Consider the following 109,118-nt stretch of genomic DNA (forward strand, 5'->3'; position numbering starts at 1 on the left):
CATGAGCTGATCACGTACCCTACAACCCCCCCTCCCTCACCCTGTCTGGAAAAACCTTTCTCAGAAACGCACACAGGAGTGCAGGTCTTTTAAGAACTAGATGCCTGGACTCCTTGCTTGTTACCCTGCAATAAACTCTGCCCCCTCTTTCACCACAACTTGGTGTCAATCAACTGGCTTTACATTGCGTAGACAAGCAGACCCAATTTTGGTTCTGTTAACAGGAACACAAAGTATGCCTGGCATTGTCTGAGCTCAAGGGATGGCCACCTTCCCTGTGGCTCTACCCCTGCGCGCGCGTACACTGCTCAGCACACAGCTGACGGCCTGGAGCGAATGCTCTGCGGATCTCCAGAACTCTGTCTCCATGCAGCTCTCTTCTCTGCAGTGTCCTGGCCTGTGGACTGCTCACCGCGGCCTCCCCACATTCCCAGCTCCCTCTCCTCAACTCTGGGAGACCACCAGGCTCAGCCTGGCCGCCCCCCGCCCCCGCCACACACACACATCCCCGCCTGGAAATTCTCTTCAGGCAGCAATCTGGGGAAATCTTAGAGTTCATCCTGTTTGTTTCCTGTCTCTCAGGGATCACCATCCTGTTCTGCCGTTGTCCATTGTCTGAATATCATTGTTTCATATGGTTTGTCCATGTTTTAGTTGTTTAATGCAGGAAAGTAGAGGATAGTCCCTATCATCCCTCTGTGGATGGAAACAGAAGTTGGCCTATGACTTTGGGGGGCTTCCCTGGTGGCTCAGTGGTAAATTCCTGCCAATGCAGAACTGGGGAGATGTGAGTTTGATCTCTGGGTTGGGAAGATCCCCTGAGAAGGAAATGGCAACCCACTCCAGTATTCTTAACCTGGAAAATCCCATGGACAGAGGAGCCTGTTGGGCTACAGTCCACGGGGTCAAAAAAAGTCAGACACAATTTGGCGACTGAGCACGTGTGCTCTGCCTTTGGAGGAGCCAGAAAGTCGGTCAGTCCCGTCACTGGGTCCTGCCTGACTCTGTGCGACCCCATGGACTGCGGCACACCAGGCTTCCCTGTCCATCACCACCTCCCAGAGCTTGCTCAAACTCATGTCCACTGAGTCGGTGATGCCATCCAACCATCTCATCCTCTGTCGTCCCCTTCTCCTCCTGCCTTCAATCTTTCCCAGCATCAGGGTCTTTTCCAAGGAGTCAGTTCTTCACATCAGGCAGCCAAAGTATTGGAGCTGCAGCTTCAGCATCAGTTGAGACTTTGTTGTAAACACGACTTGGATTGCTTCTTGGGCCTTCTTCAGTCCCCTTTAACACTTCTGGCTGCAATGCTGCTGCTGCTAAGTCGCTTCAGTTGTGTCCGACTCTGTGCGACCCCATAGACGGCAGCCCACCAGGCTCCTCTGTCCCAGGGGTTCTCCAGGCAAGAGTATTGGAGTGGGTTGCCATTGCCTTCTCTGGCTGCAATAACCGGCACGAACACTCCTGTGTATCACATTCCATTGTATCTTCCTACTGAAAAGGGGGAGGCTTTATATTGTAATGTACACACCACCTATTTTAATTGTGTATAATTAACTTTGTCTTATCACAGGAATGCATTACGTAGTTTAGAAAGTCAAATAGGACTAAAAAACTTTGTTGAAAAACAATAGCCCCTGTCACACTCCTCCCTAATTCCCAGTCCCTACGCCCAGGGGCAACCGCCCTCAAAATTTCTAGTTGCTTTCTCTGATATTCACCTCCATATTTCTAAACAATCTGATTTAGCGAGTACTGCTCTTTGCTCTTTCTGTTTTTTAATCTTTCTCTATGACTTTCTCGTCTGGAAGGTGAGGATTTAGTTCTCCGTGTCTTACCCCTCAGCGCACAAACACATGCATGCTGCTGCTACTTTCCCAGTATCATTAAATCCAAACTTAAAGTTAATTCAATATTTAGCATTTAGATAGATGCTAAGTATTTAGACAGTTATGAAACTGTAGTAATTATTCACAGTTGAGCCAAGTAATATACTATGGTCCATTCTATTTCTTAAAAAACTGTTTATTTTCTTTGTAGTTAATAATTATCTGGAAAGGCCAACAACCCAGTAGAGAAATGGCCAAAGAACATAAATATTTCACAGAAAAGAAATGCAAATGGCTCTTAAATTATTAAAAAGATGCTCAATCTCACACATAAGATAAATGAAAATTAAAACTACATTGAGATAGCATTTCTCATTTATCAGCTTGGCAAAAATCCAAGAGTTTACAACACAGTCTGTGAATGAGGCTTCAGGGAACAGGCGTTTTCATATATTGCCAGTGGGATGGCAAAACAGCACAACTCACATGGAGCGGGATTTGGAGATATCAAGCAAAATTACAAACGCATTTACCCTTTCACCCAGCAATCCCACTTCAGGGAATTTGTCCGGCAGCTATAGCAGCGCACACTTGAAACGATGTGTGTATATAGTTATTCATTGTGGCATTCATTTACAACAGTAAAGTACTGGAAAAAAAACCAAGCGTCTTTGTAAAGAGAGCTGGTCAAATAAACTACTGTACACCCACACAATGGAACACTAAGCCACTTGACAGAAGAATGAGGACGCTTTCCATGGAAAGGTCTCCAAGATATAATGGAAAATGAAAATAGCAAAGTGTAGAACAATGCATATAGAGTATTTAAAAAATAAGTATCAGGACTTCCCCAGGGCCTAGTGGTCCACCTTCCAACACAGGCAGTGCAGGTTGATGGAATTAAGACCCAGCAGGCTGCTTGGCACCCAAAAAATTAAATAAGAGTCTATTCATATTGACACAGACCTTATTTAAAAAATACTGGAACTTAATATGAATATAATTAGCATACTGAACTGTACACTTCAAAATGATTGTGATAATAATTTTGTTTGGTTTTTCGTGCATGCTCAGTCACTCAGTTGTGTCTGACTCTGCCACCCCCATGGGCTATAGCCTGCCAGGCTCCTCTGCCCATGGAATTTTCCAGGCAAGAATACTGGAGTGGGTTACCACTTCATCCTTCAGGGAATCTTCCTGACCCAAGGACTGAACCCACATCTTCTGTGTCTTTTGCACTGCAGGCAGATTCTTCGTGTGTTTTTTTAACACAATTAAAAAAAAAAAAAAGGAAGCGTCTATGAGAAGTTCACATAACATGGTTGCTTATTTGGGAGGAAACCGTGTGCATAAAGTCATTTATTTTGCTCTTTTTTTTGGCTGTGCTGGGACTTCATTGCTGGGAGGGCTTTTCAAATATTGTCTGGACTTATTTTCATTTTCTTTTTCTGATCACTCACTTTTCCCCAAACCCTCTTCCTCTCAGCGTGGTCATACTCAGCCAGTAGCTTGGCAGCACCCTTTTTCTTGGAGACAGCCTTCTGGAGCCCTTCACTCTCCTACTCTAATCTGGGTTGGCTGGCCCTTGGTTCTGCTGCACAGCTACACCTTTGAGTTTACCTTCACCGACAGTCTGAGAATTCCCTTCCCCTTCTTCCTGTGTTAGAGCCCTGTTTCCTGGATCCCATGTCCCGTTCTGTTTACTTCTTCTTTGTGGACATATTCTCAAGAACTTCCTGGGAACCATTTGTTTTGCTTTCTGTGTGTAAGCGTCTTGAAGTGCTCGTGATCCTAATCCCATCCTTAATTGCTAGTTTGCCTGGAGTAGAATCTTAGGTTGGGAAACATTTTCCCTTAGGATATCAAGGTCTCCTAGTTTCTAGCATTGCTACTGAGAAATCTAAGACTAATTCCTGAGCCTTTGTGTGAATGCAAATCTTTTATCACTCTCCCTTTAAAAGTTTGGGGCTTCCCTGGTGGCTCAGATAGTAAAGAATCCGCCTGCAATGCAGTTCGATCCCTGGGTCAGGAAGATCCCCTGGAGGAGGGCATGGCAACCCATTCCAGTATTCTTGCCTGGAGAATCCCATGGACAGAGGAGCCTGACGGGCTACAGTCCATGTGGTCGCAAAGAGTTGTATGCGACTGAGGGATTAAGGCTTTCAGTTTTCCAAAATTTTGGTTCTTAGAAAGTTTCTAGTATTATTTATTTGATAGAATGTGCTCAGTCGCATCTGATTGTCTGTGGCTCCATGGACTCTAGCCCATCAGGCTCCTCTGTCCATCGAATTTTCCAGGCAAGAATGCTGAAGCAAGTTGCCATTTTCTACTCTAGAGGATCTTCCTGACCCAGGGATAGAACCTGCCTCTCTTGGGTCTCTTGCATTGGCAGGCGGATTCTTTATCACTAGCTCTACCTAGGAAGCCCCCATTATTTCTTTGATAGCTTCCTCCCATCTCCTTTCCCTTATTAGTTGGATATATTAGTCTCCTGGGTTGTTCCTCTAATTCTTATATTTCCTCCCCTACTGCCCAATGCCTTGTTTTCTTCTGCTTTCTTAGAGATTTCCTCAGCTAGACTTTCCATTCCTTTGGTTAATTGTTTTCACTCATTTATATCTAACTTCTGATTAAAGTTCCAATTGGTTTTTAATATGATTTTGTTATTTCATGAATCTTCTGGAAACATATTAGTTACCATTTTTGAAAGATTTCTTATTTTCTTTGTGATTTCTTTTTCTCTATGTGCTTTATCTCTTTCTTTTTCCCATTGGATCCCTCTTCAAATGCCTGCTGATCCTTAGCTATCCATTCATACTATCCATCCAGTCAAAGACATGATTTTTCCAGTAGTCATGTATGGATGTGAGAGTTGAACTATAAAGAAGGCTGAGCACCAAAGAATTGATGCTTTTGAACTGTGGTGTTGGAGAAGACTCTTGAGAGTCCCTTGGACAGCAAGATCAAACCAGTCAATCGTAAAGGAAATCAGTCCTGAATATTCATTGGAAGGACTGATGCTGAAGCCGAAGCTCCAATACTTTGACCACCTGATGCGAAGAGCCGACTCGTTGGAAAAGACCCTGATGTTGGGAAAGATTGAAGGCAGGAGAAGAAGAGGACCACAGAGGATGAGATGATTGGATGGTATCACCGACTCAATGGACATGAGTTTAAACAAGCTCTGGGAGATGGTGAAGGACAGGGAAGCCTGGCATGCTGTAGTCCATGGGGTTACAAAGAGTCGGACATAACTGAGCAACTGAACAACATGTGCTTTATTTCCCATTGGGTCTCTCCTCAAATGCCTCAAATGCTTGGATATCCATTCATACTTCAGCATGAGGCACAAAAAAATCTGTTGGGTAACTGTATGTACTAGCTGGGTCCTGACTATACTCCAACAGAATACTAGCTCTTCAAGGCAAAGATCTTGTTGACCTAAAAAAAAAAAAAAGCACAATGTGAATGTTGTGAGATAACTTTTACTTGGGAAAAAATGAGGACTTCAGCCTGGAGACAGCACCTCAGATTTAGCCCTGAGAAACTACTCCAAAGAGGCAGCGGAGGGGAAAGGTCAGTATATATGTGATTTTGGTGAAGGGGGAGTACATGGAACCAAGCACATATTTTTCCAGAAAGTTTCTACTAGTCTTGTGAAGCTTTTTCTAGTCACGAGGAACAGTCATCACCATGAAGGACTTTAGTGTTTTTCTAGATATAGGGAGATACCAGAATTGGGCTCATAAAACTGGCTCCTGAAAATATCTAACTATCTGAAGACCTGTCTTGCCAGTCCCCCCTCCCCCACCACCACCCACACCAGCACAGAGTGCCTCATCTCTGCTCTCCACCCTGAACTCCTTCCAGTGGGTATTGAAGGTCAGCAGCTGCAGCAGTACATGATTTAGTCCTTGTAGAGGGAGATGGCAAGTGCCCGTGGCAAGTGCCAATTTGTAGTTGACAATCTACATCAGCTTTGTTTACAAATAGAGCACCTAGTAGATTGTCTGACACCTAGTAGATGCGCAACAAATATTTGTAGAAGGAAGAAAGGGAGGGGAAAATGGAAGGAGTGAGGACAGAAGCAAAGAGGGAAGGAAACAAGGACATCGAGAGCTTCCCTGGTGGCTCAGATGGTAAAGAGAGAAAAAGCGTGTCCGACGCTTTGCGACCCCGTGGACCGTAGCCTACCAGGCTCCTCCGTCCATGGGATTCCCCAGGCAAGGATTCTGGAGTGGGTTGCCATTTCCTTCTCCAGGGGATCTTCCCGAGTTTCCCACATTGGAGACAGACGCTTTAACCTCTGAGGCACCAGGGAAGCCCTAAGGAATCTGCCTGCAATGCAGGGGCCCTGGGTTTGATCTCTGGGTCAGGAAAATCCTCTGAAGAAGAGAATGGAAAGCCACTCCAGTATTCTTGCCTGGGAAATCCTATGAACAGAGGAGCCTGGCGGGCTACCGTTCATGGGGTCACAAAGAATCAGACACAACTGAGTGACTAACAGCCCTAAGTAGAGGCTTTCTGATCTTTTCTGAAAGGTTAGCCTTTTCTTTGGGACCATTCTCTGGGACATTTTCCAGAAAAGAATGCTCTAATTTTGTTCCTGGGTGTGCAACCTTAGCTTTCAGGAAGCAGGTAGGGAAAGACACAAGGGGTTTCATCATTCAGTACACAGATTATTTTTATCCATATGCTCCTTTTACCTATTTTTGCCTGGTGTTCCTAAGGCTAGATTATTTTTCCAAATCCTATCTTCCCAGCAATGTTCCCTACAGTAGGGGAAAGAGTCCTTGACTCATGAAACTTAAAATCAACTGAGAAGAAACATAAGCAAAAAAGAATATATATATATATATATTAATATATACATGCTTGCTCAGTCTCCACGTCATGTCTGACTCTTTGTGACACCATGGACTGTAGTCCGCCAGGCTCCTCTGTCCATGGGATTTCCCAGGCATGAATACTGGAGTTGAGTTGCTATTTCCTTCTCCAGCGGATCTTCCCAATCCAGGGAAGAGCCATATATATATGTATATGTGTGTGTGTGTGCAATAAATATATTAAGCCTGTTTTAAATATGAATACATATATGTGTGTATATAAATGTCAAATAATGACAGGTGCTATGAGGGAAAATAGAGCAAAATGAGAGGATGAAGATGAGTAGGAGCGCATGTATGTGACCTTCCCAGCTCATGCAGGCTTGTTATAAAAGACATCTCAATGGAGACAACATAATGACTAAGTGTATATCTTGGGGAAAAGTTTTCCAGCCTGACATTCAAAGTACAAATTCTCTGAGGCAACAGTATAGTTAAGGAGGTCAAAGAGCATCAAGAAAGCCAGTGTGGCTGGACAATGGTGAGTAAGGAGGAAAACAGTTTGAGATAAGACGGAGGAGGGAGCCAGGGGTCAGATAATGAAGAGGTTGATGGGCCACAGTGAGAACCTGAATTGTACTGTGTGACTGGGAGCCAAGGCCACAGTGAGAACCTGAATTGTACTGTGTGACTGGGAGCCACAGGAGGGTTTGGCCAGGGGAGCCCAGGATAAAATTTACATCGAAAAGGATCTCTTGGTGGTCGTGTACAGAACAGGATTATAGGAGTGAGAGAGGAAGCTGGGAGCCCAGAAGGGAGGCTATGACCTAGACCCAGGTGAGAGGTGCCGGTGCCCTGCCCAAGTGGTTGAGGTCAGATTCTGGAAGGCAGACCTGACCAGATTCAATGAGGACTGGATGAGAGAGAGGACAGTCGAAGACAACTCCTATTTCACTTTGTTTCGGTTTTGGCAACTAGGTGGTGCCATTTGCTGAGGAAGGAGTTGCTAGGTGAGGAACGGGTTTGGGGGTAGAAATCAAGAGTGTGTTTTGACCATCCCAAGAGTATGGGATGCCAGTCAGATCCTGATGGAGATGTCACATAAGCAGTAGATCTGCAAGCGTGATGATTAAGAGGAGCTTTGGGTTAGATATAAATGTGTGAGTAGGGATTCCCTGGCGGTCTATGGGTAGGGCTTGCAGAGGCATAGTTGTTTCACTTCTGAGGATGCAGGAAAGAGTTGGGTGCCTAACTGCCCTAGGGCCCCCTTCCTTAAACCCGTCTCCATTACCAGCCATGAGCCAGACTGTGCCTTGAGAGATGCCATACTCTTCCAAAACCCTTTGACAAGAGTTCATTCTGCAGGCATCCGCCTTAGAGCTTTTTCATTTCTCAAAAAATCAGTTCCCACTCCTTCACCTTTTGCTCATCTTCCAAAATGTGCTAAACCTCTCATACTTGAAGGAGCTATGTTATTATTATTATATAATGATTCACAGTCATTCTAGTATGGTTTTAAGAAATAGACATGTGTGATTAACCCCTCATGTTTCCACAAGTCTTTTTGAAGGACAGGATTTGTGTGTCACTACAGAAAAATCTGAGGATTCAAGGTCAGACAGACTGAGTTCCAGTCCCAGCTCCACCATCTACAGATCTGCCAGACTGGAAAGGCTTTTAACCCCCTCCATCCCCACTCTGGTGGCTCAGATGGTAAAGAATCTGACTGCAATATAGGAGACCCGGATTTGATCCCTGGTCAGGAAGATCCCTTGGAAAAGGGAATGGCAACCCACTCTAGTATTCTTGCCTGGAGAATTCCATGGACAGAGGAGCCTGGTGGGGTATAGTTCATGGGGTGGCAAAGACTCAACTGAGCGACACTTTCACTTTCTTCCCACTCTAGTATGGAGATGATACCTACTGTTTGGTAATCATGAGGAAAGATTGGTACCTTTGCTCTCCCATCCCCTCACAGAACAGTTCCCCAACATGGAACTGTGTTCAATGTCATGTGCCAGCCTGGATGGGAGGGGAGTTTGGGGGAGAATGGATACATGTATGTGTGTGGCTGAGTCCCTTCACTATCCACCTGAAACTGTCACAACATTTTTAATCAGCTATACCCCAATACAAAATATTTTTGGTGTTAAAAAATTATATTAAAAAAAAGCAGCTCCCCAGAATACATATGTTAGAATGGGAATAAAAATAGACAAAAGGGGAATAAGAAGAAAGAACCAGCCAGACTATGAAGGTGAAGGTCCACCCCCTTGCTCAGATGTATTCACAGCTATAACCATTCACGCTCATCAGTCACTTCTTTCTTCCCTGGGAACAAAATGTGCTTGACCATGATGCATTTGTCTAACTTCGGAGCACAAGCGAGGAAGTAACATTAATATGATAATTGAGGTCCAAACCACAAAGGAGCTGCATTTCCATTTGGTGATCATAAATCTATCTGCCCTCACCCCCACCCCCAGATCCTCTGTGTCTGGGTGAAGAACACCCATGGAGATTGGATATCGGAAATGGCTGCTCAGTTATGCCTAACATCTTTGCAAAAAGGACCATGCTGCTGCTGCTGCTAAGCCGCTTCAGTCGTGTCTGACTCTCTGCAACCCCATAGATGGCAGCACACCAGGCCCCCCTGTCCCTGGGATTCTCCAGGCAAGAACACTGGAGTGGGTTGCCATTTCCTTCTCCAATGTGTGAAAGTGAAAAGTGAAAGTGAAGTTGCTCAGTCGTGTCCAACTCTTAGCAACCCCATGGACTGCAGCCTACCAGGCTCCCCTGTCCATGGGATTTTCCAGGCAAGAGTACTGGAGTGGGGTGCCATTGGTAGCTTCCTATAGTTGCTTCCTGAGCTTAAACCAAAACCAAAAACCCCAGAGGAGTATGGGTATCCTCAGTCCTGGCCAGCTGCAGGTCTCTGCCACATGCTAGGTAGACACTAAGCATCCTACACCACGCTCTATGGCAGGTGGTGTCAGAGAGGATTTTGCTTGCTGATGAGTTTCACAGTATTGGAATAAACAAAGCTAAGTTATCCACACACTAAAGCAAACGGCACTTGAGACATTTCTAGAAGTCTAGAAACTTCCTTGATCTTGTCTGAAAACCCATGTCTCTATCTTGATGTTGTTGAGGACTCTTTTTTTTTTTGGCGTGGCTCATGGAAATCTTAGTTCCCCAAGCAGGGATCGAACCCACACCCCCTCCAGTGGAAGGAAATGTGGAGTCTTAACCACTGCACTTGCAAAAGTCCAGCCCCAAATCAATTCTGATACTGGTTGGTGCTCCTTTGGAGAACCACCGTCCATAACAATAAATGTGGGCAGCTGCCGTCGCGGGCCAGGAACTGGCAGAAACCCAGGGAGCAGCAGCATGGGCATGGCTTCATTCCTGCCCACATGGACTGAAAGGGTGGTACCACTGTGTACCAGCTGGGTGGTCTTCATGCTCCTTAGGCCTCTCTGATGATGCTAATTCCAGCCATGTAAGGTTAGTGTGAGGGCTAATCTGGCAGGTTGTGTAACCCTACATGCCTGACATATTATAGATGCTCAGCAAAAGGTCACTGTTATTAAGGATAATAAGTAATAGTGGTACTGTTTCCTAGATGACAAACAAATGTCAAAGTCATGAAAGTTTACAGAAGTTCAAAGGGTGGGGCTTACTAACTTGACCTGGGAGACTTTGTGAAGGAAATTGCAACTTGACATAGAGTTGTCAGATAAACTACAGAACCCCCAGTTGAACTGGAATTTCAGATAAGCAATGAATACTTTCTTAGTGTACGTATGTCCCAAATATTACACAAGACATACTTATAATAAAATATTCTTCATTGTTTATCTGAAATTCCAGTTTAATTGGGCATGCTCCGTTTTTATTTGCTAAATCTGGTAAACCTAATCTGGAAGAAAAGGTGGCATAGATGGGATGGAAGAAGAGGATGGGGAACCCCCACAAGTTAAGCGGGAGAACTACCGCACATGTATTTACACCTGTCGGGTGCTGTGCTGAGCCATTTACAGGAGTATCCCAAACTCTTGTAAAGAAAGTGAAAGTGTTAGTCACTCGGTCCTGACTCTGTGACCCCATGGACTGTAGCCCACCTCTGTCCATGGAATTCTCCAGGAAAGAATACCTGAGTGGGTAGCCGTTCCCTCCTCCAGGGGATCTTCCTGACTCAGGGATCAAACCCAGGTCTCCTGTATTGCAGGCAGATTCTATTACGGCTGCAGATGAGGGAACTGAGACTCAAGACTCAAGGACTGAGACCTGAGACCCCTTAAATCCCCACCCCACCCCCACCCCGTCTGCCTGGCTCCTAAGCACCTGTCTCTTTGCAAGCACCACATCCTCCCAGGGGGCAGCCAGGAAGCAAAGGAAAAAGAGTGTGAATACCCACCTTCATGAGAGAGCCCACCCCACGCATCTGTTCCAGCTCTGTTCCAACACAGCCTCATTTCTGAACAGTCAGGAGCCTTCAATTTTTGTTTTTTGTATTTTTTTTTTTTTTTTGAGAGCTGAATACAGCAGCTAGGCTTATAGATTGCCCCTCCCTTTAACATTTCTATTTAACCAGGATACATTTGGGGTGCCTTTCAATTATTCATACGAATCAAGTGTTTTTTCCACTCTCAGTTTTGAGTTCCATGTTATCCATCCCAGAAACCACAGCAGGGAATGGTGCCCAGTTGCCAGAGTGTCACCATCCTTCATCAATCAGATGCCAGGAAATTTCATTAAAAAGACAAATTTACCACAGGTCATCTTGCCCTCCCACAAAAGCTATCCCAAAACAAAGGACTGATTCTCTAAGAAGATAAACGTTATATACCAGAACTACAATAACCTAATACCAAATTTTCTTCAAATCAGATTTTGAATTTCACTGGTTCTATATGCAGCGTAATTACAGCAACACTCTAAATGGGGCAAAGTTCAAAGAGTATGAAATAAAGATATCCTAAAGTGTGATGGCTTTTACCAAATTAGTTCTGTGCCAATGCAGGGTCTTTATTTGCTGCAAAGTAATCTTCTTAAAAAAAAAAAAAAAAAAAAACATGCAGCTTAATTTCACAAACACTATCCGAGAGCCCACTCTGGGCACAGACTGCAAGGAAGACTCTGGGAGCCAAGTCAGTTCTGGCCCTCCAAGGATGTGTGACAGGGAACGGACACATATTCAGCTAAATTTCAGAAAGGAAGAAACGAAGTAAACATTGTAAAAGACAAAATGTCATGGGGGCCTAGAAGAGGGAGTGATTAATTCACACTGCGGGGAGGTGGTACCAAGCCAGCTGGGAAGGATGACTAGGACTCTGACAGCTGGGGAAGGCATCCAGGCAGAGGGAACAGCTTAAGCAAACGTAGAAGGCCATGGTGAGCAGGAGGACTGATCGTCATCTAATTGATCAGAATGTGTAGGGCGACATTCTAATTATTCTATGTTGTCAAATATCATCACACCTACTCGCTTCAGAAGTAAAAAAATCACATACCTGCATGATTACCCCTATAGGCCTTTAACTAATGATGTACAAGCAGGGGGGTTTTTTAAAAAGATGCTAATTTCCCAGACTAAACCACCCTCCCGGGTCCCTGGGCCCTTTACACACATTCCATCGAGAGAAACACATACCCTGGCCAACAACAGACTCCTTTCTTGCCCCTGATTCTCGTCGCTTCTCGGCATCACTACCTCTAAACTCCCTCGTTAACACATACTCCAGGCCACACAGGCACACATATTACCGAGTCCCCATACGCAGTGCCAGACAGGAAACACATTTGGAGGATTTTAAACAATTTTAAAATGTGCCTTCAAATTTTACAACTTGCTTTACTCGCCCGAGGGAGGAACCAAGACCCTTGTATAAATATCACCCCAAACAGGCCTGCTCTACATCCCACCCAGCTTGGGGATCTTGCTTGTTCTATGTGAGGCTCAGGGTGGCTGTAGGGGGTTTTGTTTATTTTGATTTTTCTTTTTTTCATTTCATCTGTGTCTTCTGTGAACACTGGCTTTTTCAGTCGTGTTTATTTTATAGGCACTCCCAGTAGCCGATGGGACAGAAGCAGCGTTCCTTTTTCAGGACATGAGCCACACAAGCATCCCAGGACAAAACTATTAATCAGGCTCCTGGTAGACTTATGAGGAAACTTCTCAAGGATATAGCTTCCTACCTTGAGTTGGACAGTTCCTAGAATAAGGGTGGCTGCGGCCAGAGAGGACCTCAGAGCAGAGTCTGGGGCACCTGGAGGGTGCTGGCTGAGACGAACCCCTCTCAGCCCCCCGGCGTCTGGCCCACTGTCTTTATCTGCAGAAGACCCTCAGGAAGCCCCCCTGGCTGCTTCATTCACTTTCCCTCTCACTGGTTCACAAACCAGAGTCTCCAGCTAACTTGGCTGTTAATTGTTGTATTTTTTAATCACCCTTGTTGTTGTCTTTATTCAGTCACTCAATCATGTCTGACTCTCTGCGACCCCATGGACTATAGCCTGCCAGGTTCCTCTGTCCATGGGATTACCCCAGCAAGAATATGGGAGTGGGTTGCCATTTCCTTCTCCAGGGGATCGTCCCAACCCAGGGATCAAACCAACATCCCCTGCATTGGCAAGTGGATTCTTTACCACTGAGCCAGCAGAGAAGCCCTTTTAATCACCTTTCAGTTCATTTCAGTTGCTCAGTCGTGTCTGACTCTTTGCGACCCCAGGAATCACAGCACGCCAGGCCTCCCTGTCTATCAGCAACTCCCGGAGTTCACTCAGACTCACGTCCATTGAGTCGGTGATGCCATCCAGCCATCTCATCCTCTGTTGTCCCCTTCTCCTCCTGCCCCCAATCCCTCCCAGCATCAGAGTCTTTTCCAAAAAGTCAACTCTTTGCATGAGGTGGCCAAAGTACTGGAGTTTCAGCTTTAGCATCAGTCCTTCCAAAGACATCCCAGGGCTGATCTCCTTCAAAATGGACTGGTTGGATCTCCTTGCAGTCCAAGGGACTCTCAAGAGTCTTCTCCAACACTGCGGTTCAAAAGCATCAATTCTTCGGTGCTCAGCCTACTTCACAGTGCAACTCTCACATCCATACATGACCACAGGAAAAACCATAGCCTTGACTAGACGGACCTTAGTCAGCAAAGTAATGTCTCTGCTTTTGAATATGCTATCTAGGTTGGTCGTAACTTTTCTTCCAAGGAGTAAGTGTCTTTTAATTTCGTGGCTGCAATCACCATCTGCAGTGATTTTGGAGCCCCCCAAAATAAAGTCTGACACTGTTTCCCCATCTATTTCCCATGAAGTGATGGGACCAGATGCCATGATATTCGTTTTCTGAATGTTGAGCTTTAGGCCAACTTTTTCACTCTCCTCTTTCACTTTCATCAAGAGGCTTTTTAGTTCCTCTTCACTTTCTGCCATAAGGGTGGTGTCATCTGCATATCTGAGGTTATTGATATTTCTCCCAGCAATCTTGATTCCAGCTTGTGTTTCTTCCAGTCCAGCGTTTCTCATGATGTACTCTGCAGATAAGTTAAATAAGCAGGGTGACAATATACAGCCTTGACATACTCCTTTTCCTATGTGGAACCAGTCTGTTGTTCCATGTCCAGTTCTAACTGCTGCTTCCTGACCTGCATACCGATTTCTCAAGAGGCAGGTCAGGTGGTCTGGTATTCACATCTCTTTCAGAATTTTCCAGTTTATTATTATCCACACAATATAATTTGCACACAATAACAGTCATATGATTGACTTTCTCAACAAATGTATTCACCCCTGTAATCACCACCCAGTCAAGATAAAGAACATTTCTATCTCCCAAGAGACTTCCTTCATGCCTCTCTTCCAGTCAGTATCCCCAGCCCCACCCTCAGCCCCTATCCCAGGAAACCACTGAGCTGCTTTCTGTCCCTGTAGATTACCTACCAGTTCTAAAGTCAATTAGAAAAGACCTTGATTCATTGGAAAAGACCCTGATGCTGGGAAAGATTGAAGGCAGGAGGAGAAGGGAACGACAGAGCATGAGATGGTTGGGCGGCATCACCGACTCAATGGACATGAGTTTGAACAAGCTCCAGGAGTTGGTGATGGACAGGGAGGCCTGGGGTGCAGTCCATGGGGTCACAAAGAGTGGGACATGACTGAGGGACTAAACTGAGCTGAAAGTTAATTAACCTTTTCTGGAGGGGCACTGTCACTGGCTGGGCGGTGTCAGGCATTGCCTCCCTGCCAGCACCCTCCCCTTCTCCAATTCTACAGAGGACCCAGGTGCATCTAATGACACATGGGTTGTTATTTTTCTTTTTTGGAAGGACAAGGAGGAAAGAGTTCTGTTTAAAACAGGAGTGTGGGAAGAGATAGAGACTAGTTGGAGGGAGGAGGAGGTCTCGGGTCCATCCTTGCCTAGTAGAAGGGCAGGGGCAGAAGACAGATAACTGGGTTTGATAAGGGCTTTGATAAGGAAGATAGTGATGGACAGGGAAGCCTGGTGTGCTTCTGACATAGACACTTAGTGAGTGAACAACAACAACAAAGGGCCTTTGGTGCCTTGGGGTTGATTCCAGGCCTTTGGTGACTAAGCTGAGCATAGAATTGGAGAGAGGGCCCACCCCTCACCCGCCTTGCCAGGGACCCAGCTCTGCCTGGAGCTGAGGATTGACAGCTGTGTCCTCGGCCCCCTCACTGTTATCCTTGGCTGCCCTGGCCTGGGGCAGATCTCTTTGCCTGAGCTTTCTGCTGAGGGGCTGGGCTGGGCTGCTGTGGCAGGAGGGGCTGCAGCAGGTCACTCACCAAGAGCCTTGTGTGTACCCTGGGGCTGGCAATCACCAAAGCAGCTGGGAAAGAACACCTCACAGGAGAGCCCTTGCTGGAGGGGCTGAACAAGCGCCCCAAAGGCTCCGTGGCAAAGCTGCTGTCCTCAGAGAGGCGTATGGCAAGGTGGCAAATATGCCAACCATCCTCAGCCTAGCCCCAGGGAAGCCTGTCGGGCCTCATACACTGAAGTAGTTGCGGAATGAAAAGTGAAGAACTGACTCACCAAACAACATCATGTGGAAACGCCAGCGGCCTTTCTCAGGGACCTTCCCCATCCCCTGATGGAGGTGACACTGGAGAGGAGAGGGAGATGCCCGCCGCCCCACACCCTACCAGCAGCAAAGCCCTGCACCCAGCAGGACATCTGCAGCGCGGCGTGCACAGACACGGTGATGAGCCCACGTGCAGCGCCCCGTGGGCACCATCAGCAATATTTGAGGGGGACTTAGCAGGGGGCTGGAGGTCCAATGTCAGCAGGTAGGAGCCAGAGCCAGTTGTGTTGGAATTCATTACTGTCACTGTGAGCCCTCTGTAATAAAAATCATAATTACCATCATAATAGCTAATCCTGAGGTTTTTCCATATGCCAGACATACCAGCTTTTCTAAGTACTTTGCATACATTATCTCATTTAATCCTCTCCGTGATTCTTTGGGTGGGCCCTGTTATTATCATCCTCATTGAATTAAAAGAGGAAACTGAGGCACCAGGGTCACATCCTACTAAGTGACAGTTAGAATTTGAATCTCCAAAGCCCAAGCTCTTAGCTTGGGTGAGGCCTGGGAACAGGATCTCACAACTTCTTCCAATACCTCTCAGCCTCTTCCCACTGTCATCTCCCTACCTGCCTCCACTCACAAATAGCTGTTCCTCCCTTGGCCAAGACGAACTCCTACCCTCCCTCCTGAACCCCATCCCCACACATGCTTCCTGGGGCCTGCTTATTCAGTTTCCACGATGTATTTCCAGGCCCTCTCCAACAGTTTTCTTCTCTTTATCTATAACTGGGCCCAGATTTCTCCATTCAAAAAAGATCCTTCCCTCCATTCTGAAAACCTCTCAAGCTACCAAGCTCCTCTTGAGGAAATCTGCTTGTGTGCTTGCCCAGTGTCCATTTTCCCTTCTGGGAACAGAAGCCCAGTTTTCCTGTGGGACCCCCAGTTTCATCCTCAGTCCACCTCCCAGGTCTGTTAGCCAGCCAGTGTCTCGAGCCTGTCCCAGCCTGTCCCAGCCTGCCACAGTACAGTAGCCCCCAGCCACAGGGATTGGTCTGGGGATGGGAATGTGATCCAATGAAGACAATGCGAGTTCTCTTTGGGCTCTTACTGAAACATTAAAGATGTTCTCCTTTGGGGATGACTACGGTGATGGGATGCTCGCCTGAAGCCTGCATTTGGCCTTCCTGACAAATACACCTGGGCTCCCTCACTCTTTCATGATTCCTGCCTGGCTCCCTGCTGGCACTGTTCAAGTTAGCTCTCCACCGTCTCACATCAATTCCAGGGCATCAAACCCTAATCCTCTGCTTCATCACCACACTTCTAGCTCAAAGCACTGTCCTCAGGCTCAGTCCCTAGTAAGAAACTTCTCAATCCATTCTCCAGGCTTTTCCAAGCACTTTAAACTTAACCTCCTGAAACAGAGCGTCTCCCAAAGTACACATCTGCAAATGACCCCTCTAGTCTCCCAGGCTTTAGACCTTGTTATCATCAGCAACTCGCTCTGTACCCATCCAGGTTCTGGCTTGCCAGTGACAGAAACTGACTACTTAAAGCAGAAAAAATGATTTATTGGGAGGAATTCCAGTAGTTCACACAGTGGACGGAAAGGCTGGGAACCTACCTTGGGAGATGGGCAGGGATCAAAGCACATGGGGCAGCCCAACGTAGAGAACTACAGCCAGGATCAAAGGAAGGGTCTAAGAAGAAATGAATTCTGACTCCTCACATCTCTGGGCCCTTCCTTTATACATAGCAAGAACCCTGGGTTGAAGCATCCGACTGACTGAGCTCTAACAGAAAAGACTGGGAGAGCAAGGATTTTATCTGGAGGCTTTCACGGCCCTGCCTCCCACCTGGGCTCCACATGCTGAACTAACAACTCTTGTCCTTCTGCTGCCTCCAAACAGCTGCTATGTCATGCAGAGATAATTTCCAGAGTGGTCTGTGCCCCCAGTGGGCTGCACTAGTGGCCTCTCTCTAGAAACAGTGGGATAGTATGGTGCAGTGGTTAAATCAGGATCCACCAGCCCAATTGCCTTGTTTCAGATTCTCGCTTCACCACTTACCAGCTGTGTGACCTGGGGAAGTTAGGAACTTCTCTGTGCTTTCACTTCGCTCATTTGTAAAATGAAGGGATGATAATACTCCTGATCTCTTATGATGATTGCGAGGTGTAAGGGTTTAATGTACGCAGAGTGCTTCCAATGAGCCTGGGATGGAAAACATGTTCATAAACGCGAGCTGATATTATTTCCAGGGCAACCTGCCCACTATCCACTCCCAGGTCTCCAAACCTCCCCTCTCTCTCTGCCTTCCCTCAGGCTAGGGTGGATTCCCCAAGGAAACACAACCCCCTCCCTCCGCTTGTCTCTGAGGCCATACTGGTTTGCCTGCTCCAGCCCAGTCTGGACTGTCCTCAGTCCAGTTAAAAGCAGTTTCCCTATGAGCCACACCGCCACAGGGCCTCCTCCAGGATGTCTGTCCAGACGCCTCCTGACACGGGGACTCACACCCACGTGAGCAGCTCTTTCTTCAGTCACACAGCACTGGGTCAGAGGGCAGCGGAAGCACACCCTGAGGTGTTTAGCACTTTCCGCCTGTATTCCCGGGATTTGCCCACCCCTGCCCCTCCTCTCCGTGCGGCTCCAGCCCCCTTCCCTGTGCCCAGCCCCGAGCTGTGTCACCCTTCCATGCTGGTGCCTTTCTCCCATCATTCATCAATCCCTACACCTCTTTAAGACCCAGCTCAGGATCCCTAGGACCCAGCAGTGACTGACCCACAGTCAGCGGATGAAGAGGGTGAAGGAGGGGACAAGATGGAGACGGGGGAGCAGTAAACAGGGAAGGGGACAGATTCACTCCCCGTCTCCTTCCCCTTGCCCCTGCAGGTTGGGGAGAGAGGCCTGTACTGTCTCCCTGGGCATGGAATGCCCTTGCCCACCATCTCTACCCGGGGAACCCTCAAAAGGATTTTTTCCCCCATTCACCTCTGCCCCCCTGCACCTCAGAGCCCTTGGCTGCTGTGTCCCTCCGGCATTTATCAAGTACTGCCTGGCAGAACAAATATTTGTGTTCCTAAGACTCCTCCCCCCTTGCCTTTCCTGGCTCCCCCTCTTCACCCCCATTTCTTCACAGCACATTTCTCACCAGTCAGCCCAGGTAAAGAAAAGCACACACCAGTCCTTACTGACAGTCTGGTCCCCCAGGCTTAGCACCAGGCCCCTCACAGCTGTCATTTCCTTTGATCCAAATAATTTTTTTTTTAAAAGGAAAAAAAGCAGTCTTGCCCCCATTTTACAGATGAAAACAATGGAGGCTCCATGTCATCAAACATCTTTTCCAAGTTCTCACAGCTAGGACTCAGACCCAGCTCTCGAGGGCACTGCTCTCTCTCCTGCTCACAGGTTGCCTTACCCAGCTTTCCCTGCAGTGCCTCGGTGCTTAGTCACTCAGTCGTGTCCGACTCTTTGCAGCCCCATGGACTGTAGCCCGCCAGGCTTCTCTGTCCATGGGATTCTCCAGGCAAGAATACTGGAGGGGCTAGTCATTCCCTTCTCCAGGGGCTCTTCCCGACTGAGATCAAACCCACATCTTCAGGGTCTCCTGCATTGGCAGTTGAGTTCTTTACTACTGAGCTACCTTGGAAGCCCGTGCAGTGCCTAACAGAGTACCTAATAAACAAACACCTGACCTCAAAAAATGTTTGGTGAAGTAGAAAGTGAGCCATTTTCTGGACATCTACTGCCTGCAGGGACCGGCCAGGGCGGGCTGCAGCCCTGGAAGACGGATCCCATCAGCCTGACCCAGGCCCCTCCCCTCTCACCTCCCTCTTCCCCATCTCTCCCAAGGGCTCCGGGGAGGGAAGGAGCTGTCCCTCTACACCCTCTTCCTTTCCCTTCTCCATACATACTCCCCTCCTTTTGCCCACAGCAAATTCAGCACTTTGGGCCCAGGGCCTTTCCTTTATACCCAGGACAGTTGGGCAGTGAGGTGTGGGGAAGGAATAAGGTGGTGTGAACCCAGCCTTACTGAGGCTACCCCTGCCCTCTGGATGCTGAATACCATCATCTTTCCGAGCCTCAGTTTCCTCAACTAGTCAGTGATGGCCTTTGCCTGCCTCAAAATGTGTAGGAGTCTATAAAGGTGAAATAGTACGTGATAAAATACACAGCTGAAAACACTGGAAGATCGTAAAATGTTACACAAACGTAAGGGGTTCCAAGCTGGCTGTCACATGGGCATTAAACTATAACCTCTCCAAGATATTTACCATAAAAATTTCCAGAGCCATGGGGAAAAGAACTGTGAAGTGTGCTTGCTCCTAAGGCTTAACTTCTATGAGTGATTTTGTTTTTCATTTGTGCTTCTCCAAGTTTTCTGCATTGATCATGTATTTCTTCCATAATTAGAAAAAAAAAGTTACATAAAAATAATACCTCTGGGGAAAGAAAAAAGTAATACCTCTGAAATAAAAGTGTCTAAACTCCCGCTTTTACACTATGTTATAGTGAAAGACTGGGGAGAAGGGAGGTATAGGCGGACAGAGGAGTAGAAATGAGGTTTATCATCAGCCGATAAACCTGGGGTAAATGTCTTCCTGCCCACCCTCACCTGGCTTTTCTACCCCAGAGAACCCAGGCTGAGTAGCTGGGAAGGAAGAATTTCTTTCCGGTTAGAATCACAGGGCAAGGATTCCTGGCTCCCATCCCCCACTGCTGCCCTTAGACACCTCCACCTGGAAATTCCACTGACCCTTCAAATGCAACACGTCTGCACAGGCACTGTTCAGTGCTCATCCCTGCTCCCAGGCTAACAAGACCCCTGTTTCTTTGGGGAAGAGAGCAGATTCCATTCAGGGGAGGGGGCCCCAGGCTCATCCCCAGCCCTTCAGAACAGTCGCTTCTCCTTCACAGATGCTGGTGTAGCCATGGACACAGCTCTGTCCCCTGAGAGTAAGCTGTCTAGAAAGCTGCTAGGACAGATTTTCTTATCAGATAAAAAGAGCTCCTTAGGAAGAGAAACTCTCTTGCTCCCCGCCGCCCCCCACCACCCCCGCCTTCATCCTGTGGCTCCTGTAGCTCAAATGTAGCTCGTAACCAGAGTCATGAGGACAGCAGGGCAGAGAGGCAGACAGCATTGGGTCTTTGACGACACTGTTGAGCTGCTGACCCACATCAAAAGACTTTGGTGTGGGGGAAACATAAACCATCTTTTTATTATTATTTTTGGCCACGCCATGCAGCTTGTGAAATCTCAGTTTCCGGATGAGAGATTGAATCTGGGCCATGGCAGCGAAAGCGCAAAATTCTAATCACTGGACCTGCAGAGAAGTCCCCAAACCTCTTGTTTAAACCGCTAGAAGTTGGGCGTTCTGTTATGCAGCCGAAATCACTCCTAAAGATACAATGTCCAAAACTTTCCTCTTCATTTGTCCCTCCTGGGTCTGCCCCTGGCCTCCACGTCCTGTATGTCAGTGGCACTCCCACCCACCGGGCATCCCAGACTCCTCCCTATCTCCCGCCTGTGGCTCCTCCAACTCTGTTTCGTCTGCCCTCTGCTCTCCCCTCTCTGCCCCTCCTCACTCCACCAAACACCTGCAGCTCAGGCCTAACCAGCACCCCTGCCTCTGAGCTTCCTCTTCTACTCACATTCTGTTAACTGCGGTGATTTCCCTAAAACACAAATCTGATGTTTCCTACTTAAGCATCTATGGACTACAGAATAATGCTCATGATCCTGGGCATGGCATTTAAGGCCCTTGGCAACATGGCCCCAAACCACTTTCTGCTTTCATCTCCTGCCACACTGCCCCAGACCCGTTCTGTAATTTCAGCTATACCAGAGTATTCACTGCACAACTCTCACCTCTCTACTTGTGCTTCTTGTTCCCTTATCCCTGAATGTGAATTTCTACTTATCTTTCAAAACCCATTTCAAATATCTCCTCCAGAATCAGCCAGGCTGGCAAAGACTCAAAGGCAGGCAGAGGAAAAAACATATATATCCCCTTCCTTGTGAAGCACTCCTGACCCCAAAGAAACATCCTTCCTCTGTGATCCCATGGCCTGTTGTTCCATTTATACCTCTACTATAATCCTTATTTTATATTCTCAGTATATATCTGCAAGCAGATTAGATTCCTTTAGGACAAAGATATGTTTCAGAGCCCCCAGGACTTCCCAGTACAGAAGTTGATGTAAGAGACTAATTAATTTTTGGTGGACGAGGCAGCATTAAAAACAAAAACAAAAACAAAAACCTTCCTGTTGCTTTCTAGGCAGAAATTACGGCCCTTAACACTACTCCTCCCATCTCCCTCCCACTCCCCATCCTGCCCAACCTCCTTTTCCCTGCAGGGGACTCCCAAGGGAAGAATTCCATCTTCTCCCAGAGTTTGGCCCTCTTTTGAGTTGGATGTGGAGGAGAGATAGATCCATTAGGTTCTAGCCAAAAGAATCTGGTTTTGGTTTGGCAATATCAAAAGTATTTCCCAAGGGTTCGATCCCTTGGTTGGGAAGGTCCCCTGGAGGAGGGCACAGCAACCCACTCCAATGCTCTTGCCTGGAGAATCCCATGGAGAGAAGAGCCTGGAAAGCTGCAGTCCATCCAGGGTTGTATAGAGTTGGACACAACCGAAGCGACGTAGCACACACACATATCCATGAAATTCTCCAAAATCCAGATAATCTTATGCTCCGGTATCATCTGAAACTGCAAGCTCCAGTAGAAGAGGGCCCTCACCGACTGTCTTCCACTGAGGATCCAGCCCCAGTTCAGAGCCTGGTCCAGAGCAGCTGTGCCACAAGAACTTGTTGAGTGAAAGTCAACCTCAGAGTTATTTGCAAGTTCTAGGAAACAGTCAACTCGATTGCTCAGTGGCTGAGGACTACTTGAATGTGGGGATGTGTTTATTTATCTCTACTCTGCCCCATTACAACAGCAATCTCTGAACCATTCAAAGAACACTATGCTGTGGTTAAAAATACTGTTTACAAAGAGGTTATACATGAAAATATTTTCTGTCATAAAGTTAAAGGGCAGAAAAAGAATTACACAATAGAAGTGAATCATATTTAACACAATTCCTAAAGACAAAGAAGCAAAACCTCATAGACTAAAGGCTGGCAGGGAAGGGTTGAAGATATTCACAGTAGCTGGTAGCTCCCCTTATTCTCCTGTCCTCTTTTTCAACTTTTGAAAAACACACGCACATATCACTAATAAAATGGGAAACATACACTTTTTTTTTTTTTTTAAGATGTGGGGAGTGGGGCAGAGGCTGCTCCAAGCTCAGGATCACCTTCCCTGCACCCTCCCCATCACCTCACTGCCCAGGTTAGCTGTGCCCCAAGGCCTTGTGGTTTGGTCCTTCCCCACCCCAAACCACAGGGGGCTCAGCAAGGGAGTAGCAATCAAGTAGCTCCGCCTGTTCCACAGTGGAGACGGTACCTCCAGGCCAACAGTGCCCCCATAGGTGGACAGCACCTCCCTCCAGAGGCCAAGCCTCCCCCAGAGCACTCAGAGAGTTAATCTGTCTCTGAGGAATTCCCAGAAAGGACTCATAAGGGGAATTTCCCAGACAGGCAGGCAGACAGACAGACACCTCAGACAGCTCCCCTCCACTGAGCCCAGATGTTCGCCTGAGGGTGGTGGTGCTGAGAGCCAACACAGGCGCACGACTTTGTGGTGAGAGGTAACCCAAAGCAAGAACCAAGACTAGACCCGCCTGGGCAGGCTGGGGGCTGCGACGAGGGAGGGCACTGGGCTAACTTGGTCTTGGTCTGCAGGTCCGTCTCCGAGCCAAAGTCCCTTCTGTCTCGGTCTGGATCGCTCAGTGCCTGCAACTCTCCTCCCAGTCCACCAGGTGTCGCAGCGGCTCTCGAAGTGTCCAGGCAGCGCGAGTGCGCATTGTGGCTCTGAAATCTCGGCTTTTCCACTTAGCAAGTTTGTTGATAAATGGTGGCTTGTCTGTTTCCCCTATTGGCCTAAGGATTAACCAAGGGCCAGGGTTTTATCCTAAACGCAGTCTTATCCTCGGTGTTCATCACAACAGCCAGGATCTAGAGGCGCCCCATTAGTTTGCATGAAAGATCCCCGTACGCACAAACCCAGGAATAGAAGAGTGATGAGCTCCAAGCCTTAAGAGAGACTATTGGGGACAGTGCCAAGCTGGGGAAAGAGGGCTCCGCGTTCCGTTCGTGTGCCCAGAATTTCCCCCCACCTCTTCTCCACCCGAGTTGCTCCAGTCCTAGACGCAGGCAGGGCGGGAACGGACGTGGCCCCGCCGGGCTGGGCCGAGCGAGCCCGAACCTGCCCAGTCTGAGCGGCGCAGCCCAGGGACCCCACACGTTCCTGCCCAGAAATCCCGGCGGTCAAAAAAACTGGGGAGGGGGGATGTACCCCAAACCGTCTCCTCCAGGGGGCAGTTGTGGACCACCCTCTCTGAAGAACCACCATCACCCCTTCCGGTTTCTTTTCAGAGCAGTACGTCTTGCAGAAGTAACACTGAATAGTGATTTCACTTACTCAACAAATATTTCTTGACCGCCTACTACGTGTGCTAGGTGCTATGCCAGGCGCTGGCAATACAGCAGTGAACAAGCAAAAACCCCTGCCCTCGTGGGACTTCGAGCCTTCGGGACAAGAGCAGGGGGATGGGGTTATCTAGCCGGGGACACGTGAGCGGACGACACCCAGGTGTACTCCCAAGTGAGCAAAACGCGCGTGAGGTGCACTGCCCTGGGGCTGGTCGGCGGGTAGACTTCGGCCCCGGCGGGAGGGGTGGCTGCACTTGGGATAAACGCGTGGCCGGGCACGTCGCCTGGGGCAGGTGCGTGCGAGGGGGTGGGGGCCTTGCGCAAAGCCTGGCCCAGACCTGGCCGTAGGGTTACCCGGCCAAATACCTAATCCGCGCGGGGGTAAATATTTATCCTACGCGCGACGAATCGAAACGAGTCGGGCCTCCAGCAGCCTGAGCCCCACGCGGGGTGGGACCCGCCCGGGCCCTCCCTCAACCCCAGGCTCCCCCTCAACGCCAGGCTCCTCCCCGGCAGGGGTCAGCGCCCGACTAGCTGCGGCGTCCCGGCACCGCCCCCCTCCCCCCCCAGCTAATTACAGGCGTTGTGGCCAGGCCTGTAAAAGAAGAGGATGAAACAGCTTGGGCACTGGGGAAGCTGGGCCCGAGGTTCTAGGGGCAGAATGGGGGAAAGGCGGCGGGGGGGCGGGTCTGCAGGTTCCCGCTTTGCGCAGCCGCGTGGAAGGGCTGGCCAGGGGTGCACACAGACTCGCAAAATCAACTCTGGGCTGGCATACAGTCACACAATCGCACACAGGAACCACCAAAGGCACGCAGGCACACAGCACTGGGACCTCCAGCTCCAGATTCTCTGTCTCTCTCTCACACACACACACACACACCCCTAATCAAACACCTGCCCGCCCTCTCCGCCCCGAGAGCTGGGAGGCAGACACCCCACCCCCCAATCCCCCACTCCAGACGGCAGCAGACCCCAGCGGAGAGAGGAGCCCCGAGAGGCGAATTCCAGCGGGTTTGTTTACACGGCTCGGGGGGAGGGGGCCGAGTTGGATACTGGGGCCCGATGGACTGGAAGACCCAGCCCAAACTGGGCCAGACACAGCCGCCACCCAGCCTGGGACGCCGCGCACAAACACCCCTTCCGGGCCTTCAGCCCGCAGCCCCGGCTCGCCAGTGCACGTTTCCCCCTCCTCTTCACACACTGTTCACAGACATTAGCATACGTTCGTCAAAGTTTCACACGCTTCCCCACAGGCGGCTGTGATACTACTCACAAATGTTTTCACGCTTGCGCGCCATCACACGTATTTACACATGCCAGATGCACGTGTGGTTTCAGTTTGTCACCCTTCAGGCCGAGATTCTCAGTCCATATTCAAAGTCTGTTCGCATGGTACACACGTGTCGGCGCGCACACACACACACAGGTCACTAGTGCCCTTTGGAGCCCTAGAAACAAGAGCGAACCCCCTCGGGGGCCCACGAACCCTTGTTCCTCCCTCTCACAGGCACTGACGGTCAGAGGCGCCCTTAGCCCTAGCCGCACACGTTACACACTTGATCACACACAGGGTCGCACTTTATTCCCGGCATCTAGGCGATGACACAATCTCCCGAACAAAGACAACATTGACAGACCCAACAAAAACAAACAGCCTCGTGTGTGGGGAGGGGCAGCCGAGCAGAGTCCGGGAAGGGGGTGGGTAGGAGGAAAGTGTGGGAACGCGGGCGCCCAAGCCCGGGCGTACAAGGCTCGGGAAAGGCGCGGGACCTGTCCACAACCTCGCACCCGCCAAGATCGGCGCGCGGCGCCGCCAGCCAGGCCAAGCACCCGCAAGTTCGCAGACCCGCATGTGGAATGCGTTCCCTTCTCCCGCGCGCAGACCCACAAAGCTTCACGCGGACCCACGAGTGAGCAAACACAGCGCCGAGCAGATTTACCGGGCCGAGGTGCGCGCTCCGCTCCCCTCCCCCTGCTCTCCCCTCCCCTCCCCTCCTCCACCTCCCCAGCCCCCAGGCCCCCGGCAGCCGCGCGCCGGGCGGGGCGGGGGCGGGGCGGGGTGTCGGGCGGCGCCGGCCCAAAAGGCGGAGTCGCGAAGCGGGGAGGCCAGAGCTGCGAGCGCCGTGCTGACTGCGCTGCCGAGAAACCCTGCGGGAATCCAGACTCGGAGGAGCCCCTCGTCCCCGCCCGGCCTGGCCAGGCCCCGCGCTATGGAGTTCCTCTGGGCCTCTCTCTTGGGTCTGTGCTGCAGTCTGGCCGCTGCTAACCGCCACACCGTCTTCTGGAACAGTTCAAACCCCAAGTAAGCCCGAGTCACCGGCCGACAGCCTGGACGCCCGGTTGGCACCGCTCCCCCCTTCCAGGTTAACTGTCCCGCCCGGCCCCTAACCTGAGTCTTGGGGAGGTGACCAGCGGCGGGAGGGCTCCCATAGATTTCTCGACCATAACCAGGAGTTCCACCCCAGGGCAGGGCCCTGCCCGCATCTGCTTGCACCGTAGGGTCTCTGCCCCTCTTTTCCTTCCCTCTGCTACAGCTGTTACTTCTGTTAGGTGGGAAGTTAGACATGAGCCACAACGGGAGGCCTCGCTGAAAGGGATGCAAGCTGATCTCTAAAATCCATCCCAGACACACCCAGGAGAGCTCACTGATGTGCTACAAAAAAACCACAGAGACCTTTCAACGCCTGCACATGCGCCCTAGGCACACAGTGGATACAAAATAACCGCAGGGGCTTCTCCGAGTAACCTTAGGCAGTTAGGAGCCCAGTAAGAGCTCATGAATATTCTACATCTAAGTGTAACAGACCAAATTATGGGAAGACAAAAACAACACAGCCTGCTGTTACATGACTTACAATTGTCCATCGGCCTTGAGTGTATGCCCGTTTGCGTTCCCTTTCATTCACTGGTGGTGGGTACAAGCTCTGCTTTGGACCCGCCATAACCAAAAGGAGAAGACTGGACGTATGAAAGGGGGAAGCCTTACCGGAAGGGTAAGGAAGGCTCTTTTGAGGATCAGTCTGCTCCAATGTCTTAGGAGTGTCTGTGTAGTAAAAGATCTGTCCGCTTGAGCTGAACTGAGCTGTAACTTGTCTGTTGCTCTACACCCTTTAGACTGTCAGTCCTTTTGAGGCTGAACACCTCCTGCCTCTGGCAGGGGCACTCTCTCTGACCTTCAGGGCTCTTATTCGAAGCCCTTCCACCACAAAGGCCCCTATGTATTTGGGCATTTACCTACAGTGACAGGTCTTGACATCCGGAGTAAGAAGAATTCTTAGAGTAATCCTGGAAAGACCCTTCAGGAAGGACCTGGGCTTGCCTGAATGCAGTGTTTATTCTGATTTTAAGGTGTCCCTGGAATGCCCACCCCGCCCACCAAGGGTCTTCTGAGGTGGCAGGAGTGAGGCATATGCTGTGTGTGGGTAGGCTTGAAGGAGTCACCTGTATCTGTGGTTCAGGTAGTAAAACTGAAAAGAAGGGGAGAGACAGAGGTCATGGGGATGGTTCCGGAGGACAGGAAGGGGTTAAAAGAGTTACAAAGGGCTCTGGGCGGGAAGGAGTTAATTTCTCCTGGGCAGCTTTAGGGCTGTGAGGCAAATGGTACCGGGAGGAAGAAGCTCCCATCGGATTCTTTGTTCTTGAGTTTTCTGAAGTTAGGGGAACAATATTTGTGGGAAAACAGGAGAGGTGGGTAGGGTAGAGTAAGGAGAGGAGAGCTAGGCAACTTGGGGTCAGGGGAAAACACTCGACTTGGCTGGGCCACCCCCAGCCCTAGCAGGCCTACCCCCCACTCCCCTCAAGAAATAGATTGTGCCAGTTTCCTCTGACCTTGGGGCAGCATTGCCTGGTGGGGGGTCTGTTGGGAAGGGAAGGAACAGACAGCTACCTGCCACGCCAAAGGGGCAATGCCCTCTTGCCCATGGGTCTGATAGGACTGTAGTCAGTGCTCCCCCATCTCACCTCTTGCGGTCTGTTCTTTGCTTCTTTGACCCAATCTTGTCCTAGAGGGAGGGAGCAAAGTCCCTGTTTATGCCCATGCCAGGTGTTGGCTGCAGGAGGAGGAGGGGACAGGAAGCCGTGAGTAGGGGGAGGACCCTGGCCTTTTCCGTTCCCAAGCTCCCAGGTTTCCTCTCTTTCAGGAAGGAGCCTCTTCCTTGCCCCCCCTCCCCGCCTTCCCTGACGCCGCTGCCCCCCTTTCCCAGATAGTGAGCAAGAGTCAAAGGAGTGCTAAGTGGAGCCGATTGTACGCCCAGGAGGAGGGTGATGGGTGCTCCCACCCAATATAACTTCTGCCCTGTCCATCTGGACACACACTGCTATGCCCAGGACTAAAGGGAAGGCAGCCCAGAGCAGTCCACAAGCAGCCAAGCCAAGCCCAGCCTGAGGGCAAGCATGAGGTGGCAGTGAGCTGGGCGGGCGCAAGGCTGGCAGGGGTGACTCAGGGCAGTGGGCATCAGCCCTGGGATCTCCAGGCCCCAGGCAGGGGGCAGCGTGGGAAGAAGGGCAGTGCCGCCTGAACTGTGCACTGGCCTCCTTAGTACTCCAGGGACAGGAACACCCCCTCTGATTCAGACCTGTCAGCTCCCTTTGCCTAAAGTGGGCACTGGGCCATCCTGAGGGTCCTGGAGGCTGACCACATTTGATGAGGGAAATTTTCACAGGTTCTCATGAATACTGGGGCGGGTGGCAGAGGTAGATGAGGAATGAGTCAGTGCCCGTCACGGGAATGGAGGAAAGACGCCAGGCCCAGAGCTGAAATACCTGTTCTGAAATGGCTTCTATGTTTATCTCTCCAGAGAGGAATTTTAAAAGCCTCTCTCTGCTCCTCTCTCTCTTTACCCCAGGGTGGGGGAAGGGCCTTGGTAAGCCTAGCCGATGCGCTAGCATGCTCCTGTAGGGCCATGACCCTCTTAAGGGTCATGCTGACTGGGCAGTGGGTGCCCACCTCAGAGGCCTTTTGGCCTAACCCCTGCCCCGACCCCCCCACCCATGCCCCTGGCTTTGGTTTGAAGCAAGTTGGCAGCCAGCTCTGCTGAGTCTCTAGCTGGCAGTGCTTGGGGGGATTCGGAGAAGCTGACGGGCTTGGGAAAGGGAGGTGGGGAGGCCCTTTTCCCCCCTACTAGGACCCCACCCAGACTGGAGCCAGGTGTCTAGAGCTGGGTGGGGGAGGGGCCGGTGGGCAGTCAGGCTGGAGCCTGTGGAGCCTGGGGGGAATGGGCTGGGGGAGGGGAGCTGGCCCCACCTTGGGAAGAAGGAGGGCCTTCTCTAGAGCTCATTTCACAGGAGGTGAATGTATGGCTTTTGGAGACAAAAGAACAAGAGAGGTTTTGGGGTGCTTTGAGAGAAGTGGACCAGGAGAGCTGAGCACTGATTTGAGAAGGGGGGGATTTGAGGGGACTGGAAGAACTGATGAAAGCAATTTAACTTGAAAGGACTGGGCATTATCTGTGGGCGTGGATGTCCTGGGTATTCGAGAAAAGTTAAGTTGAACAATATGAGATATAGTCAGTGGGTCAAGGGGAAAATGAGAGGAGTAAGAAAAGTGAAAACAGATTGTTGGGTGCCAAGCACTAGCATGGGAAAGAGAAAAGGTTACGTGGATTTTGATTACTGAATGGGCCAGGAGGGTCTCAGGCTGAGGTCTAACAGCATTTAAAGGAACAAGTGCTAGAACAGAGTTGGAGAAATATTGATAGGTAGAAGGGGGAGCTGAGCAAGTATTTAGAAGCCCATCCTTGGGTCAATATCAGGGAGGTTATGGGAAGAGCTTTGGTACCTGCAAGATACCACGTGGATGCTATAGAGGATTAGTGGCAGACAATGATGGTGAGGGGAATGTTTGGAGATAGTGGAAAGATATTTCAGAGATCAAGATCAGTAAATACTAGGAGTTAAGACTTTTTAAGAAATCTTTGGGGTAGGGTCCAGTATGAAATGTGAGGGGTCATGTAAATATTCGGAAGCTCAAAGGCTCTGGCCTGGCTTCTGAGTGACCACCCACTCTCTCCACCTTTGTGCATGCCCAGGTTTTGGAATGAGGACTACACAGTACATGTGCGGATAGATGACTACCTGGACATCATCTGTCCTCATTACGAGGATAACTCTGTGCCAGATGCGGCCATGGAGCAGTACACACTGTACCTGGTGGAGCACGAGCAGTACCAGCTGTGCCAACCCCAACCCAAGGACCCTGCCCGCTGGTTCTGTAAGAATCCCAAAGCCAAGCACGGCCCAGAGAAGCTGTCTGAGAAGTTCCACCGCTTCACAGGTTTTACCCTGAGCAAGGATTTCAAAGAGGGACACAACTACTACTACATCTGTGAGTACCCGCGAGGCATGCACACAGGTCCACAGACTCGGGGACACACCTGACATGATGCACACACTTCAGCACATGCTTAGTGGGGAGGCAAGCAGCAGACAGCCCCTTCCAATCCTGAATTCTATTTTTATTCATTCCCATTATAAATGCAGAGTGAGCTTCTACTGTGTCTTGGGCACTCTGCTTGGCACTATCGTCACAGAGATAAATAAAACACTGCAGGGTCTCTGTCCTCCAGAATCTAGAAAGGGACATATATCTATTAATACCATTAGAACAGGGGGATATGGTAGCTATGAGCTCAGGGGCCCTGAGAAAATGACTTGAACACCTGCCAGTCTGGGGGAAAGGGGTGCACCTCATGGAAGGCTTTCTGGGGAAGATGACCCAAGAGTTTAGGGCAAGCAGAGGAGCTGCAGACAAGAGGTCATGTACAAAGACAGCATGACATCCTCAGGGAACTCCAAATGGTTCAGACTGACTGGAGCAGGAGGGACACTTGGAAGTGGGGAGACAGGAGCCTGGAGAAGTACACAGGTTAGGGCATGGGGACCCAAGAAGTGCTAAGGACTTTATCCTGAGGGCAGATTTTAGGAACTGTAAGATCAACTTTGTGTAGAATGGATCCAGGCCTCACCCTATCAGGGGGCTTAGGGAGAGCAAGGACATGGTGGCTGGGGAAGTGGAGCATATTGTGCAGGTCACCCCAACTTCAGGCTGGGAGGAGTGGAGAACGGACTGTGGGGAAGGGACAGTGTCTGTGTTCTTTTTATCATCACTTCGAAAGTCAAGGGTTATTCCCAAGAATGGGAATTTGGACTGAACTTGGGGTAGAATATGGGCAGAAACTTTCTGGGCAAGTGGGAAGGTGAGAATCAAAGATCAGAGGGAAGAGAGGGATTAAAATGAGTAGGGACCAAGAAAGCAGGGCCAGAGGCATTTGTACTTATATTTTCTTCCAACAAAGTTTCCCTTCCTTAAAACTCTCTGGATTTATTTTGTAGCCAAGCCCATCCACAACCAGGAAGACCGTTGCTTGAGGCTGAAGGTGATGATCGCTGGCAAAATCAGTGAGTGTCAGGGTCCTGTGGGCCTTCTTTCTCCATCCTATCCTGGGCCAGGTCGAAAGATCTGGGATGGTTGGGAAATCCCGTTGCCCAGTCCAGCCAACACTCCCACTCCTTTGCTTCCTGCGTGTACCAAGTCACCTGACCTACGACCACCCTTATCTTTCAGCTCACAGCCCTCAGGCCCATGCCAATGCACAAGAGAAGAGACTTCCAGCAGGTAGGTGGCTGGAGCATATTGGGCCTGGGGCACAAAACGGGGTCTGCTTGAAGAGGCTGGGTATAAAAAGTGACTCCTTTGCCAGGCAGGGGCAGGGGAAACCTCGCTGGACTGAGGGCCAGTGCCAGCAGTAGGGCCACTCACCTTGGAGGCCTTTGCCTCTCATCTTGCAGATGACCCGGAGGTGCAGGTTCTGCATAGCATCGGTCACAGCGCCGCCCCTCGCCTCTTCCCACTAGCCTGGGCTGTGCTGCTCCTGCCATTGCTGCTGCTGCAAATCCCATGAGGGTGTGCACCACATCTATTGTAAGGATTGGAACCAGGCTGAGGAGGCAGGCGGGCCTCCCTCACCTACCTGGGGCCCCTCCCAAGGCCCCAGTCCTGGGAACCACTCCCACCACATGCTCAAGCTGCCACCCAGCAGCCTCAAAACGGGTCGATATTTAGGGTTTCAACCCTAAGGAGGTCAGAGAGCCTGACAGTGCCATTCCCCACTCCGCATCAGAGGGATGGACAAAGAAGTGGAGACAGTCCTTTCCCCTCCGTTCCTGCCCTTAAGCCAAAGAAACAAGCTAGACGGACATGGCCTCCTAAGGGCACCGTGGGAGCCGAACTGGAAAGGGCTTGGGGGTCACAAGATGGACACTGAGCTTGGCAAAGATGCCCCTTCTATGGAGAGCCAGGATGGCTCTGAAGGAAGAGCAAGAGACAGTTTCCTGCTTGGGAGCCAGGGACAGGAGAAGCAGCATGCTTGCTTGGGTTGACCCAGCATCTCCCCCAGGACTTGCCTCTGTGGAGCTGCCACAGGGAGGTCTGTAGTCAGACCCTGCATCCTCTCTCATCCTGGGACATCACTCCGCAGAGCTGCACCAGCAGGGGGGCTGTGCCAACCTGTTCTTAAGAGTGTAACTGTAAGGGCAGTGCCCATGTGCAGAGTCTATGCCTAGTCTGTAGCCTGAAGGGCAGGGCCCACAAGTACGGAATGTATATGAACTTGATGTGTGTCTATGCTGATTTCTACAACTGGAGTTTTTTTTTATACAGTGTTCTTTGTCTCAAAATAAAGGAATGTGTTTGTTTTTTTGGACATGATTTTCTGCCCCTCCTTCCTAATTTATGACCATTGAGTCCTGCTGCTTGCCAGGCTCTGCACTATATCAGTAGCAAGGGGGTTTGAAGTCTTTTTCCTCTCTCTAGAAATAATGCCTTTCACCAGCCCATAAGGGTGAGTGTTTCCTCCTCTGAGGTTTGTCTAGGACAGGAGTGCTCCCTACAGCAGTTCCAGGCTGCACCCCACTCTGGAAGTTCCTTCTGTCCAGCCGCTGCCCTACTCCCACCCTCTCAGCGCTGGGCTTCGGCATACTTACTCTTCAGGTACTCACGCTGTTGGGTGAGTCAAGGCAGCCGCTTGGAACGCCAGCTGAGGCATGCGGCCCGCCTCACAGCCCCACCAGCAAAGACGTGTGGGAGGCTGGGAGGGAAAGTTCCCAGCAGCAAGCTGGTTGGACTGGGGCGGGGGGGTGGGGGGGTGTCATTTGGCCGGTGGATTCGCCAAGTCACAGAAAGTTGGCAGTGTTGGCTGCAGGGGGAGGGCATTTCACAAAGACTCGGTGATTCCTGGCAGTTCCAGTTATTTAGGGAAGAAACCGGAAACAGGCTTCAGCAAACGGGGAAAAGTCTCCCAAACTCGGGCCAACCTGAAGCTGTGAGCTAGGGCCCTGCATCGGAAGCATGTTGAAGTCTGCCTAGCAAGCATTCGCGTTCTACCACGTGGGCTCGCTGGCCAGGGGGAAAGAGTTGAGGCTAGGGGTCTAGGTGATCCAAGGAGTAAGCAGAGAGTGCGGAGCCGCGGATGCCAGGACAAACCCGCGGAGCCTTAGGAAAGGGGCCTTCCGGAAAATAGCAACGTGAAGACCCTAAACGCGGCGCAGGGTCGGGACAGGCCCTCGGAGAGGCGGGGCCTGAGCTCGAGCTTGACGTTCTAGGGGTGGGCCAGGTTCCGGTTCAGTTTCCGGGGGGACCGCCGAGCGCACCGCCGAGCGCGCAGGGGCGGAGCCAGGGGCGCGAAGGGGCGGGGCTCCGGCGTCTGGGGCTCCGGATCCTGCTCCCTGGCTCCGGACGCGGAGAGCGGGATCTGCGACTCGGGGAGGGATGGAGGCGGGCGGACTGGCCGACTCGCTTCTTTCTGGAGCTTGCGTGCTCTTCACCCTCGGCATGTTCTCCACCGGCCTGTGAGAGAGCGGAGGGGCTGGGCTGGGGCAGGACCAGGAAGTCAGGAAAGGAGAGAAAGGGGACAGAGACGTGGCCGCTCTGTCAGGTTACATCTGGAACCTAGGATCAAAGTGGAATCGGGTCGAGGGGAACGGGGTACAAGGGCAAGGCTGGTCATTTGACCTGAGAGAGAAGGCCAGGGAGTTGAGGGTAGGGCTGGGGATCTGCGGTTGTCCGGAAAGGATGACAGGCATCGGGGATTTCGACTCCCCAGCAGCCTGGCTCTCCCTTTCCACCTCTCCCCCCTGCCTTCGGGGCCCCGTTACAGCTCGGACCTCAAGCACATGCGGATGACCCGGAGCGTGGACAGTGTCCAGTTCCTGCCCTTTCTCACCACGGATGTCAAGTGAGAGGGGGCGATGCCTGCTGGGGGGAAGGCTGTCTGAGGGAGGCTGGGGAGGGGTGAGGAGGAATGTGGACGAGGCCCCTTGGGTCCCCCCCGTTCACACTCAACCCCGCGGGACAATGTCCCTCCCCTGCACCCTGCAGCAACCTGAGTTGGCTGAGTTATGGGGCCTTGAAGGGAAACTGGACGCTAATCGTCGTCAACGCCGTGGGTGCTGTGCTTCAGACTCTGTATATCTTGGTGTATCTGCACTACTGCCATCGGAAGGTAGAGGCCCTTCCTCTGCTGCACGCCCTGCCCTGCCTTGCTGGCAAGGCAAACACTGTTTTTCCTAGAAGACTATAACAGGCTGGCACTGCCACCTTTTCCTGGAAGACCCCTTCAGCCTTGCAGTCCTCCTTCCGCCATAAAGTCAGCCTTCTGAGATTCACATATTGTCCCCATTCTGGCAAAGCTGATAGCTCTGCCAAGCCTCAAAGTGCCTTGCTGCCCAACAGAGTGAAAAGAGATTTTTGTCTCCACAGTTCATTCAAAGCCAGTGCCAGTGGCTGCAAGTGAGATGATTAGCTCTGCTTCCCCATTCACACAAGCATTAAGCTCCTACTCTGTAGCAAGCTCACCCCAAAAAAGACAACTTTCCCACTCTTAGAAACCTCCAGGGTTTGGGTAGATCAGACCTGTGCTGAAGTCACTGGTGGGAAAGAGGCTATGGCAAGTGCCATACTGGAGGCTTAGGCAAAGGCTGGCTCCCCCACTGGAGCATGGGTGAGGGCGGGATGAATTAATTCCAGCAGCAGAGTCAGAGGACTCCTGGCACATCCAGAAGTATGGCTACTCTCTCTTCTGTAGCGTGCCGTGCTCCTTCAGACTACAACCCTGCTGGGAGTCCTTGTCCTGGGTTTTGCCTACTTTTGGCTCCTGGTGCCTGACCCTGAGATGCGGCTTCAGCACCTGGGCCTCTTCTGCAGTGTCTTCACCATCAGTATGTACCTCTCACCACTAGCTGACTTGGTGAGTGGGGGTGTCTGGGGAGGTAAGGGAGATAAATCTCCCACAGACAGAGACTGTAGATTTCAGTCCAGGGGAAGGGCAGACCCAAATCCTGGAAGGAGACAGGGCAGTGGGGCTGGGTGAGTGGGAGGCAGGAGGGAAAGGCTGGGTAACAGAAGATCATGGGGGCTGTTTGACCTTTTTTTTTTTTTTTTGACGAAATTCTGGGCAAAGTGGCAGATTTACCATGTGCCTGGTCAGGAGTGTCTTTCATCCTTTCCCATAGGCCAAGGTCATTCGTACTAAATCAACCCAGCGTCTCTCCTTTTCACTCACCATTGCCACCCTCCTCACCTCTGCCTCCTGGACACTCTATGGGTTTCGACTAAAAGATCCCTACATTGTGGTAAGCAGAACAAGGGCAGGGTGACAGGTGTGTGTGAGGTGGAAAAGCAGCTCCTCTCCTCACAGCAGTCCTTGTGATTTCAGGTGCCCAACCTTCCAGGAATTCTCACCAGCTTCATTCGCTTCTGGCTTTTTTGGAAGTACTCCCCAGGAGTGAGACAGGAACTATCGGCTTCTACAAACCTGAGGGAGTTCACTTGACCACTGGGCACCTATAATGCCAACCTATTACCAAAGAAACTTTCTTGTTTCAGCCGCTCCTGCTGGTTAGCTCCACAGGGGCAGTGGTTTGTGGTAAAGAAAAAAAGAATGCTTTGAGAATCCGGGGACTAAAGAAAGAGCTTTAGTTAGAAGATTGGATGGAACCTGGAGATGAATTCACTTTTTTTTTCAAGATTGTATTTTTTAATTTTGGAGGTTGGGGGGGGAAATCTTTAGAATGTGCCTTAAAATAAACTGTTCCCTACCCCTGCCCATCAAGACTCCTTTTATATTTAGGGATATAATTCAGGGATAATCCACCTGGTTTGGTAAAGGATAGAGGGGCACTGTCTGATTCACAGTTGCTCTTGAACTGGTAGGGTTAGGCTTGGGTGTTATGAAGAACTGACTTCAAGAAATCTCTCCTAACAGGGCTAAAAGGACCAGGAAAGTGAAAAGACTTTTCCATTCTGAGAGATCTTGAGAAAGGGGGTCTGTGTCTCCTTCAGAGCAAAAAGGAAGAAGCACCAGCAAAATGCAAAAGATAAAGGCTGAGAGAGCCTCAAGGAGCCTCTCAACAGTTAGTACACATCTGTTCCCAGCATCCATACTCAAACCAAACAAGCTTAGAAAATAAACTGGTCCTTTAATGGGGAATGGGAGAACAGGCTGTCCGGGAGGGAATCGGAGTTAGTGGGTCAGAAGCGAAGTCCCCTGCGGGTCAAGTCGGCTCTGGCCTCTTGGATCTGGCTCTGCAGCTCGCGGGCGGCGTCCTCGCAGTCGTGAAAAGTAGCGACACGGTAGCCCACGGTGCCCAGGGCATAGCAGCCGGCAGATACCAGCAAGTAGGCGGGCAGTGGCCACAGGACCTCCCGGCAAGACGAAGGCAGCTCCAGGCCCAGGGCTCCCATTGTCAGGGCCGCCCAGGCGGAGCCCAGGAGCGCCAGCCCCCACAGCCACTGCGCTAATTTCGTCATGGACACTGCGGGAAGAGGAAGCAGAGCTCGAGGTCCCTGACACCCCGCGACCTGCTCTTCATCTGAGACCACTCCCTGTCCTCCCTCACCCACCTTCCATACCACCTTACCTCAGGGACTGCCCCAACGCTCCCGCCCTCCCCAGTCGGCCCTCCACCTACACTTACCTACCCGCCCGCCGTCTTCCCGGCTCCACACAGCGCCGACGTCAGCTTCCGGAATCCTCCGCGGCTCGCGCTCCGCCGCCGCGCTGTCTTCTGGGAGTTGTAGTCCTCGAGGGGTGCCCGGCCACGGTCTTGACCTAAGCTGCACTCAGCAGGCTCTGCTGCTGCAGCTTCAGCCTGGGCCGGAAGCGCTTTCAGTGCTCCTTCTCTCCCTTGAGACCCCGCTCAAAGCTGGCGTGGGGCTTGTAGACAACCTAAAGACACCCTTAAGTCCTGCAACAAGGTGGGAATTGTAATATCGTTCCCCTTAAACTCACTTCTCTTGCACAAAAATTCCACTCATTCATTCATTCACTTAGTTACGCTTTTTATTCATTCATTCAGTGGAACGTTTTTTGAGCGTCACGCTAGACTTTGGAGAAATAGAGATGTCAAGACACAGCCCCTTCTCTGGTGGAGGGAAGAAAGCAGGAATCAAGAAAACAGATGCATTGACAACTAAACGTGGTGCTCTGAATTCAAAGACGCAACCGGTAGGATTTGGAGCCAGGGGACGAAGTGCTCCAGGAAGGTGTCTTTAAGGGAAAACACTTGTAGGGACAGAGCAATCACCTGGTGTGTTTAGGGTATTAAGAGAAGGTGTGTATACAGCTTTCAGAATTTGGGGGATGAATTCATGGCAGGTATATAGAAAACCAAGTAAAAAAACATCACTCATTATCAGAGAAATGCAAATCAAAACCACAGTGAGGTACTATCTCACGCAGGTCAGAATGGCTGCTATCCAAAAGTCTACAAGCAATAAATGCTGAAGAGGGTGTGGAGAAAAGGGAACCCTCTTACACTGTTGGTGGGAATGCAAACTAGTTCAGCCACTATGGAGAACAGTGTGGAGATTCCTTAAAAACTGGAAATAGAACTGCTGTATGACCCAGCAATCCCACTGCTGGGCAGACACACCGAGGAAACCAGAATTGAGACATGTGTACCCCAATGTTCATCGCAGCATTGTTTATAATAGCCAGGACATGGAAGCAACCTAGATGTCCATCAACAGACCAATGGATAAGAAAGTTGTGGTACATATACTCAATGGAGTATTACTCAGCCATTAAAAAGAATACATTTGAATCAGTTCTAATGAGGTGGATGAAACTGGAGCCTATTATACAGAGTGAAGTAAGTCAGAAAGAAAAACACAAATACAGTATGCTGCTGCTGCTGAGTCGCTTCAGTTGTGTCCAGTTCTCCAGGTAAGAACACTAGAGTGGGTTGCCATTTCCTTCTCCAATGCATGAAAGTGAAAAGTGAAAGTGGAGTTGCTCAGTCGTGTCTGACTCTTCGAGACCCCAGAGACGGCAGCCCACCAGGCTCCCCTGTCCCTTGGATTTGCCAGGCAAGAGTACTAGAGTGGGGTGCCATTGCCTTCTCCACAAATACAGTATACTAACACCTATATATGGAACTTAGAAAGATGGTAACCCTATATGCGAGACAGAAAAAGAGACACGATGTATAGAACAGTGTTTTGGACTCTGGGAGAAGGCGAGGATGGGATGATCTGAGAGAATAGCACTGAAACATGTGTATTATCATCATATGTGAAACAGATCACCAGTCCAGGTTCGATGCATGAGACAGGGTGCTCAGGGCTGGTGCACTGGGATGACCCACAGGGATGGGATGGGGAGGGAGGTGGGAGGTGGGTTCAGGATGGGGAACACATGTACACCCATGGCTGATTCATATCAATGAATGGCAAAAACCACTCCAATACTGTAAAGTAATTAGCCTCCAACTGAAATAAATAAATTTTTTTAAAAAGTGATCCAGTTATACATTAAAAAAAAGAAAGTTCAGGCATGGAGTTCCCTGGTAGTCCAGTGGCTAAGACTCTGTCTCCGCACAGCAGGGGGCCTCAGGTTAGATCCCTGGTCAGGAGACTAGAGCGCGTTTGCTGCAACTAAGACCCAGTCCAGCCCAATAAATGAATAAACATTAAGAAAAAGAAAATAAAAGGTCAGGCAATTATCAACTTCGGGAAAACAAAGAGTTATCAAAGGAAAGAAAGAGAATGCCTGTCTGATAAAGACCACTAAGAACATAACTGTAAGTGGACAGTTGGGTTTATTTACTTGCTACTACAAGAGAGAGCACAAACCAAAGGCACTGTGGAGACGCTCATCAAACAAAGGAAAAAGCCAAATCATTACAGAGTATGGGAAACAGTTGAGTTCAGATGATATTTAAATGAAGTAGTATTTTGATAGGTTCAAGGTAAGCACAGATTAAGTGAAGGAGTTAACAACAGCCTGGACTGAGAAGTAAACTGTGGGTCCACTTGGAAACTACAAAGTTTAGTTAAATAAGTTTAGATAATTATGTAATAGATAACTACATAATTAAGATAAATGTGGAATGATATGTCCAAAACCCCAATATCTGAAGCTTTGCACCTAGGTTGGAAATTGAGGCTGCTTCTCTTTATCAAAGTAATCAGCATGGGTTAAACCTCCAGCAAGAGCAGGGTATGTCCCATTCTCACTTTTTGATTTCAAAGAGAAAAGTTGTGACTGTATGATTTTAGAGAATGAAGTTTCTCAGCCCCATGTCCCCAAGGTTAATTAATAAAATCAGTTTTGACGGATTCACAGAGTCTTAGTACAAACACTACATAACTCAGTGTGTAGAATATTTTCACAGCCATAATAATGTAAACACAAGCGTTGATTTAACTCAAATTTGGAATATATTTAAATTGAGAGGGTGGGGGGAGGGGAGTATATGAGGAATCAGGATTAGAGAGAACTATATCCTCATTTTCCATGGCAGGCAATTGATTGATTATATCTAAAATAGAAAAAAAGAAATAATAGCATGAGCATGTTATTTAGAAATAGAGAGGGAAGTACAAAAGGAAAGCATCTTAGAAACTTGAGAGTAGTTGACGGAGGAGTATATGTATAGAGGTAGGAAGTGGAGCAAGGGACTGTTATTTTTCTTTCCTTTATTTTTATTATTATTTTTTTTTAATTTTTATTTTTACTTTATTTTGCTTTACAATACTGCATTGGTTTTGCCATACACTGACGTGAATCAGCCACGGGTGTACATGAGTTCCCAATCCTGAACCCCCCTCCCACCTTCCACCCCATATCATCTCTCTGGATCATCCCTTAATTTTTTTTCTGTCCTTTATTTTTAAAAGATATTTATTGATTTATTTGGCTGTGCTGAGTCTTAGTTGTGGCATGTGGGATCTACTTCCCTGATCAGGAACTGAAACCTGGCCCCCTGCATTATGAGATTGTAGCCTTAGCCTCTGGCCCACCAGAGAAATCCCTGTTATTTTCACTATCTTATAGAACTAGATGGCCTTTTAAACTATGCAAATTCCTTTGTTAAAGTAAAAATTAAGGCAAAATTAAAATATTTTCAGAAACCTGCCATATGAGCTTCAAAGGCCCACCCCAACTCCCTTCTCCATTCTTCCCCAAATCCTACTGGTTACCCATTCATGACCTCACTCGTCACACTGACTTTCAACACAGTTCAAGAGGCAGGCATCAGCCTTGCAGATCCAGAAATTCTATCTTGTTCACCCATAGTAGACCTGGCCTTGAAAGATTGCCACTCCCCAGAAAATTTGGAGGGGGAAGATAATGAGAAGGAGCTTGCCTTACAACACATGAAAACAGATAATAAATTATAATGTCATAATAATAATCAGCAGAAGATTAAACATTCATTGAGGGGCCATTATGTATCATGTCCTATGTGACATTGCATGTTTGATTTTCACAACAGGCTGCAAAAGGTACTTTTATTAATATATCCCCAGGTATGAATGAGGAAACCAAAGCAGAGAAGGTAAAACGTAAGTAACTTGCCTGAGGTCATGCAGGTAGTAAGTAGCAGACTGTTCCAACTGACTCAAAACTTTGTGCTTAGTAATTCCATCTTCCTCAGTTACTGGTATAGGAATGGGCAGATAGTATCGTCATAGCAGCTGACATTCATTGATTGATTACTCTGTGCCAGGCACTCTAATAGGTACTTTATATGCATAATCTCACTCAGTCTTCACAGCTACCCTATGAAGTAGGTATTATTATTATTATCTCCATTTCACAAATGAGGAAACTGAGGCCCGCCCCAGATAATCAGACGGTAGAGCCTGCTAACTATGCCACTATGGTAGCACATCTTCTTACCTAGATCAAGGGGCTTCTCCGGCGGCTCAGTGGCAAAGATCCACCTGCCAATGCAGGAGACACGAGTCCCGTCCCTGGGCCAGAAGATCCTCTGGAGAAGGAAATGGCAACCCATTCCAGTATTCTTGCCTGGGAAATCCCATGGACAGAGGACCCTGGAGGGCTGCAGTCCATGGGGATCACAAGAGAGTCAGACACAACTAAATAACAGCTACGGAGATCAATGGAACAAAATAAAAAGTGAAGAAATGGGCTTCCCTTGTGGTCCAGCGGTTAAGAATCCACCTTGCAATGCAAGGGACACCCAATTTGATCCCTGATCTGGGAAGATCCCACATGCCCAGGTCATCTAAGCCTTGTGCCACAACTACTGAGCCTGCGCTCCACAGCAAGAGAAGCCACCACAGCGAGAAGCCCAGGCCCCTCAGTAAAGAGTGTCCCCCACTCACCGCAACTGGAGAAAGCCCACGTGCAACAGTGAAGATCCAGAACAGCCAAAAATAAACTAAATATCTTTTTTAAAGTGAGAAAAAAAAGATCAAACATATACCATTTCAGCATATGATAGAAATGGCATCTCAAGTGAGGAAAGATGAATTATTTGGAAAACACTTGCCACAAGCTTAGCATTTGAAGGGCCTCCCTGGTGACTCAGATGGTAAAGAAATCTGACGGTAGTGTGGGAGCCTCGGGTTCTATCCCTGAGGAAAATCCCCTGGAGAAGGACATAGGAACTCATTCCAGTATTCTTGCCTGGGAAATCCAATAGACAGAGGAGCCTGGTGGGCTACAGTCCATGGGGTTGCAAAGAGTCAGACATGACTGAGCGACTAACACTTTAGCATTTGGAAAAGTAAGTTAGATTTCAACCTAACATCTTACACTAAAATAAATTCCCAGTGCGTTAAACAAAACAATGTGAAAGTGAAACACTCAATATGCCACGGTTGGCATACTGATTGTGTGGCTACATGTTTCTCAGATGTCCAGCTCAGGCATCATGTCCTCCTGTTGTAGCCACGGTTTCTGGGAAACAAACTCACTCAAGGACGATGCGGATAGTGGAGGGCAGTTTATTACACCCGTGGGCCCAAGGCAGAGTCTACTCCTAGCCAAGGACCCCGACCAGTATTTTGCGAAAACCTTATATACCCTAAGTATAGGTGCCCAAACCCACCTCCCCAAATTCCTTGAAACTAGTCTGAACAAAAGAAAAGAAAGATACAATCCAAGTTAACCTGTGATTCATATGCCTTAAGCCTAGGTAGTTAACAGTGGACAATTATCAATAGGCCTGTGGTCATACCCCAATAAGCATAATAGAATTTATGATTCTATTTGGTTACACAGATAATAAGGGTATTCTTTTAGGGGACAGAGCCCTGGGGCTCTTCCATCGAGGGGTGGAGGGGGGTCTGATTTTCCAGTTGGTATGTCGTTTCCATAGACACTGGGCATATAGCTCAAAATCCACAGTCCGGCCCAAGATGGTGTCCTGATTTCAAGATGGAGCCTGTTCTGTCTGTTTCCTCCTTCACTCCAAGCAGCCTTCCTGCACCTTGACCCTGTTTTGCTGGTTAGACACCATCTTCCTCTTCTGAGCTTCCACAGACTCTCTTTCATAGATGGCACTTTCCATGTTGAGCTGTAGGTGTTTTGTGTCTTTGCTTGGCCCACCTAGGAACATTGTAACTCCAGGACCAAACACAGTGTGGGAAACCCAAAGGGCTTCTATAAATGTAGGATGGGGAACAGAAGGAAGGACAGGTTAGCATTTGATAGTCTCCAGGAAAACTGACGCAGCTCTTCTGATCCCAGGAAATATAACTACTGCGGAGACTCCCGTCTGCTAGACACGGGGTCTTCGGCTTTGTATAGCACTGGACAAAAGCCAGCAGATTCTTATGGTCCAGTGCCTCTCTCTTCAATCTTTCTGCAGAACATCACTCTTCTGCCATCACAGCAGGCCACAAATACAAGTGATTATGGCAGGGTATTGAGAAATGGAATATTTCCTGCCATATCAGTAAACAAGGATGTCACAGTCGTCAGCAATGCAAGCCCTCCAAATGTTAATTTCTGAGCCCCTAGGGCACCGGAGAAGGAGAATACCTGTGATTCAGCAGACGTCAGGCTGCAGCCACTCTGTGCAGCAAGCACTGAGGAACTCAGGATGTGAAAAACACAGGATGCTGGCCCCAGATAGCTGAGATGAACATGAAAGGAATGATTTCAGTGAGCCCGGACTGTTGCACCCTCCCATACATAGAAAAGCACTAAATTCCTTCACTTGAGGTATCTGGTTCTTTAATTCACAATAAATAATTTTGATGTTCAGAATACCTGCTCCTTGTTGAACATATCAATGTAACCTGACTCCTCCCCTGCCTCCTTGGAGCAGTTCTCTCAGGGTTCCTTGAGATTCTGTTTTCTGAGCTTGAAGTCCTAAAAATTCTCACCGAATAAAACATAACTCTCAACTTTTAGGTTGTGACTGTTTTTTAAGTTGACAATAGGAAAGGCAGTGCAGCTTAGGGGCTAAAAGTTTGACCTTTTAGAGTCCAGAAGTCCTGAGGTTGTGTCCTGGCTCTTTCCACTCCTTAGCTGTGTGGCCTTGGGCAAGTAGCTTAACCTCTCTGAGCTTCAGTTTTCTCGTGCTTTTTGGAGTTCTCTCCTTTGGCAAGCTTTAGTTTCTGAGAGACATAAATTCCAGAGATGTAAATCTGGAATCTTTAGGCTAAACTAACGATGGGAGAATAAGCAAAATTACATGCAACATGGAGGAAGGGATTGACTGTTGCAGGGAAGACGTGCGCCTCTATGAAAGAGGCCCTGAAGCCCGAGGTGATATGGGAAAGATGAGTGAGAGACTTGAAGCAGGGGCTGGGGGTGGAGTGTACAAAGCAAAGGGAAAGCCTGAACAAAGGCTGGGGGGCTTGAGTTCATAGTGAGTAACCCTTTGTGTCCATCTCTGGCGCAAGACTGCCTCGTGGAAGAGTGGCAGGAGCTGAGGCTGGAAAGGCTGGCCAGGGTCAGGCTATCTAAGAAAGACCCCTCGAAAGTGTTTGTGTTGGGGCTGGTCCCTCAGGTCAGCAGCTTCCCCCATTAGAGGAGAGGGAGGTCGTGGTGTGTGTCCTGTCAGGCAGCCGAGCTTTCTGGATGCCCACAGGTGCCATGGTGATTACTGGGTCCTTGAAGAAGTTTCCAGGTGATTAGGTTGTGTTGATTCCATCAGCGTCCCCCGGGCAACTGCAGCTCCATCAGAGTGACAGGACAGACAGACATGCAATCAACAAAAAAACACACAGACGGAAATTACAGCCAGGCTTTCAGGGGAAATGATGGGTCAGAGATTGTGCCCCTGATTGGAGAACGGAGAGTCAGATGAATCAGAGGAGACCAAGATGGGAAAAGATGATAGCCTGAGGGAGGAGGGACACAGGACCAAGCCTGGCAGCTGAGGGAGACACTGAGGATCCAGCAGCTTGGAGGTAATGTAATCTGGAGGCTGAATTTCAGCAAAGAGCTCACAGTGTGACAATGGTGTGTGGCTAGCAAGGTTCTTGATTCTGGTTTTTTTTTTTTTTTTTTTTTTTTTCGTTTTACTTATTTGGTTCCACCAGGTCTTCTTTGCAGCACATGGAATCTAGTTCCCTGATCAGAAATCAAATCCAGGTCCCCTGCACTGGGACCTTGGTGTCTTACCACTGGACCACCAGGGAAGTCCCAGGTTCTTGATTCTTTTAACAAACATGTATTGAGCACCCCCTATACTATACATCAAGCAGTATTCTAGTGACTAGAAAGGGACAAAATCTCTGCTTTCAATGAAGCCTGCAGTGAAAACAAACTGCTTCAACAAAATGATGGGAGACGGACAGGAAACACCTATTGAATATATCAAATAGTGAGAAATTCTGTGAAGAAAAATATAGCTAAGTGAGGGGCTAAAGGATGACAGTGTACCATATCATATAGTAGGGTCAGAAGGGCGTCTCTGAAAGGGAAGCATTTGCATGGAGACCTGAATGAGACCACGGACGGAGACAGAAGTGTAGATAACTGCCAGACGGCTGTTCTGGGCAGTGGGAACAGCATGTGTAAAGGCTGTGAAGTGTCACAGGAGACACGCAAGGGCTTGGGGTGGAATGGATGAGTGTGGAGAAGAGTTTGAGGCGATGAGGTCAGAGGCAGTGGGGGCCATGTGCTGTGTTGGAACTACACTGATTAAGCATCACGGCAAATATCACTGGACCTGAACTTCAACTCCAGCTCTGCCTTCCCTTATAATTCTGAGCAGGTTATTTTAGCCTCTCTTTCACTTTACCCCATTTCATTTCACTAAAACAGGTGTATTAGAATTCTCCAGAGAACCAGAACCAGTAGGAGATACATGTGTGAAAAAGGTCTTGGTTCATGGGGTTGTTCAGTTCAGTTCAGTCGCTCAGTCGTGTCCGACTGTTTGCGATCCCATGAATCGCAGCACGCCAGGCCTCCCTGTCCATCACCAACTCCTGGAGTTCACTCAGACTCATGTCCATCGAGTTGGTGATCCCATCCAGCCATCTCATCCTTTGTTGTCCCCTTCTCCTCCTGCCCCCAATCCCCCCCAGCATCAGGGTCTTTTCCAATAAGTCAACTCTTCGCATGAGGTGGCCAAAGTACTGGAGTTTCAGCTTTAGCATCATTCCTTCCAAAGAACACCCAGGACTGATCTCCTTTAGGATGGACTGGTTGGATCTCCTTGCACTCCAAGGGACTCTCAAGATTCTTCTCCAACACCATGGTTCAAAAGCATCAATTCTTCAGCCCTCAGCTTTCTTCACAGTCCAACTCTCACATCCACACATGACCACTGGAAAAAACATAGCCTTGACTAGATGGATCTTTGTTGGCAAAGTAATGTTTCTGCTTTTGAATATGCTATCTAGGTTGGTCATAACTTTCCTTCCAAGGAGTAAGCGTCTTTTAATTTCATGGCTGCAGTCACCATCTGCAGTGATTTTGGACCCCCCCAAAATAAAGTCTGACCCTGTTTCTATTGTTTCCCCATCTATTTCCCATCAGCTTGTGCTTCTTCCAGTCCAGCATTTCTCATGATGTACTCTGCATAGAAGTTAAATAAGCAGGGTGACAATATACAGCCTTGACATACTCCTTTTCCTATTTGGAACCAGTCTGTTGTTCCGTGTCCAGTTCTAACTGTTGCTTCCTGGCCTGCATACAGATTTCTCAAGAGGCAGGTCAGGTGGTCTGGTATTCCCATCTCTTGAAGAATTTTCCACAGTTTATTGTGATCCACACAGTCAAAGGCTTTGGCATAGTCAATAAAGCAGAAATAGATGTTTTTCCGGAACTCTTTTGCTTTTTCCAAGATCCAGCAGATGTTGGCAATTTGATCTCTGGTTCCTCTGCCTTTTCTAAAACCAGCTTGAACATCTGGAAGTTCACGGTTCACATATTGCTGAAGCCTGGCTTGGAGAATTTTGAGCATTACTTTACTAGCATGTGAGATGAGTGCAATTGTGTGGCAGTTTGAGCATTCTTTGGCATTGCCTTTCTTTGGGATTGGAATGAAAACTGACCTTTTCCAGTCCCATGGCCACTGCTGAGTTTTCCAAATTTGCTGGCATATTGAGTGCAGCACTTTCACAGCTGGCTCAGATCATGAACTCCTTATTGCCAAATTCAGACTTAAATTGAAGAAAGTAGGGAAAACCACTAGACCGTTCAGGTATGACCTAAATCAAATCCTTTATGATTATACAGTGGAAGTGAGAAATAGATTTAAGGGACTAGATCTGATCGAGTGCTTGATGAACTATGGACGGGGGTTCGTGACGTTGTACAGGAGACAGGGAGCAAGACCATCCTCGTGGGGTGTACAGGCTGGCAAACCCAAAGTCTACAAGGTCTTCCTCCGTCTTGACTTCATCCTGACCAGAGCTGGAAACAGTGGGGAAAGGGCCAGGTCCCAGGCCACGTGAGCACAGACCAGTAAGAGCTCCAGCAGACCAGAGCAGCTCAGGTCCCAGGGTTATCTGCCACTGAATTCCCTCCATCTCTGCAGAGGTCAGTCTTTTGTTCGATGTGGTCCTTCAGTGCATTGGATGAGGGCCAACCACGTTATGGAGGGCAATCTGCTTTACTCAGATTTTAAGTGTAAATCTCATTCAAAAACACCCTCAAGAAACATCGAGTGGGAATTTCCTGGTAGTGCAGTGGTTAGAACGTATCCTTTTCATGGCAGGGGGCACAAGTTCAATCCCTGGTCAGGGAACTAAGATCTCACATGCCACGTGGCATCCCCAAAAAAGGAACATCCAGACTAATGTTTGACCCAATATCCAGGCAATGTGGCCCAACCGGGTTGACATATAAAGTACACAGTAAGAATATCAATCTTATAAGGTTGAGGTAAGTGATAAAATTGAGAATATCTGCAAAGCACTAAGTTGGCTGAAAAGGTCGTGGTTGCTGTCATGTAAGGGACAAAAATGACATTTGTTAAATGCCTAGTGGATTGAGTGCTATGCTAGGCTCTTCCACGTTGTTATTGAATTCCAGTCCTCTTTACCACAATCTGAAGCAGGTATTATCCTCATTTTACAGGTGAGGAATTTAACTCAGCTTGCACAAGGACCCTCAGCTGGTGTCAGAGTGGAGCTAGAACTCAGGTCTGTCTGATTTCAAGACCTGGGCTCTTTCCTACTGTCCCACAGATGTCCAGAACCTGTAGCCGTCTGCGTCAGAAAAAAGGCCTCCATCACAGGGCCTTCGCCCGAGGCTCCACGGTAAAGAATCTGCCTGCAATGCAGGAGACGTAGGAGACTGTTTTAACCCCTGGGTCGGGAAGATCCCCTGGTGAAGGAAATGGCAACCCACTCCAGTATTCTTGCCAGGAGAAGAGTCTGGTAGGCTATAGTCTGTGGGGTCACAAAGAGTCAGACACCACGGAGCATTCACACCCAAGGGCTGGAGATGGGCTGAGAGCAGGAAGGGGAAGGGTCTCCCTGGAGGATGAGCCTAAACCCTCACACAAGCGTACAGGCACTTCAATCCAGAAATTGCTCTGAAGTAGGCTGTCAGCCCTCGTGGCAACTCTTGGCCCAGAACAGGGGTGTGCGGAAAGAGTTTTCTGTGGGGTCTTGACTTGTGGAGAAGAATCTCTTTTCAGTGCCCCCTGATGGTGTGGCTTCAGTCTAAAAGTGGGGGAAACTTCCAGCTTATTTGAGGTGAGGGGAATTCTCAGAGAAGGGCTCCTCACAGCCCATAAGGGCCATTTGGCTCAGGTCTCCTTGTCACACAGGGCCTCAAATTTAGGCTTCGGATGTTACTTCTAGGTGTGGTTTCAGACAGTCTCCCTGTCACTCTCCCACAGAACAGAAAGAAGGATACAGTACACAAGATTTAACTTTTATTATGGAATTTTTTCAAGTACATACAAAAGTAGAAAGAATCTTAATAACTGATATGCCCATTATCATAGAATGTTACATTATAAAGTCAGGTCTGCAGTTCCCTGTGAAGGAAACATCCCAGGTAGGAGAGCTGGAAGGAAGGAGGCCTAGCCCAAGTGCCCAGGGCTGCAGAGGCTGGGGCGAGAATGGGGGGCTCTTCGTGGCTCAGGGAAAGGCGGGGGGAGGGCAGGCCCGCAGCTCTAAAGTCTGCTTCCTGCCCCAGGACAGGAATTTTGCACTTTGCCCTCCACCCCAGGTGATGTGATGCCCAATTCTAGAGCCAATTAGGCAGCTTCTTTGCCAGGGCAGGAACTCAACCAAATACCACTTACACTGCAACCTATGGTGGCCAGTTTGCTCTCAGCCCCCAGGGAGCAGGGAGGTGGGATTTGGGAGCAGGATCTTGGCCTTGCCCCGAGAAACTTAGTCTGCTGGCAGGGAGGCAAAGAAATGTACCTGCGGTGAAGCAATCAAGTGCCACTAACTGCGCCTGCACAAGGGTTCTGGCTATTATTTGCTTAGGAGGCAACCCTGTGAGTGACCCTAAGTCAAGGAGCAGTGTGCACAGGGCAGGCCAGTCTGGAGGTCCCTGAGGGCAGGGCCTCCAGCTTCCCGTTCTTTCCCGGTTCCCACAGTGCCCAGGGCTCCCTCAAGCTACAATGAGTTTCAATACTGGCTTTTGACTGAAACTTTTCCCTTTGTCTCTATCTCTGTCTCTCAGAAGCTCTGTCTCTACCAGTCTCTGGTTCTCTCTTGTTTCCCAACATCCTTCCCCTGGGGAGCAGAGCTTGGGGGTGGGGGGAGGGCCTGGGCAGTGGGAACAGGACTGCGTCCTGTTCTCACCAAGGACAATAAGGTCCGGAAAGGGCTGGAGCCAAGGCCTGGCGCAGACTCCCCCCTCCCTCCCTGCCCTGGGCGCCCCCTTCCCTGCAGACCCTCGACATGCCCTTAAATGCCAGGCATCCCCTCCTGCCAGCGCCAGTCCTAGGGGGGTTCAGCCTCTGCCCGGGCAGGGGAGCCCCCTCGTCTCACCTTCCCACCGCCCTCTTCTTAGGTGGCATCACCTCCTGCCCCCAGGAGTCCATCTCTGGGACAGGAGCCCACCCTGTGTTATTTACTCCTGTTTCCGGAGCAGGCAGCGGGTGTCAGGGCCACGTGTGAGGGAGCAGGAGGAAACATCTGGCTTCCCCCGGTCCTCCAGGGGCGGACCGCCCCTCTCTCCCCTAGGCCTCCAGCCTCCAGGGTGGAGCAGAGCCCCAGGCGTCCTGGGGCCAAGAGGTTAGCACCTTTGCCCTTCTCACCTTCAGATTTCCAGAAGCTCTGATGGCCTCACGCCCCCTTATTTAATGATGGTGTTAGATGGCTGGGATACCCCTGTTAGGGTTAATTGGCAGGTCAGGTGCAGGCAGCCGGCGAGGCACCCCAAGGACAGGCTGGGTGGAGAGCTGATGTCGGCGCCAGCCTGCCTGATAAATGTACCCATTCCCTGAGGAAGGGATCATTATTCCTGGCCACATACTGTCCCTGAGGCCTACGCAGTGGGTGGCAGCAGGTGCCCAGATCCCTTGGCATTGTCCTGACACCTGCTTTAGGCTCCTCCCCAACCTCCAGTAACCTGGCCCCCGCTCTCATCTTGGAAGGTATGGTGCCCCCAGGCGGTCAGATTCCCCACCGTGTCGGTGCTCACTTGGGCTGGCACCTGCCCTTCTGCCCACTCCAGGACAGGGTTTGACAGACTGAGACCTAGAACTAATCCAGCTTCCTGCAGGTCCAGGACCCTCTGGGGGCACCATTTCTTCTCCCCAAGGGTCCCACATATGGTAACCCCCACCCAACCATCACTAGCTAAGTCAAAGCCTAGGGCTACCATTCCTTCTCAGGAAGGCTCTGGTCTCCACTGAACTGTCTTTGCCTCCACTCATAGCCATGAGTAAGGAGACTTGATTCAGGTTTTAGCCAGTCTCTCATGTCCTCCAAAAGTTGGCTTCCACTGGAGAGACTCAGCAAGAACCTTAAGAGCCAGCAGGAACTTTCTAAGCCCTCAATGCCAACTTGCAGGTGAGTGTTGCCAGTCTCCGGGAGGAAGACATGAGCTCGCGGCACCCTCTGCAGGTAACCTGGGCAAACTGCATAGTATTCCCTCAGTCTAGAGACAGAGGTGAAAGGGTCTGGATTCTGGCTACAAATGGGGAGCGTGGGGATGTCTAATCCTGGACCAGAGTTCCTTTGACTCACTTTTTCACCTTCACTGGGTCTCATTCCCTAACTCAGGCACATCGCATGTACTGAATTTTCTGTTCCAGGAGGGCAGGTTCTTTCATTCAACCAACCCTCTAGTCCTCACTGCCCATCACCAGGCTCTCTGGAGAATATCAAGCTGACCAAGGCACAGTAAGCACCCTAAAGCCCACACCACCCAAGAGGGAGGGTGCCTAGGTGCTCCAAAGGACAGACACTCTGGTCAGAGAGGCACTTCTCATGGCACAGCACGGACAAAGACCTGAGAAGTCACATTCCCTCACTTCCACTAAGGCTGGCTCCAAGGTTGGTGGCCTTGTCCCTATCGTTTTATATACTTTGCTATTATAAAAACTTACGATGCTTCCTAGTCCTTTGGCTACCAGACAAGAAAAATATGAAGACACTCAGGCCAAAGAGGATAGAGACAGTGATCAACCTGGGAGTCTTTCTAAATACAGGCATACGTCCATGCTGGAGAACACATAGGTTTAGGAGGGCAACATCAGTAGGAAATTCCCACCTGCAGACTTGGAGCAGAAGGGCAGAGGGCTCGTTTGCTCAGGGTGGAGAGCTGGAATAACAAAGCCCCCAGAGGTGTAAATGGAACCCCACGGACACACGCAGGGGTGAGGGGCCTTTCCCTCCTTTACTCCTCTGTTTCAAGATCTATTCCAGCTCCGATGAGCAGGCCTTCCTGCACTGCAGTCTTCACCTCTTTTCCCAAAGGGCAAGACTGCAGATCATTCTCACGCTTTTCCTCTATGAGACTCTTACACAAGCATACGCCACTCCAGCGCCTGGCAAAGTGCCTGGCACTGATGGCACTCAATAAACAGCTGGTAAAAATGAACCTTGGAGGAAGGAAAGCTCCTCCATCCCCAAGGACTGAAAGCAGCAGGTGCCCATCTGCCCCAGCATTCTGCACACACCCATGTACACTCATGGGCAGGAGAGGCCTACAGCGTATCACAGCTCAGAGCTACAAAGAATCAACTTTATTAGACATTCAGGGTCAATTTCTCTTTTTGCCCTTGCCCGTAACCTTGGCTGGTGTGAGGACTGGAGCTGTCGCCTGGTACAGAGTGGAAGAGATCTTGTTGATGTAGTACAGACCAACCATGGAGAAGATGAAGCTACAGGGTGAAGAAAAACAGTCATGGCATTAGTGGGCATGCTGCTAGCCTGGTGCCTCCTACAGCAGACACCAGCATGAGGGAAAGAATCTAGGCTCAGCTTTAGGAAAATGGGGAAGGGGACAGGAGGGAGAACAGAGCAGGAGGGAGGTATGGGGAAGTCTGGAACCATCACAGGAGGGTCAAGTGCCAAAGGGCAGGATGCTACACCCTTTATCCAGCTGTCAGGCACTTACCAAGTGGTGACACAGACTCTGTGGATGAGCCCTGATGCAAAGAGAGCCAACAGGAGGCAGAGGAGAACTGGGGAGGCAAAAGGTGACAAGAAGGGTGGTGGTCAGAATGGAAACACCAGGCATTCATATGTAGGGTCTAGGAGAAATCTGGGGCTCTCTGAATCTTGGGGGACCTGCTTAGAGAGGTTAAGGCATGACAGCAGGGGGACATCAGATGGCCTTATCGATACCCAGGACATGGAAGTACCAGATGCATTCTCATTTCCAGCTCTGCCCCAAATACCACCTAACTTTCCTATCCTGGCTTGCCTCCATAAAAGGAAAGATGACAGCAGAGTCTGAAGGGTAAGGCCTGCTTGCATTTGAGGAAGAGGGTCACGGCCTTTTCAACAGAAGCCCGCCAAAGGGGATCAATTCACTAAACTGACTGGCCAGTGCTGCAACTGAGGGCCTCACTCCCTGGACATTAAGTGGAGAGCAGAGTGTCTGGACACACACCCATGGGGGCAGAAAAGGGTCTCCAGACAGCTAGAGTAGGACTGGAGAGAAGGTGGGAGGGCAGATACCAAGGGCAATCCCACCTGCCCAGCTGAGGAGGGCAGGTGAAGAGGGCCAAGCAGCTTGCCCCACGACAGAGGCTTCTTTCAGAAGAAAATGAAGCCAATACACACAGAAAGAAAACCTAACAGAGAGATGTTCTGAAGCTGCTGTATGGAAGGAGCTCTGAAAGCCTGCAGAGGGGCCAGGTGAAGAGGGCAAGAGGTAAGGAGGGTGAAGAAATGAGGGCCACAGTGACAGGTGAAGGCTTCACAGGAGATGGCATCTGCTATCAATTTGGGGCATGTGGCATCCTTAGGTGATCTGGCCTTGACGCCTAATTTGCTTTATGAACTTAATTCTCCATACGTAACTAAATCATCAATTCTTGATTACATGAGCAATAACAAGGATCCTTTCAAATGGAAAACAATCTAACAGTTACTCTACTTTGGTGAGGATTCCTGCTGACACAGAAAGCTGGTGTATCTAATACTTTAGGCTCTTCACAATCATCTCAAACAAATACAATTCACTAGTATTGGGTCCATGTCACCTTGGAACCCTTCAATGAATTTGGCCCTTCTTTTTCTGGTGGAAATAAAGAACACCCTCCTTGGATATATTCATTACAGGCCCAGACCTGCCTATTCCCTCAAACCTTCCCCGGAAACTGGCCAGAAAGTAAATGAGTTTCTTGCTCTCAGAAGCCCTTTCTCCTAGCTCCAATTCCAGGAATAAAAAGTACTGTATCCAAAAGTATCAGTCTTAGTACACATGGTTCCTCCTCCTCAACAACCTTTACTGTCTAAGCACCTGGGAGTTCAGCACAGTGTTGGAGGAGATTAAAGCTGAGGGTTACAAGAAAGGGTTCAAATACTCAACCTCCAATTTTCACTTACTCTCAGGGAAGATCTTTGCTTGGAATCCTTTGCCAAAGACAAGATTCTCCAGATTATTGAAGGCCTGGGTTGAGGGAGTTAAGGTGTCGGTCGTGCCATGCGGGCTGAGATGTGTGGGTTAACGGGAAGGGTACAAGCCTGCGTGACCCTCCACCCTTCCTACCCTCAAACAACTCTGCCCACTCCCCCGCAGAGAGGATACAGTGAGAGAGAAAACGAAAAGGCCGGAACCAAGCAGGCCGCCCTGGATGGTGAGCCACTCAGTGGAGGCCAGCTGGCGACTGTACATCTGCATCCCAGCGAAGAGCAGAAGGGACAGGAGGGAGGACAGCGCCAGCGACGTGCCTGTACCCACCACTGGAGCGGGGGAGAGGAGAGACGGAGTCAGGCCCAGCCCTCCCCGCAGGAGCCGCAGGCAGATTCAGCAGGCCCGGGAGCTCGAGAGCCCGATCACTTCCAAGCACTCCGGGGACTGCAGCCACCCTCCCCAACTCCCCACACCTCGCGGCGACCCCCCAGGAATTCCTCACCTCTGGACGCCCCGAACCCTCCCGCCCCGTGGAAATGCCCATCGCCTGGAACCCAGGACACGTCAGGTCTGTGGGGAGAGGACCAGGAAAGCTGGTCCGCCCAACTCCGACCCCCACTAGTCCGCCCGGGTTGGGGGAGTAGAGGGGATCCCGTTGGTCCCGTTACCCATCATGCCCTGCCCTTGGGTCCAATCCGTGCTTCTGTCCAGGAGGCGAGCCGAACCGGGGACGATTGGCTGTGCGCATGCGTCAGGCCCTAACGTGGCCTTGTTTCTCCCTTACGCCTTCCTCTTTCTCCCCCTCAGAGCCTGACTGCAGCGCCCTCTTCCTGCAGGGAGGAAATATTGCGTCCAGGAGCATCCTTGGCCACCACCCTGGTTTCCGGCTCTTCCCCGCACCCAGAGCATCTGCTGCCTCTCAGTGCAAGCTGCACTTAACTCTTCAAGTCACCGGGCCCGTGGACTGCTTCTGTCTTCTTTGTCAATTATGTCAGCCTGTTCTTCAAAACTAACCCCCCCATGAACACTGCCTTGATATCTTCCGTGGACTCTTGCCCAAACCAAAATCTAATCCTTCCATCCTGGAATCTATCTTTCTCTAAAACTATCCTTCTGCTTTCTATGAGTAAGATTAGAAGCCAGTGAAGAATTTGAACATAAGAAATGGCTCCCCCTCAAATACCATTCCACGTTACCTAACTACTGCCCCGCTACCCGACCGCCTGCTGAGAACCACGTGGGGAAAACTCTTTCCCACCTCCTACCTCGACGGGCGCTGTTAGATGCTGGTCCCTGGAGCATGCGCAGTGACATCTCACCCTCACCCCTCCCCACATCCCCACCCGGCTCCTGCATTAAGCCCGGGGTTCGCAGCCGCAGCCGGGATCGGGCACCCGGGGGCGGGCGGGCATGCTAGGGCCATGGCTGAGGGTGAGGATATGCAGACCTTCACTTCTATCATGGATGCACTGGTCCGCATCAGTGTGAGTTAAGGTGGGGTCGAGGGGAAGGGGAGGGGGAGCATAGGGGTCTGGGGCAGGCCGGGATCTCGAGCAGGTGGGGGTCCCGCAAGATGCTGGGATGTAGCCAGGGGGGTGTCGATGGCAGAAAGGACTGGGAGGATCGGGATGCAGGTATGAGAGGGTAATCCCGGGGGCAGCCCGGAGGTGAATGCCGTGAAGGCGTCCATCTGCTAGGGTGTAAGGAACATGGAGCTGCCTGGATACAGCGGGTGGCTCGGGGTAGCCTCCAGCCGTGCACCGAGGTTGGGGTTGCAGGGCAACGGGGCTATGCTATGAGGAAGGGGCGTGAGTGAGACTGGGTATTTTCCAAGAAAACTGAGAACAGGTCGGGGGCAAGGAAGGAGCCGCACCACGGTGCAGTTCCCAAATTGGACCCCTTCACGAGACCCCACCCCACCGCACCCCCACTCAGGGCTGCCTCCGAGCCTGCGGTTGTCATGGCAACCCGTGCCCGGCTCTCCCAGGGGCGGTGCCAACCCTGCTCCCCCCCACCACTTCCTTCCCCCTCCCTCCCTGTCCCTCCCTCCTTTGTGTCAGCTGCGCCCCTGACCGGGATGGCTGCGAAGAGAGGGACCAAGGTGAGGTGTGGGGGTGGGGCATAGCCTGAGGACCCCCGCCACCGAAAAAGGGAGGGGTACTTCCGGTGGGGAGGGGCAAATAGAGGCGCGCCCGTTTCTACCCTACCTTGGGAGGGGTTTCGACAGGCCGGGTTATGCCTGAGGTGGTAGCAGGAGAGCCGGATGGTGGGGGGCAAAATGGTATCGGTTAGGAGATGCCAGATGGGTTAGTGGTGAGCAATGGAGGTGAAGGCGGCTGCAGGCCGGAGCCACCGCAGGAGGACAGACAGGGTGAGCAGGAGGATGGAGAGAGCCTGGTTATAAGAAGTCACGCGGGGGAGGAGGGGAATGGGGATGCCAGGGAAGCGGGGAGGGGGGGCGGTTGGTGGGGGGCCTCTGCACAGAGCTGCAGAATGGGCGGTGTCCTTGAGAGATGTGCCTGGGGCAGGCTGCCGGGAGATGGGGGGATGGGGGCAAAGGCCAGGTGAGAGGGCTGTAGGTCCGGCTGAGACTAGGACAGGGGGTGGGGCTTGAGACTGGGGGAGACCTGAGCTCCAGCCATCTCTCCTCCTTAGGTATGTAGCTCTGCAGGAGGGAAGCCTGCTGGAGACAGGGAGTTGGAAGGCCTGTGAACCAGGCCAAGGCTGATGCTGGAGAAAAATCCATCGCTTGTCGGGTCCCTTGTAGTTTTTCTTCCTCATTTCCAAGAACCCTTGGGTCTTTAAATGCAGTTGAGGTGCCTGTTGAGATATACCCAGGTGTCCAAGCTCTGATCCAACCTCCTGGTCCCTCCACAGACGAGCATGAAGAACATGGAGAAGGAACTGCTGTGCCCAGTGTGTCAAGAAATGTATAAGCAGCCACTGGTGCTGCCCTGTACCCACAACGTGTGCCAGGCCTGTGCCCGGGAGGTCCTGGGCCAGCAGGGCTACATAGGCCATGGTGGGGACCCCAGCTCCGAGCCCACTTCTCCTGCCTCCACCCCATCCACCCGAAGCCCTCGCCTCTCCCGCAGAACTCTCCCCAAACCAGACCGCTTGGATCGGCTGCTCAAGTCAGGTGGGGCTGGTACCCATGGGGTTGGGATGGGGATGCTGGGATGTCCATCAGGAAGATGGAAGGGGTCCATCCCTGGCCAGGGGCACCTGTGTGTTTTTCAAGGGGTACTGCCCATCCAGGCTCTGCTAAGAGCTGAGCTCTGGCACAATGAAAATTAATTATTTAATTGAGCAGACTTCCCCCACCGTGAGCCAGCTGTGATTTTCACCTCCCTACTTCCTGGCCCGTCCACAGGCTTTGGGACATACCCCGGGCGGAAGCGAGGTGCTCTGCACCCCCAGGTGATCATGTTCCCGTGCCCAGCCTGCCAGGGTGATGTGGAGCTGGGGGAGCGGGGCTTGGCAGGGCTTTTCCGGAACCTGACCCTGGAGCGTGTGGTGGAGCGGTACCGCCAGAGTGTGAGTGTGGGTGGCGCCATCCTGTGCCAGCTGTGCAAGCCCCCGCCACTAGAGGCCACCAAGGGCTGTACCGAGTGCCGCGCCACCTTCTGCAACGAGTGCTTCAAGCTCTTCCATCCCTGGGGCACCCAGAAGGCCCAGCATGAACCCACCCTGCCCACCCTCTCCTTTCGCCCCAAGGTGAGCCAGCCTTTGCAGGGCCTGGGAAGCGGGGGGAGGGCATGGTGGTGCTGGGTGGGAGGGCATGCCCGGCACTGTAGGCTTCCAAAAGGAGGTGGCCACAGGTTTGCCATTGCCAAACTCCTTTTTCTGTAACAATAGAGGCACTGGACAAACCTTTGAACATCTTTGAGCCTCCGTCTCATCTGCTGAATGAGGCTTGTAATATATCTGCCCTGCAATCTCCATACCTGCAGGGTTGATGGGAGGATCCTTGAGATAATGTTTGTGAAAGTTATTTAAATACACTGAAAAGGTCTATCAGGTATTCATTCATTGAACAAATATTTATCAAGTACCTGTGTGCCTGGTGCTATCCCAGGTGTTGGGGCTAGAGCAGTAAACAAGATAGACATGGCTAATTATTAACCATTATTGTTATTACCACATGTAGAGGAAGGGAGGAGCAAGGCTAATAGCTGGCGGTCTGCAGGAAAGGCTCTCCTTGATTGCCAGGGCATACCAGCAGGTGGCACCATGGAGCACCGCGTCTAAACTCCCCTCCACCAGCTTGGGTCCGGTCCAGGGGAGGACGGGCAGGGAACTGACCTGTGGTAGGTCAGCACCCTTACACACACCATTGGCTGACTATTTCCTTGCTGTTTCTGTCCCTAGGGACTAATGTGCCCAGATCACAAGGAAGAGGTAACCCATTACTGCAAGACGTGCCAACGACTGGTGTGCCAGCTCTGCCGTGTGCGGCGCACCCACAGTGGCCACAAAATCACGCCAGTGGTCAGCGCCTACCAGGCCCTCAAGGTGAGGACCCTGCCTCATTCAACGCCAGGACTGCCTACACCCACACCTGCTCACATCTGCTCTGCTGGCTTCCTCAGGGCCAGGTGTGATGCCCACCTCTTTCTTTTCCCCTCAGGACAAGCTGACAAAGAGCCTGACATACATCCTGGGAAACCAGGACACAGTGCAGACCCAGATCTGTGAGCTGGAGGAGACCGTGAGGCACACGGAGGTGAGGGAGGGCACGGAGGTGGGCCCTGGGCCCTGCCTGGCAGTGGGAGCAGGAAGGGGGTGGAGGTGGGTACAGCCCAATCACCTGGCTGCAAACTCAGGAAGCCTGTGTGGGGTCCATGGATGTGTCAAGGCTCTGGTTAAACTAGGTTGTCAGAAATGGCAGTGTCCCAGGCCAGGCGGTACCCAATGCCACAGTGGAGACAGGGTGTCTATCACCTGGGAGAGGGAGAGCTTGAAAAGCCCCAGGGATGGAGCTCAGATGCCCTCAGGCTCAGCTGCCTGCTGGGGATGGCACACATCCTTGGACCAAGGAGGGTGAGGCGATGGCTCTGATACCTTTTGCCAGATTGCTTGAATCAGCTGACGTGGGGAAGGGCGATAAGGATGGCACAGATGCTGGTGGACGTTAGTGCGGTCCAGGTGGATATTAGTGTAGTCATGGCCTCTTTTATTTGGGGGAGTCCTCAAGGAGTCAGGATCAAGTTGTGGGCCTCCAGAAAGATTAACACAAATGGTCAGGATTTGAGCCCATGTGGGTGTACAGGAGGCCGTGGAGCCATGAGCCTGGTCCCATTTGAATGGGTAGGTAGGATTTCCCCAGATCCTTTGTGATCCTAGCCATGGTGTGGTGCCCCAGGAGGCTGGAGCAGATGCAGCCTTCAAGAAGGAGGCAGTCAGTGTTGCTCTCTGGACAGGTGAGTGGTCAGCAAGCCAAGGAGGAGGTGTCCCAGCTGGTGCGGGGCCTGGGGGCTGTGCTGGAGGAGAAGCGGGTGTCGCTGCTTCAGGCCATTGAGGAGTGCCAGCAGGAACGGCTGGCCCGTCTCGGCGCCCAGATCCAGGAGCACCGGAGCCTGCTGGACGGCTCAGGTCTGGTGGGCTACGCTCAGGAGGTTCTTAAAGAAACAGACCAGCCTTGCTTTGTGCAAGCAGCAAAACAACTGCACAGCAGGTACTCGGGGGGCAGGGCCCAGGGTCACAGGCTCCTGCAGGGCCGGGGCATCGTGGGTGTAGCCCACGTATCAGGCAGTGTCGAGAGTCTTGCCCGGCGGAGAGCTGGGCTCTGAGGACTTTTCACCAGGCCAAATGGATACCAGCTCTTGCCCAAAGGGACAGGGAAGAGACCCATAGCCGATACCAAAGCTCTAGGGCCAGACACGGCAGAATCAAGGGGAAGGGCGGCGGCCCAGACAGCAGTGCCTGACCCTTGGCGGTGTTGGTCGCTCCGTCCTGTCCGACTTATTGTGACACCACAGACTGTAGCCTGCCAGGCTCCTCTGTCCTTGGGATTCTCCAGGCAAGAATACTGGAGTGGATTGCCATTCCCTTCTCCAGAGGATCTTCCTGACCCAGGGATGGAACCCAGGTCTTCTGCATTGCGGGCAGATTCTTTACCGCCTGAGCTACAGGGAAGTCTGACCCTTGCCTGCCCCCATCCCAGGATTGCCCGAGCCACAGAGGCCCTCCAGACATTCCGGCCAGCTGCCAGCTCCTCCTTCCGCCATTGCCAGCTGGATGTGGGGCGTGAGATGAAGCTGCTGACAGAGCTTAATTTCCTGCGAGGTGAGGAGATGGCCAGGCCCCATGTCCAATTAGAGCCTTCCGCCCTTCCTCCCCAGCAGCGGGCCCGGGGGGCAGTGCCCACCAGGGAACTAACTCCCAAGCCTCCCGCCCGGCCTGGCCAGCCGTCCTGCCCACCCAGCCCACCCGGCCACCCCGTCCCACCGCGCTCAGCGCTGCTTCTCCCTCTCTTTGTTTGTAGGCTGTGGCCACCGCGGACTCTGCTCCGGAGCACCCCAGGCAAGTCAGCGGCCCTGCCCTGGGGGTCCTGCCCCCTCTGCCAGGTCCCCTGCCCTGCCCTGCCACTCCCACGCAGCCTGGCCCCCCACCCATGGCTTCCTTCTCTTTCCTGCCCTAACCAGACCGCCTCCACCATCCTCTTCCCTGACCCTTAATCCTGGCCTTTCCGACTTTTTGTCCTTATGACCTTTGCCCTCCAGGCTTTCCTTCTCTCCCCCTGACCCCTCCTGTGCCATCATGCTTGGGCTGGCCCTCCGCCCCCATTTTCTGCCTTGCTGCCTCTCCTCGCATCCGTCTCCCATGCAGTTTCCTCTTCCCGTTCAGTGCCCTCTTGCCTGGGTGGGCTCCAGTGGCCGTTACCTGCCTTTCCCTGGGGCTCCTCTGTATTCATAGACTAAAAAGGGTCGTAGAAAGAAAGGACAACACGTGATCTCATACCTTCATTTGACAGAGGAGGAAACTGAGGCCCAGATCGAGGGAGTGGCAGCCCAGCACTGGCATCAGGCCACCTGCCTCTTCTTTTCCCGCGCCCAGGGCCCAGACAGGCGTCTCCCCAGATCCCTCTCACTCGCACTCACCCCCCCGGCTCCCGCTGCTTTCCCTTTTCCCGCCCACCCTCCACACCATGCCCCTGGCCAGGCCGTGACTGACCCCCGCTGTCTCTTCCAACAGTGCCCGAGGCTCCGGTCATCGACACCCAGCGCACCTTTGCCTACGACCAGATCTTCCTCTGCTGGCGGCTGCCCCCCCACTCACCACCTGCCTGGCACTACACCATTGAGTTCCGACGCACTGATGTGCCGGCCCAGCCAGGCCCCACCCGCTGGCAGCGGCGGGAGGAGGTGAGGGGTACCAGCGCCCTGCTGGAGAACCCCGACACAGGCTCTGTGTATGTGCTGCGTGTCCGCGGCTGCAACAAGGCCGGCTACGGCGAGTACAGCGAGGACGTGCATCTGCACACTCCGCCCGCGCCCGGTGAGTGGGCCCTGGGTGCCTGGGACCCAGGCACAGACAGCTGCTGCTGGGCAGGCCCTATAGAGACAGCATAACACACTGGGTCATCCTCACTAGCTCTGGAGCCAGACTGCCTGGGTTCAAATCCCAGCTCTGCCTTTTACCAGTAGTGTGGCTTTGGGTGAGTTATTCACCCTCTCTGAACCTATAGTTCCTCCTCTGTAGGTATAGTAACAACACCTACCCCATAGCCTTGTTGTGAGAATTAGGTGACTTGCTAATGTGTAAAGTCTTAGCTGAGAGTTTGAGCTGGTGGCTCAGAGGTTAAAGCATCTGCCTGCAATGCAGGAGACCTGGGTTCGATCCCTCGGTTGGGAAGATCCCCTGGAGAAGGAAATGGCAACCCACTCCAGTATTCTTGCCTGGAGATTCCCATGGACTGAGGAGCCTGGTGGGCTACAGTCCATGGGGTCACAAAGAGTCGGACACAACTGAGCGACTTCACTTTCACTTTTCAAGGGCTCAATAGGGCTTCCCTGGTGACTCAGATGGTAAAGAATCTGCCTGCAATGCAGGAGACCTGGGTTGGGAAGACTTCCTGGAGGAGGGTGTGGCAACACACTCCAGTATTCTTGCCTGGAGGATCCCATGGACTGAGGAGCCTGGCGGGCTATAGTCGATGGGGTCACAAAGAGTCGGACACAACTGAGCGACTAACCCCAGCACAGCACCAGGGCTCAATAAATGTTGGTCAAGTGACTCTCCAGAAAATAGCGGAGGCTCTGGAGTATAGGCATAACAGAGGAGGCAGCCAGAGCGAGTCAGCTGGGGCCGGGAGACTGGTTTCCATGCCCACTAGCCATCACTAAAACTCTTCCTGGGGTCCCATGCCCACTTGGGATGCCCTTTCTTCTTCCCTTATGCTCCCCACTCCAGCTTTCCAGGCCCTGTTCCCAAGAGCCCCCTGCTGTCCCTTGGCAACCTGTTCTGTGTTCTGAAATCTCCCAGTGTCTCGTGCTGACACCTCGAGGTCCCCAGTGCCAGTGTTTATCCCTGAAGTCCTTCCTTCTGTCTCAACCCTCCCCTACTCCAGTCCTGCACTTCTTCCTGGATGGCCGCTGGGGCACAAGCCGAGAGCGGCTGGCCATCAGCAAGGACCAGCGAGCGGTGAGGAGTGTGCCAGGGCTGCCCCTGCTGCTGGCTGCCGAGCGGCTGCTGACGGGCTGCCACCTGAGCGTGGACGTGGTCCTGGGCGATGTGGCTGTGACCCAGGGCCGCAGCTACTGGGCCTGCGCCGTAGACCCAGCCTCCTACTTGGTCAAGGTGGGCGTCGGGCTGGAGAGCAAGCTTCAGGAAAGCTTCCAGGGTGCCCCCGACGTGATCAGCCCCAGGTCAGGCCCCTCTGGGAGGTATGGGGTTCTGGGGATCTGGGTGGGGGAGCTGGGAACACACGGGGTTGACGAGGGGACCACACACTTGCTGGGATGGAGCTGGAAGGAAATCAGGAGGAAATAACATGAGCCAGGCTGGAGGCACTGTGGTCAGGAGAAGTGTGGGCTCCGTGAAAGCGTTTTGGAGGTTGATCTTTGGAGTGACTGGGGAAAGGGGCAATAGGAAAGGAAGCCATCTCCACTCCCCACCATCTGTCACTCAGGCTAACACACCATCTCGCCAAGTCTCCGTGCCCTTTCTCCCTCACACCCCTTTGGCAACATCTTTTCACCACAAAGCTTTTTCTCTCCAGTACTGCCTTCCCCCACACCTTGTCTCAGCCTCCTCAAAATCTTCCCTTAAACTTTCCATCTCCATACCCTCTCATCCCCAGCATCCTCTTTTTCAGCCACCCACACATGCTCTTCTTCCCCCTCAACACTCTATCCCTCAATACCCCATTTCTTCACAAGCGGCTTCTCTTCAACATCAGTTCCCTCATAAACCTGTGATCCCCAACCTGCATCCCTGCAACATCCTTCATCTAAGACACTGACCCGCCCTCATCTCTCTCCCAGCATCCCCCTTCCCAGCATGTTTTCTCTGCTCTCGCCTCTCCCCACCGCTAACCCCTCATCCTTCCAAGATTCTCTAACCCTCAAAACTCTCTCCCAGCATGATATCCCAGTGCCATTTTCTTCGCCACTTGCCTGCATTGGAGGCACTGCCTTTCTTCAGTGTGCCTGAGCGATACCCTGTCTCTCCTCCCCTTCCCCCACCCCTCTGGCCAGTGTGCTTGCCTTTCCCCAGTCTCACCGAACCAAACCCCCAGCCTTACATTATAACGCCCGTCTCTTCAATGTGTTCTCTTCTCAATGCCCCCAAATCCTTGGAACTGCTTGCTCCCCGACATTCCATCCTCCCAACATCTCAGCCCTTGGGTACCATCTACCCCACCCCCCGACATTCTTCTACCCAACATGCATTCCTGCAGGTACGACCCGGACAGTGGGCACGACAGCGGTGCCGAGGATGCCACCGTGGAGGCATCGCCACCCTTCGCTTTCCTGACCATCGGCATGGGCAAGATCCTGCTGGGGGCCGGGGCCAGCGCGAATGCGGGGCTGACAGGCAGGGACGGCCCAGCGGCCAGCTGCACAGTGCCCCTGCCGCCCCGCCTGGGCATCTGCCTGGACTACGAGCGGGGTCGCGTTTCCTTCCTGGATGCCGTGTCCTTCCGAGGGCTCCTGGAGTGCCCCCTGGACTGCTCGGGACCTGTGTGCCCTGCCTTTTGCTTCATCGGGGGTGGCGCAGTGCAGCTACAGGAGCCCGTGGGCACTAAGCCGGAGAGGAAGGTCACCATTGGGGGCTTCGCCAAGCTGGACTGACCCTACCGGGCCCCTGCTGGGCCCTGGCCCTCCACACCTCCTGAAGCCGGGTCATCTCTCTGGCAGCTTCTCCCTCAAGCTCTTCCTCCCACGTGGTCCTGTCCCTTCCCCTATCTGTCTTCCCAGGGCCTTTCTTGACCAAGGGACTTTCCTCTGCTCACCTCTCTGGATGTCCCCCATTCTCCCTATTGCCTGTTAATCCAGGTTCCCACACCCACCACGTCTCTGCCCCATGCCCTGCCCTTGGCATCTTGCCCAAATCATGGAGAGAGCCCCTACCCCACCCCTGCCCTACCCCTGCCCTGTGCTCCTCCCCAGGCTGATTGGGAGGGAAGGCACCCGGAACACTGGGCATGCTCCCCAGCTCTGCCCTCCGCCCTGCAAAGCTCCCTGCCCCATCCATGCTGAACTGCAGCCTTGGGGCAGAGAGGCTTTTTGGCTGGACAGTGCCCAGGCACTCTTTGGTGAGGGAAAGGGACCCTCTCATCCTGCTTTATTTATTTGGGTCCCTGTACCCCCAGCCGCATGCCTTTTATCCCCCTCTTCTCCCCCTTGCATGCTTTAACCTGTCCCGCACCCATGCCAACGTGCCAAGTCTCCCTTGGGGTCCCAGCTGAGGTTGAGCGTCCCCACTGGGTTGGGCCTGGCAAGGCCTCTGGTGCCTGCTGCTGCCCCCCTGCGGTGAGCACTGCTAGGCCTGTGCCAAGCAACAGCTGTTATTTTCATGGTTTATAAACAATAAACTGTGATGCCAGGCCTTCCTGTGATGTCTGCCTTCCCGGAGCCTATTCCTCTTAGCTTCTGTGCTGGATGTGGCAGGCCAAGGGGATGGAGGGTTCCCTGCTATTTCTTAGAGCAGGGGTGCGCGATGGAGCTGGTGCCTGCGGGAAGGAGGTCCCCAAGCCCTGTACTCTCCAGTCTTCTGCCAGACCTGTGCCCAGCCCAGGTCCAAACTGACTATGGCTGCCAGGGGGCACATCGCTCTGGTGCTGCCCGCCCTCCCACCACCACCACCCCACCCCCATGGGGCGTCTGGGCGGAGCCCTGCAGGAATGCGACTTAGGGTGCCCAAAGAGAGCAGAGGCTCCTGGCACAAGGCCTTTCTGTGTTCCCCCATTTCTTGGATTATAGGAAACAGCCTTCATTCAGCCTCCATGACCTTCCCTGAGTTCCAAGGGGCAGATTCAAGCAATTGTTAATTAGGGAAAGGAGGGAATGGGAGACCAGAGAGAAACAAACGATCGAGAACAGTCTTGAGCAACACCCTGTTTCCCCATCAATGGATATTCACAATATCTTTGAGCTGTTTTGTAGAAACGGATATCCCCTGCAGGTGGGAAAAGTTAAAGATGGGACCCCAGAGCAGCTGGTCCTGAAGGTCGATGATGCTGAATTCCAGTTACCTCACCACCAACCCATCAGAAAAATGTCCATGAGCTGATCATGTGCTCTTTGAGCAATTACTGTAAATCTTCTCCAATTTGGGACATATGGTTTAGAGGGCATTTGCCCACTGTGGCCGCCTTCACCTGGCAACACAATAAAGCTATTCTTTTCTACTTCACCTAAAACTCTGTCTCAGAGATTCAATTCAGTCCCGGTGCACAGAGAAGCTGAGCTTTTGGCATCAGTGCGTCAGTCAGGGAGTGTGTGCGTGCTCAGTCATGTTTGACTCTGTGACCCCAAGGACTGTAGCCCGCCAGGCTCCTCCACCCATAGAATTTCCCAGGCAAGAATACTGGAGTGGGTTGCCATTTCCTTCTCCAGGGGATCTTCCCAACCCAGGGATCGAACCTGAGTCTTGTATCTCCTACACTGGCAGGCCGGTTCTTTACCACCGAGCCATCTGGGAAGTCTTTGACATCAGAACCAGAACTATTTCCCCACCCCTGGGGCACCAGGTAGTAGACCCCAGAGCCAGTAGGCAGGTGGGGCAGTCTGGCACCAGGCCCTGGATCTGACACGGACCTTATCGTGGCCCTGTTGACTCTGCTGCCTTAGGACTTACTTCACACCCGGACAGCTAAGAATAGAGCCGCCTGAGGGCACCATGCCAAGGGGAGAGGAGGGCGCGGGAGTGAAATCCAGGCCTGGGGATAGGGGCGAGCCCGGCTCTCAGGCCGGCAGAGCTGGGTCATGCTGGCTGCTGGAGCCTCAGGCTTTTGTTTCCTCCTTCCTCGTGCGCTGCTGGCCATGCAGGACAGGCGATAGGAGTCCGTCCGCCTGCACTCCAATGCCATCTCCTCTCCAGCCTCCTGCTTCTCAAATGAACCCCGCTCCTCTGGCCTTCTCTTCCCCTCCTCTCCCAGAGGTCTCTTCCAGACGCCCCCGCCCCTCGCCACACACACACACATTTTGACTGCCCCTCACCCATCCACAAGTCACAGACAACAGATCAGAAGCTGGTAGTGGGCGGGGAGGAGGCCCGCGTTTTATTCAGCAATGTTCACGTTCCCACTCCCGTTTCCAAGCACTCCAGCCAGTCTTCCTGGGAGCCGCTGCCTCCGACATGTCCCCAGGGGCTCAGGTGGGCTTCACCAGGGCTAAGATGGTTTAGGGGACTTGATGGGTCCTGTGAGGGAGGCTGTGAGCAGCCCACCTGAATGCCCAGTTCACTAGCCCGGAACAGAGCTGGGGGCGGGGGTCCCCAGAAGTGAAGAATTCCAGGGAGGCAGCCAGTACTGGCTGGACTCTCAGCAGACGTGTCCCTACAAGTTCGCGGAAGTGGCTGCCAGGTTTGTATAAGAGAGGTTGCTGCCACCGTTGCCTGCAGAAACCTAGGTAGGGGCAGAAGAGATCCAGGATGAGCGGCAGAGGCTTTCCTGGGACAACCTTCCTCCCTGGGGTCCCTGGATGGCACCCCAGGATGGGTTGAATGGTCCAGGAGCCTGACTAGCTTTCAAAGGGTTAATCTGGAGAGAGCACCTGCTGGTCACCACCACCAGCCAGATGACTGTAAACAGGGCCACTCCCCCTCCTCCTCCTGCTCCCTCCCCTCCCCTTGGCTCTCAGCACCCCCTGCTTTCCCCTCCTGCCACTCTCTCCCTCCATTCTCTGCTCCCCCAGCCCAAGGAGGTGTACACGTTTCTGCAAAACTGGAAGAAGGAAGTCCCCAGACAGAGGAAAAGTCAGGAAAAGGAAACTCTCCCTTCCCCCACTTGGAGTGGCCTTTCAGCCCCAGATGGCAAAGTAATTATTTACTAGGTCACGGAGGGAGGGAAAGGCAGAAAGAAGGAAGAGGGGATCTATGCCTCCCTAGCTTGCACCCAGGCTCACCTGGCTTGGTAAAACTTCTTTCCCAGTTCAGAGACCCCCTTCTCCCCACCAGCCTTTCCCAATCTACCCTCCATTCTTAGGAGACAAGCTGGGACAAGGTGCTCCTTCCATGAAGGGTTCCCCTGGGTGCAGTGCCCCATTCATGCCACCTCTGGGCATCCCAGTTTAGTTGAGCTGTGAATGCTCTTCTGGGGGTGCTGGTTGTGGGGGGCACACCCTCCTGAGGTCCCCCTTTTTCCCTAAGCCTTTCCCACAGAACCCCTCTGACCTCCACCCCAGCCTTGTCAAGTCACGGCTTATTTCATGTCACCTCTTCTACGTTCTTTGGGTCTTCCCAGTACACTTTCAAAACCACTGCCCAGACAAAGCCCTTTCGCCCCACCGCTGCCCCCACCTCCCTCACCTCCTCATAGGGGCTCCGTTTGGTACTGCCAGGGGGCACAAAGCGCCCATGGGTGTGGTAGGCAGAGTACTCGCTCATAGGATGGTAGGCATCTAGGGTTGGAAAGATGTCCAGCTGCTCACATTTCTTTCGTCCGCACTGACACACAACCTGGGGAGACAGGAGGTTATGGGGGCGCGCGGCTCCTTCCAGCAGGGGGACTCTGTCAGGGCTGGGGACTGGGCACTCACCAGGGCAATGAGATAGATGATGGCCAGCGCAACCAGAACGCAGACCAGCACCAGCAGGGCAATGCCCCAGCCAGGCACCCCAGATGCAGACGGGGCAGAGGAAGGAAACTGGGCATCGCGCACTGAAAGGAAAGCAGTGGTCAGAGCAGTCTCCCAAAGGAGGTGGCTCTCCCCCTACCAGCTCCAAGAGAAAAAGCAGGGACCCAGATGCCGGAGAGAGAGGGTCCCAGGCACGGTGGTGCTGGCTGGCAGCTGGGGGAGAGGACTCACCACTAACTCCACTGATGGTCAGGCTATAATTGGCTGCGTGTGCTTTAAGCTGACTGAACTGTGCCTTCACCAACTCGGCAGTGGTGCCCTCTCGGAAGGCCAGAGTTAAGTCTACCACCACAGATCCTGGCCTGGTTACAAAGAAATGGGGAACTCAGCCATGGGCCCCAGTTTCTGGGTCAGTACACCCTCCCCACAGTCATGACAACATTCGCCAGTCCCACAGAGTCCACACCCAGAACTGTACCTGAACTTGATCTCTGAGAGGCCCAGAAAATCCCTCTGTTTATAAGTCTGCAAAATCTGGGGTGAGAGGGAAAGGTCTAAGATTTGATGCAAGTGCCTCAAAGAGTTCTGAAGGCTGCTTCGGGGGTGAGGGGTGGGGGTGCGTGTTAGAGGAAAGGCAGCTACTCACCACATCCAAAATGCTTCTCTTCAGCTCCTGATAGTAGCTGGTTTGGGGATTTTCCAGGGAAGAGTTAAACTGGAGGTTTATAATGCGAAAAGACAGGAAGAACAGGGAGACCTGAACAGACAGCTGCTGAGAAGTCTCAGCATGGGAGGCGGTGGGAAGCGCTGTGCGAGGGCTGGTGCTGTGGCCGGCAGCAGTGGGGGCGGTTTCAGAGCTGGGGACTGAGGATGGAGTGCCCTTGCTGACTGGGGTCGTGGTAGCCCTGGATGAGGTGCCCCTGTGTGCTGAAGTGACCATGGAGCTCGACGTAGAGCTGGTGGTCACGGACGAGATGTCACTGCTGGTTGGGGATGAGGCGGCGTGCTGACCTGGAGAGGCAGCCGGGCTCGGGGCAGGGCTGCTGGTTGGGGTCGAGGCGCCGTCGCGGCCTGGAGAGGCAGCCGGGCTCGGGGCAGGGCTGCTGGTTGGGGTCGAGGCGCCGTCGTGGTCTGGAGAGGCAGCCGGGCTCGGGACAGGGCTGCTGATTGCAGTTGAGGCGCCTTCGTGGTCTGGAGAGGCAGCCGGGCTCGGGGCAGGGCTGCTGGTTGGGGTCGAGGCGCCGTCGTGGTCTGGAGAGGCAGCCGGGCTCGGGGCAGGGCTGCTGATTGCAGTTGAGGCGCCTTCGTGGTCTGGAGAGGCAGCCGGGCTCAGGGCAGGGCTGCTGGTTGGGGTCGAGGCGCCGTCGTGGTCTGGAGAGGCAGCCGGGCTCGGGACAGGGCTGCTGATTGCAGTTGAGGCGCCGTCGTGGTCTGGAGAGGCAGCCGGGCTCGGGGCAGGGCTGCTGGTTGGGGTCGAGGCGCCGTCGCGGCCTGGAGAGGCAGCCGGGCTCGGGGCAGGGCTGCTGGTTGGGGTCGAGGCGCCGTCGCGGCCTGGAGAGGCAGCCGGGCTCGGGACAGGGCTGCTGGTTGGGGTCGAGGCGCCGTCGTGGTCTGGAGAGGCAGCCGGGCTCGGGACAGGGCTGCTGGTTGGGGTCGAGGCGCCGTCGTGGTCTGGAGAGGCAGCCGGGCTCGGGGCAGGGCTGCTGGATTGGCAGTTGAGGCGCCGTCGTGGTCTGGAGAGGCAGCCGGGCTCGGGGCAGGGCTGCTGATTGGGGTCGAGGCGCCGTCGTGGTCTGGAGAGGCAGCCGGGCTCGGGGCAGGGCTGCTGGTTGGGGTCGAGGCGCCGTCGCGGCCTGGAGAGGCAGCCGGGCTCGGGGCAGGGCTGCTGGTTGGGGTCGAGGCGCCGTCGCGGCCTGGAGAGGCAGCCGGGCTCGGGGCAGGGCTGCTGATTGCAGTTGAGGCGCCGTCGTGGTCTGGAGAGGCAGCCGGGCTCGGGACAGGGCTGCTGGTTGGGGTCGAGGCGCCGTCGTGGTCTGGAGAGGCAGCCGGGCTCGGGGCAGGGCTGCTGATTGCAGTTGAGGCGCCGTCGTGGTCTGGAGAGGCAGCCGGGCTCGGGGCAGGGCTGCTGATTGGGGTCGAGGCGCCGTCGTGGTCTGGAGAGGCAGCCGGGCTCGGGGCAGGGCTGCTGGTTGGGGTCGAGGCGCCGTCGTGGTCTGGAGAGGCAGCCGGGCTCGGGCAGGGCTGCTGATTGGTTGGGCGTCGTGGTCTGGAGAGGCCGGGGCCGTCGTGGCCTGGAGAGGCAGCCGGGGCTCGGGAGCAGGGCTGCTGGTTGGGGTCGAGGCGCCGTCGTGGCCTGGAGAGGCAGCCGGGCTCGGGGCAGGGCTGCTGGTTGGGGTCGAGGCGCCGTCGTGGCCTGGAGAGGCAGCCGGGCTCGGGGCAGGGCTGCTGGTTGGAGATGAGGCCCCATCGCGGCCTGGAGAGGTAGTCAGGGTTGGGGCAGGGCTGCCGGTTCTTAGTAAGGTGGTGGTTGTGCTCCAAGAAGTTTCCTTAGTGGGACTGGACGTTGGGCTGCTTTTTGTACTGGAAACTTGTACAGTACTGCTGGGGCTTGTGGGGACAGAGGCTGTCAGCACAGTGACATTGGCAACTGTAAGAAATCGGGGTTACAGAGTATGGTTGGGGGAAATTTCAGCATAAGGAGAAAATACATTCTCTGGCATCTGGCGAAGTAATGCCAAGAGGATATGGGGAGTGGGCCCCTGAGTCAGCTCTCTTTCTCCTTCCCAGCTGGCAACCTCCGTCTCTCTTCCCATATCTGTCTGCTCCTGGACTGTGGGCTTTCCCACTCCTAAGATTTTCCTCTCCCGATTCCACCCCCAACCCCTCCAGACTTCTCTTCAGGACACTCGCCTGCTCCTGGCACCCACTGTCCTCCAGGTGTGCGTGTGGGGTCTCTCCTCAGGTTTCCCTTAGCCTCACTCCTTTATTCTTTCTTCTGGCAGAAACTAGGCCACCCCTGTCTGCAACTTCTGCCTCTTGGATGCCATCTCCCAGGAAGCAAAACCCACAGAAAGCTGGGAAGACCACAGGAGCAGGGCAGCCCCCTCCCCGCCTTGCGCCCCTCACCTGTAAGCACTTGGAACAGCAGCAGCAGGGAGAGGAAAGGGGCCTGGATGTCCGGTGTCATGGTGGTGGCGGAGCGGTGGGGAGGGGACAGAACAAACTCGGGCCGGAGCTGCCCACGAGGTGGAGCGGACACAGGCGCCTGCTGCTTTATACCGGTCCCCCGCCTGCCCTAGGCTCAGCCAGAGCAGGTGACAGGTGACAAAGCTCCACCCCCTCCCCCTTTCCCTACCTCCAACCTCTTCCTCCTCCTCCCCAACCATTTCTGGCCCCTCAAATAAGGTATGTGGGCTTCAATCACTCAACTCCCTGACAACCTGTTTGTTTTCTAACTGGCCTCCCCCCTTTCACCAACCACTCCCTGGCTCCAGAAGGTGGTGGAGGAAGTCTGGAACCTGACCTGGGTCCCCATGGTCCTATTTTAGCCCCAGGACAACAGCCTTGGTGAGACGAGTAACAGAGAAATTGGACTAGGTCAAAGTCCTAGCCCAGGGCCGGCATTGCGGGTCCTCCACACCATTGTCCCATTCTCACTGGGTCGCTTGGAGTCCCACTCTGGGGGCTGAGAAAGGAGCGGAAGGCTCGACAATGCGTAAACTCGGTGCTAGTTTTGGACCCCTTCCTCCCACTACTTCCCGGATAGCCCCACCCTTCTAACCTCTCCCTGTCCAGTTCTAAACACGGTTCTACCCCGAAACCCACAGTCCCCGCCCCTGCCGGACTTTCCAGCAGCCCAAGTTCCTTCCTTGACTTTCTCTCGAGAAGGGGGCGGGGGAAGAAATTTCCACTTAGCGAAGTACGAAACTCCACCAAACCCTAGGGTCTTTCCTTTCCCCGAATCCACCAGGTAGCGGAGGCTCGCTGGCCGGGCTCTCCCGCCCTCTAGCGGTCACCGAGAGCTTCACCCGGCCTTTCCGAGAGGGCTGAGGGGCTACCCGGGTCAGGGGAGAGGAGGTTGGGTGGCACTGCCTAACTGGGGGCAGAAAGAGACTGGAGAGAGCAGGCCCTAGCCAGGAGAGGCAGTGGCTTGGACAGAGAAGGGGAGGAACACACTGTATCATCGATGGAGGGGTTGGGGGTTTTAGGAAGGGGCTCAGACCTGTCGCGGAGCTGTCTGGAGGAAATGGCGCTAAGTGGGTGGGGTCCTGAGTTATGTGGAAGGGGCACCCAGGTATTTGGGCGAGGACATCGGAATGTGGGAGGCGGAATGGGGCAGATTAGTTACGCATTTAGGAAGCAGAGAATAGGTGGGGCGACAGATGGTATTTAGGGGCACGAAACTATCCTTCGGAGAGCAAAGTGGCTTTGGGGGCAGGTATGCACAAGGCGGTGGGGTGGTGCAAAACAGTGTATGAGGGTGCGTGATTTGGGAAGACCAAATTATATTTTGAAGGGCAGACACACGTGGGACCGAGGAGTGTTTGGGGCCACAGCGGCGCACGTGGAGTTATCCGGCCCCATTCGGAGGTCCTGGATTGCAGTCTAGACCGACAGAAGCAATTACGTCCGCATTAGGAAACAACTGTTAGTCCCAAAGAACATAGATTGCGAAATGAACTTTAAGAACACTTCGGTGCGGCGGGATTGGAGTGAAGCCGGAGGAGCAGGACCGTAGCTCTCAGGGCCGCGGGGCTCCGCCGATTTGGCGCGGCTTTGTGCCGCGGCGGGACCCGGGGGCGGCCTCGGGGCTGGGGGCGTTACGTCATCGCGCCGGGGAGCTGGCAGAAGAGGCGGGGAAGCCCCCCCCCCTGCCCCCGCAGGCTAGAGAAAGCGCGAGTATCTAGGTGGGCGGCCCCAAAACTTCAACCCCGGGCGTTGCCAGGCAATAGCCATTCAGTTCGGTTGCTGGGACACGCGTCACCATGGCGACGGCTCCGCGCCTAGCAGTCTGAGTATTTAAAGAGCAAGCGCGCGCAACGCCCGGGCGTCGGAAAGCGGCCTTCCGGGATATCGCGGTCTCCCCTTTTCCCTTTTTCCCTCCCCTTACCACCCCCTTCACCCTCTTCTGGGCGCCAAGTCTCTCTGGCCTCCAAGGTGAACCCAACTCCCCAGCGCGTCCTGGGTTCTCGGGCTGGTCCGGCTTCCAGCGGTGGAGAGCGGGATTCCGGGCCCCGGGCGGGCGGGAGGGACGGGACGCGGTGCAGTGTTGTTCTTTCCCCCGCCAATATTGCACTCGTCCCGGCCTCCGGCCCCCTCGGCCCCCTGGCCTCCCCCTCACCCCGAACGGGGCAGCCCCAGCCCTCCTGGCTGTCGATCCCGGCTGCTCTTAGACTGGAGTGTCGCCGCTGCCACCGTGAGTAAGTGGGGCTGGGAGGACTTTAGCCATCCTCCGACCGGCACCCCATCCTTCACCTAACCCCCGTCCTCCCTCTCGTCCCCGTCCACACCTTCCTCTCCAAACTAGATCTCTAACTTACATTCTACTAGTCCTCTCCCTGCCCCGGAAAATCCCTAAAATAAGTAACTGCACTGGCTTAGAAAAGAACTGAAACTTTATGGCAATGTGCTGTTATCTTTCCTGGGGTTAGTGCCTGAGAAATACCCCCTTGAAAACTTCCCATCTCCTGAACAGTGGGGTCACCACCCCTCTGGGGCTGAACTCATGGGTTCAGAGGAGGGTCGATGTTTAGCTGAGGGGCTGTAAATTAGACTCCAGGATGGACCCCAAGGCCCGAGGGTCTAAAATCAGGATTCTGAATCCAGTGGCCACCTCTTCACACTCTTCCCTGAAGCAGCTGCCTCCGGAATGGCTCAAAGTCCTCGGGCACTGTGTCTGAGAAAGGAGATATGATTAGTCAAGATGTGACTCTCCCGTGAGGGCACAAGAGGTCAGGCTGTTCTCCGTCTAGAGCCTCACCATTGCATCGATACTGGAGATTGGACCAAATGATGTTTTCTTGGGAGAAGCAGAATACACCAAGACGCCCCCCTCGCATGGATGTGTCAATGATCACCCCAGAATCGGCCACTAGCTGGGGACCCTCATAAAGCTTCACCCTGTCCGGGATAGGAGTGTCCATTGGTGCTAGGTGCCAGTGGGCACTGCGCCACCATGACCCAGCCCTGTTCATCCCCAACCCCCCTAGGGCTCACCGGGCCTGAGAGAGAAGGGAGGTGGGGAAAAGGGAGGAAGGAAAGGGGGGAAAGAGGGGTGCTTTTCTCAGGCCTGGGGCCCCTGGCTCTTTGTCCAGCCCCCTTTGCATCTCAAAGCACCAGCCACATTCCTAGCGAGGATTGGGTTGCCATGACGATGAGTACAATGGGCTGGGGGGTGAAGTCACCCGCTTCCCAGGCTCTAGTCCACCCCCACCATCCCCTGCCCTGGCGCCCCGCAGCCCCAGGCACCTTAAAGGGGAAACCAACCCAAGTCCCTGCACTCTGGGCTCTGGGCCATTTCCCCTCCCTTCCCTGTCATCCCCACCAACTAGGAAACGCAAAGTTGTGGACCAGAGCTGAACTGAGAGGCCTCAGCCTGGCTACTAAGAGATGCAGTGCGGAGTCTGGGCTTCCGTTGGCTCTTCTGTAAATGAAGATCCCTTCCAGTCGGACTCTGATGAGGCAGGTTCTGGGCTGGACCAGTGATGAGGTGGATTGATGTGCCTCTCCACAGGCTGGCCTGGGCTTTGGAGGCTCCCAGATCCACCCTCATTTTACAGAGAGGGAAATGGAGCATGGCAAAAGAAGGGCTTGCCTAACATTGTTTATAGGTCCTCAGCAGCACCAGAGCCCAGGCTGCCTGATGTTAAGAAGCAAGCAGGGCCAGGGCAGCTAGTCTGGTGAGAGGGGAGGTAGAGAGAAGTGGTTCCAGTCCAGGCCCATGGCACCACAGCAGTGAGTAGAGGGGAAGTCACGGGTGAATCCCAGCTGGAGAGGAAGGAAAGGCTGGGTGGGCCTGGGGTCTCTTGGGAGGGCTCAGCCCCTCCCCTCACCGAATATAGCCAACTTGAGGCCGGTGCAGCAGCTGCCAGCGGTAGGAGGTCTTGTCACGCCAGCCCACATTCCGTGGATCAGTCCACAGCAGTCGTACCTGATCAGGAGTATTGCCTGTATGCCACAAGGCGTTCCTGAGGTGCTCACCTGGGCCAGACACTGATGTAACTGCCTACGGGGCATCAGCAAAGATAGTGGGTCAACCATAGTCCCAGAGGAAGGGAAGACAACAGGTTGGTAAGTGCAGGTGGAACAGGGAGTCAGGAGAATGTTCTGGAGCCCCAGGGAGCCCACCTCCAGGCCAGATGTCTGGGTAAGAGGCTTCCCCCTGCTCAGGCGGTGGGGGCGGCCCCAGGGTTGGTGGGGAGGCTTTGGGAAAGGGCCCTGGACTAGGGAGTTTGGGCGGCTGTGGGACCTTGAGCTGTAGCCCCGGCTGGGCCACAGCCCGGAAAGGCGTGGCCTGCCAGTAGGTCTGCTCTGTTTGCTTCCACATGACCACGTAGAAGCGGCCGCTGTCCTGATAGCTGAAGAGAAAGCCTGCGTAGTCATCGTCGGTCACAGTGTTCACATGGAAGGTGCCTTCAAAGTCCACACCGTTGAAGGCTGTATATCCTGGGGGTGGGTGGGAGGGGAGGTGGGATCAGTGGCGGGGTAGCAAAGCTGCTAACTCCCGTTGTGGGGTGGGGGTGGGGTGGGATGCCCAGTGGGAAGGCAGTGGCCCATCCTCTGCCTGTAGGACCCCCTCCATTTGGAAATTATTGAAATTGCTGAATTGGGTGCCCCTTACATACCAACTGCCAGGCCGGGGTCACTGTTCATGGTCTGAACAATTTCCATGCCCTGGTGGTGTGCAGTAAAGACAAAAGCCCTGGTTCCAGTGCGCTGCCCTCCCCAGGCTCTGCCTACTAGTCAGGCCTGACAGCACCCACCCAGCTCACTGCCCTAGTACCTGGTTGAGCACGACCCAGTTGGGGTCAATCTGAGCATCACCCTCAGGATCCAGGACCACGGTCTGATAGGCACGAAAATCCGTGAGGGTTACCTCTGCACTTTCAGGACACACATCCAGGGGGTCTGCCACCGCATCATTGTCAAAGTCATCCTCACACACGTCACCGACACCATTGCCTGGGCAGGATGAAGCCAGGTGCTCAGGGAGGCCCTGGCCACTGCCATAGCCAACACCACCACCTCAGGCCTCGAGGTGTCGACCTCTCTCCCCAGCAAGGTTTGCCACCTCTCCCTGAACAAACCCCACAGCAGTTCAGTCCTCTGGCGAGGCCAGCCTTACCATCTGAGTCCTTCTGATTGGGATTGGGTACCAGGCGACAGTTATCGGGACCAGGAGGCACGTAATCCGGAACACCGTCATTGTCATCATCCCCGTCACACTCATCTCCAAGTCCGTCGTTGTCTGAGTCCAGCTGGGAGCTGTTGGGCAGCTGTGGGCAGTTGTCCTTGGTGTCCTGATGTCCATCCCCATCACTGTCCAGAAGAACAGGAACCAGATAAAGGCTTTTGAAGGTACCGTATCCTTCCCCACTCTTCTGCTTAGGAGTCTCTCTGGGGTATACCCTCCATTCGGCCAGAACCCTTGCAGTCAGCCAGATGAGGTGGAGGTTCAGCAGTAGGAATGGGAGGTAGACTATGGGTATCGCCTCCTGCTCAACAGTAGTGGAGAGTTAAAGTTGGACCCTAGAGGGGATTGAGAACATGCTAGAGGAAGCCAGGGTTTCCCCTGAATTTCTATCTCTTGGCCCAAACCCTACCTGTCTTCATTGGTGTCACAGGCATCTCCCACTAGGTCACTGTCTGCATCTGTCTGAGAGAGAGGGACCTGTTCTCACCATCTCCTTTGGAGAATTCTAAAAAGGGTGACCTGACCACTTCCCATCCAAAGGGCTGGGCTTCATCCGCCAGTCACCCACCCCTTCCTTGCCCTCTCCATTCCCCTGTACCTGGGTGGGGTTACTCATTTCAGGGCAGCTATCGCAAGCATCTCCCACCCCATCCTCATCCCTGTCTGTCTGCAGGGGGTTGGGGACTTTAGGGCAGTTGTCCAGTCCATTGGGGATGCCTGGAAATATAATGGGGGTTACACAGGGTCACCGCTAGAACACAGTCACACTCTTGTCTTCTAGGTTGGTGAAAGTCCTGGGCTTTGTCTCCCATCCAGAGAACAGCGGGTCAGGAAATCTGCTTGGAGCTCATCTCATCCTTTTGCCCACTCCTGGCCTAACCCCACACCCTCCTTCACGTGCCCACTGACATCTGCCACAGGTAACCTCTCACCCAGTCTGACTTCCCCCAGCCATCACCCTTCCAGAATTCTCAGCCTGCCCGCTTCATTGCTACCCTATCTGGACTCTTCATGGGGTTCCCAGCCACACCCCCAGCCCCAGGCCTGCACCGTCGCCATCTACGTCGTTGTCACAGGCATCCCCTTCCCCATTGCCATCTGTGTCTTTCTGGTCATTGTTGGGAACGTTGGGGCAGTTGTCACAGGCATCACCAAATGAATCTGTATCTGAGTTTTGCTGGTCCTTGTTGGGGAACAGCCGGCAGTTGTCCTGGGGTGGGAGGCAGAGAGTCAGGCCACCTTGCCCCATCCTTGTCCCTGCACCCTGTCTACGGTCCCACTCCTGTGATGGTCCACTGCTGTGGCACAATCCCACCCACCCAACTTCCCATGTCATCCACGTCATTCTGGGTACCAGGCTTATGCCTCCCTAATGTGGAGCTCTGGGGCCCTTCCTTGGGAGCTGCCAGTGGCCAAAGGGGACGGGGTTATGGGATAAGGCAACAGTTGCCGAGGAGCTGGAAGGGGCAGGACATCTAGGCGCCACCTCAACGTTCTTTATGCCGTCCCCGTCGGCATCATCATCGCACTGGTCCCCCACGCCATCGTTATCAGCATCTTCCTGCCCAGAGTTGGGTGTCAGAAGGCAGTTGTCCTAAAGGTCAGGGAGAGGAAATGGCTGGGTGAGCCCCGTTCTGCGCCAGCCTGGGGTGCCCTGCCCGCTCACTCGCTCGCCTGCCCCCGCACCTGCTTGCAGTGTTTATAGTTGTCCATGCAGGGCAGTGCCTGGTCCGGGTAGCCATCGATGTCCGTGTCGGGCCCACACACATTGCCATTCCCGGCCCAGCCCACGTTACACTGGGGCGACACAAAGGGTGGGGGTTAGTGGTCTGGGCTGGCTCCCCACACCCCACCTTCTTCAGGCTCTATTCTTACCAACCAGTTTCAGGGCCAAGGCCCACCTCCCGTTCCTGCACAAGACCCCATACCAGTCCCTAGGTGTGGGCCTTAGCCCGACCCCTTTCCCCAGATCCCCTGTTTCTTCTGAACCCTAGGCCTGGCTCACCGAGCAGGACACTGCACCGTTGCGTTCAAAGAGACAGTGAGCGTGGGCGTGGCAAGGGCTGTGGGCCGGGCTGCGGCAGGTCCGGGCCGGGAAGCAGCCCTGGCTCTGGTTACCCACAAAGCCCAAGCGACATGGACCACACTTGAACGAGCCCTGGGAGGAGGGAGCGAGGCAGTGTCTCAGGAAGGAGGGTCCGCCCACCACGAGCAACATTATCCCCGTCCCTCAAGGCGTGTAGGAGGGACCCTCAGAGATGACAGGCCCAGTCTATCACTTATCTCCTTTAGTTCTGTCAACCTTTCAAGGAGAGTAAGAGCCCCATTTTTCAAGGGAGGACGCTGAAATGCAGTAAAGGTAAATAACTTGCTAAAGGCTAGTGAGAGGCAGAAACAGAATTCCAAAGCAGGCCGCGTGGCACGCCTACCATGCAGAATGTCCTGGGTAGAAAAGGAGGGGGGAAGCAGGAAATCTGAGGAGGGGGTCGCACTGCCCCACCACCCATGCGTGCAGAGTGTTCAGCTCACCACAGTATTGGTGCAGATGGAGTTTGGGTCGCAGCCACCATTGTTACCATCATTGCACTCATCGACATCGTTGCAGACCTGAAGGAGCAGACTTGGGGTAGAACCAGACTTACTCTGGGTCTCCTCAGGCATAGAAGAGAGCACTTGTATGGCATTATCTGTGAACACAGACATGAAGGCCAGACCCAAGACCAAGGCAAAGCTGGCAGGTAAGCCAGGAGCCTCATCCCGTTTATCCCAAGGGCTCGACATCGAACCCTGAAGCGCTCACCCCTGCAAGGCCCAGATCTCTTGTCCACGTACTCTGCCCACCCTGACCTGTTTGCTGGCCCGGGCGTAGTCAATGCCCACACCAGACACCCGTGTGCCTTTGTAGCCTCGGGGACAGGCCTCACAGTGGAAGCCAGGCATGGTGTTGATGCAGCTGGAGCCCGGGAAACAAGGGTCCGCGTGAGCACACTGGGGATCAGACGAGAAAGAAGGGGTCAGGTTCCTGCCTGTGGTCCTGGCCCCCGTTTGCGGGCCTCCCCTCGCCCAACTTCGCCGAACTCTGACCCCACCCTGGCCTCCTGTGGGTTTCCCCCGGCCGGCCCTCTCCTCTCACAATGCCCCTGCTGAGCTCCTGACTCCTTCCCTGCATGACCTTGTAGTCTTTGTCCCAGGCCTGGCTCCTTCCCTTCTCACCTGTCTATTTTGGTCTCCAACCCCAGGTTTCTCTGCTTCTGACCAACATTCACCCCACCTTCCTGGGCCTCTGATAGCTCCCTCACCCCAGCTTTCTATGCTCTTCCAGAAAGGGCCCTCTTCACCTCATTGATGTCTGTGCAGTGGGTACCATTGCCCTTCAGGCCAGGAGGGCAGGGCCCACAGCGGTAGCCGGGGTACTCATACACTTCCATGCAGTCCACGCCTCGGAAGCAGGGGTTGGGGCTGCAGTGAGAACGCTGTTCGTGGAAGCCTGGGGGGTGGGTTTGGACACAGTCAAAGCCACCCAGAGGTCACCATTTCGTTCACCAGAAGTGGAGGCTAAAGCCCTGGAGGTGGGGAGCACACTGATGAAATGTGGAGCCCTCCCCTACTCTCCCACTCACCGCACACCTGACACTCCATGATGGTGTTTCGGATCAGGGACATTTCTTTCACCTGGTAGACAGAAGGATGGGGAGGAGTCAGCTCTTGGCACCTGCCACCCCACCCAGAGTCAGCGCCACCCTTCACCAGCCCAAGAAACCTGGTCTCGGATGTCATCCCGCAGTTCCACAAGGATCTGGTTGAAGAGGGTGAGCTGGGTGACCAAGGCCTTGGTCTGCTCCCCTGTCAGGGTCCAGGGTGCAGAGAGGCTTAGAACTGGGGCACCAGCCCTGACCCCTCTCTGGGTAATAAGCCGGGTGCTGCCACTGTTGCCCACCCCCCACCTTTAAACCCCACCCCATTCCCAGCTGAAGAGGACTTCATTTCAGGCTGCTGTATCTCCTCCCCACCCTCAAGCCCCTTCATCTTGGCATGGCGTACTCACCTAGGATGGAGTGGAGTGCATTGGTCACTAGAGAGGACAAGAAAACACAGAGGGTGGAGATGTGAGGAGGGGCCTGGCTGGTTGAGGAGAAGGAAGGAGAAAAGGGCTGGTGCCTTGAAATAAAGATGTATGAATGGCAGGAGGGCAGTGGTGATGGGCCAGCCCCACCAGCTCCTTCCACTGGATGAGGGTCCCTCTAAGGGAGCTGCCGCACAGTCAAGGCCCAGATCCTCCTGTTCCCAGGCATGGTTGTGGCAGAAGGGATCCAAGTGAGAGGTGACCGGTGCAGGGCCAGGGCCCCAATACATTCCATTTCCTCCCTCTCGAGCTTCTACCACAAGAGCTCTTTGAAAGATCTGGGAGAAGTGGACATTTTATTTACTTAAGAACCTCTGAGTATCCTTGTCAGAGAGACCAGGCAGATGAGAATGCTTAGGGAAACTGCTGGTAGGTGACAATGCCAGTGGGAACTAAAAAAGTCCCTTAGCTCAGTCAACTGAGAAAGACCCAGCCACAACCTTCCTTGCCCCCACTAAAAGGTTTTCGGAGTTATACTTTTTTTTTTTTTTTTTTGGATCCTTCTATTTTTCTGGCCACCCTGATAGGCAGGATGACCTTAACAGAGATTTTGTTGAGCCGTGCCTCCTGGGAATGTATTATTTGGAGATCACAGAGTCAGAGGTGAAGGGGATTTGGGGTAACAGAGTCAAGAAGCCCCAGGAATAGATGAGGAATAGGTGAGCCAAAAGAACTGTTGCTAAGGGGAAGAGAGGTCAAGAGGATGGAAAGTATCAAAGATGGCAGGACTGGGGCCCAGGATGCCCACTCACAGAAGCATGTGTTACCTGCAGTGTGGATGGACTCGTCTCCCTGGAATGGACACTCACTCAGGGCTCCAACCCGGGCCATGGACCCGCCCAGAATCATTTTCATGGATTCCACAAAGCCCTGTGGGGGGAGAGAAACATTGTCACGGAGGAGAACCTACTAACTCCTCCTCCCACCGGTGCAAACTGTTGACCGACACTCAGAGGGTCTTCCTTTTCTGCTCACCTGCATCCTCAAATAAGCCTTCTGTCCAGTCCTAATCTCCAGCCCACTGACCTCTGCTGGAGGAATGGGGGCCAGTGCCGGCAGTCCAGCATGCTGGTCGCCCAGTTTGCAGTCCACATAGAGCTGCAGGGCAGGGCTGGGTTTGGACGGACCTCGGAGTCGCAGGAGAGCCGTGTGTGTGCGCCCGTCAGCCAGGCCTGCTTGCTGGAGGTTCACTGCATGCACTTTGCCATCCTCCCGCTGGTACCGCACCAGCACTGCCCGGAAGGGGAGGTCAGTATGCGCACTGTCCCCATCCCCTGTCTCCCAGCTGAGCCTTGGATCAGTTCTTCTGAATACCACATCTCTAGGGCTGTCAGTGCTCACTCAGCTATGTATCTCTCAATACCTTGTACATAACAGGTACACGAAAAATGGTTTTCAAATTGATTCAAAGACTAGGACTTCCTTAGTCTTCAGTGTCATCAGATCACTCTGTCCTCTATCCTTCAGTGTTATCAGATCGACCTATCCATTACCACTCTATTATGCCATCTGACTACATGAGGCCACTCTATCCCCTGCTAGGATGGCAACTGGTTCCGTACCCCCTGAACTGTTCCAGGGATCTAAGAGACCTCTATACCACTGCTGGGGCACAGAGACAAGCCTCCCCTCCCCCTAGACATCCCACATCCAACTCCCCACACCCGCAGATGCCTCACCCCATTTCTTGGGTGCCTGGCCTCCTGAGGCACCTCCTAAGCACAAGGTACCCCTGGTGCCTGGACATAGCCTGATGGGTCCTCAGTCCCCAGTGGAGCCCAAGGAGAATGAAGAGGGCTCTGAGAATGGGGATGAGGAAGAGTGTTCAAAGGGGTCACCACTGCAGGAAAGGAGATGCCCACCAGTCACCTTTGTTGATCTTGCCGACGACAGAGGCCTCCAGCCATCGTGTGTTGTCCTGGCGCGAGTAGAGGCCAAAGAGGACACCACCCTGCTTGGGGGGCAGGCGGAAGGTGGACAAGAGATAGATGTCCCCAGTGGTGAGCAGGGCTGTCCGGATCTTCTCCACCACAGCTATCATCTGCCGGGACTCGCCCACTGTCAGCAGGTCGATCACTGGCCAAACAGGGATGATCAAGGTCAGACCCCTGTTAAATGCTAAGGCCCGCCCTCTCCTCTGAGCCTTCAGGGGTGGGGCATCCGTTATCCCCACCCCATAGTGTTCACTGCCCCTTGAAATCCAACCCTTGTTGCTATCAGAGGACAAGGCATTGGGCCTCCCTTACTGCCACTCTGGGAACCAGGAGGCCTGAGGCTCACTTGAAAATAGAAATAGAACCCCACAAACTTGAGATGCTCCCACCAGGTGGCGCAAAGGAGTCACTGCTGATTTCCAGCAGGAGAAGCACCTGGTGCCCACAGCACAGAAATGGGAAGGCAGTTTCTCTTTGCACCGCTGGGTTTGGCTCATCCCACACTCTAGTGCCCCTCCTCCCATCCTGGGGGTTCGGCGCACTCGGTCTAGATGAGAACAGCTGCCCACTGAAGGCTGTGACCCTCCTGCTGTCTGGCTTTCTCCCACAGGAACGTCGGACCCAGCTCCTCTGCCTCCTGTGTCCTGGCCAATCTGTGGTTTCCCTTCCAGCCAGTAAAGAATCTGTGCCTGTGTCATCTGCTCCAACTACCTCTCCCACACCCACAGGCCCATCCCACCACCAGACCTCCAGGAGAGCCCAGACCTCTTGCTCCCCACCCCCATCCTGTTCTTAGGCAGCCAGGAACCCAGGGGTGAAAGAAGCCCACCTTTGAGCTGCTCTCCCAGACCCTGGGGTGCCTGGGGATGCTCAGACACCAACCCAGCCAGGCAACCCTAGCTAGCATCCAGCCCCTGAGTCCTCTGCCCTGGCCTCATGCTGACCCTGGCCAGCTCCCACTCATCCACCACCTTCCAGTGTCAACTCCTCCCCCACAGGGCCATAATTTCATCAACTCTTCCCTCCGATTCAATTTCAGAACTCTGCCCTCTCCTTTGGCCCACATGTTCCCAGCTAGTCGGCTGGGGGCAAATGGGGAGGAGGCAGAGAAGGGGCTAAGAGGATTGGTACAGGCTTACCCTGCAGGTCCTGACTGGCAGATGAGAAAGTGCAAAGGAGGAGAAGAGCCAGGGCCCCCCGAAGTTCCTGTGTCTCCATGCCGCTCAGCCGGCTCACTACCCCTGGCAGGCAGGCGGCTGGGAGGGGAAAAGGCTAGGCGGAGAGCAGGAGCGGGGGGCGGAGGGACTGGAAGGGGGAGTTGAAGGGGGGGGCCCGGCAGGCGGTGAGGGGGGGCTGAAACAAAGAGCTGCCAATCACCCTGGAGACATCCCCAGCCCTGGGAACCAGGGACACTGGGGAAGAGTCCTGGAGGCCTCCTAACCTCCTGCCTCTCCCTAATGGTGCTCTCCCCCAGGTGCCTCCCTTTCGCCGCATCTCCAGGTATCTCGCTGTTGGGGGCTGCTACCGAATGCTACTGTTTTCTGGAAGCCACAGTTGGAGAAGGCAGGAACCCTTGGCAGGGGTAGTGCCAGACAGTGGGCATTATTCCACAGCTGGCATGAGAGAATTCCAAGGGAGTGGCCGAAACTAGCTTGCAATAGTGCCCAGGGGATGTCCGTATGGAATGAAGTTTGCTGCTCGGGTAGAGCAAGTGCTCTTCATCAGGATGGGGGGTTGGGGGGGGCGTTCCATGACTTGTGCTTGTGCCTCCATTTTCCCCTCACTCCTAGGAAAACTTGGAATCTGGAAGTGTCCGGTGGGAACTGGAGGGAGAGCCTAAAACAGTGGTCAGTGAGGCTGGAGTAAAGAAATCAGGAAAGAGGAAAGGGACACCAAGGACAGGAGTAGGCCAGAGGACCGGCCAGGGACCGGGGGCTAGACTGGAAACACTGGGGGGTACTGGTGGACAGGCCGTGACCCGGATGAGGCGGAGGGGCGCCTCAGTTCCCGTTACCAAGGCAACAGCCCGAGAGCCCCACCTCCCCTCCCCCCACACACACACAGGCCCCAGCCCAGCCTCGCTCCGGCCGCCGCCACCGCCCCTGTTTTGTTTCCATGGCAACAAGAGGCGCGGGGCTGGTTCCAAACATAACGCGCTGTGGAAAACATGCGGCTCGGGGGACCCCCCCCGCAGCCCCCGCTCGGGGCCGAGCCCTGAGGGGCCCCAGAGCAGCCCAGACCTCTTGCAGATTTGCGAGGGCCCCCAGAACCCGTCATGGAGCACAAAATCCCCTTCTCCTGCTCCCACCGCGTCCTCGGGTGTTCAGGGCTCCCCTCCATCAGGGCGCCCTGATTCTCCAAGGCGCGCAGGGCTAAGGATCCACCCCCCCTTCGGGAGGCACCTCTGGATCAGGCGGCAGCCGCCCTCCCCAGAAGCCCTCGGCTCCGCCCCACGCCGTTTTCAGGCCGCCTCTCGGGCCTGGACAAGCCGCGCCCTCCTGACAGCCTCCCCTGGGTCCCGACCGCGATCTGCCGACGGGGAGGGGGGCGGATCCACGCGGTGGAGGGCTGAAGCGCAGGGGGAGGTGCTTCCGGGACAGAGGGCAGGCAAGATGGCGGCGCCCATGGAGCTGTTCTGCTGGTCAGGGGGCTGGGGGCTGCCGTCAGTGGACCTGGACAGCCTGGCCGTGCTGGTGAGGGGTGGCGCCGGCGCTCTCTGCTGCGCCCTGGAGGACTGGGGAGGGGGCCGGACTAGCCGGCCATCCGAATTTTGCCAGGGCGCCTCAGTACGGGCACAGTGGGGTAAACTGAGGCAATCCAAGAGCGTGCCTGGCCGGTATGAACTCTATTCGGTGCCTTGGTAGCCTAGATTTTGTTTAGCAATGGAAAGAGGCCTGGTCGGGGGTTCAGAAGATGAATTTTAGTTCTTAAACATCCATTTACTGGCTATGTGACCTTGGGGCAGTCTCTTCTCTCTGGGCGCCGTTTCTTCCTCCGGAGGTTTACGAAGGCTGGATGACCTCAAGGTTCTCCGGCTTGGCATTACTGCCTTCTCCTCAGTCTCCCCTTCCTCCTCCTCACTCAACGGCATTTACTGAGGTTATTGTTTATTGAACCAAAAGGCCCACTCACCGCTAAGGCTCTGTAGAAAGAGCTTTGGAGTCAAACTAGTGAACTCACTCACTCACTCTTTCATTTTCACTCTTCTCATCATTGTATTAGGCCTCTTCCAGATACCAAACATTGGCGTGCAGATGAGTAGCATTTGGTCCCTCCCCTGGAATTGTTTACATAAAGTCAGAAACGTCAGCAAACAAGTGTAATAAAGTGTTCAGATGGTGAAGTAGGAACAGACCAAACAGACTGCCCAAGAAGGAATGGCCAGTGCTTCCAAGTGAGGCTAGGTGTTCCCAGGTAGATGGAACGATAGAGGATATAAGAGGGAAGGGTTTTCCTGGCTGATTTGTAATCAGAGACACGTCCATAAGGTCTCTAATCCCTGTGTTTGCCCGTTGTAAAATGGGAACAATAATGTCTACCTTTTTTGTGTGAAGCAATCCCTCACTGTAGAGCATAGCACAGAAGGTATTCAATAAATGTTATTTCTTGTCTTGATTCCCCTCTGTGGGCCGTGTCCTTGGCCTCTCTGCCTTCTGCTTCCTTCCCTGCAGACCTATGCAAGATTTACTGGTGCCCCACTCAAGGTGCACAAGATCACCAACCCCTGGCGGAGTCCTTCAGGTACCCAGTGTTCCTGGGGGGTGAGGAAGGGAGTTTACAAGGGGAAGTGCAGGAGACAGACAAGGATGTGTTGTGGCTATGTGTGGATAGGTGGCTAAGGGTCTGGTGGACATACTTCTTTCTCAATGTCAGGAACTCTGCCTGCCCTTCGGACCAGTCATGGAGAGGTCATCTCAGTACCACACAAGATCATCACCCACCTTCGAAAAGAGGTAGGTGGTTTGGGTAGGGTGACTGCCAGCGAGAGTTTAGTCAATTCAGTGCTACACACATTTATTGAGTACCAGGTATATGCCAAACCAGACGCAGGTGACCCGGGGCTCCAGGGGACATGTAGTCTCGTGGAGGAGACACAGACATGTTGCTATGATGCAGTAGGCTAGAGAGTCAACTAGGCCACTGTCGAGACATCTGGAGCCACAATGCCTTCTGCCTGCTGGGCAGGGAGGGAGAGATGAACAGGCTGTTGACACATGGAAGGGAAAGGAGAGTAGGAAATAACAGATGAAGCCCTCAAAGGTGAGACCAGTGTGGGGGTGGGGTGGAAGTTCTCAGAGAGGGAGTTCTAAGGGCCATTACTCTTTTTTCAGGGACCAGGTCAGGCTTTCTAATATGGGGCTCAGGATGGACAAGACCAAGTGCCACGATGGGAAAGTTGAAAGAGCATTACAAGAGGACTAGAGAGACCTAGGCTGTGCTTGTCACTGTCATTGGCTCTGTGACCACCTTGGGCAAATTGCTTAACCTCTTAGAGCTATAAGCTTATTTGTAAGACCAGGGGCTTAGCCAGGATACTTTCTCAGGGCTCTTCCAGCTTTCATGGTCTGGTTCCAAAAGGGAACATACTGTCAGAAGTAGACCCCTCTTATTCATTTCTACTTTCCCAAAGGTGGAGGAACTGGGGAATTAATGGAGGCTTGAGAGGAATGGAGAGAAGGGATCCAGGTAAAAGCCAAAACTCCTGGTGGGACTGGGCCACTGTTTCTTTTTGTATAAGCACAGCTTTCCCTGTTTCTCCTACCACAGCCGTATTGAGAGAAAGATTATTACCCCTATTCCATGGAGGAGAATGAGGCTCAGAGAGCTTTAACGATCACACTCAAGAGGTTACTTGGGGACAAAGTTTACTCAGGATATGGAGGAGGGTGCTGAGGAGCAGACACTAGAGCCTAGGAAGGTGTGGCAGGCTGAGACCTGGGGGTATGGTTGGAATGCGTGTGGTGGTGGCGCCTGGACCATGGAATGAAGCAAGAGACGGCCAAGAGCTGAGCATTGAGAGAACAAGCCAGGGAGCCCTTGACATGGGTTCACTGGGTCCTGGGAGCGTGAGGATAGCGTCCCCTAGTTCCTGAGGCATTGAGGCCCAGCTTGCATCTGAGCTCTGCGCTGCTAGTTTTGTGGTGTCTGGATTGGGGAAGTTACTGTTAGAAAGTTGCCGTCAGCAGGCATCCCGCCAGCTTTCCGTGGAAACTCTGGGAGCTGCTCCTGGTTTGTGGCTGGGCCTTCCTTCCTCCCCCCAGTGGGCGCGGGACCTTGACGGCCAGCAGGCTCCAAGGTCCAGGCTTTCCGCCAACAGCAACAGGCTACTGACTGGGCCCAGGCGAGGGGGCCTCCGCAGGAAAAGCTCCTTGCTCTGCCTCTGCTGCGCTCAGAGGTCAGGCTAGGTGGTGCCAGACAGGAGGCCTCCCTCCTTGAAGTGTCCCTGCAGTCCCCCAGCATCCACCTCACCATGGACGTTCCCTCCACAGAAGTACAATGCTGATTACGACCTGTCAGCCCGGCAGGGAGCAGACACCTTGGCCTTCATGTCTTTGCTGGAGGAGAAGCTGCTCCCAGTGCTGGTGAGTGCCCAGGCCTTACACAGACACACACACACACACACACACACCCAGCATGGGAACCAGAATCCCACCCTGAGTCAGGCAGGTGCAGTGGCTCAGACCAGCCTCTTCCTTCCTACATACCCAATGCAGATACATACTTTTTGGATAGACGCCAAGAACTATGTGGAAGTGACCCGGAAGTGGTACGCAGAGGCAATGCCCTTTCCCCTCAACTTCTTCCTGCCTGGCCGCATGCAGCGGCAGTACATGGAACGGCTGCAGCTGCTGTGTGGGGAGCACAGGCCTGAGGATGAGGAGGAGCTGGAGAAGGAGGTACCTCTGGGACGGGGGGTGTTGTACGACAAGAGCCCCCAGGATGATGGCCGAGGGGCCAAGTGCCTGCGAGGGGAGGCGGTACCCAACCCGCAGCTGCGAGCTGACCTCGTGTCCCCTCCATAGCTATACCAGGAGGCCCGAGAATGCCTGACTCTTCTCTCTCAGCGCCTGGGCTCTCAGAAATTCTTCTTTGGAGATGCGTGAGTCTCACTCCAGGGGAGTCATAGGTGGCTTGGAAGAAGATACAGGTTCAAATGTAGCCACAGGGGCTAGGGTGGGGGCTCAAGCTCTGGACAGGAGGCGCTCGGCACAGACATTGGGTCTGGTGAAGGTAGGGCTGTGTGTGGGGCTGGAGCCGCCTCAGTGGTACAGGAGGGTGGGAGGGCCGCCAGGCCCGGGACGGGCCTGCTGAGCTGTGGGGCACTCAATGTGCCCTTTATGCAGCCCTGGGATAGAGTCCCATTCAACGCCAGGCTGGCGCCACCTGGGGCACTTTCCCCACCCCAGGACCAGAGCTGTGTGTCCTCTTCTCCCCCGGTGGTCCCCCGCTGCCCAGAGCCTATCTTCCCTGGGCCGACTCTTCCTCTGACCCCGTCTCTCCCCTTCTCCATCCCACTCTTCTCTGCTGCAGCCCCGCCTCCCTGGATGCCTTCGTCTTCAGCTACCTGGCCCTGCTGCAACAAGCAAAGCTGCCCAGTGGGAAGCTGCAGGCCCACCTGCGGGGGCTGCACAATCTCTGTGCCTATTGCACCCACATCCTCAGCCTGTACTTCCCCTGGGAAGGAGGTAAGGGGGGGATGGGTAGGGAGGTGGGGGGTGCTAGTCCTGGGGAGAGTGGGCAGGGACCCAGGAACCAGCCTCCCACCCACCCCCCTTCCTCTCCCCTCAGCTGAGGCACCACCTCCACGCCAGACACCAGCGAACCCAGAGTCTGAGGAGGAGCCACACCGGCGCCGGAACCAGATCCTAACCGTGCTGGCGGGGCTGGCGGCCATGGCTGGCTACGCCTTGCTCAGCGGCATTGTCTCCATCCAGCGGGCACCATCTGCCCGGGCCCCAGGCACCCAGGCCCTGGGCATGGCTGAGGAGGATGAAGAGGAATGATTTATCCTCATGCTCTCAGGACTGATTTTTCTACTGTCATGCATTCCAGAGGCTCCTGTGTTTCCCCATTGTTGGTGTGGTGGAAATGGGGTGCCACCCCCCCCCCGAAATAAAACTGCTCACATGGACTGAGATCAGACATTCTGTCTTTTAAGCAGCTGCCATTTTTCCTAGCTGGTACCAGGGGGCCATCTGGTGCTCGAGTCTACCCTCTGGTGCTTGGCTTCTTTCACTGCCTGTGCCTGGGTATGGACATCTGCGTAGGCCTGGTTCTGCATCTCCAAGAAAGACAAACAGTTCCCAGTTTTGGGTCCGGCTTTCCTCGTCTCTTCCTTTCCTTAACCTCTCTCTCCATCTACCCCACCCCCCACCCGTGTTTGTACAGACAGTGAGCTCACCCTGGGCCGGGGCCCAGTTTCCACAGGCAACCAGCGCATAGCACACGCTCACACAAGCACGGGGGTGGAGGACCACTGGGGCTTCCTGATCCTTTCCCTAGGGCCCTCCAGCCCCTGGCACCAACTAGAGGGGAGAATGAGTCACCCAAACCACTGCCTCTGGGCTTACGTCACTTAAGCTCCCCCTGGTCCTGCTGTACCCTCTGTAGCCACAGACGGCATGTGGGCTGACCGTGTCCCTTTAATGTCCAAGCTGAGCCCAGGCGCAAGCGTGGGTATCAGCTCCATCACTGGCGACGCCACAGGTAGGTGTGAATGGAGTAGCCAGGTGAGACAGTCTCCATGAAGCCCACGGCGGGATCCTTGATGGTGAGAGGCACATCCTTAGAGGAGCTGGAGGAGGTAGAGAGGAGTAGCGGAGTGTGTGATCCCGCCAAGCCCACCGTCTCGTCTTCATCCCAGTTCCCAGGCCCCGCTGCTCTCACCGGTTCAGCACGACTGCAACCGCAGAGCCGTCAGGCCGAAAGAGTGCCACCGTGTCCAAGTCGCTCTTCTCGCTGGCAACCAGCCCCACTCTCTGCGAGCCCTCGGGAATGAACTTGCTGAAGTGGGAACAGGATTGTCAGGGACCCCAGCCCTGAGGGTAGCTTCCATCAGTCTATCACTTGAGAAGTCACCTTCCCTACCATCTACACCACCCTGCCCACCCCCACACCGGCCCCCAGAACCATTCCTAAGACGTGCCCTAACTCTCCAGGCCTCCAGCCATGTGGTTGGATATGTCCTGCCCTCCTGCCTCCTAACCTCAGCATCAGGCATTGAGGAATTGTCTGTCTCAAATGCCATCTAGTCACTTCCTACCTACATGGCGCAAAAGGGACAGATGAGAGCCTCCCAAGGTTCCCACTCTCCACACCTTCCTGCCTCCTCATAGTGGGTGATACAAGCACAGTGCAGGAGATGCTAGGCCTGGCATGGAGTCGGAGTGCCCACCTTCCACTCACCTGAAGTGGCCAAGGTGGTAAAACATAGGCTGTTTGTAAAATGTGTCCTTGGCGATATCCACAATGATGGGGCTATCAACAAAGTTGCGCACCCAGTTGGGTCCCCCTTCAGGATTTAGGGCGAGGTTCCAGTCGGTCCAGCCAACCACATGGTAGAGGAGGTTCTAGGGTGGAAACAGGGCAGAGACAAAGGTTCCACGTTGGGCCCCCAGTGAATACAGTTAAGTGTCACATGAGGGAGATGGGCTGTGGGGCCTCGGCCCTGGGAGGGGTGTGTTTTATATCCTTAATATCTAAGGAGGGGACTTCCCTGGTAGTCCAGTGGTTAACGATCCTCCTGCCAATGTAGGGGACACAGGTTCGATCCCTGATCCAGGAAGATTCCACATGCCACTGGGCAACTGAGCCCATGCACCACAGCTACTGAAGCTGGCATGCCAGGAGCCTGTGCTCCACAGCAAGAAAAACCGCTGCAATGAGCCTGTGCACCAAGGCTGGAGAGGGGCCTTGGCTTGCCACAGCGGGAGAAAGCCCGAGCGGCAACAAGGACCCAGCACAGCCAAACACTAAAAATCTACGGAGGGAGGGGTTTTGAGGGCAGAGGCATCGCCAGAGAAACTCAGAAATCTGAGGCAGCTACAACGGCTCAAGCATTCAGAACAAGGTGATGGGGTGCACAGATCTCTGAAGGGAAGGCAATAGAGGGCATCATGATATCCCCAAACTTTGCCCCCAAGAGTAAGCGAGCTGGGGAAAAGCTGGAGAGGAGGGCCCCCCGTCAGCCTCTGGTGAGACTAGCGAGGGGCCCAAGGTGGTCTGCTATGCGGAAGGAGAGACTGAGGTGGCTCACTGTGATGATACTGTGGCTGTACTGCATCCCTCGATCCCAGGAGCCCAGCCGCACGCTCTGCTCCCAGAACTTGGAGCCCACACAGGCCTCTGAAGCAAAGAGCATGGTGTTGGGGAACAGGCGGTGCGTCTCCCCCAGGGTGGCTTTTGCTGGAGCCAGGAAGTCCAGGTACCAATGTACAGCAATGCCATGAACATACTTAGCTGCTTCTGGGTCTGCCAGCACCTGGACAGAGAAAGGGAAGGGCTACTGGGGAGACAGAACCATGGAGCCTGGGTCCTACACGAGGGATCTGGAGGAGGCACTAGAACTTGAGAGGTGGGCGCAGGATGAACACAACTTAGAGGGGGTTAAAGTGACAACCTAGGAGATTCTTGGGCTTTGGAGACCCAGAGGGGGGTCAACACTACCCCCAGCATCCCAGGAGTGCCACCTGGGCACCTGGCCCCAGCCTGGTTACTCTAGGAATCAAAAGTTGGGGCAGGGAAGGCACTCTGTTCCAGAGCTAGTCATCTAGATGCTGGATTTGGGGTCACTAGGGTACTAAGGTCTTCCCAGGTGGCTCAGTGATAAAGAATCCTCCTGCCAAGGAGATACAGGTTCAATCCCTGGGTTGGGAAGATCCCTTGGGGAAGGAAATGGCAACTCACTCTGGTATTCTTGCCTGGGAAATCCCATGGACAGAGGAGCCTGGAGGGCTATAGTCCATGGGGTCGAAAAACAGTCAGACACAACCGAGCATCCAAACAAGGTGCCCACAGGAGTCCTGGTCCTTACCACCTGGGCCCAGCGAGGCAACAGCAAGCGCTGGTCATCCAGCATCAACAGTCGGACGTCGCGGTGTGTACTGTTGGCGAGGATGGGACCCAGGTCACGGGCAATGAAGTCTCGCTGGTGCTCAGGAGTGAAACCCAAGCATTGGAAGGGGTACCCGCTAAGGAGCCCTGCAGTAGGCTCGTTCTCGGCTGTCACTGCCCAGAATCGTAACTTGTGCTCCGCGTAGGCATCCAGGAACCTGGCGAGGGCAAGGGTGTGAGGGATCATGGCCAAGAAAGGGGATCAGGGCCCTGGGGACTAGGAGGTCGGACTGAATGGGGAAAACTGAGGGGCCTAAGCCTGAAGGCCCAGAAGGTAGAAAGGTGAGCTGAGAGCTGGCAGCCGAAGAGGTCAAGGGTTGGGACGCAGACCAGGGTATGTGAAAGGGGAGCCTGGTCCAGGCCTGATGGCCCTGCTGTTTCCTTACTTGACAAAGTATCTGGCCCAGGTCTTGTGGTAGAGATCCCCCGGCTGACCCTTGAGTGTCCCCTTCCCATTCACGGCCCCATTAGTCTTGAGCCAAGTGGGTGATGTCCAGGGACTGGCAAAGAGTGAGACAGAGCGGTTGGCCAACTCCAGAGCTTGGTGAATCAGTGGTATCTGGAAACAAAGGTAGTGAGGAGAGACACCCAGAGTTGGAACATACACAGACTGGCCCAACCAGTGTATCTGGCCTAGCCATCAGCCTCTACCCTCCCATCCCAAGAGAGGGCAGGGACAAGTTCTATGTCTCTCTGCAAACTGTTCTAGCCTGAGGCCCCTCAATCACCAGGCATCAATGCTGCTGGGGCCTGGGGCAGCCAGAGTGCCCACCTTGAGCTTGACATCTTCCTCTGGAAGGCTGAAGTTGAGCAACTGGAAGTCGTCAGGGCTGTCGTCATAGGTATAGGTGCGGATGGAGAAGTCACAGCTGGCCATGGGGACCCGGATGATGTTGTATTCAATTCCTGTAGAAATTCCCGAGTCAGGGCCAAAGGGAACTTGGGTGCAGGGTGAAGGGCAGACTGTCTGAGCTGGAGGCCCCCAGCACTCAGCGGATGGATAGGACAATTTTTTTTTCCCACCAGGCATTAACAGAGACCCAAATGTCAGGGATGGGTGGATGTCAGGGAGAAAGGAGAGGTCAAAGAACCAACTGCACTATGTCATCATGTCCCTTCCTCCTCACCTTCTTCGGAGAAGTATGATTTGAGCAGCAAATTCCGTGCAGCAGGTGACAGGGCAAGGATGTTGAGGGAAGCAGCATCCGTCACGGCCCCTCCAAACCCCTTCACTTTCTGAAATTTCTGATCTGGCTGCAAGGTCAACAGCAACCCTGGGGACATCCGCAGGGAATAAAAGGCGTCAGTGCACAGGGGAGAAACTCCACGCTGATCGCTGGCATGACTGGGCTCCAGAAGGACCATAACCTGGGTGAGAGCTGGTTACCTGTGCCTGTGCGATTGGCCTGGATGGTCCCCAGACTCAGCTCCATTCGGCGCCCGCTGCGAGTGCTCTCAAAGCGGCTGAAGGTGCCAGGGTCAGGCAGGGTCAGGGGGTCCAGAGAATCACAGTATGTGGCATTGCAGACACACACCACCGAGCTGTAGCCAAAGCTTTTAGGGATGCAGGGGCGGGCACCTGGCAGGGAGGGTGCACAAGAGAGGCAAGGGCTGAGGGATGAAGATGGGGAGAAGGGACCCACTAGCTGAAAAGAAAGACAAAATACTGGTTTCAAAAATTCCTGGGCCTCCCTGGCAGTCCAATGGCTAAGAGACTGAGCTCCCAATGCAAGGGGCAGGGGTTTGATCCCTGGTCAGGAAACTAAATCCCACATGCCACAACAAAGACCCAACTCACAGAAATAAATAATAAATAAATGGCTTTAAAAATTATCTTGCTGTACCTCCACCCCACTGTTGCTCTCAGTCATGCAAAAGGATTTACTGAGCATCTACTTAAGTCCACCACCAGTAATGCCAGAGACTGCCAAAGACCATATGGCAGAAGGGGGGCCTTGGGGCTCCTTCCCTTCTCTCTGACTCACTTACCTGATACCCACGACACTGTATGAAGTAGAAGTAATCCCATGAGGCTGGCAGCCATGATTTCTACTCTGCCCCGAGGCACAGGATACTCCTGAGAACACAATGAGGAGTGGCTAGAAGGCAAGCCCCTCTCCACCTCTCATCTACTCTCCTAGGCAGGGCTCGACTGCCTAGTCTCCCACCTTTAACAGAATGGAACAAAGTCCACAGACACCTGAGTTCAGCCCTCCCTCCAAGCTCTCGGCTAGTAACAGCTCTCTGCCTACCCCAAGCAGGACCCTCCTGCACCCCTCTTCCCAACCACTTCCCCTTCGATCCCACCTTCCCTCCATCAAAAAGACACGATGACCTGCTTCAAGGAGAGCCCGTCATTCATTGAATTCCAGAGCCGGGTTAGCCAGAATTCCAGAAAGTGCATGACACCACCAATTAGAAGCCTTGTCCCCACTCACCTCTCTGGAAGGACTTGAAAGCTCCATCACCAGGCAAGAAGACGTTGGGGTTCCCAAACTTCTGAGGGATAGAGGATCAACTAAATAAAAACAGGGATGCAGGGGCCTGTGATAGCTATACAGGCCAGATTAGCCCTGCGGGTTAATTCCGGCATAATGGAACAAGTCACGTGAAACCATGGGAGTGTCACATGACCCAGGAAGTGAGGCAACTGCAACCATACTTGTAAAGGGCGGCCGACTGGCTTCCTGAGGGCTTATACATCCTATGAAATTCTAGAAGGCACGTATGGATGACAGCTTTAGGAAGAATCTAGATGAAAGATCTTAATGAAGGATTGGGTAGAGGTTCCCGAATCCCAAAGGATGGGAGCCACAGCAGGCACAACTGCCTTCTTAAGGAAAATATTTTAAAGATATGCTGATAATGGTTAATACTAATAAAAGAGGATCATGGTACAAAAATACTGAGGCCAAAATCCTGAGTGATGATTAAGCAATCTTTGCACTATAGAGGCTCATAAGCAGGGGAGTCAGACACACAGATGCTTATAGATAAGGACAAAATTGGTAACAGCTGTGCACAGAGACCCTTCCTACAGGGCTTCATGGAGAAGGGGTGAGGGATAAGGAGTATTAACTAGAGAAGTGCAGGGAGGATGGGCCCTGGGCAGGGGGCCGGTGCCTCCCGAGGCCTCTCTTGTTTCATCAGCAGATACAGATGAGAAGGAATTGTTTTTCCTTTCTCACAGGACAGAGAGGTTGTGTAGAGCAGTTCAGAAACTGCAAAGTGTGGTACAAAGCTGTATCCTCAGTGGATGTGAGAAGGAGCTTGTATTGCCTCATGGGCCACATCACAGATTTAGTGGGAGTGACATACACATTCAAGACCTGGCTGACTCTAGCTCCCCGAGCCTATTTCCTCATCAGTTAAATCTCCCCATCTGTTAAATGCCACCATCTCACAAGGTCATTACTATAATCAGTAAGATAAGCACAGTGCCTGGTACACAGTAGACCCTCGGGAACCACTTGTCTTTTTTTTTTTTTTTAAATTATCTCAGTGAAGTGTTTCCAAATAAACTCCAGGGGAAATTGACCATTTCTTCTTCTAGGTTCCCATAACCCTAGAGGAGCTATGGTCTTGGTGAGAGGAGCTTGGTTTGAATCTGGGCTCCACTATTTACTGGCTGTTTGACCATCAATAAACTGGAAGGACTGATGCCGAAGCTGAAGCTCCAATACTCTGGGCACCTGATGTGAGCAGCCAACTCACTGAAAAAGACCCTCATGCTGGTAAAGGCTGAAGGCAAAAGGAGAAGAGGACAGCAGAGGATGAGATGGTTGGATGGCATCACCGATTCAATGGACATGAGCTTGGGTGAACTCTGGGAGATGGTGAGGGACAGAGAGGCCTGGCCTGCTGCAGTCCACGGGGTGGCCAAGAGTCAGACATGACTTAGTGACTGAACAGCGACAAACTGCTTATCACGCTAAGCCTCTGTTTCTCATCTATAAAAGGGAAGTGATAACTCCCATCGCACAGGATTGTAAGGGGTCAGTACGATAATGCCTAGCACACTGCCAATTCACTTCAGTCTTTGCGACCCCATGGTTTGTAACCTGCCAGGTTCCTCTGTCCATGGGATTTTCTAGGCAAAGATACCAGAGTGGGTTGCCATTTCCTCCTTCAGAGGATCTTCCTGACCCAGGGATCAAACCCTTGTCTCTTATGTCTCCTGCGCTGGCAGGCAGGTTCTTTATGACTAGTGCCATCTGGGAAGCCCAAAAAGGGCGTGTTGCCTCCCCCTGGGGAATTGAACCTGGTCTCCCATGTGACAGGCAGGGGCTCCCCACTATGTTAATGAAGACTGGCACCAAATACTACAACAAGGTAGGACTGAGTTTACATAAAGAGCTTGGAATTCCACAAATGAGATCTTACTCATTCAAGCAGAAGGCCTGGTCCAGGATGGGTAGGTGCCAAATTGTTCCGTTTAATTGAACCACCATCATTATGTCAAATCTGCCCCATTCAGACTTCCTATTTCTCAAGGAAATGCTGTACATGACTTGTTCTGGGGAGGAGAGCAGGTGACATCCAATATCTTACTTCCCTTGAGTTCACTTGTTCCACCAATATTTATTAAGCACATACTATGTTTGCCCTGACCTGCTCTGCTGGCCCCAAAGTCCCTCTCCCTTGCCTGTTTCCCTTTTCAGGCAGAGACTTTGTTGAGTCTTTTGTTTCGTTTCTATCAAGGTGATTTGCCCTTGAGGCTTTTGTATTTTATCTTCTTAATAAAGTTGGTTATTATAAGGGTGAATATTTATTGAGTACTTATTCTATGCTGCCTTATGTTCATTGTCTCATTTCATTCTCAAGAGGCAGATACTAATTTTTTCCCCACTTTAGAGATGAGGAACTTTAAGACTCTAAAATGGTCATGAAATTGCCCAAAGTCCCTTGACTACTCAGTGGTGGGACCTGGATTTGTAATAAGGGGTGGAGCAGGTATACATGGGACCCTATGGCTGCCAACACTCAACCGGGCAGTGGTCCTCAAGGCAGAGAGTGGGTGAGAGATGAGAGGCCTACTCGTTGGGGCCAGCAAGTGAGCTGGGGATCTGGGGACAGGCTGAGGGCTGTGTCCCACAAAGCTCCAGAGCCCTCACCACACTGTCCCCTGGCCAGGCCCGGGCTTTGAAGCAGCTGTGCCCTCTCCTCCATTCCCCATCTGGGGTCTAATGGAGGTGCCGGTCTCCATGGGTCACCATCCAAGGAAGCCTCAGCAACTGGAGTGCATGGCACTGCCATTAAGTGTCATGCACAGCTTCAACCAGCTTCAGTCTCTCCGTTCACATTTCAAAAACTGTTACAGCTGAGATCAGCTGTCCATCCGCTTAGGAGGTGGCAGAGGTCAGGGTTAAGCTGCAAGGACACTGCCCATCATGACTTCAGGTCTACCTCTGTGGGTGGACCTGTTCTCAGAGAAGGGCAACTGCTGTGAGCTGGGCACTAACCTGATAGGCATTTGCTACCACACGTATTCCCACTGACCCTACACAAATAATTCGCTCCGGTTTAAATGAAAAACCTGACTGGCTGGGTGCTGGGCGCCTGGCTCCCTCAGTGATGACGGCTGGGCAGGCTCTGGGGACCCGCCCCTGAGTGCGCCACCAGCTGAGCTCTGCCTCTTCAGCAGGGCCTGGGCACTGGTGGAAGGACAGACTGGGTGCTGGACCAGTGCTCCCGGGCAGAGAAACGGGCCTGCCCAGGGTCCCCTTGGCTTAGCCTGGGCCTTGGAGAGGGGAAGTTGAGCCTTAGCACTTTGCCCTTTGTCAAAACAGAGAATAACATTTGCTCTGGTGGAGGCTTCCAGCAACATGGTGACCTGACGATGACCTGACCTTAAGAACAAATGATCTAACACCAGGAAGTTTGCAACAACTAACCACGGCCCCCCACCCTTCCCTATAAAAGGGCTTGGCTGAAAGCTTTCCAGGAGTTGGGGGTTTTTTAAGGCATAAGCAGCTTTGCAGGGCCCTGCAGGAAACATCTCTTTGGTCCAGACTCAACGTTTTGGTCTTATCTGGCCTCACTGCACTGACCACACAGACTTGTGTTTGATAACAGATTCATATGCAGAGTCCTATGACACACATCTCACCTGGAGGTGAGCCGCCTCCTGCTGTGCCGAATGCTACCTTAGCTGCTGGTTATTTTCAAAAGCTGCTGTGCTGGTCTGCAGCGCTGCTTTGTGTTGTTTTAAAATTGTCCCGTGTTTTCCACAGCGTGTTTTATCTGCTAAAAATGAAGCCCAAGTTGGCTTCCAAAGTGCTGGCTGCGTGGCACCATTTCTGGATCTGTGTTCTTCAAAGGCATTGGTCAGGGGATAACTGGTCGATAATGAAACAGAATCCAGGACTCCCGGGTTGAGCAAGATGGACTGGTTTTCAGTTGGGGAGGGGCTGGTCTGCCTCTGTTTCCTTTCACGGGAAATCTCCACCCAACAGCCTGAGCACCCCCTTTTCATAACAAGCATTTCCTCACATACTCTCTACTATCCTGAAATAAAGGTATAGATACTATGACTTACCTATACACATAATTTAAGAGACTAAATACTGTTGCCTTAATTGGAATATAAAGGAAAGATAATGGGACTTTTATTTATAGGAAAATATGTTTTCAATAAATAAATGCTTAGGAAGGACTATCTACAAGACATTATAGAATAGTTAGATATGTACTAACCTAAATGGAATAAATTAGGATTTAAGAGAAGGAAAAACAGCCCATGAATTAATAATCTCAGTGTGTAACTTTCATGTAATTTTTACAAAATGTAATTATTATGATGCTATAAAAATATAAAATACATGATAAATAAAAATGCTTAAATGTCAGTCTTTATGAATAAGATTCAATGCATTCCACAAGTCTTAACAAATTTACTATTTGATTCTAAGCCTTAGCAATTCAGTAAGGAATTTCTTTTCAACAAATGGTGCTGAGATGACTGGATATCATGTGCAAAAAAGATAAACTTAGACCCTTACCCCACTCCACAATCAAAAATCAAAGCAAAATGAATCACAGACTTAAATATAAGAGCTCAACTATAACATTTCTGGAATAAGGAAGATTAGCCAGTGGTTTCTTTTTCTTTGTTTTAGGCAACAATAAACATTTGTTATCTCACATTTTCTGTGGGAAAGGAATGCAGGAGTGGCTTATCTGGATGTTTCACACTTGCAGTTTCTAAAAAGATTATTGCCAAGACATTGGTCAGGGCTGCTGTCATCTGCAGGAGGCTTGACTGGGCTGAGGCTCTGCTTCCAAGTTAAGCGAAAGTGAAAGTGTTAGTCACTCAGTCATGTGGAGTCTTTGCAATCCCATGGACTATAGCCCACCAGGCTCCTCTGTCCATTGGATTCTCCAGGGAAGAATATTAGAGTGAGTTGCCATTCCGTTCTCCAGGGGATCTTCCCGACCCAGGGATCGAACCCAGGTCTCCCACACTGCAGGCAGTAAACTGTCTGCGTCACCTGGGAAGCCTAACATAGGTTCATCACCTAACATAAGTGATAAACTGGGGCTGGCTGTTGGCAGAAGGCCTCAGTTTCCCACCACGTGGAATAATTCATAGGGCTGCTTAGTGTCCTCACATCATGGCAGCTAGATTCCTCCCCAGTGAGTGGTCTAAGAGAGACTAAGGCAGAAGCCACAATGTCCTAGCCTCAGGAGCCACACATCATCATTTTTACAATATCCTATTGGATAACGGTCATCTTCTTTTTATTAATATATATATTTTTTTAATTTTTTTTTTTAATTGAAGGATCAAGTGAAAGTTCCTCAATCATATCCAACTGTTTGTGACCCCATTCTCCAGGCCAGAATACTGGAGTGGGTAGCCCCTCCCTTATCCAGGGGATCTTCCCAACCCAGGGATCGAACCCAGGTCTCTCGCATTGCAGGTGGATTCTTAACCAGCTGAGCCACAGTGGAAGCCCAATTGAAGGATAGTTGTTTTATTTATTTTTTTTGTCACACCTGTGCGGCATGTGGGATATCAGTTCCCTGACCAGGGAACGACACTGCGGCCCCTGCATTAGGAGCACACAGTCTCAACCACTGGTCTACCAGCAAAGTCCCTACACAGGTCTTCCATAGAGATGTGTGTGGGACAGAGAGGCTAAATAACGGTATGCACACCAAGTGGTGGGGATCATTTGGGGGCCATCTAGGAGGCAATCTACCATAGTCTGCCCTCTGTTCCCCAATAAGGCATGTCTCTCCCACAGGTAAACACTCTTACTTCCTCTCAAGGTCCCCCAAATTCTCATCTCATTATAGCTTAAGTTCAAAGTCTCATTAGACAATGGTTTCTTATTTATGAGTCCCAAATACAAATGATAGAAGAAAAAGATAAATTGGACTTCATCAAAATGAAAAATGTTTGTGTTTGAAAGGATGCCATCAAGAAAGTGAAAAGAAAACCCACAGAATGGGATAAAAGATTTTCAAACCACATCTCTGATAAGGGCCTAGTATCTAAAATATACAGAGAACTCTTATAACTCAATAATAAGAAGATAACCCAATTAAAAACAGGCAAAGGACTTGAAGAGACACTTATCCAAAGATACTGTACAAATGTCCAACAAGAACACAAATAGATGCTTGACAACATTTACCATTAAGGAAATGCAAATCAAAACCACTATGAAATACCATGTCATATACATTAGGATGGCTATGGTCAAACAGACAGACAATGACAAGTGTTGGCAAGGATGTGGAGAAATGAGAACTTGGGGATGTAAAATGGTGTAGCCACTTTGGAAAACAGTTCGGCAGTTTCTCAAAATGTTAAACAGAGTTACCATTTGACCCAGCAATTCCACTTCTAGGGAGCTACTGAAAAGAAAACATTTATCCACACAAAGACTTGCACATGAATATTTACAGCAGCGTTATTTATGGAAACAGACCAAATGTCTATCAGCTGGTGAATAAATACACAAACTGGTATTTCATTAAATGGAATAGTATTCAACAATAAAAGGGAACAAAATACCAATACATGCTACGACATGAATGTACCTCAAAAACATCACGGTAAGTCAAAGAAGCCAGACAAAATGACCACAGATTACATGATTCCATTTATATGAAATTCTAGAACAGCCAAATCTAGAGAGACAGAAAACAGATTAGTGCTTGCCTGCGGGTGGAGTGGGAATCAAAATCACAAAATTCTATTAATTTACTCAAAATCATTGAACTGTACACTTAAAGGAGAAACTTTTATAGTATATAAATTAAATCTCAATGAAGTCAGTAAAAAAAATTTCATTACATATTTGCAGTTGGTTCATTGTTTTGGCAGGAATACTACCACATTGAAACTCTTTACAACTAAATATATTACATAGTTGGAAGTGCTCTAATATGCTGAGTCAGTTCAGTTCAGTTCAGTCCCTCAGTCTTGTCCGACTCTTTGCGACTCCATGAACCGCAGCATGCCAGGCCTCCCTGTCCATCACCAACTCCCGGAGTTCACTCAAACTCATGTCCATCGAGTAGGTGATGCTATCCAGCCATCTCATCCTCTATTGTCCCCCTCACCTCCTGCCCCCAAGCCCTCCCAGCATCAGAGTCTTTTCCAATGAATCAAATCTTCACATGAGGTGGCCAAAATATTGGAGTTTCAGCTTTAGCATCAGTCCTTCCAATGAACACCCAGGACTGATCTCCTTTAGAATGGACTGGTTGGATCTCCTTGCAGTCCAAGGGACTCTCAAGAGTCTTCTCCAACATCACAGTTCAAAGGCATCAATTCTTCGGCGCTCAGTTTTCTTCACAGTCCAACTCTCACATGACCACTGGAAAAACCATAGCCTTGACTAGATGGACCTTTGTTGGCAAAGTAATGTCTCTGCTTTTGAATATGCTATCTAGGTTGGTCATAACTTTCCTTCCAAGAAGTAAGCATCTTTTAATTTCACGGCTGCAATCACCTAGCAGACAGATGCAATAATTTCAAGACAATGTATTTAACTTCTTCCTCCATAATGATCTTCTCCTAAATTATTGGGCTTTTCAACAACAACAAAACTTCTAAAACTTTTCTGCATTATTATAAAGTCTTGCTAATTTATATTTGATCTTATACTTGCATATATTGTTGAACAGAACATTCCAAAGTAAGTAGAATGAGAGATACTTCTTTGTGCAGAACTGTCGCGCATGTTATAGTCTCTTTCCTGTCCTCCTTCCACTAAATTCTCAAAGTGCTCCTAATTGTTGTTGTTGTTCAGTTGCTTAGTTGTGTCGGACTCTGCGACCCCATGGACTGCAGCACGCCAGGCTTCCCTGTCCATCACCAACTCCTGGATCTTGCTCAAACTCATGTCCATCGAGTTGGTGATGCCATCCAACCATCTCATCCTCTGCCGTGCCCTTCTCCTCTTGCCCTCAATCTTTCCCAACACCAGGGTCTTTTCCAATGAGTCAGTTCTTCACAAAGTATTGGAGCTTCACCTTCAGCATCAGTCCTTCCAATGAATATTCAGGACTGATTTCTTTTAGGATTGACTCGTTTGATCTCTTTGCAGTCCAAGGGACTCTCAAGAGTCTTCTCTAGCACCACAATTTGAAAGCATCAATTCTTTGGTGTTTGGCCTCTGTTTTGGTCCAACTCTCACATCCATACATGACTACTAGCAAAGCCTATTGCTCCTAATCATGGTCTTCACTAAAGACATATTTCCAAAATGCCCTCTAGGGGACAACTGAGACCCACTGCCCTAGGGGAGTCACCTCAAATGCCCAGGCTGCAGTAGTCACTATGGATGTACTGCTGCTGCTGCTGCTAAGTCGCTTCAGTCGTGTCTGACTCTGTGTGACCCCATAGACAGCAGCCTACCAGGCTCCACCATCCCTAGGATTCTCCAGGCAAGAACACTGGAGTGGGTTGCCATCTCCTTCTCCAGTGCATGAAAGTGAAAAGTGAAAGTGAAGTCGCTCAGTCATGTCCGACTCTTTGAGACCCCATGGACTGCAGCCTACCAGGCTCCCCTGTCCATGGGATTTTCCAGGCAAGAGTACGTACAAGGTGGCCACAAATGCGTTCCTCGTTTCCCTTTGCACAGCACTTTTAAAAGACTTAGCTAAACACCAAGGGAGGGCAACTGGGAAATAAATATAAGTGAGAAGCTGAAGCACAAAAATAGTTTGGCTGACCCAGCACAGAAGTTCTGATCTCACTTCAGCCAACCCTTGGCTCAGACAGCAAACTCCAGCCTTGGAGCCTGGCAAGCACCATGTCACAGGCTCCTTACTCTGTAGGTCTCAAGTCAACTCCCCAAGGAGGGTGCCTCCTCCTGGGCCCACTGTCGCCTCCACGGTCAAAGAGAGACACTCTCCTGTCATGCATGGCAGAGGAGGACTCACTCAAAAAAATACTTAAGAGATAAGTGAATGGATAAATCTTACCAGTCAACCTTTAATCTGTCCTTTCAGCTCTGGTTTCTGATCTGAAGAAACACCACTCTTACTGATTACTGACACCAAATGATTCCTTCTTCCAGTGAGACCCTTCTGCCCCTTAATTACTAGGTTGTAGGTTCATCTCCGGATTCATCTGATCAACAAACTTTTTCTTCAGCTCTATAGAGATAAAATTTTTTACGTCTCTAGCTCAGTCATTAAAGAATCTCCCTGCAATGGAGGAAACCTGGGTTTGATTCCTGGGTCGGGAAGCTTCCCTGGAGAAGGAAATGGCAACCCACTCCAATATTCTTGCCTGGAGAACCCCATGCACAGAGGAGCCTGGTGGGCTACAGTCTATGGGGTAGGAAGAGTCTGAAACGACTTAGCGACTAAACTGCAACCACCACTGAGATGTAATATTGTGTAAGTTTAATGTGTACAACTGATGATCTGATACATAATTTGACATGTTGCTGAATGATTATGGCAATAGTTGGTTTAATTGACCAACTCTTAAACAATAACCATAGCATGCCTGTAAAGTCCAGTGCAAATGCAAAGTGTTTATACCTCATATGCTTTCCTATAATTTTTCTCAAGCTAATCTTTCATGGGTGGTTACTACATGCATTAGCCTGACAACCCCATGTTATGGGGAGAACTGACTCAGAGAGGTTAAGTAAGTGGCAAAGTCAAGCCTAAATTCAGCTCTTTCCTACTGTGAAGCCCAAGCAGCTCTTAGTCATCATGTCATACAGTCTCCCTGACATTTCAGTAGTATATTTTTAGTCTTCAGCACGTTTCTTTTTCTTTCTTTTTTAAACAATTATTTGTCTATTTATTTGTTTATGGCTGCACTGGCTCTCCGTTGCTGCGTATGGGCTTCCTCTAGCTGTGGTGAGTGGGGGCTGCTCTGTTGCGGTCGCACAGGCTTCTTGTTGTGACGGCTTCTCTTGCTGCAGAGCATGGGATCTAGATGTGCCGGCTTCGGTAGTCGCAGCGCACGGGATCTGTACTTGCAGCTCGCAGACCCTAGAGCTTGCAGGCTTCAATAGTTGCGGCGCATGGACTTCAGCTTCTCCGTGGCTTGTGGCATCTTCCCAGACCAGGGATCAAACCTGTGGCCCCTGTGTTGGCAGGCAGACTCCTATCCACTGTCTCACCAGGGAAGTCCCTTCTGTCAATTTCTAAATGGCCACAGGGCAAATTCCACAGTTCCTATTTCTCTGAAACCTAAAACTCTTCCTCAAGAGACAAGCACAGAATTGGGGCTCAGGTTTACTGAATGAATGAATGAGTTAAGTGACTAACCACATTCGCTGCTTAAGGCCCTGCTTGTCAGTGTTTCAGGGAATGTCTTTGGTGCGATATGAAGCAAAAGAGTGATGAACTTCCAGAAGAATGAAGCTAACTCTGAAGAGGTCTATTAGAGCCTGAGTGACTTAATTGAGGGGATTTGGTTGAGGCCAACAGGAAGTATGATTCAAATGCTGAACAACTGCGAGCCTGCTCACACATTCCTTACTGTCCTGAGCCTCCCATGAGGCTGTCATGAGTCTCACTGCAGATAAAAAGGTATGAGAAGGTAGTCCTTGTGAGCTGTAAAGCTCCATATGGATGGCTGGAATTACTATTGCTACTGTTATCTAGCCTTTGTTTTTTTCCTCCAGGTACAGCGGAAGGAATCTTCAGTCCCAGCCTTTACCCCCACCCCTGCTCCTTCTGGCTGCCACCAATTCTATCCCTCAAGAGGAGGCAATAAGGAAGGGGAAGGGCGTTTTGACATGGACACCCTAGTGATTACACAGGATTAAAACCCTTGCTTCATTCCTTACTAGAACTGAGATACTGGGAAGTTACTTGACTTCTTGGAGCTTCAGTTTCCTCATCTTCAAACCTCTTGCCTCATGGGTTGTTATGAGAACCTCATGCAACCATGCATGTAATATTACTCACAGCCAAACCTCTGGGATGAGTTGCTACACTTGGTGAGTCTTCTCTCCATTTCTTACATTGCATGGGCTGAAGCTGGTCCTCTTGGCTCCCCAAAACTGCTCTTGCCAAGGTCACTGATGATCCCTCTGTTGCTAAGTCTAGTGAATAATGCCCAGCTCAGGGATTCCCTGGTGCTTCAGACAGTAAAGAACCACTTGCAATGTGGGAGACCTGGTTTTGATCCATGGGTTGGGAAGATCTCCTGGAGGGCACAGCAACCCACTCCAGTATTCTTGCCTGGAGAATCCCGATGGACAGAGGAGCCTGGTGGGCTACAGTACAGAGTCAGACACAACTGAGCAACTAAGTACACAGCACTGATCTAACTGTACTTTTCACCTCAGCTGACACAGGCCCCTCTGCTCTGGAAGCACTCTCTTTTGTTCTTCTGACTCGCACTCTGCTGCTCTGGAGGTCTTCTCTCTTCTTTGTCTGTTCCTTCTCCTCTGCAGGCTTCGCCTCCTCTGTCTGTTCCTTAGGGTTTTGTCCTAGACCTTCTCTTCTCATACGTCATGCTCTCTCCAGAGATAACCCATGGCTTTGATTATCTTCTAGTTGATTTTGGTTCCAAAATCTGCACTTCCAATCCCAATCCTCCTCTTGAGATGGACTCTGTGATGACTCTACCCTTCAGACCTTTCCTGCTGGAGTCTCACAGACACTTCAGCAGCACCATCATGAGGGCATCGTCTCCTCCAGTCAAACCCACTCTTCCTCCTGTGTTCTCTATCACCATGAACAGAACCTCTTCTTAAAGAACTTGGGGCTTGTGCCTGACTCTGTCCTCTCCCCGAATCCTTCTTCCTATCAGTTCTCTTGTTAACTACTGAAACACCTCTCATTTGACCTCCTACACTCTACTTTTCTCCTCCAATCCATTCTTCAAGAAGCATTCAATGGTGTAACTCAAATACAAACATTGAAGCTACCACTCTCCCTCCTAAAATCCTTCAATGGCTCCATACTACTTTTTAAGAGGGCTTACAGGACCTGGCATCTTTGTTCCAGCTTCATTTCTCATCTCTCCACGTGGACTATATGCTCCAATCACATTTCACCTAACAGGCCACATTCCATCTTCCCTCTGCTCTGAGCTAGGATATTTTCTTCTCTCTTAAAATAAAAAAAAAAGAATAAATACTCTTTTTCATCAGTAAGTCCTCAGCCTTAATGTCTCTACCATCAGTACCCTTTTCCTGACACCCCTAAATCGGCAGGGCACCCCTGCTATGTGCTCCCCAATGCACATATTTGACAAATAATAATTGGGCATCTACTATGGGCCAGGCACTGTTCTAGGTACAGTAATGAATAAGATGATAAAGTCCCTTATGTTCTACTGGGGATGGTAGACAACACAGAACTTCAGATGGCCATGAGCACTATGAAACGAAATAAAGGGGTAGGGAGTGTTGGACAAAGGGAGTGAGGGGGAGAGTGGTAGGAAGTGAATTTGGGGAAAAAGGTTGGGGGTCAGATTCTGTAAGGCCTTCGTGGCCACTGTGAGGAGTCTGCGTTTTATTCCAAGATGGAAATTCACTGGACAGTTTGGTGCAGGGAAGCGCCACCATCCGGTCTGTATTTTTAAAAGATCACTTTGGCTGCTGTGTAGAAATCAGACTCTAAGGGGTAAGTGCCAAGGCACGGGGACCAATCTCTAATTACAGCCTGCGGTGGACTGGCCCCCTTGTTCTCTATCCTTTCTCCTCCGAATCCTCACAAAGGCTCTTCTTCAGTTTGCACCACTCTCCACCTCCAGGCCTAGTTAACGCCTATTCATCTTTCTTTCAGATCTCAGCTTCTGTCATTATGTCTGAGAAATTCTCTTTCTCTCACACACACACCCTCCTGTAACAAGCTCACAAATCTCGCATCTCCTTTGTAGCTCTTGCTAGTTGCAGTTAATTGTAAAAATGACTTAATGTCAATTATAGCACCCAGTGGCCTAACTCCTTTGCTGATCCGTCCTTGCCAAAGCCTAACAGAGCAGGATCAATGTGTCTCGCCAGTAGCCAGGGTCAATGTGTATCGCCAGGTAGCACAGCACCCGGCGCTAGTGCTGTGCTTACTGAACATTTGTCGGATGATTGAAGAACGGATAAATTATACAGAACTTTTCCCCCATTCCAGCCCTCAAAAATGCAAGTGCTTAGAAGAGGATTTGAAGATTTCTCCCCTCTTCCTCATTAGTAAAACACGACCATCCCTACAACTAATGATAACAGTGCTGATAAATGGGTGAGCTGCAGATGCAGGGAAGGGAGAGTTAAGATCTAAGCCGTGCAAAATCCACTACGCCTACCGTCGGTGAAGCGAAACAGCAGCCCCAACCGGAGGCGAAAGGAAATCCCAAAGCAGCCCGTAAAGCTGGTAGGCGGGGCTGGAGAACAGGGCTCAGCGGAGACTCGGCGCATCTCACCACGCGCAGCCGCAAGGCGCGCAGGGCGGGCTGGGCGGGATCCGGGCCTCCTCGGGAAGGGAGACCCGTAATCGTCAGGAGGCGGGACGCAGGCACTTTCCGCACGTTTTATTGGTAGTGCTGGGGACGGACTGTTTCCGCTGGCCAGCCGTAGCCCAAATACGGCGCAAGCGTATTCGGGGTTCTATTTGGAAAGACGGCGCGGGAAGCAAGAAGCGCGCATGCGCCTCCGTATATACTCGCCAGCACACCCTAATGGATGGGGGTGGTTGCTTTCCTTCAGTGAGTGCGGGTCACTGGAAGCTGAGCTGTACTCTTGAGTTTCCTCCTTTGGGAGTCTCGGGATAGGGAACATTTAGTGCCCAGAAATTGCCCCGTTGGGAACCCCAATCTCCACTCCCTCCTATCTCATTTTGTCGTTCTGGCCGCGCCCTAACCCTCTTTCCCTGAAGCTGGGTTGTTATGATGGTGAAT

The 109,118-nt window shown here is 52.3% G+C and overlaps 9 protein-coding genes and 1 long non-coding RNA gene across 14 annotated transcripts; 4 read left to right on the plus strand and 6 right to left on the minus strand.

Moving 5' to 3' along the window:
* On the minus strand, positions 5,090–13,375 carry LOC108635599. Its single transcript, XR_001917877.1, has 2 exons — positions 13,336–13,375; positions 5,090–5,270 (listed from the first exon to the last, which is right to left on the minus strand). It is a non-coding gene; the product is annotated as an uncharacterized LOC108635599 (long non-coding RNA).
* On the plus strand, positions 25,948–32,941 carry EFNA1 (ephrin A1). The gene is made up of 5 exons (XM_018046228.1): positions 25,948–26,544; positions 30,269–30,564; positions 31,572–31,637; positions 31,804–31,854; positions 32,028–32,941. Exons 1-5 carry the CDS (start codon positions 26,093–26,095, stop codon positions 32,138–32,140), a joined length of 978 nt encoding a protein of 325 aa, XP_017901717.1. The 5' UTR covers positions 25,948–26,092; the 3' UTR covers positions 32,141–32,941.
* SLC50A1 (solute carrier family 50 member 1) lies at positions 33,924–36,342 on the plus strand. 2 transcript variants are annotated; one of them, XM_018039493.1, is made up of 6 exons: positions 33,924–34,085; positions 34,340–34,471; positions 34,615–34,738; positions 35,321–35,482; positions 35,748–35,867; positions 35,951–36,342. In XM_018039493.1, exons 1-6 carry the CDS (start codon positions 34,006–34,008, stop codon positions 36,065–36,067), a joined length of 735 nt encoding a protein of 244 aa, XP_017894982.1. In that variant the 5' UTR covers positions 33,924–34,005; the 3' UTR covers positions 36,068–36,342.
* Positions 36,694–37,320, minus strand: DPM3 (dolichyl-phosphate mannosyltransferase subunit 3). Of its 3 annotated transcripts, none has more exons than XM_005677407.2 (2): positions 37,216–37,320; positions 36,694–37,049 (listed from the first exon to the last, which is right to left on the minus strand). In XM_005677407.2, the coding sequence occupies exon 2, from the start codon at positions 37,042–37,044 to the stop codon at positions 36,766–36,768; it is 279 nt and encodes a 92-aa protein (XP_005677464.1). In that variant the 5' UTR covers positions 37,045–37,049; positions 37,216–37,320; the 3' UTR covers positions 36,694–36,765. The 3 variants fall into 3 exon arrangements, with proteins under 3 accessions (XP_005677464.1, XP_005677463.1, XP_017901718.1); XM_005677406.2 differs by having other exon boundaries at positions 37,212–37,307; XM_018046229.1 differs by having other exon boundaries at positions 37,155–37,216.
* KRTCAP2 (keratinocyte associated protein 2) lies at positions 52,097–54,722 on the minus strand. Its single transcript, XM_018046232.1, is given in 6 exon segments — positions 52,097–52,256; positions 52,493–52,559; positions 53,932–53,995; positions 54,134–54,288; positions 54,628–54,671; positions 54,673–54,722. Coding segments are annotated over 6 exon segments (486 nt in total). The 5' UTR covers positions 54,708–54,722; the 3' UTR covers positions 52,097–52,135.
* Positions 54,785–65,024, plus strand: TRIM46 (tripartite motif containing 46). Of its 2 annotated transcripts, none has more exons than XM_018046230.1 (10): positions 54,785–55,443; positions 56,837–57,098; positions 57,333–57,676; positions 58,331–58,474; positions 58,590–58,685; positions 59,383–59,636; positions 60,126–60,247; positions 61,157–61,459; positions 62,532–62,829; positions 63,864–65,024. In XM_018046230.1, exons 1-10 carry the CDS (start codon positions 55,243–55,245, stop codon positions 64,255–64,257), a joined length of 2,418 nt encoding a protein of 805 aa, XP_017901719.1. In that variant the 5' UTR covers positions 54,785–55,242; the 3' UTR covers positions 64,258–65,024. The 2 variants fall into 2 exon arrangements, with proteins under 2 accessions (XP_017901719.1, XP_017901720.1); XM_018046231.1 differs by lacking the exon at positions 54,785–55,443 and adding an exon at positions 55,514–56,060.
* MUC1 (mucin 1, cell surface associated) lies at positions 66,656–71,498 on the minus strand. Its single transcript, XM_018046233.1, has 8 exons — positions 71,332–71,498; positions 70,516–70,852; positions 68,852–69,893; positions 68,684–68,739; positions 68,437–68,567; positions 68,167–68,288; positions 67,937–68,086; positions 66,656–67,034 (listed from the first exon to the last, which is right to left on the minus strand). Exons 1-8 carry the CDS (start codon positions 71,390–71,392, stop codon positions 66,966–66,968), a joined length of 1,968 nt encoding a protein of 655 aa, XP_017901722.1. The 5' UTR covers positions 71,393–71,498; the 3' UTR covers positions 66,656–66,965.
* THBS3 (thrombospondin 3) lies at positions 73,803–83,994 on the minus strand. Its single transcript, XM_005677404.3, has 23 exons — positions 83,815–83,994; positions 82,611–82,817; positions 81,717–81,973; positions 81,509–81,611; positions 80,664–80,690; positions 80,379–80,461; positions 80,239–80,290; positions 79,957–80,105; positions 79,466–79,606; positions 79,148–79,225; positions 78,624–78,776; positions 78,305–78,415; positions 78,105–78,212; positions 77,669–77,828; positions 77,217–77,335; positions 77,028–77,080; positions 76,550–76,743; positions 76,208–76,386; positions 76,050–76,098; positions 75,674–75,870; positions 75,258–75,430; positions 74,186–74,325; positions 73,803–74,101 (listed from the first exon to the last, which is right to left on the minus strand). Exons 1-23 carry the CDS (start codon positions 83,891–83,893, stop codon positions 74,043–74,045), a joined length of 2,871 nt encoding a protein of 956 aa, XP_005677461.3. The 5' UTR covers positions 83,894–83,994; the 3' UTR covers positions 73,803–74,042.
* Positions 84,537–89,816, plus strand: MTX1 (metaxin 1). The gene is made up of 8 exons (XM_005677399.3): positions 84,537–85,368; positions 86,347–86,416; positions 86,549–86,628; positions 88,165–88,257; positions 88,390–88,572; positions 88,699–88,775; positions 89,207–89,361; positions 89,465–89,816. Exons 1-8 carry the CDS (start codon positions 84,658–84,660, stop codon positions 89,677–89,679), a joined length of 1,584 nt encoding a protein of 527 aa, XP_005677456.2. The 5' UTR covers positions 84,537–84,657; the 3' UTR covers positions 89,680–89,816.
* GBA (glucosylceramidase beta) lies at positions 89,809–108,665 on the minus strand. Its single transcript, XM_005677401.2, has 12 exons — positions 108,528–108,665; positions 95,227–95,306; positions 94,778–94,865; positions 94,176–94,367; positions 93,916–94,062; positions 93,561–93,694; positions 93,175–93,347; positions 92,709–92,946; positions 91,932–92,156; positions 91,082–91,245; positions 90,563–90,679; positions 89,809–90,470 (listed from the first exon to the last, which is right to left on the minus strand). Exons 1-12 carry the CDS (start codon positions 108,637–108,639, stop codon positions 90,365–90,367), a joined length of 1,776 nt encoding a protein of 591 aa, XP_005677458.2. The 5' UTR covers positions 108,640–108,665; the 3' UTR covers positions 89,809–90,364.

This window comes from Capra hircus, chromosome 3 (genome assembly GCF_001704415.2).
Source record: "Capra hircus breed San Clemente chromosome 3, ASM170441v1, whole genome shotgun sequence".
In the NCBI taxonomy this organism is placed as follows: domain Eukaryota; kingdom Metazoa; phylum Chordata; class Mammalia; order Artiodactyla; family Bovidae; genus Capra; species Capra hircus.

Coding starts and splice junctions, on each gene's coding strand:
- GBA (XM_005677401.2), bottom strand. CDS start 108,639: ATGCGCCGAGTCTCCGCTGAGCCCTGTTCTCCAGCCCCGCCTACCAGC. Junction 94,368..94,777: donor TACAGTGTCGTGGGTATCAG/GTAAGTGAGTCA, acceptor CCTCCCTGCCAG/GTGCCCGCCCCTGCATCCCT. Junction 93,695..93,915: donor ATCATACTTCTCCGAAGAAG/GTGAGGAGGAAG, acceptor GAATTTCTACAG/GAATTGAATACAACATCATC.
- MUC1 (XM_018046233.1), bottom strand. CDS start 71,392: ATGACACCGGACATCCAGGCCCCTTTCCTCTCCCTGCTGCTGCTGTTC. Junction 68,087..68,166: donor TCATCTATCTCATTGCCCTG/GTGAGTGCCCAG, acceptor CTGTCTCCCCAG/GTTGTGTGTCAGTGCGGACG. Junction 67,035..67,936: donor AACGGAGCCCCTATGAGGAG/GTGAGGGAGGTG, acceptor GCCCCTACCTAG/GTTTCTGCAGGCAACGGTGG.
- EFNA1 (XM_018046228.1), top strand. CDS start 26,093: ATGTGGAATGCGTTCCCTTCTCCCGCGCGCAGACCCACAAAGCTTCAC. Junction 30,565..31,571: donor ACACAACTACTACTACATCT/GTGAGTACCCGC, acceptor TTTATTTTGTAG/CCAAGCCCATCCACAACCAG. Junction 31,638..31,803: donor GATGATCGCTGGCAAAATCA/GTGAGTGTCAGG, acceptor CTTATCTTTCAG/CTCACAGCCCTCAGGCCCAT.
- TRIM46 (XM_018046230.1), top strand. CDS start 55,243: ATGCTGGTCCCTGGAGCATGCGCAGTGACATCTCACCCTCACCCCTCC. Junction 55,444..56,836: donor ATGCACTGGTCCGCATCAGT/GTGAGTTAAGGT, acceptor GTCCCTCCACAG/ACGAGCATGAAGAACATGGA. Junction 62,830..63,863: donor CCCGACGTGATCAGCCCCAG/GTCAGGCCCCTC, acceptor GCATTCCTGCAG/GTACGACCCGGACAGTGGGC.
- SLC50A1 (XM_018039493.1), top strand. CDS start 34,006: ATGGAGGCGGGCGGACTGGCCGACTCGCTTCTTTCTGGAGCTTGCGTG. Junction 34,739..35,320: donor TGCACTACTGCCATCGGAAG/GTAGAGGCCCTT, acceptor TCTCTTCTGTAG/CGTGCCGTGCTCCTTCAGAC. Junction 35,868..35,950: donor TAAAAGATCCCTACATTGTG/GTAAGCAGAACA, acceptor TTGTGATTTCAG/GTGCCCAACCTTCCAGGAAT.
- DPM3 (XM_005677407.2), bottom strand. CDS start 37,044: ATGACGAAATTAGCGCAGTGGCTGTGGGGGCTGGCGCTCCTGGGCTCC.
- THBS3 (XM_005677404.3), bottom strand. CDS start 83,893: ATGGAGACACAGGAACTTCGGGGGGCCCTGGCTCTTCTCCTCCTTTGC. Junction 76,744..77,027: donor TGTGACACCAATGAAGACAG/GTAGGGTTTGGG, acceptor TCTTCTGGACAG/TGATGGGGATGGACATCAGG. Junction 75,871..76,049: donor TGACCCCGGCCTGGCAGTTG/GTATGTAAGGGG, acceptor ACCCACCCCCAG/GATATACAGCCTTCAACGGT.
- MTX1 (XM_005677399.3), top strand. CDS start 84,658: ATGAGGCGGAGGGGCGCCTCAGTTCCCGTTACCAAGGCAACAGCCCGA. Junction 86,629..88,164: donor TCACCCACCTTCGAAAAGAG/GTAGGTGGTTTG, acceptor TTCCCTCCACAG/AAGTACAATGCTGATTACGA. Junction 88,258..88,389: donor AGAAGCTGCTCCCAGTGCTG/GTGAGTGCCCAG, acceptor TACCCAATGCAG/ATACATACTTTTTGGATAGA.